This window comes from Melospiza melodia, chromosome 1 (assembly GCF_035770615.1).
Source record: "Melospiza melodia melodia isolate bMelMel2 chromosome 1, bMelMel2.pri, whole genome shotgun sequence".
NCBI lineage: Eukaryota > Metazoa > Chordata > Aves > Passeriformes > Passerellidae > Melospiza > Melospiza melodia.
The window spans coordinates 21,061,681-21,176,806 of NC_086194.1; the positions used below are offsets into that span (position 1 = coordinate 21,061,681).

General features: G+C 39.8%; 2 protein-coding genes across 5 annotated transcripts; both read left to right on the plus strand.

Moving 5' to 3' along the window:
* The first annotated feature begins 8,462 nt into the window (after positions 1-8,462).
* HACD1 (3-hydroxyacyl-CoA dehydratase 1) lies at positions 8,463-21,464 on the plus strand. 2 transcript variants are annotated; one of them, XM_063150473.1, is made up of 7 exons: positions 8,463-8,655; positions 12,727-12,844; positions 14,058-14,076; positions 14,164-14,246; positions 16,981-17,102; positions 19,589-19,767; positions 21,253-21,464. In XM_063150473.1, exons 1-7 carry the CDS (start codon positions 8,525-8,527, stop codon positions 21,333-21,335), a joined length of 735 nt encoding a protein of 244 aa, XP_063006543.1. In that variant the 5' UTR covers positions 8,463-8,524; the 3' UTR covers positions 21,336-21,464. The 2 variants fall into 2 exon arrangements, with proteins under 2 accessions (XP_063006543.1, XP_063006537.1); XM_063150467.1 differs by having other exon boundaries at positions 8,464-8,655; positions 14,158-14,246.
* A 21,829-nt stretch (positions 21,465-43,293) lies between these two features.
* On the plus strand, positions 43,294-106,199 carry ST8SIA6 (ST8 alpha-N-acetyl-neuraminide alpha-2,8-sialyltransferase 6). Of its 3 annotated transcripts, none has more exons than XM_063150488.1 (9): positions 43,294-43,327; positions 61,210-61,305; positions 70,199-70,297; positions 75,809-75,895; positions 87,409-87,553; positions 89,782-89,894; positions 91,037-91,129; positions 94,028-94,500; positions 98,640-106,199. In XM_063150488.1, exons 1-8 carry the CDS (start codon positions 43,320-43,322, stop codon positions 94,494-94,496), a joined length of 1,110 nt encoding a protein of 369 aa, XP_063006558.1. In that variant the 5' UTR covers positions 43,294-43,319; the 3' UTR covers positions 94,497-94,500; positions 98,640-106,199. The 3 variants fall into 3 exon arrangements, with proteins under 3 accessions (XP_063006558.1, XP_063006551.1, XP_063006564.1); XM_063150481.1 differs by lacking the exon at positions 43,294-43,327 and adding an exon at positions 60,777-60,996; XM_063150494.1 differs by lacking the exons at positions 43,294-43,327; positions 70,199-70,297 and adding an exon at positions 60,780-60,996.
* Positions 106,200-115,126: the final 8,927 nt, after the last annotated feature.

The following is a 115,126-nucleotide window of genomic DNA, read 5'->3' on the forward strand; positions in this document are numbered from 1 at the left end:
TGCTGGCTTCAGTGGGGTGTGTCGCACGTTAACAAAATGACTCATAGGATAAGACACGTTCTGCCTATTCTTGCTGTCACATAAAACTCCAAGTCATTAACCTTAAGGCCTTTTAGTACTGTTCGATTACTCTGAACTAGTTAGATTGCAAATTAAGTAAAACTAGGCTCATGTATACACTTGGGGAAAGAGTCAGACACAGAGCAATAGGGGCATATCACAGGCGTGCAAACAAGAAATGAAAAAGCTGTTTGGAGGGCAGAAACACTAGAATCAATCAATAGCACTAACCATGCTCAATAATGAATGTGATTGCATGCATTAGGCAGACTTCTGACACATCAAATGAAAACTGCACACCAGGCCTCTTCCCGCAAGGATTTACAGTCACTAGGTACTTTGTTATTTTGCTGGGTTTTTTTCCCAGACCTCTAGTTCTGTTTCTTTACCTATCCACAGAAACTGTTTTCAGCAGCTAATGCAGGTCAGCACTGATCTACTGTGTAGAACTGGCTGCTTGTAAGGAATTGCATGTTTTCTTTGGATTCTACCTCAATTCAATGACCAGATATCCTCAGAGGGGCTTTACCTCCTCCCCATTCATCATCCCCCATTATGTTCACAAAAGACATATGGCAGATGCTCTTTGAGCCTGTTTTATCCCCTCCTTTCTCATCCCGTCTTTCTAATGGGTTCAAAACTAGTTGTAGGAAACCTTTCAAAACAAGCAGAGCTTTTATTCAGTAGTTCTGCAGGAAGAGCTAACAAAACACTCATGGAGAACTGGGGTTTTAGACTGCCTTCAGCCTAAAAGCATTCCAACCCAACTTTCCTTCCCAGTACCCTACTCAACATTTTGTAAAAAGGCAGTTTATACCAGGAAGCATCTCAAGGGTCTGTAATCATGGCTCATATTTTGATTCCGTAATGATTTTTTTACTGTAGACATAGTGTGAAATCTTTCCAAAACTCTGTATTGTATTGTAGCTCTCTCTTTTCCCTGTCTCATAGCTCTATCATTTTTCCATGGTAAGCAATGGGTGGTAGGTAAAGCACTGTCCCAGGAAGTGTGGGGTTTGCCCTCTCAGACATAAATGGCTATAGAAACCAGCTTTTCCACCTTATGTGTGAGTAGTATAATGAATATGCCATTAAAAACAGGTGTGTTAATCTATATGCTATTAATAAACAGGTGTGAACTACATCTTTACTGGATGTAATTCAAAATGCTTGTATTATTTCCTACTGCTGCCCAAGTTAGCTATCTAAAAGTAAGGCGTATAGATCAAAGGTTCAGTCTCAAATTGCATCTAATTTTGGGGGATCTACAGCTGAAAGAGAATGTAGCAACCCTGCCCTGTGCCCACAACTATGTGCTGCCACCACATTTCTTGTATTAGATTTGGAATTTGATCCATTTCATTTGTGGTTGCACAATCAGCTGATCCAGCTGAAAACTACCTCACTGCAGAGAAGTTCCCTGTTGGATCATGTCACACCTCTGACTCACCTTGGAATTAGATCAGGCATGTGAAGAGGTGGGAAGGCATGGCTGGGGACAGTACTGCAGCGCTCTGGGTCAGGAAAAACAGGCATGTCCAGGGGATTATTCATCTGTTCTATTTTGGACCTCATTCTGAAGATGGCCTCTGCAACAGTGACTCTGTTGGTTTCACAGATGAGTCTATCTCAACAACAGTTCTCTGACTTAGGGCTTGTCTCTAGACAGCCTTATAGCAAGTTTTAGTAGGGGTGGAGTTTTTTTAAAATATGTGCTACTTTTGTCTGAAGTAATGATGACTGGTGCAGACATTTCATTTTTCTTTGGACACTTCTCTTTTTATATAGTACTGTTGTTCAGATACAGCTGAGAGATCATAGAATGCCTTAGGTTAGAGGTAATCCAGTTCCAATCCCCCTGCCACAGGCAGGGACACTTTCCACTACACCAGGCTAGTCACACCCCTGTTCAATCTTTGAACCACTGGCAGGTTTGGGGCACCCACAACTTCTCTGGGCGACATGTTCCAGAGCCTCACCACCCTGACAGTAAATAATTTCTTCCCAATATCTCATCTAAATCCACCCTGTTTCACTTTAAAGCATTACCCCTTGTCTTATTGCTCTGTCTCTACAATGTCCATGTTAAAAAGTCCCTCTCCACCTTTCTTGCAGGCACCTTTCAGATACCAGAAGGTTGCAATGAGGTCTCCCAGAGCCTTCTCCTTCCAGTCTGCACAGCCCCAACTCTCCCAGCCCATCTCCATAGCAGAGCTGCTCCAGCCCTCTGATAATATTCATGGCCTCCTCTGCACTCACTCCAGCAGGTCCACATCCTTCTTTGTTGGGGTATCCAGAGCTGAGTCCAGTACTCCAGGTGGAGTCTCATAAAGGCAGGTATTCAGTTAATTTCCAGCATAACACACTTCCTGGATTTTAGATGTGACATACGTCTAAATTTGATTGTTTTATTTATGTTGTTTGTTTATATAATTTATTACTTATTTCTTAAATTATGACAAGAGTTTTTCCATATGAAGGTAAGTTCTGGATTCTAATAATATACAATTATTCATTTCTCTATCGTCTTCAGTAGGAAAGGATACCTAAGAGGAGCAACTTGTAAATAACAATCTGCTGGCAAAGTTCTAATATTCTTTACCATCACTCAATTGACATTCATCTGCATTAGACAAGCATTTTCTTAAAAGAAGACAGTGCCATTGTAGCCATGGGGGCCCACTGCAGCTCCAGTTTGCTGGGGTAGTATTTTATTTGTCATGCCCATTTATTTTAGCATATCTTAGTTTTGTAGCTGCTGCATTGTAAAAATAAGGAAAAAGTCAGGCCAGTACACTTCTAGCAAGGAGACAGATATGAAGAACAATGATTGTCTCACAAATCAGTCCCACTGACCTTTATTTTAACTGCATTTGCATTATAGTCCACTGTGTTCATTGCTTTTGGAACTGGAAGCTGTGAAGAAAGGATAGTCAAAGGAAAACAGAAAGGCTCAGAATAGAGCAAGTGCCAGCCGTCCATTTAATCACAGCTTTTGTCTTTGACAGGGCAAGTACAAAATGTTTTGGATGGCATACAAGATGCTGTACTGCATAATGATATGGGGATATGACAAAGACAAAATGTCTCCTAGTTACAGGGCACATGTAAATGCTTTAGCTACTGGACCACAGTGATTTACTTCCCATCTATAATCTTATTGTGTATATTCTAATATTTTGCAAGTGTCCAAGCAGCATGGCTTACAGTATTCTTATCTATTTCACTATGTATAGAGAAAATATATGGAACACATCAATACAGAAAGTCTGGTGTCTGCTGTTAGGAAATCAGGCTAATATTATTTAACTGTCCCTTAATATTTATGAAGTATGCAAGTAGGATTATATGAAGCATATAACTGGAATTCCTTCAAACCCATGTAATCTTAGAACTAGGCAAAGATTCTACTAATAAATTTCATAAAATAGTTCATTTTGCCCTGGCCACATTAAAAATTGTGATGTGCAACCTTCTAGTTAACATTTGCACACAGATGCCAGAAACAAGGGTTTATATCTTCTTCAGTCTCTCTGAATTCAAAGCAGTACTTCCAAAGCAACTCACATGAAATAATACTTCACGTATTTACACTGAAGTTTTGTTAAATTAATTTGAATAACAAGTTCACTGAAGTCAAACACAAAAATGTGTCTATGCTATTCCTTGAGTACTCTTATGGTAATGTGTTGTGAGATACCTCAGAAAGGCAGATAACCTGTGAGGTGCTGGCTGCTGGGATCTCTGGGTGCCTGGGCTTCCCGGGGGATGCTGGCCAGAGCATCACTCTGTGCCAGCTTCCTGACACTGCTCTAGGGAACCACTTGTCCTAGTGCTTTTTTTGGCACAAACACCTGTTCTCAGTGTGGCCAAACTGACTACACCCAGTATGGTCACTTTTTCATGCTGATAACTCAGACCAGTTTTCAACCAATGATGAGGTTTAAATTAATCTTTTTGTTCTTTGCCACTCTTTGAAAAAAGAAATAGAAATACTTCTACTGACCACAGCAGGCATCAGATTGGAACATGACTCACTTGATAAAGAGCCCTTTTTAACTCAAGCTTGAAATAAAACTGAATAACAAGCTAAGATTCTGCCTGCTCTGAAACTAATAATGGAAGTGGTCTCCTCTATACAGATTGTAGTTCTCACACAAGCAAGCTACCATTGAAATATACAGAAAATCAGAAGGAATTTTTAGTATTATTTTGTGAAACCCTGTGAAAAAATTGCCTGATATCTGTTGGGCAAGGTAGAAAAGCTTCTTTAGAGGAAGAATATTACTTTTATTGCATAATATAGAAAAGGGATTTAAGAATATGTTTATGCTACCAGGTAATTTCCAAAGTGTATTTATATTTTACTCACAGGAACCGTACAATTGAAGTTAATAGTACTAATTTCAGTTTTAATCATTATATGTATATATATATACACAAGCAAAATTAGAATATTAAAGTGTAGTTAGTTTCTTGATACAGCCAGTGTGCAAAGATTCCAACTGCGCAGATCACATCATATCTAAAATATCCTATAAAGAAAAGAATTGTTTTACATTGTTTAATTAGTCTGTTATAGCAAAAAGTACACTGAGTTTGGATAAATCAAAAACTCAGATTAACCAAACTCAAATGACTAGGATAGCCATCTCACTTTAACATCTGTTTGTTCTTCAGCACTGCAGTTTTTGTTCCTGGAGAGGATTAAATAGAGTACACAAGGGCACCCCAGATTTAATATGCTTTTCAGAACATTTAATAAGCCAGTAGGTTTCAGATATGTAGAATCAATAACTTCCATACAAAAAAATTTAAACGTTCACACCAAAATTTTTGTATTTTTATAACAGAAGTATACAAAATTCTGTTTACTTGCATTTATCCTTGAATATCTCATTGAGTCCTACATACCATAAACCTAGAATAGTGTACAAGTAGAGTAGGATGTATAAACTCTGTTGTCTAAGCACATTGTTCTTGCAGTGTGTTGGGAACCTTAACTGAAGACAGGGCAGAAGGACAAGCAGAATCAAAGCTGTTAAGATTTTTAACAAATTCCTCTTGCCAGGATTTTAAGTTACTGTCTAACATTTAACTAGTCTGAAGTATAAAGGTAAATCTGCAGGGTTCATATCAAGTAGTTCTTGAAGCATTCAGTAGTAGATGAGTTTCCCCTGTGATAGTGGAGCTGCTAAGTCATTATAATTTTTTTGGAGCACTACAATTTTTCATTCCATAGAAGTGTTTCCATATTGAATACGTACATTTTGTAACAAAACCCCCAGAACACTGTAGAACATTTCATTAGAAAATAATCTCATATAAACTTCACTTTGTATTTCTGGAAATAAATTGGAAGTAAAAATTTTATAAGGTTTATTCAGCTCTATAAGGTTTTGAGTATCTGTGTGTGCAATAGGAATCTAGAAGTAAAATATATATTGTTAATATATATCATGAAGAAGACCAAGAAAACCACTTATTTTTAGTGTTGATGATTTGGAGCTATACTAAATAAAGGTAAACTTCCAGGGAAGGTTGAGAATAAATATGAAACACAATGATGCTCTCACCTACAACATGAAAGACCTTGAGCTGACTGTCTTGAAATTTATTGGAAAGGTTAGTTTGTGTTTGAATAACAACAAAGTTCACCTCAATTGATAAACTGGTCATAACTGATTTTAAAAGTTGATTTACATAGTGCAATTAGTATATAAGCTTATTCACATCTATTGATTAAATTTCTGTCTGTAAAGAAAATCTATCTTATTAATAATTTTGAGATTTTTGGGGATCCAAAGGTGCTAGCCGAAGTTGAAATATTAGATGAAATAATTTTGCTATTATAAAAACATTATTTCTAATTAAGTAAAGATACTGTACTTAATGCTTTGAAAATAGCTGACACTTTATCAAATTTAAATAAAGGATTCAGAAAATAGAGACTAGTAACCACAAATATATAGATTATAATTGGCAGATATCATGATTTAAAGAATAACAGTAGGAAACTTATGAAAAAGAAATTACATTTCAACTAATTTATTGAAATTCCTGGAACATGCAATTATAAAAAAATATTTGTAAAAAAAAAAAAAAAAAAGGGATTAACACAACAAATATGCTTTGAAAATGCTGCTGAAAAAATGTCACAGAGGAACTACCCAGGATATGAAGTAGTTACAGATTAAGGAATAAAATATCTCCATGGGTTAAAACATGGGAAGTAGAAATGAGCAACTTTATTACAGCAAAATTACAGCAGTGGGGGCTTTATGAAAGTTCTGTGATAAGTTTTGTGCTTAATGCTTTAATAAATGTTTGGGAAACAGCCAAATGGGAATGACAAATCTTGCAAATGGAACAAAAAGTTTCATTTATTTCAGTCCAAGAAAAGATTATGAAGATATTCAGAAAGTTTTCATCAATTGGGTGAATGAGTTGTGTGATAGCAATAGAAACTGTAAGCTTAATAAATAGTAACCACAATATTAGAGCAAACACATTGAGACACTTATCCTCACCACTGAGTTCTGAATTGAGTAAATTAACTGAAGACAAACCCAGTCATCATAACAGATAATGTGTGCACCCAAAATCAATAAATCTGAGCAAATAAATAGGAGAAGGAAAGTAATACAGAATTCTGATGAGAATTAGACAAACTGCTTATCAAATTTCAAAAGATTCTGATCAAAAGCATGGAAAACATCCAAGAAGGAACTTAAAAATGGAAATTTTTTACTTCAGAAAGAAAATAGGATTTGTTCCCTCAAATCTGCTGTGGAAAAACCTCAAAAGAAACATAGCAAAGGACAGCTAAAAGTAGTAAAAAACCACTCTAACTGATATTAAAAATTGGAAATGAATAATGCTTTTCTCCATATATCATAATTTACGAAAGTCTTCATTAGTTAATGAATTAATAAATTGACAAAATCAAATGAGAAAAAACCACCTTACTCATAACATGTGGTTAATTTGTGATGCCTCTTTCCACACTACATTGTTAATGCCAAAAAGTTAGAATGGTTTGAAGAAAGAGGAATTCAAGTGGAGAAAATGTGTAAGTAAGATAGCAGGAATATCCAGAATTAAAATAATAAATATTGAAAATATTTTTGAAAACTAAAGTTTAAACCAACTTATAGCTGTCACATTGAGATGACATGTAGGCTCAGATTAACCTGTATTAGCAAAAACTTCTGAGTTGGGTCATTCAATCCTGTGTGTAAATTTTTTGTCTTGGTTTTTTAACTACAGGGTTCTTAAACTGGATTATATTTATCACTTGAACACAAAAAGCATCTGTGTATGTGTAATATTGGTACCTAGTGTCATCTAAGAGCATACATAATGTGCTCTTTTGCCAACTGCTCATTTTGCACATTATACATTTGCTGTTGCCAGCGGGTGTGTGTTTTGAGGCTGAAATCTGCTTGTGTGCTTTGGTGAGGAGGGGGAGACTTAGGTTTTGTTTGGCACATCTGCTTATCTTTACATGCAGGCCCTCAACCTGAGACATCCAGGTGTCTTCAGCATTGAAATACTCACCCCATTCTAAAGTAGATAGACTTGGACTCTAAATTCTGCTGAACAAGTAGCATTTCAAAGATATCCTGACCCAGTTTTTGAATTTTTCGGTCTGTATAAGCCTGTGTCTGAGGTATTTGGGCTGAGAGGTCATGGTCACCATGCTGAGCTGTGGAAATGAGGAGCCTGCATCCCCAAGCTAGCAGAGACATGGCCAGGTGTCAGGATAGTGGATGCAGCCCACATTTTTGAAGCATCATGTCACAAGTCAGGCTAAGGCTGTCCCCCTTTCAGAGCCAGTCCCAGCAATGCTACCTGTGCTGGCTTAGCTTCCCTTTGCACTTGCACAGAGAGCAGACATTTACAAGGTAACCTGCATACTCAAATCTCATCCTTCAGCTCTTCAGAAGAGCCCTGGGTGCTCTTGGAATAAATTTCTCCTTCTCAGGTGGGAGCCTTAGTCTTCCTCATGTATTGAGGGTGGTATTTATGGAGACCCGGGGAGACTGTCACCCTGGTCACCCCGGCAGGTGGCTGTTTGGCCTCTGAGGTGGGGGCCAAACTGGTGGGCATATTCCCAGGTGTTCCCAGTCTCAGACACCTATTTCTGTGTTTCCAAGAACAGCGCTATTTTCTGTCACCTTTTCTGAGGTGGCTGTGCCCACTGCTGCTGCCTGACGCCAGGTACCGTCCCACCAGGATCTCCCCGTGATGGGGGCTCACCCGCCCCCGCAGGCTCCGGCTGACCCGGGGAGACCCGCGGCGCGGAGGGAGGAGCGCGCAGGGCCATGTGAGCCGCTGGCGGCGGCGGCGGCCCTCGGGGAAGACAGATGGGGTGAGAGACAGCGCCCGGTCCGGCTGTCAGCGCGGCCCCAGCCCCGCCGCGGAGGGAGCCCCTCCTCCCCACGCTCCCGGCCGGGGAACCATGGCGTCCAGCGAGGAGGACGGAGGCGGCAACGGCGCCGTGGAGGAGAAGGAGAACGGCAAGAAGAAGAAGAAGCTGGGCGTCCTGGCCACGACATGGCTCATCTTCTACAACGTCGCCATGACCGCGGGGTGAGCGGGCGCGGGCGGCGGAGCGGGGGCGGCGCGGCCGGGGCGAGGCGGGGGCCCGGCGGGGCCGGGCGGGAGAGCCGGGACGCGGGGGAGCCGCCGGCAGCGGGGCTCCCCTCGCCTGCCGAGCATTGCCTAATACGGTGCAGCGCTGCCGGCCGCCGGCGCGTCACCCCGCGCCCGCCGCGGAGGTTAAGTATAGCCGGGACCGGCATGCCGGGCGGGGGAGCCGCGTCCCGCGGCGCGGCCTCCCGGATGCGGACGGGGCTGCTGGGCGCCCGCGGGGAGCCGGCAGCGCTCCGCATGCCCGGGGGCCCCGGGGCCGGGGGCCCGTATGGGGCGGTCGGTGCGCCCGGGCTGTGAGCGAGCAGAGCCCGCCCCGGCTCCCGGCGGGCAGAGCTGTCCAAAGCCAGGGCAGGAGCGATGAGCGGGGACCGGGGCACGCAGAACAGTAGCCCTGGAGGTTCCTTTGAGCCTGTGCTCCGTGCTGCGAGGCGTTGCTGTGAGGAAAGAGGGTATTTATCTTGAATAACAGATCATAAGGGCAGTCAGGTTTATGTTGTTAATTCTCGAAGCACATATTCTCACTTCTTGAAGATTTTCACTGTTCACTAACTCCTGGGGGAAAAAACCTCAACCTATCCATTTCCACGTGTTTAAAAGAAAGCCAAGAATGAAAAAAATTACAACTTCTAGTGTGATATTCATCATGAGAACAGTTTCCTTTGGTTACTAATGGGTGGTCTCACTGCCCTTTGAATCCCGTAGAGTAAAACTAACACGCCGCAGTTGAGGCAGGAGCTCAAGCACTGCTGGAGAAAGTCAGCAATGTGATCGTAATGGCTTTCTTCTCACTAGCAACTGTGAATCTTGATTATTTATTAAAGTCTGTTCATATATTACTGCAGCACTTTTTGAAAAGTGCTTTTACGTGAGGTTAATGTTACCTCATTGAATTACCAGTCTTGTGCTCCATGTGTGAATTTGCTAATGAACACTGACTCTTGCCACTGACTTTTATATGTCTCTAAAAGATTATCGAACCATATTAGTTTTGACCTTAGGTGCTGCATCAATATCTCCCAACTTCCTTCTCTCTCATTTTCCATTAATATAAAAAGAAATTATGGCACACAAAATTGGATTTTTTATGTGGAAACAGAAAAAAAGAGGTAGGAATAAATTCTTATAATTATTTATGGATACAATTTAAGAGAAAAATACATATTTGAAATACATGTATACTTAACAGAGACACTACACAGGATAAATATTTAACCAGAACAGTATATTTCTCCAGTTGTCCAGGTGGTAGTGCAATATATCAAAATGTTTCTGGAGTTTTAGCAAACTAATGCTTAACTACATGTGAACAACCATTCTAATAAAAAAACCTGCAGCTTATCTTTGTTTCTAAACAGATTTAAGGGACTAAAATGACAGATCAATACTCAGTTTTGCTGAAAGTCCCAACTGGAGATGCTGCCTTTATTACAGAAGCTGTTTTCCGTTTCCTGGTGATTTGTAATAATCAGTATGAGGACTTTCCTGAGATCCAAAGTCAAAGCCATCGACAGCTGAATAAATCTATCTACAGAAATTTATGTCCACATTAAAAAATCCTTTAAGAAAAATACACTTGCTATCTTTGATTCTGAGTGTAGTCCAAGATTACTTCTCTCTGCAATGCTTATGCTTTGGTTGTGGAATGATATGCAGAAAATGCCTTGTTAGGTTAAATATATTATGACTTCTCAGTCTAAGTCACATACAGAGCTGTTGCTGCCACATTTGTGCTGCCAGCTGGATGTAAAATCACCATCACCTTCCTCTTGTCAAATACCTCACTGTAAAATGGAGCAGCTCCACTGTGAAAGACTTCCAGTCATATTCCAGTAATTCTTTGTTTCCACAGTGGTTGGAGACAATCTGAAATAAATGCACTCATATTTAAAATCTGTTATAAAATCTAAGTAACACTTGCAGGGGAAAATTTTGGAGCCCTGACAGATCAGATTCACGGGCTTAAAGTAGAAGGGATCAAAGAGGGGAATCATTCCTGCTGTGTGGGGAAGCCTGACTAGCTCTATGTGAGTTTGAAATGCTGTCATGAAGTGCTGGAATGGGGCACACCAAGTGGCTGCATAGCAGAGGCCGCCGTGCTAGGGAGCTGCCGAGGGGCTGGCACTGACGTCCGTGCCGTGCGAGGTGAGCCAGGAGCTGTCAGGATCCAGGCACAGGGGGTCTGACCAAACATTGCTGTGTCCAGGTACCCTGTTTTCAGTGCTAGCCTATACCTTATGCTCAGGGAGGACTGCAGGAGGATGAGTTAAATATTTGTCCAAATGTTTATGTAAATATTTCTCTGATGTTTGTAATCTCTCTGAACCTGTCTCTGAGTATTTCTGAATTTGTCACTTGGGCCCTTCCTTAGCCAGAGCTCTTGTTGCTGCAGAATATATTTGCCATGGCTTTGTGGAGAGTGAAAGGACTGAGTAATTGTTCCCAGCAATTTCAGAGAAGATGTTAAACTAAAATTTTTGTCATTTTTGATTTTTATTTTTACCTCTCCAAATAGCCATCCACAGCTCTTGCTATGCCTATGTCTATGTTAAAGAATTTTTGTACTTTCTTAGTTTTTTTTGATTGAAACCTGAAGTTTTCAGTCTTCTTGCTAATGTGATGTTTTAAGAACAAAGTGCAGGTCTGAAAGGCTGAGAGAGTTGGGTTTTTCAGTCTGGAGAATGGAAGACTCCAGGGTGACATAATTTCAGTTCCTGAAGGGAGCCCACAAGAGAGCTGGAGAGGGACTTTTCACAAGCGCCTGTAGTGATAGAGACTATCACTAGAATAAGGTATAATGGGTTTGAACTGAAAGAAGACAGGTTTAGATTAGATATTGGGAAGAAATTCTTTACTCAGAGGGTAGTGAGGCACTTTCAGAGGTTTCCCAAAGAACTCCTGTATGCCCCATTCCTGGAAGTGTTCAAAGCCAGGTTGGACGAGTGACCTTCTCTAGTGGAAGGTGTCCCTGCTTATGGCAGAGGGGGTTGGAACTAGATGATCTCTAAGGCCCATTCCTACCCAGTCAATCCCATGATTAAGGAAAATATAGTACACTGGAAAATCCTTATTATATAAAAAGAGGTTTATTACATGGAAGGAATTCCTCGTGCCTTGGATTATTTTACAGAGTCTGTGCATGTGATCAACCCACAATTTAGATGTTTATTTTTTTAATCTCAATTTCCATTCTAAATCTCAATTTAAATTTTGTGTCAAATTCTACTATGATTGAAAGATACTGTTACTTTTTCTTTCTTTACATTGGAAGGGTTATTAGTTGGCATCATTGTTCAGTTTCCTAAAAAAAACCAAAATAAATTTATCCAACACCCTCAAATGTGCTAGTTAAATATGTTTCTTGAGGTCAGGAGCATAGAACATCCATCTTTCAGCACTTTGGAGTCTGATTTTTAAGTCAACTTTTAAAACACTTCTCAACACTTTGGAAAACATAATTATAGTGGTACTTTTGTTTGGACAATCACAAACAGGAGCATTAAAATCACTAGTCAGTCCTGAAATCAGTGAGTTGAGAGGACATGAAAAATGTAAAACTGACATGCATAAATTCCAGTCCTTTACTTTGACAAACTTGCGACTCAAACAGTGACTTCAGGGCCAAGCTCACCATGTGGTTTCAAATAACAGTATTTAATAGTCAGGATGGATGAGGATTTAATAGATACATAAACATTTACATAAAAATATGTAGTCAGTGCTGGAGAAAAGTCTGATGGATGGGTGGTTTTGGGGGGTTCCCTCAATTTAGTCAATCCTGGGAAGGCAGCAAATTATTCTCCATTATTTCCCAAGTAAAGAGATGAGTGTAATGTTTACATAATATTATATACTATTTATGTCTAAAGATATTTTTTGATGAACTAAGAACACTGACAAGTGAAGAATCAAAGTTAACCTGGGAAGAAAAATACTCTACTAAATTATTTACGATGGATGGATATTTTTAGAATTCTAATTTGAAATGTATCCATTCTCTTTCTTTTATAGGTGGCTGGTATTAGGTATTGCCATGGTGCGGTTTTATATACAGAAAGGAACACATAGAGGCTTATTCAGAAGCGTTCAAAAGACGCTTAAATTTTTCCAGACATTTGCTTTGCTTGAGGTAAATTTTAAACATTAGTTTGCTTTACTGGATGCTGCATATCATAGGCAAAACACATTATTATCCTGAATTTAAGATAAGAATATTATATTAGTTCTAGAAGTCCTTTTTACTTTATTATTTAATGAAGTTTTGGGGGTGGGACAAGGTGATTACTTGAAACAAATCAGCATGTGTTTTTCAGACTTAATTCTAATATTTCTTTAAGTCAGTGCCTGGGAACTGCTTTGATTTGAGAGTCTTTAATGCAAAAGGCAAAATCTTGAAGGCATTACAGCCAGCAGATAAGCCCTCTAGTGTAGTAGATATCACCATCTCAGAGACTGAGTATATATAAAGAATATACTCTTTATACTGGACTTACTATTCTTCTGTGCCTTTCCTGCTTCTACTTATTTAAAGATGGGATTCACACACCCCGTATAACCCATTGCTACAGGGTCTGTGCAAAATTTGCAAAGTATTCTTTAAGTAATACTTTTGCAAACTGTACACTACTGGTCTCAGTTCTGGTACATCTGTGGAATTAAGCTTTATTGCTGGGTTTATGGAGCACTTGCAGTTCATTCCCAGGCACAGCAAATAATGTCTATCTACATTTTAATTTTTTTTCTCAGTCTGCCTACAACATTCTAATTCAAACAACTGTTAAAATCATGTCATCAGCTGCATATAAGCTTTTGTGCTGTTAAACTTTCACTGTAATTCTATTCAAACCTGCCAAAATTATGAAAAGCTCTTCATTTGCTAAATATTCCTGACCAGAAAATACATTGTATCTCAAGCTTCATAGCTGTCATTGACGAAAGTATATTAATGTTAATAATCTGTAATAAATGTAGAACATTTTAAAATTGCTGTGTGGTTAGCATTCCTTATGTGACTTCCTCTACACTGTCCTGTAAAATTGTTCTTTGAGTAAGGTAAAGGAAGAGAAGCTTACTAGTTGAAAAAAATGCTTTGTAAGTATATAAATCTCTAGTATTTACAATTAAATTGAAAAACAAATGTCGTTCATGTATTTGCACAGCTCAGATGAGACCATCCCAACACTGATTGCCGGGGCTCTGCCATGTATTTCTTTTTAAGACTGTTAGTGGGAGACAAAATCCAGAATTGAGCCTAGGTTTATATTAATGTCAAAAGGCCATGTTTATAGGGTAGCTAGTAACTGATGCCACCCATCAGTAACCTCTGACATTTTTATTTACAGGTAATCCACTGTGCAGTTGGTGAGTTCTTTGTTTTAGTTTCTCCTGTAGCTAGTTAAAACATGAACTGTGGAGCAGAGATAACATGTTTCTCTTTTTAAGGAATAGTTCGCACATCTGTGCTTGTGACTGGGGTCCAAGTGAGTTCCAGAATCTTCATGGTGTGGTTCATTGCACACAGTATCAAACAGGTATGTGTCTGAGCAAATTATGTTTTGATTGCTTTTAAGGAGAAGCTATTACTACAGTTCTCATTTCACAAGGAAGACCAAGCTAAAAATTAATTCTGTTCCTGTAGAGAATGCTTACATATTTGAGTGCAATTTTGGAAGTTAGGGTTGCAAAATAGAATTTGTGTGATTCTTGCCAGGAGACGGAGTCTGGGTCGTAGCTGTGAATCACCCGTGTTTTCAGCATCGTGCCCTCTGTGGTCTGCCTAAATGAAATCAATGACTACTCCTGTTATTTACAAGCAAAACTACCCTAGTGTTAACAGTTCTCTTTCAAAAATTTTAATTAGCACTTGCTGAATTAATCTAAATAAAAGGTAAATTCATGTTTTTAAATCTATGTCTTGAATTCACATGGATAAACATGGTAACGATTTTGCTATTATTTTTAGAAGCCTTCTCAAAATTTTAATGTTATGGTAATCTGTTAAGATTGTTAATTTGATGGCATCTAGTGTGTCACAATGGCACCTAAGGACCTGTGTAAATTACAATAGTTACTTGCCTGGCTTTGGGTGGCTGTTGTAAGGTTAGTGATCCATTAGTAGAATGAAGCAAGCAGTTCACAACTAGTAGGTAAGGACATCAGGTTCAATTTCTGAGGTGTGCTTTCTATGAAAGGCATATAAAAAATTAAGTGGTAGAGTTTGAGCTCCTGAATTTCTTCAGAACTCGAAAAGCTGAGCCATTAAACTGTCTCACCAGCAGATGGCATAGGCCTTTCTGCAGATGAATTATCCTAGCACCTGCCTCAGTTATCAAATCTTCATTTCATTTCACAATAGGACTTGTTTTCTACACTGCATCTTTTCCTTTGACACGGAATAAAGTAAATAGGGTTTTCATATGGTTAATTTTTTTTGTTCTTCTTTTTTCTTGTTGTTGTTTGTTTTTAGGTTTGATTTGGAGTTTTTTTGGTTTTGTTTTAGTTAGTTTAGGATTTTTTTTTTTTTGTAAGCTAACTTTTTATATTTTTCTGTAAGGCAAAATGTCTCAAAGATTAACAAGATTCTTATATTGAATATCTACACATGAGCTGGATTATAGCACTGCATTTTGCCTTTTTTATTATCTGCAGTAGACTAAATCTTAAGCCTATCCAGCAATTTCTTTTATATATTTCCTCTATCTACACTACTGTAGGCCAAGCTGTGTCCAAGAAGAAATGCATTTGAATGTATGTCTGATTGTATTTCACGCTGTTATTGCTTAGCAGGCATGAATGTTCAGGGTCACTCTAGGTGGTGAGAGGCACGTCAGTGATAATAGCCAGAGCCAGTCCTCCCCACTTGACTGCAGATTTGCAAGGCAGCAGATAGGAATTCTCTGCATACTTATTTAAAGCTCTTCTGCTTGGATTTAGCCCTGTGACATGAATCCAAGTTTGAGTTATCAATGTTTGTCTCTAATTGCATGAGGCAAAGAACAGCCTAATTCTGTCTTTACCTTTGCATATTTGTTTGGGTGTCTTTGCACTTCAGTTGCTGCTATTTGTTTGTGATTTTGGTGCTATTTTTATGTCACCATTTTCTTTATGATGTTGGTGAGATCCTTCTGCTAAAATTGCACCTTCTGTGACTGACACATTGAGGGTGTGATTTTATGAGCACTTATAATTCTTTTTGACTTTTGTCAGAGTTGTGGATTTTCAGCATCTTGGAGATATATTAAGCTTTGTCACCAAGTTGCATTTTATTTTGAAAAATAATTTCCCTTTTTTATTTTTTTAACAAAACTTGTGTTGCTTTATTCTATTTCACAGACATCCCTGGGGCTTTTCATCCTTCAGGCATAGAAGTGTGTTACAAAATTCCTCCCCTCTTAAAGGAAAGAAAATTACTTGTGTGTAATTTTTCCTCACAGAAGGTAGTGTTTGTAATAGATCCCCAGGTGCCTTCTTTGTATTTGGGGACTTTTGTTTATTTGTTCACTCAGAGTGAAAAAGACCTGGTGTTTTGAAACAGCAGAAATGTGCTACTTACTGATGAGGCAGTTTAATGACTCAGAACTTCAATCTTACATGGGATTGTTGAGTGAGTTTACCCAGAGCTCCTGGTCTACCAACTACTCTTCATTTAGTGAGCCATCTGTACTCCAGCTCCTCAACTATCTTGGAGCTCCCTGAAGTCTGCCAAGCTTGACCAAGTTCCAGTTAGTAGGTTATATAAAGCAATTCCTTTTGTCTAAAGTTTCGTGGAGATGTGCATTATATATCGAAGAAGAAGCAAGATAGAAAGTAAGAGAAAATCTAGGAAATGGAGTAGTGAAATGCAGAATTAAAAAGTGATTATGAGAAGAACATACCTTCTGTAGCATTTTGTTGTTCTTGCTGTTTTGAGGAGGGAAAACATGAACAAGTAGATAAACCACAAATAGAAGGGGGATAGTTAGGTAGTCTAGTGGAATGTAGGTAGAAAACACCGAGGAAGAATAAGCATAATTATAGGCTTTTATATTTTGATATTTGCATAATGGAGGAAGATTGCTCAATTTGACAAATGTCTGTTTGTTAGTAATCACATATGATAATGAACTGTACATGGTCATGGTTTCAGCATATCACTTTTGTGCCAAAATTGTTTTTCTTTACAAGGTATTAGTTCTGTTCTATATATCTTAAAGAGAAGTCTGTTGCAATTTGCACAGAAAAAAAGCCTAAGAATGAAGAAAATGTTGGTTCTTTATACTTCTGCAGATCCAGAATGAGGAGAGCGTTATTCTTTTTCTGGTGGTATGGACTGTGACAGAGATTACTCGATATTCCTTCTATACATTCAACCTGCTCAACCATTTGCCATACTTCATTAAATGGGCCAGGTGGAGATGTCTTGCACTCGAGTTTCTCATGGTTCTGTGCATGTTGGTTTCACGCATGCTGAACTAACACACAGGAGAGCAGATGTTTGAGCTTTAGTTATGTGTCAGCAAAGTGCAAGTCAGTTGCTTTCTGTACTTGGGATCATTGCTGCTTGGTTTAATATGTTAAAAACATTTTAGCTGAGGTTTTTGGAGTATGGTTTTTTCTTTGCTTTCTGTGTCTCGCAGTTTGAACTCTGCTTTCACTTACTCTAATTTCTTTTTCATTTACTCTAATATTTTTCTCTATCTTTTTAATTTTATCTCCTCTTTTAATTTGCAGTATGACTGTTTACGATGCTTTGAGTACAGTGCCCAAAATAACACACCTGTGCTAATCTTTGTGGATGTTAGTTTTCTGAAAATGTGGGAGTTGTTGTCACTTAGTCTGTATTATTACTTTATAAGAACTTCTGCTTTATCAGAGCTTTTGTAAGATTATATCCATGTAGTGAAGTTAAATACTGACTTAGTTTAGGCCACAAAAAACGAGTTCCAAATCAAAACTGTCTTGATTTTGAAGCATTCTTCAGGTTGGCCACTAGATCACATACACTACACAGACTGTGTGTGTTTATCAGGAGACTTGACTGGAATAGTATTCTATGTAGTCATTATTTGAAAAATACATGTAAGGCAGACTTGTTATGTTAGAAGAAGAATATCTAAGCTACATTCAGTACAGATGACTCCTATTTAAAAGAGTTTGTTTGTTATTTTCCTTTATTTTTGTTTTATAGATAATCCAGGTTTGATGCTTCTAGTGTGCTTCTTTGATATGTCTGATATTTATGTCCATTCTTATAAAACATTTCTTTTTTGCTAGTGCCTAAGTGAGAGACTTGTTTAAGCACTAAATGACAAACTTAAAGATAGTCAGATTGGCTATCATCAGTAGTTTTTTTTTAATACAGACTTCAGAAAGAGAAATGCATTCAGAACTATTTACATTGACAGATGATAATTTTTACCATCAGGTCAGTGTGCCTTGAATAACAGAATTTTGTTTCCATAATATAGACAGTAGGGAAAACCAACATTCTCACTGAAAAGACATATGGTGAAATATTAATATAAATAAAACATCTGAAAATATATTATTTTTTCATAAAGTCTAAAATATCCCTTCAAGATTTATGGATAAACAAACAGCACAACTGGGCATGAATTCAGTATCAAGAGAGATGGAATTTCTGATCTTTAGCTTATAACTGCATAGAGACAAACAATATGTAAGGTATTATTTCCTTCTTATCTAATCTGCATTCTTCTTGGTGCTGCCAAGCAATAGGACAGGAGGCAAAGGGCAGAAACTGATGCACAGGAAGTGCCACCTGAACATGAGGAAGAACTTCTTTACTGTGCAGGTGACTGAGCTCTGGAACAGATTGTCCAGAGAGAAAATCCAGTGTCTCCCTCACTGGAGATATTCAAAACCCATCTGGACACAGTCCTGTTCCATGTGCCTTAGGATAACCCTGCTTGAGTGGGGAGACTGAACCAGGTGACTCATTGTGGTCCCTTCCAACCTGAACTATTCTGTGATTCCCCTCATCTGTGAGTCTTCTAAGCCCTTCTGCTTCTAGGAGGATTTCATGCTTAGTTGCTGCTGGTTTGGATCTCATTTCTTTTGATCAGGGAGTTCACATTGTGAACTTTCTCTCTGTGTGACAGCTCTCATTGCTGTTCCCAATATGAACTGGAGAATTGTTCCATAGGAGAACCTGCATATCCATGGTGCACTGTGTGAAAGGACAGCACATAACCTATTGATTACAATTTTCATTCTGTCACTGCCTATGTGGCCTTTGGCATTCAAACCACATTTTCTTTCAGCTGGATGTTTTGCCTTTTATTTGAACGTCATCTCACTTTAATTTAAAATGGATCTGATAAGTTTCTGGCACTTTAATTTTCTTTTCTCTTTTTATTCCAATTTCCATTAGTGGTAAATGTAGTATTCCCATGTTGTAGTGAGTAAAACGAGCTCTTGATGCTATTCAACATTGTCATTATCTTCAAACAATTTGCAGTACATACAACTGACCCAGTGTGTGTGCACTGTGATGAAAATATGTAGGATCATCTGAGATTCAGTCCTGGTCTGAATCCTGTTGGTGACAACAGGAGTAAGAATAGTACATTTTAAAAAAATCATTACTGGAGACTAAAAACTTGAGGGTTGTTCTATTAGAAAGAGATGAAAAACATTCTGTCACTTCTGTGTTTTTAAACAAAGCACTGAGGAATTCTCTTGTCAATCTAAGCAACTCTACTGAAAGTAACTGAAACTGATATTTTGTGTCAAGTCAGGATGTGATCCCTGATTCTTGTGCAGGAACCACTTTAATACATTTCTGTGCCACTAATAATAAGAAGTGAAATTTTTAAGTTTACGGAATGTTTCTCACAAGGGTTTTTTTTATTCTTATTATTTTTCAATTCAGATACAACTTTTTTATCGTTTTGTATCCTGCTGGAGTTGCAGGTGAACTGCTAACCATTTATGCTGCTTTACCCTATGTGAAGAAAACAGGAATGTTTTCACTGAGACTTCCCAACAAATACAACGTCTCCTTTGACTACTATTACTTCCTTATTATTGTCATGTTCTCCTATGTGCCATGTAAGTACTGGTTAACTGTGGAAACATTTTAACATCATAAAAATAAATCTTCAGCGATGCTATAAACACTGCCTGTATTAAAATTTGCTGAACACTTTCTACTGTAAGAGCCTGCTTTCTGTTGTGCCAAGCTTTATGTGCTTTAATTGGTTAGGCTGAAATTTACTGTCCTGTTATCTGCTTAGGAACATAATCTGTCTTAAAAATTTTAATGAACATGCTAAAATTATTTCTCAGACTTGGACGAACTTAGAAAAGTTGCTGCTTACACACAGATATGTCTGTAACTGTGTCATTGGGACTTTCTAGTGCCTCTCCCACTTTGAAATAATGACTTTAAAATGGTTCTGCAAGTTGTGCCAGAGATATGCTGTGGCTTTTTACTACTAATAACCATTTACATTGGAAAAAGCATCATTCAAGCACGCTCAGGAAAAACTTGAAGCAGTATTTTCTAAGATTTCATTTTCACAGAAATAACACCCCCTCCCCCCAAACCTCTCTGAACACCTGCAGTCCCTGGTTTAATCAGTTTGCCCTTGTACTTATGCATGCCAGAAACCATGGAGGCCAAGTAGAGAGAGTATCTTGTCTGTCTTTCACTTCCAGTGTTATCTCCACTGCTACCTAAGGAGTGAAGACAAGGAGAAAGCACCCTGATGTACCAGATATTCCACCACAAATAGGGCTAGACCAAACTAGGCAAATGTAATATTTTAGATAATAGTAATAATAAAATATATAATATTTTAAAATACATCTTAAGTACATTGAGGCAGCAGATTAGAGAGAGAAATTGAAAAGCAGGAAAACTGAAGTTAAAGAGTCTGTGATCTGCATTCATGAAAGGCATTAATTTGAGAAGGCAGCATTCAATATGGACTTTTACAATATGAACACGCAGTTAAATTTTTGGTTCCAAAAAGTCATGAAGGCTAACAAGAGAGATTTATGTCAACAAAAATATTCTAAGGTGTGATAACTTTCTAAGAGTTTTACATCTGTTTATGTAACAACACTTCAGGAATAAATCCAGTTTTCTAGCCATTAAATGTAAGGATCAACTCTGTCAGTAGAACAGTAATATAATAGATGGCAGAGGGACAGCAAAGAGGCATCTCCCTACTTCAGACTTGAACAAATAGGGTAAATTTGTATCCTCCTCCAAGTCTTCAAAAATGCTTAGGACAGATTTGAAGTCTTCAAGCACTACCAGAATGTGGTGAAATCCTGTTTCTACAAGGAAACTGTTGGAGTGAAGTTCCTTGAACACAGGGTATTTATTCAGGGATAAATGAGCTTTGAGTAATTATTGTTTTTTAAATCACTGCAATATTCATGACTTGTTATTATTCACCTTAATCAACTCAACCACTGTGTGCTATAATTTTTACTCAGTTCATCATTCTGTAAAATAGTGGTTTTCCATTATGTGATCTGTTGAATTTTTCCATCTAATTTGCTTTCTTTTATGCTTTGATCAAGTATTTCCACAACTGTACTTCCACATGCTGCGGCAGAGAAGAAGGGTGCTTCATGGAGAAGTGATTGTGGAAAAGGACGATTGAATCAAGCTGTGTAACCATGGTGCTTTCAGTGGAAAGGAAAAGAAGAGAGGGTAAAGACCCAAAACTTCCTCTGATTTTTCTGAGTCCAAGTTTTAAAACATGGAACAAGAATAAACAACTGTGCCTGTGCCTGTGGATTGTATTATTTTTGCAATTAATATATTTTGAGACCTACCTTTTCATCCTCAGATTCACTTTGGTTTTTAATTGTTCATTTCTTCAAAGAAATATTTTCTTTTTTTCAATAGGTTGACAAATAGCTTTAAGAATTATAATAGCTACTATGCCTTCTGTTCTGAAAGTTCTGTTATGACCTGTAGTCATTATCAAGAACAGAAGAGGAGTTGATAAGTTGTACTGAAAGTGAGTCTTCTGGAAATCAGAGTGTAAATTAGGTAATGATGTTTTTCATAGACTAGGTGAATTGAATGGTATTTAAGCTTTATATTAAGTAATACCTTTCCAATTATAAGTACTGTAGCACGTTGTTTAACATTTTTTTAATTACAGTATCACATGCAGAATTCCAGAAGGACTTTTGAAAAGAGTTGAATTCTTGATTGTCAGTGCAAATTTAGACCTCTCTGTATTTTAATATGTAATTTTAAAGATACTTAGGGTAATAGATATAATATTAACTGGTTAAAAGTTTGTGCTGAGGAGAAGACAGGTTGTGACTTCCTTTTTCTAATCAGTGGCTGGAATGGGACTCCTTTGCAGAGCAAAGCTGATTGTCAGCATGTTTTCTATTCTACATTTAAAGTATGTATGCAGAAAAATCAGTATTGCATTGAAAATCTGTAGCTATGGTGAGATATTTGACTTCTTTTCAATAGCTTGGTGGGATAAAATATATTTAAAATATCATCCTAAATATAAATTGTGCTTTGATTCATCCCATTGGGAAATTTTAATTGCTCCCTCCCCATTAATTGTTTATACTGGGTTGACCTAATTCTATTTCATGTCTTCAATAATCTGCAGGAAGGATCTACAGTATATTGATAGAAGTTAGAGGTGATTTTATACTATATGATACTTGAGTGGGAGAGGTTCAACAAATTGGGAGGTTTTGATCTAACAGCCTAGCAGATTCAGAGAAAAGGTGATGCATTTGAGGAAACTTGGATACTGAGTAAGAGAGAGAAGATTGAAATGTAGTAATGTGGTATGAAGCCTTGAAAATGTAGGCAGCTAACCTGTCTTGTTTCTGGCTTCACTGATGTCAAAAGAAGTGTATGCATATGTGGAAGAGCTGCATCAGGCAGCTGTAAATCAGAATACTTGTGGTTGCTGAGGTAATTTCTGGAGTAGAGTCTTATGTTTTGGCTACCTCAGGGATGAAGAATTGGATAATCTTCTGAAAGCTCAGAGAACAATAACAAAACTAGTGGAAGTGAGAAAGAATTCGGAAAGATTGAGTTGCTAATATGTGTAATTCTTTGTTCTATGATAAATATGGAAGAACTTTAAAAAGTATGGAGGTGTAGCTATGGTGGTGAATTTGGAACAAGGGAAAGAGGCAATGAATATCAGAAGAAAGGTCCTACTGATTAGTTCAATTATGGAATGACACAGCAATGCTTATCAATGCACGCAGTGTCTTGGAAGGGTTTCAGTTAAAGTTGGCAAGAGATTGAACTGCATATTTGAATAGGCAGTTTCCATTTTTAGCTTCAATGATACTATGATAATACAGCTTTTTGAAATTTGTAGATATGCCAGAATAAGGTGTATTAAGTAATTTATTTAAAAAGTAAGAATTTGCTATATCCCTGACTTTTAAAATCCATGTTGTGCCTTGGATTTGTGATATTTATGTATGTCTTCATTACACATAAATGAGTTTCTTTTTATGTGACAGGTGCATAGTGTACTTGAGACAGAACAGTTGAATTTCTTTAAATTTTAAAAAATGTAATCTTTATATTCCTTAAATTTCACGCAAGGTGCTCTAATTTAACTTACTACTTCTGTTCTATATGCAGCTAAAATGATTAAAAGTTTTAAACATAAATTACATTTACAACACTGAATCACAAAATAGTTGTGTTACTATGTGTTCAGACTAGCAGTTGTATGTGTCCAACATTCTTTACTGTTTTATAAACTACGAGGAACATATTGGCAGTTTTGGGAAGTATATCTCCATTAGCAAACAGAAGAGTGTGATGAAATATGAAAAGCTCAGATTAGATTAAGTTCTGTGTCTCTTTTTACTGTCAGAGCAGCTCACTGAAGACCATAGCTATCAATTCATTGAAATTGCATTGGATTTGAAATCCTTGATCAGATAAGTGTATAAGTGTAGATAGTATTCTTACTAAAGGAAATACTTGCACAATAAAAGTGTATTATATTTGTTTTCATTGTGGCCTGAGGATATTATTATATGTTAATCAAGGACCTATTTTTATATCCTTTTGTACATATGAAATGAAAAAAAAACCAACACTGTTTGCTACAATCTTGGGTTGCACTTCCATAAAGCAACAATGTACAAGGTAATGATACAATTTAAAACTGGATTTACAGCCATGAAAGAGTCTTGCTAAATAATGAATTAACAAAAGTAAAGCTAAAATTTACTCACAGTATCATATTCAATGTTTCATTGACCAGAGAGATTGCCATGTAGATTAGTTTACATGACATTTACCTAAGAAAAGTAAGCAACATGTTCTTTTCTTCCTTCTGTTTTTTGACTGAAACGTTTCCATGAAGCCTCTTTTTCACAGAATCAGTAAGGTTGGAAAAGACCTCCAAGGTCACCAAGTCCAACCTTTGAACACTCTCACATCAACTAGACTATAGCACTAAGTGCCATGTCCAGCTGCTTCTTGAATGCTTCCAGGGGTGATGACTCTACCACCTCCCTGGGGAGCCAGTTCCAATGCCTGACCAGCCTTTCCATGGAGAAATTCTTCCTGATGTCCAACCTGAGCCTCCCCTGACACAGCCTGAGGCCTTTTCCTCTTGTCTGGTTGCTGGTTCTGTTAACACATCTTCTGAAACATAGTGAGAATTGCAGGTAAAATCTTCTTGCTATTGACTTCAGATGAGCTAGGATTTTATCCTATGTAGTTATATTTAAATTTCAATATACCATCTTGAAACATTTAATTAACCTGTCAAATGGATATTAAAACTTAAGTATGATTTTCATATGGTGCTCTCTTTCCAACTTCTTTTTTACATCTGTGTTTTTGTCTTCCTCTCTGCAATATTTCTAGTTTTCTAAAGCGTTTAAATCCTCCTGCTTAGGTAAGATTAGGAATGTATTCAAACATCAGCATCTCTAATGTTTTCATGTAGTCCTTTAACAAATTGTCTTTATAAAGGTATTCTCTTACTTGTTCTATATAGGCCTTCTGAAATGAATTTATATAGAGCATGGCTTTATGAAACTTTTTGAATAGCAGTATATAGAAATAGGGAGATTCCTTTTAATCAGGTGACTTTTCCTACTATTGGTAGAAACAGAAATCATCTTTTGTATAAACTACCTGAAAGCAGCTGTATTTCTTGAGGTCCTTCCCAGCACTTACATACTATGAAAAGCTGTTTTGGGACAGACTGGGTTGTTTCACAGCTCAGCTCAGAATGTTTGGAGGTCAGATTCTGGCTTCAGGGCATGGGCAGCAGCAAGGAACATGGTGCTGAGGTATTGCAGCTTCTGTGTTACCTGGCAAGGGGTCACTGAGGCCATAGTGAGCAGTAGCTGATAGATGTAATTTCTCCCACCCTGCAGGATGTGAGATGAGAGGAAGCTGTGATTACTCAGTGTGCTGTCATTACTGTCTGCTGAGGGAGCTCAGGGGATCAGCTGGAGGATCTCTGTGCACAGGGGGTGTGTTACAGAGAGGCTTTCCCACTCCACTCAGCTCTGCTTTGCTATCTGTTGGCCTACATGTCTTGAGATGGACAGGTCTGCCAGGACGGGCATGGCACACCAACCTCAACAGCTCAGTTCAACATAAACTGACTTGGAGAAATGGTGCAGGGTGCTGTTTCCCATTCCCATTGAACATAACATTTGGCCAGGTTCATGTTCATGGATAGATTGCAAGTCTAGTTAACAGAGAGATGCATGGAGACCTGTTCTGTGACCAGATGCAAATATTTTAAATGTAGGTACATTTTAAATATAGGTCTAGCTACTGCTCTGATTGTTGTACTCTTGGTCTTTACAATAGCTTACTTCAGTGGATATTAGGATATGTGTATGGTTACTAAATAAACCAGAATGAAACCAATTCACAATCGTTACAATAATTTATAATTTCAAATTAGTTTAAATGACGTTAACAGTTTTTCAATCAAGCTCTTGCTTAATCTGCCTTAGGAAGAAAAAAAAGAAAGGAAAGTTAATACAAATAAATGTTCTGCACTAGGTAGTAGGGCCTCATAAATCAAAATTTTCAGGCAGGCAAACTTGCTGCATTTCATGCAGGATTTTTTAAGTGGGTTTTTTTAACAAAAAAGGTGAAAGCTTTTCTGAAAATCAAAGTTTATTTCATAATGTATATTTTAAAATGTGCTGAGACTTACTGTATTATTTATTATCGGTTTACAATTTAAATTCATGCTGAACCTGCAGTTTTTATAGATGATTACCTGTAGCCCATTAAAATGTTTCATTCTGTGTTTGTTACAATGGCTGTTTAAAGAACAAACTCCCCATTTTTCCACAGAGCTCTGTGTTCTCTTGCTGAAATGAGTTTCAGTATTGTTACTGCCTGGGATGCTTTTCCAGGCTGCTGAAGGGCAGGTTCCAGAGTGCCAAGGGCAGCTCCGTGATCTCCTTCCAGGAGGGCACAGCTCCACAGTGGGTGGCACTCTCGGGTTGGTGTCGGGCACCGCGGTGCCACCGGTGCCATTCTGGGGTCTCGAGGAGTGCCAGCTCTGCAGATGTCCCCAGCTGATTCATCCCCATGACTTCCCAGATGGAGAGAACTGTTAGGTCACAGTAGCAAATCTGACAAGTGAACTGAGAGCTGTCCCAAGAGAACTGCAGAGAACTGAATGTTGGGTGACCCCAGCCCTCTCGAGGAAGTTGCTGACAGTTTCATGCCTGCAGCTGGGAGTGGCTGGTGATGTACAATACTTTCTGTGTCATGTTGTACCACCTGAAACATGCTGTCCTTTTATTCATACTCTCCTGCCTCTCTGTTTGGTCTTGAATGTATTTGAATGTCCTTTCAGTTTATGGCTTTGTAAAAGTGTAAGTGCAGAAAAATTTATCTGAGTGTGTAGAATGTATATGTATAGAATTGTACTTCAAGTTTCTTAATAATGTAAATGCACTGCAACTGCTTAATATTGTTATTTCTTCTAAAATGGTTATCATTAGAAGTTTACACAGACAGGAAAGCAACACAATATGATACTTCTAATAACTTATTTATTGCAAAAAATATAATATTTTTTTGATCTATAGATTCAGATATTTGTTTTAGTGACTGTTAATTCTGTAGCACTGTAGAAATTAATAATCTATTAAAAGACGTATTTTAAACTTTGTTCTAGTTGATTTTTTAATTTTGTTTTTAGCATGTAGAAGTCAGTTCTTATTTCACCGACTGGTACTGTTTACAAATACTATACTCTTTTATTTAGAATTATTTCACATATTAATTGTGAGGTCCCCTGTAGCAAATTCATCTTGATGTCCCCTATTTACCCTTACCCAGACAGTCTTTTCATATTTCTTAAAATATATTCCATAAAAACCAGGTAGGTTTGAGTAGTAATAATACTGGTTTATCAAAGAAGAGCAGAGAACACAGGACATTCAAGAGAATACCAATATGTATGAAAAAACATGCATTACAGTGATCCTGAAATAGATGTTCCAGTAGTAGATGTTTCAGTGTTTTGGAACAGGACTTTTTTGTGGTATTAACCTTTGAGAGGGATGGAGGCAGAGAACATCCTCTGTCTGTCCTTTGCCATGTGACTAACAATGACATTGCAGCTGTGAGGATTTCGTTGCCATGACAGTATGAGAAAGCAGTTTGTGAGCATTCGCACCTACTTCTTTTGAATTAGGAATCAAGTGGTTGGAACCCCAAGGAGCTTAACTGCATATAAAGCTTAAATCCTCTTAGTCAGATGTATTATAATGAAGATGTAGATCTCCTAATCTGGGAAGTCACAGAAATGGTCTTCTGATCTAAATTTACAGGACAGGATTTATGTGTCCTGGTCCTCTACCAAGGTTAAGCAATTCAGATTTCTATAGAAGTCAGTGGAAGAACATCCACTGATCTCCACAGGAGTGTGATGGGATGAAGACATTGGTGTATTCTGTTCTGTGTAATTCTGGATTCCTGTTAGTACTGTCTGGGGGAGAGCCTGTGCTTGCTGTGCATGGTGGCTCACTTCCTCCCAGCTTTGCAGGGTGCCCAGCACTGCTCCCTGCAGAACGCTCCAGAACACCTGGAAGTCTCCAGTAGTACACCACTATTGCATTATACTGATTTGAATTCAGCAGAGTTGTAGAAACTCCCTTCACATATCTATGTAAGTGTCTTTAATTTCTGAAATTAATCTAGGCCCAGTGAGACATCCCATTAAAAATAGGCAGGGTAGATCATCCCTCACAGCTGCTTGGACATTCCTAGCTTGAAATGCTGCCGTCACTGAACAACTTTGATTTTCATATATAATCTCTTGGTAGTTTGTTCTCATACCACTTTTATCAGATGGCACTTTGCCTGCCCTTAAGTGGCAGTTCCAGATTTCATGGAACAAATTGCAAATGACAAGCAAGAAAAGACTCAGATGGGTGTCCTGCTCCACACACAAAGCATCCTCCTGTGCTTGGAAGAGAATCCCAAATCCTGGGTGTGTAGTAACATTTGCAAACCTTTTAATCAATCATGCATGAAGCTAAATATTATAATATAGATCTTCAACTCATAAAGAAAGGAAACATATTTTGTTACCAAAGACACTACGTTACATCACAAGTGAATTGCATTTTATTCTCTAAATTAAGTCTGGGAAGACCATTAAGATTGAGACTCATTCTGTGATAAACCGGGACAGTATTGGGGATCTCATAGCCAACACTTGCTGCCAACTGAAAACAAGTATTTAACATTACTTCTGTTTTTGTTCAAAGTGAGATCATATTACTGAGAATAAAAAAATCTCTTGCCAGAAGGAGTTTTTTTTTACAGTGATCATCAGTGCCAGGTCTCAATTAATTTAACTTCCCAATCTCTGCATTATATCCAGTCAATTCTTTACAAAAGAGTTCTGTCTCTAAAAACAAAACAAACATGAGAACAATTCCGCTGAAGTTTATTAAATAGAAAATATACTTTAGACTTCATGAGATATAAACATTTTTGAACATTTTCATATGCTTGAGAAATGTTTCTTTAAATAATTTGAAGTTTTATTAGTTAGTTAGTTAGTTAGTTAGTTAGTTAGTTCTCTGTTCTCACTAAAATAACAGAATGCTTGAAAAGGCGTTGGAAATTTAGAGAACAATGCCCATACACTGAATATGCTGGTATTTCATCTTTAAAAAGATGATAATAGCTCAGGGTTACCAGAAAGAAAGCAGAGGCACAAACTAAGTCTGCTTAAATGGCAAGAGTAGCTGAAATACCACACCTGGCTGTTCAGCTCCATTTGATCCATAGGCAGTATCCACTGCTGTCTATTATAAATGTTACTGTGTTCACTTGCTACAGACATTTTTTGAAATGTCTTTTTTAAAATCAATGGACATAAGTAGGTACTGGTGGTAGAAATGTGTCACTATGATGTGCAATTGAGTGGGAAAAAAGAAAAAAGAGGGCAAAAATGGTATTTCCATTTCTCAGCACTTTTAAATTGAAAGATTGTCTTAAGAGCCGTATTAGGCAGTGTTGCCATCATATTTTTATTTTGCCATAAACCCAAATATAAGCTACTTTTTAGAGTATTATTTTCTCACAATTTCTTTGCTGTGTAAAAATAAGTCTGTGATCTTGATGATTTTCTCAGTTGTCTCAGGGTCCTGCTATTCCACAGGTCAGCAGTAGTCTGCAACTGGAAGAACACTTCATTGTGATATTCCTAAATTGGTGCAATGGCTTCAGTCTTTGGGGATAACTCTATCCTCCCAAAAATTGCAGGATGAAGATAAAATATTCTATACTAATATCTTTTATGAATGTTCTTGCCTCCTAAAAATGTCTATTATGTGCGAATGGGTCTGTGTGGTTTGTTTGTTTAACTTTTGGTTTTTTGTTTCCGCCTGTATAGTTACTTAAAAACTAATTACACTCTTGCCTACTGAATATGAAGTCAGTGGACTGTGGTGGTTTCAGATAGGAGAGTTCTTTGAGTTCATGGCAATATGGCAGTAAACTTTCTTGATCATTAGCTTCAACTCTTAGCTGCAAATATTTGTGGGAAAGATACGACTTCAGCTTCTGAAGTGAGCATTATACTTCAGAATATCTTTCTGAAGGCATTCAATGTTTAAACATGGTTCTCTTTTGTTCTGCTTGCTTCTGATCTGTGCAGGATGCTGACAGAGAGGGAAAAATCATGACGTGTCCTGTAAATAATGTCAGGTTGTTGTTCTCTTTTCAGTCCCCTGGCTCATTTGAAGACTTGCTACCATCGTTGAGCTGCTAGACAGCTCTAAATTGGAGGTAACTCAATCACCTTCCTCTGGTCTGTAAAGCATTCAGGGTTAGACCATGCAGAGGGCAGAAAGCCAGCAGGGAGCAATGGAGCTAACACTGTGTGCTGGGTGAAGATTGAGTGGCTTTAGCCATGTGCCATGTGTAGTACGCAGGATATATGTTTAGGGAACTGAAAAAGAGACTGTTCCTGAGTCACTTACTCCTGGGAGGCTGCTGTGCTTGTGACTGGAACAAACTTGCTGTTTAGCCTTTGGTATTGAGAAGACACATGAGACGTGCTTCACTGATGAGAGGTACCATTTATATATCTGCTCTTGGTTTTCAGTTCTGGGCACACTATGTGCCTGCAATTTGCATGGTTCTACATGTTAAAAGAATTAACACCTTCTGCCAGTGTTTTAATGTATTTTAATTCTGAGATGTCAAGAATTTCTTGGAAGAAATAACACCTTGGACTGATCTGATTCCATCTTGAGAGTACAAATGTTTCAAGGAGCAGAAGTAAATCTATTTAAGGTTTTGGGTACCCTCCATAAATAGCTCTGGCAGCTCATTCAGTCCAGTCTCACATCCTTCTGATATCATCTTCTCCAGAATAATCTGTATCTTCTAATTCTTTCTGCACTATGAAATCTCATTACACAAAATAAAATATGTATGAAAGAGAAATAGGAGGTATGTAGCCAGAATATTGAAAATCTGGGCCCTCTCCTTCGTTACTGCAGTCTTTTGTGACAATTGTGGAAGGAATATCAGACCAACAATTTTGAGGAACAACAAAACTGTTGGTCACCAGCAATGGACTAAGAGTTTCCTGACTGAAACTGTTTGAGGGGAGTCTGCTCAGGGATGTGTTTCTTGCAAGTGCTTGCTGAGAATTTCAGTCACAAGCCCTTTTTCCCAAGGCAGTCTTTTTCCTTTAAAATGATTGTGTGTACTCCACTTCAGAGGTGATGCTTAAACCTTCAAGGTATCTAGTGCTAGTGCTAAAATTTCTACCTTTCAAAGACTTTAACCTTTCTGTGATTCAGTTATACTCCCATTACAGGCCCATAGCATCCCTCCAGTGATGATCTTTCTTCATTGTGTATTTCTTGTTTTCCTGAGACTGATGCATCTAAAAATATTCACAGCCCAAGCAGAATTACCTCGTATTTCCTCTGGTTAAGAAGGTTATTACCCTATATTTGGTGATTTTAAGCATTGAGATTTTTTGATCAAGGCATGCTTAGTTTCAAATCTGTGAGATATACAACAAACCTGAAATTGGAGGAAGGGGTTAAATTACTTCATTATTTACTAGAGCCTCTGAGACTGTAACAGGTGCATATTGGAAGAGATAATGAGACATGTAAAGTCAGCTGCAGACAAGCTATTATTTCACTATGTCTCTCTGACAAACCACAGGTAGAGTATTACTTGTCTCATGATGATGGTAGCTGCCCCAAGCACTAACCAGTGTCACCCTGTACAGCTCCTCTTCTGTGAGAAGCCGAGAAATAATTACCATGGAATTAACCTGAGCTCTAAATAGCTGTTATTCTTTAGGTACACTACTTACCAAGAGGTTTCATCTGCAAATAATACCTCTTGAGAATGTGAGCAGGCAGGATGTGATAATTTACAAAAGCCCTTAAGAGATTGCAATTTGAAATGTCACAGCTGGGTAGGTTTGCAGTTCACAGTAGGTTTGGAGATAGAGATCCTGGGGCCAGATCCTTTGCTGCCATGCCTCAGGGGAATCGTGCTGGCTTACACAATTTTGAAGACTTGACTTTTAAAGGAGCTTTTCTAAGGATAGTTCAAAATTTGAATAGGTAGTATGTGTGAAATGGTGATGTTTTTTCTTTTCTTTATTTAGAAAAATTTTAATTTATTGAACAAGTTTCTTCAATAAAACTGGAAACAGTGAGGGATCTTCTTCTGAAGCAGTTTTAGAATAAACATTTCTCTGAATATTCTAATAATGTGAAAATGCATTTTTGACAGAAAATTGCATTATTTTCCTAGAAAATTCTTGCCTAGCACAGCATCCAAGTCCTGAGACTGGGGATGGGGCTATAGGGAGGAGGGTGGAAGAAGGTGCATGTAATGCCACATTGCCTCCCCAGCTGTGAGCAGCCACTGGAGGCTCCAACACAGAGAGAGCCAGGGAAACAGAGAGTGGCCATAGAGGGCGAGGACACCTGTAACAGTGGTCATAAAATCAAGAAAAAAGACTTCCTGAGTCTTCTGCCCACCAAACAAAACAAGGTAATGCTGCTGGAGGACAAGGGGGTGAAGGATTAATTAATCCCCAACTTGAGAAGAATAAAGTCTCATTCAATGAGATTTCAATGTACTAATTTTACCTTATTCTGTCACTGACCAACTAATCTTTTGTTCTGAATTAATCTGTTTCCTTCCCATAAAAAGCAATATGATAGAAACTTCTTTTATCTTTTCATGGATCTGTTCTCTTCCCTGGTGCTTTTAACTTGGTATTTGGAAAACAGCGGCAGGAACTTGAACAGGAAAGCATTCAACTCCTTCCTGTGTTTTTACTGCAGATTTCTAAAGGAATGTTTGGCTTGTTATGTGCATCAGGAGATTAACCCTGATTCACCTTAGCTCTGAACTGAGAAAATTCTCTAGGGTCCATCTGAAACACCCACACAGCCACTCCCCTGAAGGCTTTTGGGATCCCTGAGGTAGAGTTTCATTAGAATCCAGCTATTTGAGTTTCACCTCTGCCAAGGATTTGCCTCCAGACTCTGGGAGCTTCCAGTACTTTCAGATGCAGGGGTGGATCTTGAAAGGAACCAACCCCTGCCATGAATGTGACTCTTGCAGTGGTTCGTGCTTTCAGTCTGGAGTGTAGATAGAGTTAAAATAATCCCTGTTCTGAGAGTTCACCCATCTCATTTTTACCACTATGCCTTCTGGTAAGGATGATTGACTGAAAGAACCGTATTTTGTTCTCAGAAGCTTAGAAAGAGGCTTAATGCTGAGACAGACAAGAAACATCCTAAGAAAACGAAGGATGAAGTGACAACAAGAGTGGTTTAGAAAGTAGGAACATGGGATTTAACAACAGTGTACAGTAAAAACAAGCTAGTTCCAAAGTATAAATGCTGATCTTGCATGTCTGAAGTAAACAGAGAAGGTTTCCATGTTTCCAGATTTTTTTTTTCTGACACTTAAAGTGGACAAGATGGTCATTTGGTGGGAATTCATGTAGTGCCAAGAAAGTGAAGTTCCAGGTTTACAGCAAATGATATATGGCCCTTCGTGTCTATAACCCACATCACATGTATTTCTCTTTTCTCTATCACTTTAAGTTTTCCACACTGTATCTCTCCAGATCATTCTTTAGAAAGCTGAAAGAAATCAGTGACTCCCTCATTTCATTGTACTTGGCCTTACTTGGTTTAAGGCTATAGAAAATACAATTTTTCCTCTCTGTTATATGTGGGTCCCTTCTGATACTGAGAACATTATATTGTCTTCACAAAGGATTGATGCTGTTTATTGGGCATACAACTAAAGAGGACACTAAAAACTATAATAATACAGTATCTGCAGACAAATGGCTTTTCTGACACAAAACAACAAAATGAGTTAGTGCTCTAAGTGTCAATTAATGCTTTTAAGATGCTTTAATTGTACGGTATCTATTTCAGACTCATGAAATGTAGAGGTAATTTGGGCTAAAAGAAGATATGATTCACAGTCGATATGTAACTGTGACTTGACAAGGGGCTTAATAGCTGCCTGAGGCAGATCAGAATGTGTGATAATGAGAATCCAGCAGAAAAACACATCATGGAACTGAACTGCAGAGTTTCCCTGGGTAAATGGTGTCAGAGCTGGTCATGCTCCTTCTGCAAGGCAAAAAGGCAGAAACGGGCAGTGACTGCTGCAACCTTGGAGTTAGTAACAAAGTACTCATTTTTGAAGTAAATATATGTATTCATTCATAGTCATATTAATATATAAATGTACATCCATTCATATATAAAACCTTTTGTTTTTTTAATGCGGTTTGGTGAAATGCATTATAAGCATGACAGAGAAGTGGGATCATGATAAAGCCTTCAATTTACTGTGCTCTGTTGTCTATTCATGTCCCTTGCCAAGTCCTTTCCAGGAAGCTGTAAAAAGAAAATTATTTGCTGGCTTAGGTTTGGACTTAACTCTGTTCCCTTCATTGCTACTGTGCTCTTCTCTGCAGGGGATCGTTTTACATTTTCTTAATTGCAGAGAGAGATCGTGGTGTTGGCAGTGGTTGGACTGAGAAATGGGTTTTTATGAAGTGCAGTCCCCTTACTGCACTGGAACTTCAGCACCTGCAAGCTGAATGATAGCATCCTGTCAAGCTGATGTTGATGACTTTGTCACCAAGAGGACAGATTTATTTGCGCCCATGCATTTTATAGCAAGATTGGGCTTTAAAAATGTTTTGTCATGTTGCTTTATGATGCTACTTGCATTTTTCTGTTTGAGAATATTGCTACTTGGAAGTAAAACAAAGGGGAAGCTATTGGCTGGACATTAAGGTGAGATTCCTCTCAAGTAACTTTCTAAGCTGCAGATGTCTGCAGGCAGGACAGGTACACAACCTTCCCTTTAGAATCAGGGGAGAGAAATGGGTAGTTCATTTAAGCTTTTGTAGACATCAAATTTTAATTGAGATGAACCCTACTCCAGCCTCCCTGGCTATAAATACCATCCTGTACCTGGCTCTGCAAACAGCATTCCTAGAGGCACACTGATAAAGGACTCCACACTGCTCATAGGCTGCCCCACCAGGAGGAGACTGGTTGTGTCCCTGCTGCATGCCAGCTTTCATGTGAGAAACTCTCCAAAACAGATCACTCTCCAAAACTGATCACTTTCCAGGGTTGGTAAGTCCCACTTGGAGCAAATGAAGGAAAACATTGCAGACTATCTCTACAGGAAAAAAATCAATCCTATATTTTTCAGGATCTTATCTATGAGAAATTTCTGCATCTCTTAGAGGCTTCCTAATGAGTGACATGTACTTTCAGTTCAGTTCATGCCTGCTCACGTCCTCTCACCAACAGCTTTGCAATCCATTTGTGAATTTCACCCACATGAAAAAGAGACAATAATGTTTCAAAGACACTGTGTTCCTACATCCTTTTTAGAAAAGTTGTGCTTGAATACAGAAGAAAAAGCCTAGTGAATGTTACCATAAAAGAAAGGCAGCACCATCAGCTGGTCATGGACTTGCCCCTGGCTAAACTGGGGTAGACACTCTGCCTGCCCTGCCAGCAGCAGCAGGCTCTGCACCCTGCTCTTTCTCTAGCTGGTACCTGGGGATGCAATAGAAAGCAAGGACTTCAGAAATTTAAGAGCAGAATCTCGGGTTGCTGAGACAGAAAGGCATTGGGAAGCTGCTGGGTCTGTGATGAAATGTGGAGTAGATAAAAATCTATAGGAATCCAGGCTTAAAGTGATTGTTCTGCACATGTCATTTCTAATCACTTGTAACATTGTAAATACTGTTCACTTCTAGAGGTCAAAGAAGGATCAGGAGAATTTGAGGGAATAAAATGTACATACTCTCCAGAAACTGGAGCAAACAGCTGACTTGCCTTCACCTGCAGCATCACTTCCTGTAATCCCCCATTCCCTGCTATGAAATCCTCTTAGCATCCCTCTGAAACACAAGTGTAAAGAAAATTGCACTCTGTCTGCATTTCTATTTAGCTAACATAAAAGAGGTAATCACTGCTGCCTGGGTATTGTTGAAGTGTCATACTTAATGAGTCTACTTAAACACCTTAATGAGAGAAAAGAGTATGGAAAGGCAGTTCCTTTGAGCAATTTATCACAAAATAAGGGAAAGCTCGACAGTGGAAATTCTGCAAGCCAGAAAACACAAATGCAGCGTGGAAGTGAATCCAGGCTGAAACATCCGTAAGAAAGGAAAAAAAGATGTGTCCCCTCACTTGTCAGGCTGCTTATAACCAACCCAAAAAACTGCTTAAAATCAGCATGTGCCACTGACACTCTATTGTGTCCTATGACTTAGACCTCCTCAGCCTTTGAGTTTGTCTTGGGTATTCAGAGCATCTCCTGGGCCTTGGGGTGTTCCCTGTGCTGCTCTGCTCCGCCCTGGTTCTCTGGCCTGTCCTATTGACCAACTTGGCCCTTCAGCTTGAGACCCCACCACCCAGGAGTTAGCATAGTAAGTGAATTTCATGCTGTATTGAACACTGTGCATAAAACACAAGACCTTCTTTTACGCTTTTAATGGTAATGGTATGCTTTGTTATTTTTCATCCTTTGTTTGCTTCCTCAGAACTAAACATTTTGTCTGCCCTTTCTAGACCTTCATTGTGTCCATCATTCCTTTTATCTGTGCATTAGCTTTCTGTCTTTATGGACTCTTTTACTTTTTAATGAGCCTGGATATTTGACCTGTTTTCCACCTTAGAACAGATGCAGTAGTCTATTCCCTAGAAGTGAATGTTCAAGATGTTATTGCCCTTTTGTGTGGAGCTCTAGAACACCTACCATGGCAGCCACTCTGCCTGTGCTCAGCAGTATAAGGTTTCATTTTTGAGATCTCAAATGACTTCAAAAGACAGTATCAAGCTGACAAAAATTTAATAGTGATGTTCTGCTCACATCATTCCCTTTTGGGAAATTATTTTTCACCGTGTAGACTGTGAATGAGTCCTTGTTTTTAAATAGGTACATTAAATACCACTCTGCAAGCTCTTACAAAATGTTTTCCCCTAGGAATATAACAGTTCTGGCCAAAGTCTGATTGCTGAAAATACACACGTCTTGCATGGTGGTTCAGAGGGCTGCAGGAGTGCACTGATTCCCACTATGATTTTCCTTAGAAATCCAAAAATTCCTTAATTTTTCTCTGCTCTTCATTGGCTAAAAGTTTAGCTACTCTCTATTCTGTAAAACTGTTTTCTGTTCCTTTTAACTCTTCCAATCAGATCAGGTTCTCTTTTGCTAGTACTAAATAATCTCTGCCTTTTCACAGGTTTAAATCCAGACTGTTGATTGGATTTTTCCCCTTGATTTTGACATCTGATCCCCACTACAATTTGCTCTGACAGTGATTATAATACCAGTATATGGTGTATTTTGAGTTAAGACAAATTATAGATCTGTCATACATGGCTCAGAATTTCATCCCTTCTGATCAGTTTCTGTTGTAAAGCTGATACCTCTCAAGAGTACTTTTTTTCTCCTAGAAGTGATACACCCCTTCAGTACCTTTTGTGCTGCCTGATCACTGGCTCAAACTTCAACATTTCCCTATGCAAACCTGATTATATGAAAATCTAAAGCCTGTCTTGTAGAAATATTTTAAAAAATACCCACTTCAGGGCCATCTTTTTTTCATACTGTCTTCCCAGAAAACATAATGGTCACTTGAACTTTTTCCCCTTGCCTGATACATTTTTGGAGAATGTAATATTTCTTGCAGTTTTAACCTCATGCCTCTCTATATTCACTACTTCTTTCTACTTCTAAAACCTTTTCTCTGTTTTTGAATCTACTTTTTCTTATTCTCTTCCTCTTGCATCAAGGAGTATTCTTTGGCTTGGGAACTTTTACAGAATTCAGAATTACAGCTTTTAAGCACAGTGAGTCATTACTACAACAAAAGGTAAAAAGAAAGACACTGTGAAGAAATAGTACATTAGGGAGGGAGATGAATCTATGTAGCCCTCTCTGAGCCTGCCTACAGACAGCTAACTCTGACAGGATTGCTCCAAACCAGCACATTTCAGTCTCTGTCATGACCCCTTGTCCTCACATGCATTCAGGCAAAGTCACTTGCCCTTGAGAAAAAATATTCACTTGGTCAGAAAGTCAGAAGGATGTTAAAGAAATATTCTGGACACTGAAGAAGAGCTATGTCCTCTGTGCAAGGGATGGTGTAGGTAATTATTTCAGCTATTGACAGAGTTACAGATAGCTTTAAAATATGAAACCTTTCTCAGCTGTTTGTAAAAATACTAGTTGGATGAAAGAAAAGATAAAAGGATAACATTGAGATGTGACTGTGAAGAGGATCTGTGCTTCTGGAGACTGATGTTTCTTAAATTATGGAGGGTTAATATGTGTCTGAAAGACACAGTTAAACCCCAAGAAGCACATTAATTGAAGGAAAATTGCACTGCTATCCTGAAAGCTGATCCCAAGATGTGCTGTTTTGCATTTGCAGGATGAACCATACTAGTGACTAGTGTGTTGTTAGCAGCAATAAAATCTCTTGGGATGGTTATTATTGAAAGCCTTGAGACAACAGAGATGAAAGAGACAAGGGTTTCTGGTCTCAGGTAAGAGTCACAGCTCTTTTGAAAGGCGCACCTCATTCAGCAACAGAGACAAGGGCTTACCTAAAGCTCTGCAGGCATAACTAACAACAGGAGGTGAAGCAATTTAATGATGTGAAAGGCAGCTTCTAGGTGAAATATGGAGAATAACAGGTCTGGGAGAAGAGATGCTTGCCTTTTTAAAAAAATTATTTATTTTTTCCGATAGCTGACGACAGTAACAACAGCAGCTGGAAGTACCCGAGAGTGAGAGACAGTGAAGGAGCCAGGATGAGTGGCAAATGGCAGAAAATAAGAAAAGTGACTTGAAAAGGCTCTGGGCCCCTAGTGGCTTTAAGAATAGTGAATTGGGACAACAAAAGCAAGAGTGCACTTTGAAGAAAACATGAATGTGCTCTTCCTCCTGGCCGCATCTGAACCCTTTCTCAACTTATAGATCAATGCAGAAGCAAAGATGTGCTGAATCTTTCATGTGGCTGTGCTCTTCTATAATAAAACCTGAACAAACAGGTTTTGTTTACCAGCCTTCTACTGAAGCCACATTTTTCAATCAGGACTCTTCTCATGTACCATTCTCCAGTCTACTGAAGCAGAAGGTTAGGTCTTCCCTTGACATTGACACCAACTTCCATTGGAGAGTCTCTAGCAGCTCACTTCAGAAGTGAACTTGGTAATGGAAACAATGTTTAGTTTTTGAGTATGAGGAATAAAAACTTTTTCCATCAACTGAAGAATTCAGTGAAAAACAGGTGCCACTATTCTGTGAAGCTGGCAACAACTTTTGGTGGTGTCTGAATAGACCGACTTTGCAAATAGACCTGGATTTAAGTCATAAGCTTTCTCCCCTTGGATATACAGCTTCACATACGTACTGTCCTGCTTGTTTAGTCACTTCCTTCTTAGAACTGGGTTTTGTCAAGGAAAACAATATGCTAGGAGCCTTGTGAAGTACCTAAAAACAACTTTCTTAGCCAAGGATGAGTTCTTGCCCTTTTTTTTCTGCCACTGGGAGTCCCAGAAGAAGCTTGGGTCAAAGTACTTTAGGTGAGGGAATTTTGTTCTGACTCGATGTACATCGTTTTACAACGCTCCCTGTTTAGTGAATTACTTATTTTTGTCTTCATATCATTCTGTTGTTTTAGCACCTCCTTAACAGGAGACTATTTTGAGGGGCAGCAGCTGCAAAGAAACTGGCAGCAGCATGACATCTCACCAGACAGCAAAACTCCCTTCTCGTGGTAGTGACCACATCTGAAAACCTTGTCTTCATTCATGAAAAAAATAAACCCTTTAACTAAGACCTGCTATCCTTGATAGCCCCTCTCTGTGTAGACCCTGGCCAAGACATGAATAGAATCTTTCTCATACTTCCCTCCTATGTCTGAAGACAATTTCATGGAAAATTAAATGTGACAGTAGAACTTGACAGTGACTGTGGGGTGACCGATAACTCTTCTCTCTGCTCCCCAGTACATTCAGTGTTCATAGCACTGAGTTTGGCAGAGCTGCTGGGTTTGCTCATTTCCTTTACTCTGAGCCAAGATTCCCAGTAGTGTCAGGACAATTTTAGAAGCAAGATACACTCAACTGAACTTCATCTATGAAGAGATGAACAGGTGCTTGTAGCTGAGCTGTCAAGTCCATATATTACCTTGATGGGTTTTTTCTTTTTGAAATAGAGTCATTTTTGAGTATAGGCTTTTGGCCAGTCCTCAGATTTCAGGAAGAAATCTACTCCTGAACTGATTCGTTCTGGGGAAAACAAAAATGCAGAGAAGATAGAAACAAGATCTGCAGTATGCAGAGTAATTTTCAGGGGCAGAGTAGCAGCGGTGCCTGTTGCTGGTGTTGGTTGCTGGGGTTGGAGCAGCTGCAGGGGCTGTTGTCACTTTGTCAGATTTAAGGACCTTTTCCTCCTGAGGACACTGAGCACTGTTGAACATGGTTTGATAGGTCTGGGCCAGGCCCCAGCACATTGTAGAAATCTGGGTCTTCTGTGGCGTGCCAGGGTGATAAGACACTTTTTAAAGAAAATGTTGCTTCTTTCCTGGATTCTGCACATATTGAGGGATGAGGTACAAACATATTGGAGGTGCCTACTGCCCTAGGGCCTTACTCATACAATCTCACCCATCCCATCACTCTGAATCATCCAGTTTTTGGGCAGATCTCTGGGTGATATTCTTAATTATTTGTCTGGCCTTAAAGGAGGTCTGAAGCATATGCAACAACATGCTGGCTCCTAGCAAAAAGACCAGTTTGGTTTCAAGGGTAGTCACAGGATATTCAAAATCTTTGACATTCTTGACTACTGCCTGGAGGACAAGGAAGGAATAAAGGAGGGGACAAAAAAAAAAATAGGAAGGTGCTTCCCCCATACGTTTTTCCTCTGAGAAAATGGAGAAAAAGCCAAAGGTGTGATTTTTAGTTGTTCCAGCAGGTGACTCCCAAAGCACAGAGGTGCCTGCAATACTGAATACATCCACTAGGTTTGTGTCCCGACAAGCAGCACTGCCATATCATAAATCCATCCCATGAAATATACCCCACGTACTGCAAGTGAGGTATTACAGGTATAACTCTGACAAAACAACACAAATATGATGGCAAATAACCCCACATTTTAACTAGCAACTATTGTTAAACTAATACAATGAATGTTTATAACAATTTTCTTTTAACACACTCTGGTCCTTATCTCAACCTTTGATTCCCCTGTTCAGGTGCCAAAAAAGGACTGTCATGGTTTTAAGCCCAGCTGGAGACAAAACACCATCCCAGCTGCTCACCCAATCCCCCTCTGCCTGGTGGAATGGGGAGGAGAATTGGAGTAAAACTTGCAGTTGACACAAGAACTACTTAATAATTGGGAATAGAGTAAAATACAATAATAATGGTAAATAATGATGATAAAAAGGAAACAAAGCATTGATGCACAGTACAATTGCTCATCACCTGCTGACCTGTGCCAGACCTCCCTTCCCAAGCCCAGACTGGCCATGCTTCCAGGTAACTCCCCCCAGTTTATATACTGGGAATGATCTGTGGTGTCGGATATCTTTTTGCCCAGTTTGGGTCTCCCCTCCCTTCTATGGTCCCTCCTTGGTTTTGTTTTTTTGGGTTTTTTTGGTTGGTTTTTTTTTTTGGGGGGGGGGGGGAGGGCTGTTTTTTGTTTGGTTTGGGTTTTTTTTTGGCATGTCTTCACCGAGACAAGGAAAAACAAAAGTCCTTGACTTAGAATGAAATGACTTTGCAAAAAATATGCATCAGTGTGTTATCAACACATCTCTCATTCTGAATCCAAAACACAGCACTGTAACAGCTACTGGGAAGAAATTAACTCTATTCTAGCTGAAACCAAGACATTGAGAGAGGTAAAATAGTTGTTAAGCAATATCCAGAATGCATTCTTCCATAATACCCTCTATCAAGCTTGCTAACTCAATGGATTTTAGCTTCTCTGTGCTTTGCTACATTGCATGACTACAAATTATATTTCAGGGAAGGAACAGAGCTGGGGCATCCACCTGTGTAAAGAAGTGATGTGATAAGGAAAGGTTTTGAGGAATCATTAAGTAAGGAACTGGAGGCTAGGGAGTTCTGTGAGGAGAACACAGACATGGATAGGGCATGCATACCCTGACATACAATCAGTGAATTTAGTCTACAGATTTTGAAATTTACAACCTGCAAGGCTGAAGATGTGGCAGCTGACATGCTCCAATTGAACTGGAAGGTTCAGGGGCTGCTGTCCAGATCAGCAGAAGTGTGAATCAGCAGGAACCTGGCTGGAGCATCTGAATGGGTGCTCATACTGCTGAGTAGTGGCCTGCAATAGGAGTGGGTCTGTGGGGTGAAACAGCTGCCACTGGGGATCTACTGTCCACACTATCCAGGCTGGGGACATGGAGGGGGATGGAGGAGGCTGTTAATGCCATTAGTGGCTGGAGCCCACTAGATACAACCCAACCCAGAAACCTGTCTTCCGGTTTAATCTAATCTGAAAGCAAGCCATCTTGTGTACCCTGAGACAACTCCACAAAGCAAACAAAAAGGGGATTGTTAGGGTGACAGACTTTAAAAACATATCCTGAGTGTAATAGCCTCTCCATTTCTCTAACAATATATAACAATTACCTGAGTGGAAATCATTCCCACGGGCAGGAAAAAGGTTGGTTAGGAGATGAGCTAATACTCATGGGAAACAAAGCAGTGCTTGTTCCAGAGTTCTCTGTTTAGGATGTTGAAGTATTTCTCACGCAGCTGTTAACAGTTTGTAAAATACCACAGACCCACAACCCCAGCAAACACTGGTCACCTGTGCCTTGGTCACTGGTCTCTGGCACCACAGCCCTCTGATGCTGCTGTGGGACCTGGGGTGATGCTGCATAGCCAGTAACACAAACCCGTTTCTATTTCCTCTGGTCATTAATCACTCAGGATTTCATTGGTGCTTAATGGCCATACTTTGGGCACTCCTATAAAGACTATAAGATTTCATGTACTTGGAGCCCTTCTGCCTTTCCAAGGCACTTACATTTTCTTTTCCTAGGAATAGCCTTGCTGATAAAATGAGTCACCTAGCCCCCTGCCAACAGTGAACATGATGACTGACACTCAAATGGCACCTTTCATGCTAGGAATGTTTAAACCCACGTGTGGAATCCTTCCCTGGCTGCTGGCTGTGCTGTCAGTAGATGCCAGAGCCTTTCTACACGCACAGAGCAGGAGGTCTCAGTGTGAGGATTCAGCACCCTTCGTCACCGCCTTGGAAAGGATGTGTGTGTGAGGCTCTGACATGGCTGGCAGGCTCAAGTGTTACACAGGGAGTTGTGGTGCTCCTAGGCCATGGTACAGGGAACAGCAATGGAAGGGAACTGTGCAAGTTCTCTGGTGAGGTTCCTGCAGCCATGTCACAGGCACCCCTTCTCATCCCTCCTAATGTGCCAACAGCTTGATCCTCTAGCACACCAGTGGTCTCCTGAATGCTGCAGAGATCCAGGCAGTTGAGCATGAAAAGGTAAGTGACATGAGCTTTATGTTTATTCTGTTCCTAACACAAGCAAGACTTGACTGTCTGCCTTAGAAGCATGAAATAATTTCTTAAGGATGTGGTGCCTAGCAGCACTAATGTTAGAAAGAAGACTAAGTATTTAATATTGGTATTTTGTGGAACACTCTTCCTGGACAGAATTGCAACACAAAAGCATCTGAGGAGCAAACAGCTCAGCTGTTCCTTCAGCTAGCTGGCCAAACACATCTTCAGCTTCTCTACCACAAAGTACCTGATTCAGAAAAAAACTGTAAACTATAGAAAAGGAATTAGAAAAGTAAAATTGAACTTTGTTTTTTCTTTTATGAAACTTGAACTGCAAGTTCTCACAAGATAATATTGGAAGCATCACATAAAAATATACTTCAATTACAAGGGAAGGCAGTGTTACTACAGCTAGAAGCAAGCAAGTGGGAGATTGAGGAGGATGGTGTCATTTGGTGTTGATGGGAACCTTGGTCTTTTGAAATCCTGTGCACATCTGTCCAGCTACATCAGTAGTTTTCTATTTAAAGTCAAGCACTGGTTCGCTGAACCTGACTCAAAGATAACTGCAGCTTGTTTCATAAAACTGGAAAATTAATCAGTGTGAAATGTATTGGAAAACAGGACGGTTAATTCATATGCCTCAGCAGTTTCCTTATTAGGTAAAACAAGCTTTTGATTGTTCTCCCAGGGCATACAATACCTCAATATGCTGCAAAATAGGCTTTTAGAAATGAGCCAGCGCGACTTGCATACCTCAGTGACCACTTTTGTGACAAATGCAAATTAATATTTTGAATCCAAGGTCAAAGTCTAATCATCGAAATGGCAAAGGGTCAGTCACTAATTTCTTTAGATGTACTCTTCACCCTCCATAAACAGCCTGTCCTGGGCTGACTGGGACCCAGTGGGGTTTGCAGAGGACAGGGACCACTGGTTGTCCCTGTGATGAGTTTCCCTAGACAGCTACACTGGAAATTCTTCACAGCAGATGCAAAAGAAAACAGCATGGGATCAAAATCCTCCTATGGAAAAGGAAAGTACCACACATTAAAATAGCAGGATTAGAAGCTCGTAAAACAAAAGGGTGGCTTAGGGTTCCAGATGTATCATATTGCAAATGGACTTTTACAGCTGGCTCTACTCCTTGGAACCACTGAATCATTTCCTACTTGAGCACGTTTGGAAATGTCAGCTTTTTCCAAATGAATTCTATCTGGTTGCATCAACTGAAAATTCAGAGTGGCTCAGTGACTTAGTGTGGGAAAGACAGTGGCATAGAAGACAGTGGCATAGAAGGATATAAATGAATTTATTATCCCAGCAGAATTAAGGTCATTTTAATAGCACTGTCCCCTACCCTGAACAGTGCTAGAATGAAACTTAAAAGTAGGTCCTTTAGCAGGAAGGAAGTGTTCCTTTTTTAGTCTACATTTTTTTTCAGCAAGTAATGATAATAACATCCATAATAATAGGATGCAGGAGGTCTGGATGCTCTCTGCCTCTATCCCTGAGGAATTGGGCAATGAGAAATTGTGTTGACTTAACCATATGTCCAGAAGGATTAATTTTGATTCTGTAGTCTTGGTATCAGCTGCTACCTCAAAGGAGATGAGTGTGATGGTGATATTTCTAGGCTACTGATTACTTGCTATGCTTGGCCTGAAAAATGACAAGATTTCTGATTTTACATGTTTCCAGCCTCACTACAGACTACTGTTAGGAGAGAGAATTATAAGAGATGGTGAGACTGCTTTAATTACATCTGGTCAAGACACAGATTTCCTAGGCCAAGATGTTATTTCATGGTGTGGGCTTCATTCAAGGAATATCTGGGATGAGGTTAAGTCAACATCCTGTAGTGCATACCACAACAAAATCCCTGCACAAGCTGGCAGAACCCCTGTGGCCAGCCGCACCGGCACAGGCATCAGATCTTCTGAGCCTCAGTGCTTAACTTATGTGTCCATGCTATGTGGACAAAATAGAAAATGTGACTTGCTTGATGATTTTGGAGCGCAAACAACTAATTTTTAATACCTTGTCAGCCCCTCTGTGGTTTGTGACCTCCCTGGGACAGCACTGCGTGGCTGCTCACGCCAGACAGATCCTCCAGGGTGCTCCCAGGCCACCCCCAGCAGCTGGTGGATGGACTTTTAGCACTGGCCAGCACCTGGCCTGCCAGCTCCTGCCTGGTCCCCCTGCCCACAGGCAGCACCCAGAGCAGCTGTGGGGGGCTGGTGCTGCTGTGCCATCAAGAGGACAGAAGGACAGAAGCTTCTCTTTGAACACTGCCCGGGTGACTGGGATTTAGTGTCCGCTTAATGGCTGTAGAACAGACTGATGGAAAACCATCTTGATACAAATGAGTTGGAATAATCTCCAAGTGAATGATTTCTGGTGTTTTGTTAATATTTTTAAATAAATCCAACACCACATTTCCAGAAGATATCTACATTGCGAGTGGACTTTCTCACTCCACTGATGTCTGTCTGCAGGAGAGTGGAAAGAACTTGGCCACAAGGCAGCATCCATGGACATATAATTTCCAACATGACATTTACGCCCTAACCATATTGCGTTTGCAGACATTCATTTGTAAAGATTTTCTTTTTCTCTTCCTGAAAAAATTGCATTTTTATGGATAAAACAATCAGTGATGGTGGCCATGGTGCCAATATCCCCTTTAAATTATCCAAAATGAAAAATAAGGTGAAATAATACAAAAGACAGCTCATTTCTGGTTGTTATCTATTATTCATATGCACTGTCAATAGTTCATTAGTTCTGGTCTGTTTTCCCATGTCAAAAACCTTGGTTTTCATGCCTACAGTCATGCAGTAAAAAAAAAAATGTGATCAATAACTTCAACACAATGAAAATAACCCATTTTAAATGATCTGTTTGCATACAATCTAGAAGTTGAAAACTTCACATCCCATTTCTGAAAAAACCCAACCCAAAAACATTTCATGGAAACAAAATTTATTTTCAAATAGAAATTAATTCTTACTGTTTTGAGTGAGGTATTTGAGTGAATTCTTACAAATAACACTGGCAGAAATTGGGATGAGTTTGTAAACAACCTGCAAAAAAGGAAAATTGCACTTTTCTGATAACATATCCCTCTTCATAAAAAATGCAGCTAGTCCTACTTAACCAGGAGCTGTTTGTGAAATGTGAGCTGAAATGTGAGCATTTCTCAAAGTGATGAATGGTGTCTCAGCATTTCTTTCTCTCTTTCTGATGATCTGTTATAATGACAGCAGCTTTTATCATACCTCTATTTGTGAGAGCCCCTCTCTTTCTTCCTTCTTTTACTACAAAAGCTCTCAAAGGAAGCTTTTGTGTGTCAGGAGAAGCCAAATTAACATAATATTCAGCATCTATAAATAGTTACTTCAAATTAGGCTTCTACAAAATCTAGAAGCAATATTTCTTCTTTTTTCCCCCTACTGCTGGTAAAAGATACAATCTTGTATCACATTTTTTTCTTTATAAAACATTAATGTTGTTTTTCTGATTTTGTATATTTTTCAATGATTTGATCCAGCAGCAGGTAAAAGATGGCCAGTTCGTTGTTCCTGTATTTTGAATTTGTGCAAGAAAGACTTTGTTAGAAATATGGCATGTGGTAATGGCAAAATAATTACCAAGGACAATGCCAAATTATCTGTCTTAAGACAGATCCTGGATTTTTCATAAGCTCTGCTCCTAAATTTTTTGAAACCTTTTGAGAATGGCTTCCAAATGTAAAAGAATCGGAAAGAACTAATAAACTGAGAAGGATTAAGACAAGGCTAATTAAATCAATGTCTGGTATGAGGTTCATGAGAAAATGTTAGTCACTATTTGTACATGATAACAATCAAGTTGTGAAATTATCAGATATCCTATGCAAATCAAATAACAGAATTATTTCCTTTTTTTCCCCACACAATTCCCAACCAAATTGTGAAATTCAATTCCATGTAACAAGGAAGTTCAAGAGGAATTGAGACAAATTATTGGAAGAAAAAAACCTCAGTTTTTTTTTAACGAGACAGTCTAGAGATAACCAGTGACTTGGAGATTTCACAGAGCTGAGGGTTTACACCAAGGGAAAGCTTACGGTTTGCATCCTTCTCCTTTTGCTTTTTTGCTCTTGGACATGGCTGGAGAGAGGCATTGAGGCTGTCCTAACACACACAGTGGCTGTCATGACCTTAAATGCCTCAGGGGTTGCCCAGGCTGCTCTCTGGAGTCAAAGACCCGGTGCCACTCCATACGGGAAGTGTGTGCATCAGCCCTGGGGCCCCTTCCCGCATCCCTCCCTCGCCTTCAGGACACTCCGGCACTGGCACCGAGCCCCGGAGCGGAGCAGGGCTGGGAGATCTGTAGAGAGCTGTTGATATAGAAGCTGACTGAGGGTGGTTGCCATTGAGCTGTTAGCGCTGTGAATGCCAGAGAGGGCCAGGAAGAGGCAGCAGATCCAGCTGTGCCAGACGGGAGCAATCTGTCCCGTGCGCCGCTGCGCTGGGATGGAGCAGGCTCTGGACTGTGCTCCAACAGAGGCTGCAGCTCTTCTGCCTGATCATTAATTGTTTGGGACTTTCTTCTAAGGACCAAGAGGTGCATAATGGTTTTAAAAATTTTCCCTGTGACCTATACAGTCTCTTTTCCACATTAGTAGGTTAGTAATGGCTGATATTATCAAACACTGTTTTAAAAATCCTTCATAGGAACCCAGCAGTTCTTCCAAAACCCTTTTTTTATTTTGGTTTCTTTAGCACTGAGGAGCTTTCTTTCTAATTTTTTTTTCTCCTCAGCAATTTTTCGGACTATTAATTTAGTTTTTAAAGGAAAAGCTTGTCTTTTCAGAATCTCATGACTCCAGTGACTAAGCAGTGAGGGAAATGCTAAATGACTCAAGATGCCTAATTAAATCACAGGTATACTTCAGTTTTTTGAGATTTTGTCCTGAGAATATTTTCCTGATCTTCAAAGTGATTTTGAAAACATTTTAATCCTGGCCAGAGAAAGGCAACCACATCTAATCTAATCTAATCTAATCTAATCTAATCTAATCTAATCTAATCTAATCCAATCTAGACTTTACAATGAAGCTAACTCATTAATAAACTGTTTGCTTTTTAATTCCATGGCAGTATAATACACTGCTACATCCTGGACAAATTACTTATCCCAGCTCATGTATATATATATATATATTTTAAAGTTTTTTACATAAAGTTAGGCTATAGTATGAAACAGCTACTCAAAGAATGTCTGTTTGGGTCAAATTAAGAATAGCAGATTCATTGAAGAAATCCTATGAAAACTATTATTTCAAACTAACAGGACACCTCAGTAAATATTTTTGAGAAAAGGCAATAGCTGAATAATCATAAAACAAGTTCTTTGTGTAGCCAAACTCGCTATGCTTCTGGGGCAGTACCATCTACATTACCTACTACTTTCCCTTCCCCATAACAGTCATTTCTTCAGGAGGAATTTACAAAGCTAGAATAGCTTTTTATTGAATAGCAGGATGTTTTGCATGATGGAAATTCCTTTGATATTTCAACTTCTGCAATTCCATACAATGACTTAAAAGCAACAGACAAAATTTCTTAGACCATGTTCACAGGAGATGTTTAGGAGCAGATTTATTGCTCTATTTTAATTTTACTGTAATTTTCCAGGAAGTCAGGAACTGGAGCGTGAGTCTTTTTTTTTTCTTTCTTGCAGATTTTTTTTACAGATTAAGATCTTTTTTAACACTCTTGCCAACCCTTTCTTTTTTTAAGGGGTTTAGCTTCTCTTTGTTCACTAAGATACTCCAGCTGTACTGCTGCCCAGAAAGGCCTCCTGCACAGCTGGGCTGTGTCTGTACTCACCATGTTTTGAGGCTCTCAGGATTCTTTGTGCCCAGGCCCATTCACCTGGCACATTTATGGCTCAGTAGTACATTAAATCCTGTGGCAGCTGCTTTTCTTGAAGAAGCATGCTCAGCCTGACAGAATATAAGCTGTAGAGACACGTAAGTGAGGGACATGGTTTGGTGATAGACTTGGCAGTGCTGGGTTAAGAGTTGGACTCTATGATCTTAGAGGTCTTCCAGCTTAAATGATCCCATGGTTCACTGACTTGAACCTAGATTTTTGTCAATTATTGTTTTTCTCATGAATGCAAATTAAAAAATCAACCCGATATTCTTTTGAAGTCTCTTATAAATTTGAGAAGATAGGACTTTTGATAGTTGAATTCCCAAAGCAAGTGCACACTTTGTGACTTTCTCAATATGAACAGCATGAGCCCCAACCCTGGTAGCGCTCTGCACAGCATTGCCATCCAGCCTGGGTACCAGAGCCCTTCAGATGATAGATGAGTTATTTATTTTGGTGGATGCAGGATTTCTGTGTAGTTCCTACCAATTAATTCTGCTCTCTGGGGAATTTAACAGCAAAACCACCTTTAATTTCCGTGGTAAGTGCTTGAAAAATTCCACCTTCTATAAGGTGAGTGTGGCAGACATCTTCTACATGAAAAGAACAAAGGTTAATTTTGGCTCTAAATTCAGAAGAAATTGAAGTAGATAGTGTGAATATAGCAATGTGTCCATGGATAAGATAACTCATGTCAATAAGGCCATGAGAACATCACAGAATCACAGAATCACTAGGTTAGAAGAGACCTTCAAGATCATCAAGTCCAACCCAGCCCTAACACCTCAACTAAACCATGGCTCCAAGTGCCACATCCAGTCTTTTTTTAAACACATCCAGGGATGATGACTCCACCACCTCCCCAGGCAGGCCATTCCAGTACTTGGTCACTCTTTCTGTAAAAAACTTTTTTCCTAATATCCAACCCATATTTCCCTTGGCACAGCTTAAGACTGTGTCCTCTCATTCTGCCAGTTGCTGCCTGGAGAAACAGAGCAACTCCCACCTGACCACAACCACCTTTCAGGAAGTTGGTCGCATTGGAACATGCATTATACCAAGTCTCCAAATTATTTTTCCCACATAATTAAACATGCAAGTGTAATTAAACCCTATATCTATCAAACTTAGTCCATGTCAAATGTGACTTGATTCAGCCATGTATCTCTAGTAGAAGCTGTATGCCAGGCTATTTAAGTAATACTCATTTAAAAGATTGCTTTCACCTCATAAAATAATGTCTGAATACATGAAAAAATCCGTGTTTTTAGATGAGGACATGAATGCTTTTGATTCCCCTAAATATTTCTCAGATGGCTTTACTCATTCTTAGCTAATACAGTGTCTCTGGGTTTTTTACACACATGATAACAAATATCAGCTTAAAATGTTCACTTTTGGATGAGATAAATTTCTCTCCAGAAATGAGTGTCTTTCATTTAAGTATAAATGGAACCAGGGTGAACGGTTCAGATATGGATGTATATATTTCATATGACTCTATCTGATAATATGAAACCCAACCATGATGTGCCATCTGTGTCCTATAAAAGTAAAATTTTGCATCTTTGTTTTTTAAAGATCTTTTACATAAATAGATATAATGAGGTTGATACTTTCAATGCAAAATGTATCACTTCAGCTTCCTTTTAAAACCAGAAGCCTGTACAAAGTTTGTATCTATAACTGGCAAAACCAGCTTGTTTGTACATAATTTATTCATTTTGCTTCCTGTCTAGGTAAACACAGTATCTATAGGCTACTTTAAAAAAATTGTGAATGGCAAGGTAAGTTTATATTTCATAACTTACCTAATTTCCTAAAAATGTTCTCTTTACTGAAATAAAAGTAACAACCTATGGACTCAGGAATCTAATCCAAATTTCCAAATGTTATACTATTTTACCATTTGGATTACAGAATAGATCAGTACAGTCAAAGGTCAGAGGGGGAGCTCTGTCACTTTTTCTGTTATGTTACCTGAACACAGGAGTACACATGCTATAATCTACAGAAAATAATGCCCGTTTGCTACAACCAGGAAAAAAACTCAGGAGAGATCTGATCTTCATGTGCCCACCACAGAGCTCCTTCAGAGTCCCTTCACCCAGAGCCTGGGGAAAACACTTCTTCCTTCCCTGCTGTCCCCTCACACAGCTGCTGCAGTTTGTGGAAAATGCTTTGATGCTTTGTGTGTGGAAAATGAGTGTGCAGCTCAAAGCAATGCCACTCATGTCTCAGGCAGCCCAGGACCTCAGCCAACCTGTACTCAGGGCCTGGGTTCCTACTGGTGCTCTACCAATGCTATTCTCCCTGCTCTGCTCACATCTCCCTGGCCCACACCTCTGTCCCCAGTTTCCTACAGAACATCTGGCAATGCCTTCTCATCATGCATTGGAAGTGCACTTACGTAGTAATGCGTCCTTGCTTTTGTTTAGCCTGAAATATTTTTGTGTTTGTTAAAAATGGTCTGTTTATAAGTCTAGATAAAATACATGCCTAATAAATGTAAAAGTCAGTAAATTGTAGGAACAGTATTTATAATTGGGCCGGTCATTGAAGACCAAATATTGAGTAATGGTGCTGTGTTGCAGCTTTATGAATTATATGGTGTCTGAACAAAGAAATCAATATGTCACAATTTTGAATTTCTTGGCACCCTTTAATTTTCAGAGATCATCTTGCTTCAGATCTTGACACGCATCACTGGGCCAGACAGGAAATGGGCCCCATGACTGGTTCCTGTCTTACAGGGCTCAGTAGGCTACATGCAAATATCCTGTGCAGCAGATCTTTCAGATACCTGCCCCTGCACATCATCCTCAGCTAGATGTTAACGTGCCTCAGAAATGCAAACATGCAATTCAGGGCTGAAAATCTGGTTCCCTGTTGTTGAGAAAGGGACCTAGTTCCAACTCCTTCAATGTGGGCTGAATTTGTGGTCTCAATCTCATCCATGGTGAAAAGATTGTTGGTTGTTGGGGTTTTTTTTCCCCAAGAAGGGAAATTATTCCGCATTACTGAGGACTGAATCACACAAGATGGGAAAAGGTGGTGCAAAGGCTGAAGCACTATCTCTCCTTGAAGATCCAAGTAATGTGGTTTGGAGCAGTTCAGGGAAGTGTTGTTGTATCTGCTTGCTGCTCTCTGTGTTACTCTCTGGTCAGCTGTCACCAGGGGACTCATTCAGTTTTTCATGATCTTCCCAACAGTTATCAAAAAAATTTCACATATTGCTTACTTGTTAAATTCTCAGTTTGCTCTTGAGGACAGCCAAGCTGAGCCTGAGTGCATCTGGGGAGCTGAATAAATTTTCTCCAGCTGCAGGTTCCAAGTGATGATTCCTTGCTTTAGAATTGACTTTTACATACACTCAGCTATTCGGTCAAATACATACTCATGCAATATGCAAACACAACATTAAAGGCGAAGGATTTTAAATGCTGGTATTTAAAATGCACATCTCCCAGCACATGATAATGGTACTTTAAGCATCAGCATTCCTCTCAGCTTCATCCTCCCTTCCCTCTGCCCTTAGTGCTCAGGCTCTGCACACTTCACACGCTATCCTGTCCCCCACACTGAGCCCCTATGCTCCCCATGCACCTCTTCACTGTCCTGCAGCCTCCATCCTCCTTTCCTTGCTCCTTTTGGGTCCTCTTCCCAAACACTCATACATTTTTACAGTTCTTCAGATCTACTGGTGATGCCAAGACTGTTCAGCATAGAAGACTCAGAAATGGTGTATGCAAACCATGTATTTATAAACTTAGTCTGTTTAGATGGACTCATTTACTGTAGGGGATGTCCAGATAAGTGGTATGGTGTTAAAGCTTTCAAGGTTAAAAATGAGGTTGGTCAATCTGTAAGAAGAAACTGACAATATGCTGCAGAAAGTCTTACCTGGAAGCTAGGTACTAAATGCCTGTTCTGAAAGTAATGCTAAACATAAGAGCTGTTATTGATCCCTTCTGTTCAGATGACACTCACTCTTCCCAAGCTACATTTGGTTTTCCCCTCTGCTAGATCTTAATTATTTTTCTGCCAGGCCATCAAAGGCACTGGATATAACAAACTAAAATGTGCTCTCTCTGGAAGTACAGTAATTGAGAGAGAGAGAAATAGATAAGTGACTATCTGAGAACCATAGGAGGGATTCTGGCTTACCCAGCAGACAGATTTTGCAGGAATGGCAGTATATTTGCAGCGCCTAATGAAAGTGATTGCAATACAATCAGCAAGGCCTGTCACTGAGGTAAGGGATATCAGCATATTTACTGAAGCCCCATACCTAGCACTACATATTTAGAGGAGAGAGACAGAGAGAGAGGGAGAGAGCAGAGCCCAATTGATGCTGATCTGCCATGAGAAGGAAAATGTCCTAACTCTCTCCCCTGGCCTCTGCCTGCCACCTTCCATGCCCCTGGCCATGGCACAGCCAAGGTTTCTCACTTTCTCTCTATGTTAGAGAGGGGCTGTGCTGCTGGACAGCACCAATCCAGCTGCTCCACTGCCAGTCCTCTCCCCAGCAGGACAGCAATGGCCATGCACTGCCTGAGATGGCTCTCTCATATGTTGGCATGAATCCCATCATGTTTTGGCCCATTTTGGACTCTGGTCTACAACCAACATAATTCAGAAAGATAATTACTTCAGAATGGGGAAAAAAAGACATCTGAGACAACTCTGGTTTACAGCAAGCATTCCCAAATTTCTCTATATCTTGCTAGCTCTTAAAGTAACCTGGATTTATTTCTGTTTGGAGGTAAAGGCTTTCAGTTCCAGTTTATAAACGGCTCAAGATGTTACTAGGTAAACAGAAATAAAGAACCACGTAGAGTTTTTCCCCCCTTGCTTTCACTGATGATTCTGAAACAGGAAGCCACCCTAAGGCTAAGAGGCAGATTCTTTTTTATGGCTTATTTTCCTATATTATTTCTCTTCCCAAGATGTGCTGAAGGATCCATGACTGTCTTGATTTTCCTCATCACTGCACAGATATGCCCCCTGCACCGTGTAAACACTGATGTTTCACTTCAGAGACACACTGAGCATTCAGAGCACTCTGGCAGGTGTCTCACCAGAAGCTCAAGTCTGGCCCCAGGTTAACATGTGCTTAAAGCTGCATCTGAGCTAAGGGACCTTGTCAAACCCTCACTCTCAAGCACCCTCACAGTTACTTTCCTACACAGCTCCATGAATTATGGTTTCTCCTCCAGGTGATCTCCTCTCCACAGCAAAGTGGAGAGGAGATCCCAGCCACAAGCCCCGTCTGGCTGATCCCGCTGTGAACACCCACATCCCTCACCTGCACCCCTCTGGCACCCCGCCTTGTATCACAGGCTTATCAGCATTAACTTCACCACTGCAAACACCCTGAGAAGTACCTGATGATAGAAGAAGGAAAATCTAGGATTTTCAGCTGCTATGTTTCTATGGAGCATACAACAATTTTTACTGCAGAAGAGACTGTGAAAATCACTATTATGTAAGAATATGTTTAGGCTACAATCTGGGCAGTTATATTTTTAACTCTGTTTGATGAGGTTAATGGCTTTTTCCCAGTTTAAAGACAGAGGTCCTGTCTTTCTTCCTCCAAACCCCTCAAAACCATGAGTTCATGGTGCTCTGTACCACTTCCGTGGTGTTCTTCCATAGCAATGAAGTAGTCAGTCCTCATACTTTGGCATAGGATTATTGCTTATTTTTCCATTTATTGTACTCCATGAATTTCAACAAACGAAACAAAGGAATGTTTCAAAAAAATAAAAAAAAATTTAAAAAAAGAAAGAGAAAAAGTGCTCCAGCTTTTCCAGTGCACTGTGATCCCAAAAAGACATTTGGAGCTGATCAGTTTGGCCACCCTCCTGGATGAAACTTAGTGGATAATCTTCCCATCCCAAGATTAGTCCTTCATACACCTGCCTTTTTTTTCCTTCTTCCAAATGATTCCTGCTATTTATTCATATCATGCATTTTTTTCCTGAATTGTTGCTCTGATTTTTCATAAACATAAATGATGCTGAGTGACAATCACACCCCATCACTGGTATCATAAAGGATGATTCTGGACTCCACTATGGCCTCTAATTTCAATCACTGTGTATTTTATATGCACACTTCAACAAACACGTGATCCCAAATAGGATTTTTCTACAGATGGGCAGCTGGACAGACTGCGTCACATTCAGTGATGGAAAGAAATGTTTAGTTTGACTTAATTACCTTAACCATTGACCACAGAGCCCAATGGGAGCCCTTCCATTATATGACATCCCTGGGGCTTATTCCCCCTTCAGCCATGCAGGCATTTTAAAAGCCTCTGGGAGCTGTACAGTCACTCTGCATGCTGATCTATGACAAGTAAATGTTGCTCCAACATTTTTTGTCAGGGCTAATTTACTTGCTTTGTTTGTTTGCTTGGGGTTTTAATAATTGTATTAGAAGTCTTTGCTCCTGATGTATTTGACATTGTGCCATTGGTCCATTAGGATTTGGTTGAGTATTGTGCATTATTTTTAATTTGCATTCACAGTATGCTCTGTAATAACTCCCACTGAATTCTAGCAATGGATGCTGTGAATTTGTATTAACAGCAGCGCTGTTTTGTGCAACTGTAGTAAAATTCTTTGCAAAAGAATACTTAGCACATCATCTCCTTCAGCGAAGGAGATCAGAGTTCCAAATAACAACAGAGACATGCAAATTGTTCCTGGGCTAATTGTAATGGAAGGATTCATCTTGGATGGAAATCATTGGCACAAGCTACTGTTGATGCCAGAAGTTTACATGGTTTCAAAAAGCAATTAGACATAATTATGGAAGAAAAATCCATGAAAGGCAACTAAACACACAGCTAGCTCTAGTTCAGAAATTCCCTGAGCCATTGATTGCTGGAAGCTGAGAAAGGGTCCTAGGGATGGATCACTGCACAGTTCTTCTGGGATTGTGCTGCTGGGCACTGCCTGAAGAACACACTGTTCTAGTCTGACCCAGTATGGCCTTTTGCAAAGTGTCATGTTAAGATGTCGTGCAGAGAGCCTTGAGGAAGAAAAGAGAATGAGAAAAAAATTATCTCCCTTCAGTTTAACAACTTGCAAGTTTTTAGGTTTCTGAATTAAAATCCTCCTTTGTACCTCATTGTAAGTCAGACTGGCCCATCAGCTTCCTTTAGAAAAGCATACACACCGGACTGAACCACAGCCATGGGCACATGCCTGCAGTGCCCTTAATGGGATGAAGGCTCACACAGAGGCTGGCAGTAGAGCACTCATTTTCAGTAGTTACCGGCCTCAAGTCTGCTTATGCTACAAGATGCATTTTTGGCCATGAGTATTTATCTGCCGTCAGGCTGGGTCATCACTGCTAAAGAGAAGAAACTTGTTACTCAGTTAAACTAAATAAAGGAATCTGGTGAAGTGTACACAATATCTCACTCTGATGGATATAAAAACATAGCTTACAACAGTGAAAAATCATTAATTTTGTGCACAAGAAGCAAGTCGTGCTGTTGGTTAGAAGAGGGAGCTAATAATACCAGGTCATGGGCTCAGTCCCCATACAGGTCATTCACTTAAGAGTTGGACTCAATGATCCTTGTCTGTCCCTTCCAACTCAGAATATTCTATGATTCTGTAAGAATGACATCTTATGAGACACTCAGAGTCCTGAAGATTTCCCCAGGTGCCCTGATTTTTTTTCACCTTGACCTTCTCCAAAGAGTGAATGGTGCTTGACTGGATGAGTCATCACTGGCACATTTGATGAACATCTCAAAGTGATGGTAGATGTAACTGCTTTTAAACACCTAATAATTTAGCTGGCTTTAGGTTGATCCCAACGGACTGTTTGCTGGCTGAATTTAGTTATTAATTATTATTTTAATAAAGACTAATTTTTAAGTTACAGGACACAAAAAAAGGAGAGAAAAAATTAGGGAAAAATTAGTGAAAAAGACATTAAGGCAAGATAAAAAGCATAGCAGCAACAGCCACACAAGGTGATTATTTAGTTTGGACTTTTTTTTATTTTAAGGGGGAACAGGAATGCATTGCTTTTTGTGATTTTCCTTTAGTGGAATGATTGGGGCCTTTTGATGTCCTGGAGTCTGGCAAGACGGCACCTTAGTTCTCACAGTTTATCATTATGTAAAACCATGTTGCCCAAAACCGTGGGTGGAAATAAATGAAGTTGTGAAATGCAATGAACCAATGACTTTTTTCCCAGTTTGAAACACATATGTCTGTTTTGTGAATTTGCTGCAAGTTTCTTTTTGCTAAAATCATATTGTGAGTGTGCTAAAAATACCAAAATAGTTGTCTCGCACCAATACCTCACTCTGGGGCCTCTCATACTTCCCCAGAACATGGGACTCCAGTTTCACTGAACATCTTTTAGTACCTTTCTCTTCTTGTTAATTGTAACAGTCATTTCTCCTCCTATTTGCAATAACTAATATCCCTATGACAGCCATTGCTTAGATGAGAAGGCAGCACTAGAAAAGCATTTAATGAACATTAATTGCTTCTTAATATGATTTAGCTGCTGGAAATAAGAAGGCTAAGCTGGCTCCATGTGACCAGCAGCCCTACAGGCCCCTCCACCAGATTCCTTTCGAGATGCAATCCTGCTGACCTGGGGGACAGAAGCCTTTCATGGATGATAACCAAGGCTGCACTTTGCTTTTCCAAATTAGCAGCTAAGCAGGGCTGTAGGAGCTCAGTAACAAAGTCATGATGATACCACCTGGCTGATTAGCGATCTCTTCCTTCTGTGCAAGCCAGCAATTATCAATTCCTGCTGACTTCAGAAGCTAATGGGAATCAGAGGATGGGGGATGCTGCCAAAATGCACCTGCTTCCAGCTGTGAGGAGGATGATGAGATGGGACACAGACTCTACATACACTGTTAAGTCTCTGTCTTTTCCTGTGTGGTATCTTTGGCACCTGTACCTTTATCATTTTGACCCTCTCCATTACATTACCTGACACCATCACTTCTGATATGGCAACACCACACAAGAGAAACTTGGTCTTTTGAATCCAATATTCCTAAATTTGAATTCTGATTCACCATTGATTCTTATCTCACCATTTAGTAAGGTCACTTAACCTTTCTACTAAGCTGCTGTGCCAGGAAATTAGGGCTGGTAACATCTAAAGATACTGTGACAATCAATCAATACCTGTTTGTAAACTTGTTAGTAAACAACAAGCACCAAATGCCAAGTCTAATCTAAACACATTAGTTTATAATCTTCCCATTTTCTTTGCAAGAACTTTAATATGACACAAAGATTAACCTTCTGATCTCGGAAAAAGAAATCTTTACTGTACTACAGACTGGCCTTGGCAGCAGACCTCTAACTTGAAATATTATGTCCTCACTGGCATCACTAAATTTCCCATGGATTAGCTGACAGTGATACCTCAGGACTCCCAGGAAAACTGTATTGCAGAAGGAAATAACAGTGAGGGCAAAAGCCAAATCTTTTTCTGGACTGTAATTTTTAGTTGTCTTTGATTCAGAGCTGGAATTGAATACCACTAGGCTTTTAAGATGAAAGACTTATTGTTTTACATAGGGTATTTAATGGGTATTACAAAATAGCTGATGATATCCACTAACATAAGCAGGAGCCTTCATGTTTTACAGAGGTGGTGGGGGATTGATATTTCTAATATCTGTTGATCAGTACACACATACCTTGAAAAGCTTGACAGTTGGCCCCCTACTTATTGTATACAGTGTCAACTGGTTTTATAGGATAGGCCCAAAGCAAGCTTTTGGGAAGTGGTGATGAATCATCTTCATGGTCCAGACATTTACATTAAATCACAACAATTCAGAAGTTTGCTGTTTAGAGATTCACAACAATCTTGAAACAGCAAACTTCTTCAGTACTTCACAAGTCTTCACACTGGCTTTGCTTTGCTATTACAATTAAGTATCTCAAAGCCAAGAAGACAACTGAGCTGTGCTCCCGGGGGACTGTGCATTGAGCCAGTCAGATACCTGCAACCCCTTGGGACACCAGCCAACTGCTTCTAGCTCGCTCCCACCAGCACCCACAGCCCTGCTCACCAGCAAGCGAACAAATGCCCCAAAAACATCATTAGATGTTTCCCTGTATACTCCATCACAGTCACAGACGGTGCTATGCTGTTCCTCTGGTGCACTTCCTAGAGGCTTGCTGCTTCCTATTGTTATATCTAACCACTCACAATATCAAGTCTGTGTTACTTCATTGATATAGAGCAGCAGAGCTCTTACTTAGAGACTTTCTAGCCATTGTTTGATGAGCAGCAGCTCCAAGGCTTAAGGAAATGCTCACAGATACAGAAAACATGAAGGATAGGGAAGAATCCACAAAAACAAGGTGTCAGCTCACAATTGAAAGGCTGCTGTAAGTCACAGCATCTCTTCGACCCACTTTTAATAACGGGGGACCTAATTATTGGCACCTTGTCACCTTACTAGGTTTCTCATACCAATGGTTTGTGAAAGCAACACTGAATGCACCATCACGTAGAAAGACACAAGCTTACTACAGAAGCATTTCTTTACCAAAACCACTCCAAATGATAAACACATAGAATGTTTTGGGTAGAACCTTACAGATCATCTAGTTCCAACCACCCCTTGCCATAAGCAGGGACACCTTCCACTAGGTCAGGTTAATCCAAGCTGGCCTTGAACACTTCCAGGGATTTGGGATCTACAGCTTCTCTGGGCAATCTGTTCTAGTGCCTCATCATGCTCACAATAACGAATATCTCCCTAATATTCCATCTAAACCTGTCTTCTTTCAGTTTAAAGCCCTCCTGCTTGTCCTATCACTACATGCTCTTGTTAAAAAGTCCCTCCCTAGCTTTCTTGTGGGCCTCCTACAGAAAGCTGTAATGAGGTGCCCCCAGAGCCTTCTCCAGGCTGAAGCAGCCCAGCTCTCAGGCTGTCTCCACAGCAGAGGGGTTCCATCCCTCAGATCAGGTTCATGGCTCTCCTCTGAACAGGGTCACAGCCTTCTTATGCTGGGGGGCCCCGAGCCGCACACGCACAGTGTTCCACGTGGGGTCATTTCTATCTATAATATAAATAGTTTTATAACATACCTTTTATGAGACAAAACACAGGACACATTGACTATTACTTTTTAATTCAGAGAAAGAGCTATTGAAGCAGCAGCGGCTTCAATACGCCAGCCACGGGGCAGGGCTGCCTGCCCTCGCCGGGCAAGCCCCGCACCCTGCTCCCGCCGCCGTCCCGCAGGGCGCCCCTCTCCCCCATTAAAGTTTGGGCAGTTTCGACTCCCTCGCTCCGCCGCCCTCGACACGGAAGCGCTGCGGGAAGCGCCCCGAGCGGTGGCCGGCACAGGCCGCTAGCAAAGACCGCCCGGGTGCCGCCCTCACGCCGGCCGAGCCCGGCCGCTCCCCACCAGCACCGGCGGGCCGGGCCCGCGCGGCGGCCGCGGCGGGAGTGGGGGGGGCCGATGGCGGCGGCGGCGCAGGGCTGCGGGCGAGGGGCGGAGCGCAAAGACCCTGTGGCTGCCATGGCCGCCTCCCCCTCCCCGCAGCCTCCCTTAAATACTATGGGGCCGTAGCTGTGACGGGCGCCGCTGCCGAGCGCACCATGCGGGCTGTCATCGCCTTGGCCGCGGCGCTGGGCAGCCTGCTGCTGGGAGGCTGCCTCCTGCGCCTGGGCGGCCAGCAGCCCCTCCGCGCCAGGTAGGGCGGCCGGGCGGCCTCGCCCGCGGTCCGGAGCCGGCTGGGGAGGGCGGGAGGAGCGGGACGAGCTCCGCGGGGCGCGGCGGAGCCTGGCGGTGCCCTCGGCTCGGTCTGAGCTCGGCGCGGGTCGTGGGCAGGAGAGCGGCGCCGCTCTCGCCGGGTGATGTTCAATCACTGGTCCTGACAACTTTGTTTTCCCGTCTCGCTTGCCAGGGGCTGGCAGGAGGACGCAGGAGTAGCGGCTGTCACGCCGAAAGTGGTGCGAGCCCTCAGGTCTCCCCTGACGCCCCTTCCTCACACCGAGAACAGGTACGGGCTGGACGCCCGCTGGGGGTCCGTGAGGTCGGGTCTGCAAAAGCAGAAATTCGCCTTCGCTCCGGTTCATTCTCGCTTTTGTTTCGGTAGCTTGATCAGAGAGAGCGTTAGAGATTATTAGGGCAAATAGCACTTTGCTTTAACTATAATGAATTATTTGTCCATGGGCCCCCTTATTGACGGCTGTCACTCTGCCGTTGGTTTCGAGCCCAATAAAAAACTGCGTAGAGCAGTTTTGTTAGCGTACGATGCAAAAAGTGCCTGCTGAATGACACGTTCCAGGTATCTTTTTATTCTTCATTCCAGGAAGGTGGAGCTGGGAAATGCTATTACTGTTTTTGTAATCTGTATTTAGTTAAAAATGCAGATTTATCATTTACAATCCATTTACAATGAAGGCAAGACATATGAAGCCTGTTTAGTTTTGGGTTGGCATTGTACTTTCTGAGAGCCCATTCATTTGATCCTGTGTCTTGACCTTCTAGATCAGTGTAGATTTTTGCTTTACAGCCTGTTTTTTTATACTGTGAAATTTAATGTGAAGGTACTTTGTAAAATCAGCTGCGAAACGTTGTGTCTTACATGCAGACTTCAATACTAATGACTGTTGTTTTTATGCTCTTGGGTCCCCACACACTGTAGGAAAACTAAGAGTGCAGAAGATGGTGGTGTAATCCACACATGAAATCAATACTATGTAAGAAGTAGTTTTGAAATATTTTTTGTTTCTTCTTTTACTTTATATGGCATTATTACCTTTGCAGTTACCATGACTATTATATGTTAATATATATTACAGTCAAAAAACACATTATAAAAATCAGAAAGAACTTAAGAATTGGGTCTTTCACAGAAACAGTGATGTCCTGGTTGTGTTGAAGACAATGGTGACAGTGCAGTTAACCTTACTGAGGCCACCATCTCACTCAGTCTAGCTGAATTTGGTAGCCTATGCTTTCCCGAAGTGAATGCAAGTGATGTTAGTTGCAGTAATGATTGCAGTGTATCCTAACAGTGCATTTCTTATGTGTTTCTGATGAGATACTCTTGTGCTCTTTCCCTCAATATTTAAAACTTTCACAAGCTCTAAGTTTATAGCATCTTTCAAAGTTAGTGACAGAAAAGGAACAGAATTCTCCAAATGTTCCTACCTGCTGTTATGAGCTTCTAGCCTGCTTCTCTTTCCTGTTCTCATTTTTTCCCCTTTCTGCTTTTTTTCCCATCTTTCCCCCTCTTGATACTGGTTTTTTGCAGTATGTACTGTTCTGCTTTGCTTTTTTTTGGTAGCCATTATTCCATTCTTCTTTCCACTCTGTTTTGGGCTGTGTCTGTGGTTTCCCCCTGGCCCATCTCCTCACGCTCTTCCCTACTAGTTTCTGAGTTGCCTCTCCTAGAAATGCTGATAGAGAGCACTTCAGAGAACAGTCTATTTCCCATCTGCTCTTAGTACACTCAACTGGAGCAATGAAAGTAGAAACAACACATACCAAAGAGGTCTGAAAATCCATGTCATTTTTTTAACCTTTGTAATAGGGCAAGTGAGATTGTGATTTTAAATATGTATTTTTCCGTATTCTACTTGGAGGAATTTTGACACCAATTTGAAGCTAGTTTTTGTCAGCTTGAAATTGTATTTCTTCATGACTAAGTGTCTGCAAAAGTGTGTCAAGTAAATAATTCATCAAAGAAAGTTTCAATATACTCAAGCTCCTGTAACTGCAGTGTCTTTGGAGAGATGTCTTGCCAGCTGAATCCGAGAGTGGATGTGCTGTCTCACCTGACTGACTGTGCTCAGTAAGCTGGCCTGACAGGGCTTTGTGGTGCATGTGTGGCTAATGAGAAAGGAGGGAGAGCTGCTGGACTGGACTGACCAGGAGCTGTTGGTTCATCCAGAGAGCAGCAGGACTGGGCAGGGAGCCATGCTGGAGGGGTTTGATCCAGGCAGCAGCTGGACTGGGCCTGGCTAAGGGCCATGCTGGAGATGCTTGATCCCGAGAGCATCTGGACTCATTCAGGAGTTCAGAGCAATCCCTCAGTGATGGAGATGGATGGTCTGGTCAATAGGAATTAGATTCCAGTGTGCTGTGGGGTAGTGTGGTTCTCCTAAACAACCCTGATCATTTGAGTGGCATTGCTGTGTTATTGGCAGCAACTCTTTCCTGCATAAGAGTAAGAGGATGTACATGGATGTTTCCAGGAAAGGAAAAAGAAAAAAAACCTAGGCACTATCATTGACCTCCAAGTAAAAGTAATCTAGACAGTCTTCACAGTCACAAGCTAATCTTTTTTATCATTATTTCCTTTGCTGTTGGAGGCATATTTGCAACCAGACATCTCCCAAAGAATCTCTAAAGCCCTATTATTCTGTTGCCTTGCAGTATTGAAAGCTAATCTGTTCTTTTACTTTGAGTAATACTTTTAAAGGATGAAACTGAAGGATGAAGGGATGAAGAGCAGGGGATTGGATCAGACTCTCTTAGATATTTAGGCAGCTATTATGCGCAGCAATGTTTAAATACATGGTGACCAGGCACCTGAAGTTCTCTGGGGATCTGTGTCTTAGTAAATAATCTTGATGATGTGGTTTGTCTCTTACAGGATGTTGCTTACCCCTTTTTCTTGTTAAGCCTTAGCAAATTGGGGCAATGTGACTGCCTCTACAGTGCGACTTGCACATCTAGTCTTGGGCTCATTTCACAGCCTACTGTGCCTCTTAGTAGGGTTTCTTACTGAAAAGAAAGGCCACTGTTAGTAAGATATGTCTAGTAACCTCCAGACTTATTCATGGAACCAGTGTCATTTATACTGCAATAATATGTTCTCTGGCAGATTTCTCCTATCTATGCCTCATACTGTCCTCTCAATTTTTAAGCTATAACTGCGAGTACAATTTCTATTTTCTTAACTACAGCCTTCTTATATTTTCAACAGTACAACCAAAAAAAGAAGTCTTGCATTTTTCTCACCTTTAGATCCTTGGTCTTCCCTCTCTCCTTTCCTCTCTCCCCAACTGTTTGTGCAGGCATAGTTGTTTGTTTAGTGGTTACAGTAATAGTAGAACAGAGGACTTAGTACTGCTAGTGCTTATCAAGGGAAAATGAAAATAGTAAGAGAAGCTAGGTAGTATTTTCTTTGTTATGAGGCCCAGGGTGTGCTAGGTTAAATTTAGGAAGAAATTCTAGCTGCTATTTTACTACCCAGGAATATGTAGCAGATAAATCATGCCAGGTCCTGCAAGAGAAGTCAAAAAATAGCACTATTTACGTGTGTTTTATATAAAAGAAACAAGGCAGCAGTACCCTAAAGAACTGACCACCATAGCTCTGTTAGTCTGTCTTGCCAGTTTTAAGGCATTCACTTATTATTTCCCCAGCTTGCTTTCTGTCTTTGCAGGTCCAGGGCAAGCCCAGTGTAAGACCACTGAGGTAATTGAACAGTGGGAGGAAGTGATGGAGAAGCTATGGGTAAACAAGTTAGTATTAATACAGTGTTCCATAGTGTTGATTTCTCCAATTCCTCTCTCAGCAGCAGATCTGTATGCAGGCCTAGGAAATAAACAGCTATACTTAATTAACAATGCTACAGAGACCTGTACATTCTGTCTCCTGACAAAATACTGCATTCAGGCAGTCAGAAGGGGGAAAAGAGACAGGCTAATACCACAATTATGGAGTAGCCTAGTATACTGCACAAATAATTTACTATGGTTTAGATTAGTCAGCAGTGGGGGTCCACTTCACTAATTTTACTGCTCTCTTAATATTTTGCCCCTTCACCCCAAGTGATGCGTGCAGATATATTTTAGGAACATATTTTGAAGCCATACCTCATGTATTAGTTCTGTCTAAATGAATAGGTGTTCAGTTGAAAGCTGCTGCCAGGACATATTTATGTTCTGACAGTGGTGAAAGGTTTCTGTTTACTTGGTCCAAGTGAAACTGCTCTGTCATTCTATTGTGTGCCCTTGTAACATGATTTTAGTGTAAGTACCTTATTCTTTTCACTTCACCTACCATGAGGCTCTGAATGTTGCTTGTCATGTTACCTGTCATGCAGTTTATGGATTTTATAAATAAAAAGTATCTGATGTTATACATAGCCCTGGTGAATGCACTGGAGGGTCTTTCAAATAATTTCAAGATGCAGTTTGTGTTTAAGACCTGATTTAGCATTCCTTAGATAAGCAATACCTCTATAGGAACTTGAACAAAGATAGTAGGATCAATCCCTTTAACAGTTGCTGTGATTAATGTTTCAAGACAAATTCTTACTCCTGTGGTTTGATGAAGCAATTTTTATAGTCCATTTCACCAAGAATTTAAATTGTGTATTGCCTTATTAATCAAGGTGTTGTGAACTTTAAAAACATCACTATATTCTTATCATCTGATTAATTTGAAATAGTGTCAAAGGCAGCACTTAAGAGCACCCTTCCTATGGAAGTAGGGATTTTGGGTTTTTAATAGTATTCAACTAACAGATGATGAGATTCAAATATAAATTAGTCCCTTCAAGGGAGAGATTAAGACAAAAGATATTCACAATCTGGATAATGCTATTCAGTGCCATTTTGGTAGAATGATAAAAATGTGTAATTTTGCATACAGAAGTTATCCTTTTTAGCTGGAGATGCTCAGCTGAAACATGTTTAGAGCTCTTGTGCTGCTTCAGACAGCCAAGATCAAGAAGCTATAGAAAAGAGCAACAATTTATTATGCTGGGTGTGGAGTGAATAGCCAATGAGTGGGATTTTCCCTTACTTTCAGGGTGGACTTAGTGGGGAGGTGAAATTTTTGTTGCTTTCACTGCTGCCAGACAGTTCAGTTCTGAGAAATTTTGAATATCTCATCCCACATTCTTTGTTTCTATCAGATTTTGAGGGATATCTAGAAGAGGGACCTTTTAATCTTTGTGTTACAGTATAACTCACAGCATCAGTTTTTCCATCTGCCTTTTTTCTTTTCTTGTCTTCCCTATCATTCCTCCATCTTATGCCTCTCCCGTTTTTCTACTCTGATAACTGGGCTTGGGTTTAGTTTTGTTTTTAAAGGGTGTGCCTTTGCTTTTCCTTCCTGTACCTTTCTTCTCCCCCAGAATGCTCTCTTACTTGGCAAACCCCTCTGTCTGGTGATTTCCTGCACTAAGGTTCCCTGTTGTCTCAGGACTGAATGCTGCAGGAGCAGCAAAAGGACTTTCCATATAGTTTCTGTCTAAAGATGGAGTCAGTCCTTGTCTTAAACATTTTACAGTTTGAGGATCTGCTGTCTTCCTGAGAGCAAGATATAGAATAAAACGTGCTGATAGATAAGGCACATGGTCTTAATCTACTGTGGATTTATTAAAGTACAGATGGTGTACTTCCTGAGTTTCTAGAATTACCATAGGAAGTATGTGGTCCTCAAGCTGTTCATATATGATTAAAAAAGCCCCTGTTTTTCAGATTTGGTCCAATGAGATTGGCTTTGAGAACATATGAGCCCTAGGGAAAATACAGCTGAAATTTCCCTGTATCATCAGTTTTATGAGTTTAAGCCAACAGAATGTTTCTGCTTCAAGTTCTCATTTAGCTTAATAGTTCACAGAATTAGTTGAATGTAGCCTGATATCTGTGTTGTGAGGCATATTACTGATTTCATTGCACAAGTTGTAGTGCTGCTCTAAGTAGTGAACAAAGACTGTCATCCATTGGGTCAGGTAAATTAATTTAGTGGTAAATGTTGCCTTGCACAATTGTCTGAAATGAGCAGAAATTTAATCTGAGTTTGATGTCTGTGCAACTTTGCCATGAATAATGCAGTAGAAGTCTGGACTGTCTCTTGCACACCCATCTTATCTAACTGCAAAAAGATTGCACTCATGTGAAGCAGAGGCTACTCTAACAGTGAAACAGAAATTCAGAAATTTACCTTTTAATGGAATGAGTAATTGCTTTACATCTCTTGAAAATCAATTGTTTTAATTTTGTACCTTTTGCACCACATAAAGAGGGTTAAGTAAGTTTTATGTACAAAAAGCCACAGAAGAAGCATTTTAGTGATCTGTCATGTGGCTGTAAAAGTGATTGTGAGGCTTTAATGACAAAACAGAATAGGGATTTATTTTGTTCTATCTTTTTTCTCTGACTTCCTTTTTTTTTGAATTTTTCAGGTCTTGAAAAGGATTACTTAAAAACAATTGTGTATTAAAAAAATGAGGCAACTTGCTTTTGTTGGTCTTAGGAATTTTTTAAAGGACTAAAAGTCTGTGGAGTAAAGCTTGTATTATTTGAGAGAATATTTATTCATTGCCCCACAGATCTCAAGACATAAATTAATAGGAATCTGTAAGGACTTGTAATGGTTGTCTGCACAGAGTTGTGCAAGAATGTTGGTACTCTGCTAATGCCCCTTGCAGGGAGCTATCAAACCTTGCTGCCTGCTCTGGCTTGGTCATCCACTTGGCATATTCACATGTTAGACAGTCTCTTCTGGCCAGTGGTGGCTCAGAGGGGCTGGGGCCACTTCTCAAAGCAGCATCCAGCATCTTAGGTTTTAGTTATAATGGAAGGCTTATTTGCAGCAGTAACATGCACTTTGCTTTTATCAATTGTTCTTTTTTTTTTTTTTTTTTTTTTTTTTGGCCTTTCTGTTTCTTTAAAATGCTATTTAGGCGGCTAAACTTTTGCCTGTAGCCATTTCTCTTATTTTAAGCTGCAGAATAATCATTTGATGTTACTAAGTTAAAGAAGCAAGAGGGAGGAAGCATGAGAGGAAGTAGTGCTACCTAAATTTGTTTGAGAGCTGGAAAGGGCCTACCTGGTTGTTCTGCATAGACAGAACCATTCAGAGCAAGCTGCAGTAAAACTGTGTACATAAATTTTTTAGGCAGAATATTTGCTAGCACTTGCTATGGGAGATCTGCAGCGTTCTTAGCTCTGAACTGTGTGCTCTGAGAGCCTTCTGCTATTTGTATTTCACTCCTTGAGAAAAAATGAGATAAAGAGCTGTATGCAAAGGCAGCCAAGGAGCTCTCAGTAGGCAGTGCCAGCTGTTACTATTGAAGTCACTGCAGAACTGGAAGGATAGAGGTTTATGTTGTGTTGTCTTACTGTTTCCCTCAACAAGGGGCATACAGACTGGATACTTCCTTAGGGGCACTGAGTGTATACTGGGGAGAATTTATTGGTGGTGGGAAGAAATGAAGAGGGCTGTTCTCTCTCCTTGGCAGTCTACATCCTGTGGAAATTGCTACTAAGTGTGACTAACTCTACAAAATTCATGGGCAATGGAAAGAAAAAGAAAGGTGGTTCTTTCCTTCCCTGTCAGCTATGACTATGAGAGTCAGCTCAGTAGCAAAATAAACAAGCATTTATTCTCCTTTACTCTTCAGTCAGTCTGTTCATCTGAGGTGTTTAAGAAGAGAATGCTCAGGAGAGAACTTATTGATACCTGAAGGGAGGGTGCAGGGGATGGAGCCAAGTTCTCATTAGTGGTGCTCAGTGCTAGAACAGAGGCAGTGCTCACCAGCTGGAACACAGGAGGGTCCCTCTGACCATCAGGCATCACTTTTTCTCTGTAAGGGTGACTGAGCACTGGCACAGGCTGCTCAGGTGGGTTGTGGAGTCTCTGTGCTTGGAGATATTCAAAAGCATCTGGTACAGTCCTTGCTCCCCCTCTCTAGGTGGCCCTGCCTGAGCAGGGAGTTTGGACTAGATGAGCTCTGGAGATGCCTTCCAGCCCCAGCCACTCTGTGGTTCTGTGCCTTGAAATGGCATCTTTCCCAAGCAAGTCTTCAAACTCAGCTTGTCAGAAATCTTGTTGCTGAGGGGTCTCCATGTTGTAGCAGGTGAAGTTTTGGTCCTTGTCAGTAAAAGCAGTGATGACTCAGAAGCACAAAGCAGGAAGGCCTTTCTCTTGTGTGAGTGCCTCTGTGCAGAGGTGTTTCACTTGTTCTCTAAGAACAGCACACGGCCCCTCTGCCTTCTGTGTTTCTACTTCTGGTTTGAGCAAAAGGCTGCAATGTCCAAGGGCTCTGTAAGTCGTGCATCAGTGGAAAGAAGCAAAGAGAAGGGGCAGGTGGCAGGGAAGAACATGGTGAGGGGCAGGGAAAATAATGCCAGAGAAGAAATCTTTAGGGTAAATGGCAATCTACAGAGTGGAAGGCTGTGTTAGAAGAGGGTGATTGTATGAGATTGGACATAGATACAGGATGAACTGAGGTGAATGGAATAAGAACTTGGTATCTCAGTCATTTACTAACTTACTTCTCATTCTTCTACAAGGACTGCCCAGAGCAAGAGGACCACACAGGAGTTTGGTGAAAATAAGACAGGAATTAAAGATACTATCTGACACTTCCCCTGGTTCCTTTTACAAATATTTGTTCTTTCTGTGTAAATAAAGAATAAACAAGACAGGAAGTATTATACTTGAATCAGTAAGTTAAGGTCAAAGTACAAAGACCCACTTCACCTGTGGATGGACTTTCCTGTATATATTATATTCACTCCAAATATTGCATTTCATCAGCAATTTTAGGAAATCACATCTGCTGAATATTTTACTAGTGAATATTTTAAATATCTTCAAAACTTAATGTTCAGGAAGCTTTCAATTTCATTTTTTTAAAATTACATTTGCTGATTACAGTGTAAAGTGGAAAATATAATTCAGACTATGAAATAGAGTTATTTTAAACAACCAAATATTTTATATTGCCTAGCAGAAAACTCTCTTTTAATAACAAGAACTTCACAATAGAAGTCCATAAGGTTTCTTTACTAATGTTTTCATCTAAATCAATGGTTATTAATCCTATTGGCATAATAAAGTAAATGTGACAACATTGGTAGAATATGTTCTCTCTTTTAAAGTTTATTGCCTTTTCTCCTCCTGCTCCCTTTTAACAGAACAACTCATAATAAAAATGGAATTTACCAGTTTGAACAGGCTTCAAAATGTAAGGCAATTCAGGACAACATTTTGTCATCATCTATCAAGAAGAAAAGGTAGGTGTTTGCTGTCCTTTCTGCTTTGTTTGTTTTAAATAGAAGGGTAAAAGATTGTCCTTTTTTACATAATTCTTGTTTATTAAAGGGGAGCTATGCAACAGAAAACTGAATTTGTTCAACCAATGTTTGCTGCATTTTTTTCTTTTACGTGGATAAGATTTATTTGAGGTGGGATTTTAACTTTTTTATTTTCACAATGCAAGATTTCCTCTTGGCAGGTAGCAACAAGTTATTCACAAAATTACTGAGTAGAAGTGTGGGGTATAGTTTCATTTTTGAGAGTCTTTTTCCTGACTGGTGAGCACTCCTCCTTTTATGAGCAACTTCAGTTAATGATTCTGTCCAGCATTGCTAACTAGAGGAAGGGTGGAAATGTACTAGTATAAAGACCTGCTGGTTAGTCACATGATGGCATTGTGATTGCAAGTTCACAGGAAACAAACAGTCCAATTTTAGACACACTGGGGAAAAAACCACCCCAAATTAATTTTGGGTTTAAACTTGTTGTTCTGTATTTTTCTGGCATGGAGAAAAATCCACTTTGATATCAGTCCTACTCAAATTCCTTGTCACTTTACAAAGTGAAAAGCTGAGAAGCAGACAGTGATTTTGACATGTAACATCTTTTCCTCTATCAATGCACCAATAAACAAAAGGATGCACCAATAAATAAAACATTGAAGGTAAGAAAGGCTTCCCATTAGGACCGAGTTGCAGCTTAAAATGGATGGTGCCATGCTGTCTTTAAAAGTGGGAGCTTCCCTCCCTGCTCCCCTCCATTTGGGAAAAGAAATAGAATGAGAAACAAAAGGTGAACTAAAAACAATTATATATCTTTCCCTATTCAAAGTACGGGAGAATTCAAATTTTTACTTAATGCCAAAACAACATTAAATGGTGATTCGAAAACATACTCTGTCTTTTCTGCCCCCTCCTCACTTTTTTATTGCATTTCAAGACCTTTCACATCTCTTTAAATCATCATATTTCTAGCATTTCTTCTTTGCTCTTATTATTACTTCTTTATTTATTTATTCATTCTTTTTCCCCCCCTTCTTTACAATCTCTTCTCCCATCAGTATTCCACTTTTTTAAGCAACACTATCATTGAAGTTTTTATTATTTTGAAGGGTGCTAGACCACTATGTTACTGATGCACTGATAGTGAGAGCTGGAACACGGACTGGCAGAGGTAAAATAATGCAGTTGACTGAAAACTTGAGTGATTAACACCAAGGGGAGGAAAAGCGGTCACTGTATTGCTTTCAAAATCCACTTGCAGCAATATAAATGCAGTTGTTTATCCCACACATTGCAAAGTTTTGCAGTCTTTGGAGATGAGCTCTTCAAATGTTCATTGAGAACATTTTGGAGCTGAGATTATGGGAGAAACTTTACAAAGTACAAGAGACTTTTATTCCATGGTTAAAGAGAAAGGGGATGTACCATTTAATGAGGCAGAAGATGAACTGGGTAGGTAGGAAGAGAAACAGATGCTTGGGAAAGAAAAGGAGCAAGGGATTGCCTTTTGCCATGAATATTGCAGCCATTGACCTTCACTGAGAGGGGCTGCAGGGATTTTGTTGCTTTTTCAAGCTGTGACCCATGGGTGTGGCACATAAATGCTTTATATTACAGTTCTAGCCTTGGAGGGACATTCTGGACACTCCTGCCTCTTAAACTGGAAGAAAGAGAAAAAAAAAATACTAATTTAAAGCTTGTCAAATGATTCAATAGTAAGAAATGCTATGTAAGTGGGAAATTGTTGTTATTATTATAGCAAGTATGTGCTGGTGGTGACAAAGAGCCTGAAGTGCTGAGTTTTGCTAGCAGTTTTCCATTTTTATTCTAGAGCAACCCCTGTGTAAAATCTCCTGAGGGCTTATAAAACTGATATTTTTTTTGGTAATGTTAAAACGTCCAGAGGTAAAACAGAGCCTCCCCTTATTTTGCATTTCATGCCACAGTTTTTCTTTTTTATTTGTTTGTTTCTTGAACACAAACTGCCAAGTAGAAATGTGTCCTTTTTTTTTTTGCTCCTGCTGCTCAATCTTCCTTCCAATTCAAATACCTTTTTTACAAGCTGGTATTTAGCTTTAGTAAATAACCAATGAGACTGCATCTGTCTGTTCTGACATTTTACCTGTTGTCTCCATGCTGTCTCTACAATTTGTCCTTGCTGTTTTCCTTTAGATATCTTCCAAAAATTAGAAGATACTAATACTTTGCCAGTGCTTTGAATGTGCATAGCAACCTCAGCCACTGCAGTTAACACAGTAGATCACTTCTTACCTGACAAATACTCTGGGGGAAAAAGAGAAAGTCATCCAGGTGTTATTTGTCAGTCAGGCTCATATAGTATAAGTGAGTTTCCTAGGACAGCAAATTATTATAATGGTTGTGGTGCAGGTGGCAGACAAAAACAGGACAAAAAGACCCCATGTTTCATTCATTCACTCTTCTCAGCACTGTAATCATTGTGTTGTCCAAGTGTTTTTATAACTCAATTTACCTGAGCCTTTCTTTTTTATCTCAATAATAAAACCCTTTTAGCATCAGTGAATATGTGCTGTAGGCTCCTAGGTGCCAGTGGAAATCTATGTAATGTGCCAACTCTTTGAAATGGAAGAGTGGAGAAGATGACTGTCTGGGTTACAGCAGAGTCATGAAATGATTCTCTGATAGCCTGAACTGATTTGTTTGGAGAAGTGAGTCCCCAGGCCTCCTTTAAAGCAGGAAATGCTAAAATTAGCTTTCTGGGAAGAAAACAAAGTTTTCTGGGCTGTAAACCCAGCTGCAGCAAATCCCAGAGCTTCATGTTGAGTCTTTAAAAAATTATTTCTAGGAATGCTGTCTGTATTACAGTTCATTTGATAGAAACCTTTTACTGGTGTGAGCAGATGCCTTGCAGAACTGCCACAGTTGGGAGCTCCTGTCCCCCAGGACAGTGTGCTGGGATGTCTGTGCTGCCCTGTGGCACTGTGCCAGCTGGTAAAGACAACTTCTGACAGACCAGAGTGTCCTTGTAAGTCACAAGAGGAGCTAAACTGGATGCATAGGGCGAGCAGAGTTGGTGTTCTGACTTGTAAAGACCTGGAAATGGAGCTTTTCTGTGTGAGCTGGTGAGCTTGGATAGCTCTGAGCAAGAGCAATGCCGTCCAGTAGAGACAGCTGTGGAGAGGCTGCAGTGTTCTTGCTTTGTAATTGGTGCTTTACCCAAAGTGCATTTTCTGTTACAAGTATGAGAGGGCCCTTACAGTTTCTGACAGAAGACTGCCTTTGTTTCCTATGAGATCTTGGAACTGGCATTATGGATTATGCTTTTATTCTTCTCCCTACCAAATGTTTCCCTGTAACTTACTAAAAAATTGTCAGTCAATGCAGTTTCTTTCTGAATAGATGGTAATTTCTCATTTCATTTCTGACTCTTATCTTCATCTTATCAATGTCTTTAGGCTAGAATTTGCTTTTGCTATATTTTTTTTCTCCTGGATAGCTATAGTGTAAGTAACTCTTTGTGGTCTGTTAAGCTGTTAATTTCTGAAATTTTTTTGTAAGTCCAAGCATCTAAGAGTGATTTCTTGTTTATATTAAGGAATGAAACCAGATGAGTTACTCAACATCAGAATTGGCTTTTTGGGTTTTGTGCTTTTTTCTCACGTTCACCCCACAAACCCTCCTTGCCCTGCACTCCTACTGACCCTTGTCTGTCCACATAGTGACTCAATTTAGGGATCAGCTTCAGCAGGAAGGTAGTTCCATTTTCTATGGCTGCAGTTCCAAGGCTGGTAACATACCAGCAGGCAGCTTCCAAATAGAAGGGCCTTGATCCCTGTTTGTCCATTTCCATCACTCTGCTTATACTCGCTGTGGTCTTAGATGGAATCTTTCTTGTCTGGTTTAACACAATAAGAAGAAAATGTATGTTCATATCCTTGCCCTTCTGGATTATTTTTTTGCCCTGGTAGTAAAAGTGGCCTATGAAAGCATTTAACAAGTGCAGAACCTGGCAAAAGAAAAACAGGGGTGGAGTCAGGTAAGTACCCATAGTGACACAAGGCTGTTGGACTGGAAGGAGGAAGAATGTGCTGGACCAGGTCAGATCAGCTACAACTGCAATGAAACTAGTTTTTTTCTTTTCCTGCTTCTGCTGATTGAATTCTCTTGAGTTGTGAGGGCTCAGTAGAATCGCTTTAGTTATAATCTTCTAGTTCCATTAAAAGTTTTCTAAGTGTGGAGGATGAAATTTTGTACATATTGTCACAGGTGCAAACTTGAGCCAGAGACCAGTTTTAATGCAAATTCCTCTTAAAATTATAATTTATTTTTCTGTGTGGAAATTGGACATGATTTTACTTGGGGTAGGATCAGTGAGTTACCTTTAGCAATTGCAGTACTTTTATGGAGCAATCTGTTTATTTCAAACGTGGAACAGAGAGAAGGAGGCTTTCAGATGATTGGCCTCTACTGCTGTAACCACCAGACATTTTTTTTATGTTGCTTTTTATCAATTCTCATGCTCCACTTAAAAACAAGTCAAGTTGCCATCCCAACTCTTGTAAAACTGTTCAAAATAGACACTTCTAAGTGACAGCTTGAATAAACTCATGTACGTTTGGATCGACACTAAGCTATTTTTGTTAAAATAATACAAGTTAGATCTTGTATGGAGACTTGGGTCCTATAGAATTTTAGTCATGACATCCATACCATCTTTTCTTCCTATTCCTCCAGTTATCTTAAGTCAGTTATTGTTTTTAAAAGCCTGTATTATAATCCAGGCACAAATGGGAGAAACAGTAACATTGGACATGAAAGCCAAAAACATCTTAATTCTTTTGACTTGCATGTGACAAAGTATTTAGCTTGTGAACAAATTTAAATCTCTTGAATGGATTTTCAAGAGCAGAGAGTTTTTTGGTTATATGTAGCAATGTAACCAAAGTTCTGGATCATGTAAAATAGCAGATAGTTTTATTTTACAGACAGTTTAAAGGAAAAATTACATCTGTAAATATTGGTCTAATGTCTTTAGATGATTGAGCTTTGGAGATTCTATTAAGTAAATGAAAGAACAGGCATAAGAAATGTTATGTTTTATCTTGGCCAGGAAGACCCACTTTTCAAAACACTTTATGGTTTAAACCACTAAGTACAAGAGAATTATTTATATTATTTTGGAATTTTGCACTTGAGATGATTTCTAATAGTTTCAAAGTATTTATGGTTAGTTATGTGAGTTTGAAACAAATGTACTTTTGAAACTTTCTGAAGTTCATTAGGACACCAGTAGTAAGAAGAGATGTTTAATAGGTCATGCTAGTTAAATGAGGATAGTGCTGTTACAAATTACAAAAATAAAATAGGTCATGTAGTTCTAAAAGCAATCTATTATATATGCACCATGCACATTATTATTAATAAATGCATCATTTGAATGTTTTTAGAGACTGTTTCTAAATATACATACATATATATTCTAGTGTTTGATGTTGTTTCCTTTTTTAGATACTCAGAAGATTATTATCTTCACATAGTCACAAAACTGCAGAACTGCACCTGGGTAAGGAAACCAGAAGAATCTACAAAATTCAGGTAATTTTCATTGTCTCATTAAGAAAAACCGTTTACCCTAGATTTTTCTAACACACCGTAAATTTAAATATTCCCTTTTAAACAGATAATTTTGTATTGCTTGTAGTAATTTCTGTCAACTTTTTGATGCTGGGGCTCTTCTTGTTTGGTGGAATTTAACTGTTCAAACTGAGTAGAATAAAAGAACTACATAAGTAATTTCATTTATATTCACAATAATGAGTGGTAAACTAACTTAAGTAGAATGAATTGAAATGTTCCTGACATAAAGCCTACAGTGTTAAAGTACTGATAATGTTATTTTGTCCATTTGAACTGGCACTCTGATAAAAGGCTATAATGAAGCAGTGTGTTCCTTACCCCAAGACTATTGCCTGTGTTGCAGAAGTGCCCAAGGCACTCATTAGGTTTGTCACTGCATGTCATGGCCCCTGAGCATGACAGCACGTGATTCTGTCTGTCCTTCTTTGGGATGGCACAGAAGGACATGCTCAGTAGGGATGGTGGGCTCTGAAAAGACTAAACTCTCATTTGGAAATCATGCTGGTTTTATAGAACAGCTTCACTGTGCCATCCCTGTTTTCTCCGGGGAAAAAAGCTCTCTTGATTTACATTTTTACATAGATCATAATTAAAGATTCTGTCATGATTGTTAAAAACAAATAAATGGACTTATCTTCCAACTCTTTGGAGTTAACTAGCATTGAGAGCCTAATATCCACATGCTCAGCATGATCCCTTTGGAAGAAGCAGTTTTGGGGTGGTGGGGGACAGGGTGAAGGGTTTTGTGGAGCATAAATTGCTGTGTTTGCTGTGTATCACAGCTGACTAATGGTGTTTCCCAAAGCTGAGGTAGGAGTATACACAGAGTTAAAGACACTGTGTTGACTCAGGCAGGCCTCAGCTATGCACAGAGCTATCAGCATGACAAGGAACTGTAAAGCAGCCCATTCCATCTCAGAACAGGCAAGTGTCTTGCACAGAGTTGATGGGAGATGAAGCTGCTCTCACCTGCTCTTCACCCTCCTACATTTGAACTTTTTGTTTTCCAATCTATTTTTTTTAAACTTCTCTTCCTTCCAAATGGACCAGCCACCACATACCAGCTATTTGCTACTGCTTCTGCTGTACTGGGTGTTTGAATCAGTGGCACTGTAGCCACTCCTTTGTCCAGCCTGACTTCTTCATTTATTGCTTATACAATCTCCCCTCCACTGGGCCACCTTCTACATCTTCTAGGCCAATGGGAATCAAGCATCCAAAACATCATGTAAGACTGGAGTTTAAATACAGGATGCTTGCTATTCCTCATGCTGACTTTGGTTTCCAGCAAGGAGTCTGGGTCATAAGTAGTCAAGGTAGGTTATGCAACCAATGATCAAACTGGAAAAATTCAAAAGGAAAAACTGTTGGATGCACTAAGCCACCAAAAAGTGTGGACTCTATGTACATTGAGGTGATCTTATTAACTTTAATTTAGCTCATATACCAAGCAGAAAACCATATTTTAAAATCCATGGTTCAGCACAGGCTGGACAAACTTGTTACTGAATCAACATTCAAGGGCTGTGCTGTTACGGTTTTCTTGGTTTTTAACATCCAAACTAGCTGGAGTATTGGCTAGTTCATATGTACATAACCCATGCTGCAATTCTAAAGACAGTACTATGTATTCTGTTTCTGACATTTCATCTGATTTGATGACATCAAAGATTTCCATGACTAAGGACTGGTGCTTTGGTGTATAATAATTCGTGGCATCATGAATTAGTATTTTACTAAAGATGGGTGCTTTTGCATAAGTCTTTACTTTCTTTTTTCATTCTCAGTCTTCTCTATTGTTTTTTGGAAACAGTATATTAAAAATTTACAGTTGTCCTTAATACCTGACCATGCTGGAGATTTTCAAGGCTCTTAGCAGGTGGTCAATGGAGTCTTTAAAGTAAAAAGATGTTAAAAAGAAAACCAGATTTTATTTAAAATTTGCTTGCTAAATCTCCATGCTTACAGAACTTCCAGGCTTATTTATCAGACTTAAGCCTCCAACTAGCTTTGAAGGGTACTTCAGCTGAAAAATGATGCATTAATGGAACCATGGGGGTGAAAAAGTTCTGGAGTTATAGTGAAATAAATGAATTAATATTCGCTGGGCAGTAGATCTCTTTCTTTTTTTGACTTATCCTTGTGTCAGTAATAGCTGTGTAATACAAATATTTTACAGTCTGAAAATCTCATTAAGTAGTAGATAAACACACCCATTTGCAGAAGAGGAAATTAATCTCTGAGGGGCTGTGCAGCAGAAATTGGGTACTACAACCAGCCACCTTCAGCAGGAGAAACTGAAGCTGTGTCACATTATTCACCTGGCAGTGCCACCCGAAGTCTGCCTGCTCACAAGACTGCAGAGAAGCTGCTTGACTTCTTTTCCTGTTTGTCCATCTGTTAAATGCAGTGAACGCTTAGATGCTTCTCAGGCACGGTGTCAATTTTTTGACATCTCTCTATTTTCCTGAAGTTCTGAAGAGCAGGCATGCATATTTATAAGGGATTTAATGTCTTATGCTTCAGGGCATACACTAACCTCTAATTAATAAGGTTCAAGGAAAGCTTCTCCTGGGTAGTTAGTTTTTCAGAGAAGCTTTCCTGTGTTTTCCTTTGCAGCTTTTACTGCTGGCTTCCACTGTGCTGCTAGTGGAGTGAAGGAATATGTGATCTAAGCCAGTAACTCCTGTGTTCCTAGAAGACAGCACTGTGTGCCAAGGAGTACACATCCATTCACATCATAAGCTGCTCTCCCAGCAGATCCAGGCCAAATAAAAGAATATAAATGAGAAGTGCAGTTGAGGAAAGAAATACTTGTCTTTTTATTTGGCAGAAGGGTTACAGCTGATGGCCATGTCTAATATAAACTACAGTTTTTTTGCCAATTCACTGTTGGAGAGCAGAGTCCAGGCTGACACTCTACTACCTGGCTCAGCTTTGTCATGCAGCTGTGCAAAATGTGTCCATTGTTGCAGAGGGCTGCCCTTTCCCAAGTGCCTCCCTCTGAAGCTGCTCTGCTGTGCTGGCTCACATGCTCTTGGCTAGGTTGCTCTCTGGCAGCGCTCACTGGTTCTTGATGGCTATGTGATGTTTACACATGCATTTCTCAAAATCAAGAAGAATAAGGAAGCAAGTACAAGCCATGATGTTCTCTTTAATACCTCCCATATTTACAGTCACTCTTTTGTGGTTGATTTTTTTCCAGACTCTGTCAGGGAACCAGTCTTCTGGCATTTCACTTATTTTAGTGTCAATAGTGATGACATCAGCATTGTCAGACATAGGCTGCCCTCAGAGGAGCAAGTGCAAGCACTTGGTTCATTGCTCTTGAAATCTAGTTCAGATTTATTGTGCCCCACAGTTGTATTTGTCAGTCATTGTTAAAAGAGTGGTGCAAGTAGCATCCTACTAACAGTGATTTTTGGAGTCTTCTCCAACATTTATTTCTAGGGACATATAGAAAACTATTCTTTTATTCTGACTTTTCCTTTATAAAATTAATCTTCTCTTGACCTTTTAAAAATTTATTTTGTTCTTTATGGCTCTTCAGTCATCTAGCATCTCCTCATTATGACTTTTTTTACAAGTCCACCTGAATTCTTCCTCCCTTTTCAAATACATCAGCTCTAACTTGTTTTAGACAGAACAAGTGCTAGGATTTCTTGTCTGTAAGGGAGAAACTTGGTAGAAACTTGGAAAAGTGGGGGAAATAATCTCACAGCTGCCTGGAAGCATTATCCTTAAAGGTCTAGGGAAAAAAAAACTGTGCTGGGTAGCTTTCTCTGCAAAGGATCTTCTAGCTACAGTCAGCAGAGTCTCAAGTTCCCTAGGTAACCTGAATATTAATTATTATATCAGTATTCTTCAAAGGTTTTCCGCTTTAAAGAAATACTTCATTACTGCAACACATTACGGAGCCCAGCTAAGTGCAAGCTGTAATTGTTTTTTACACCTCCACATCTGTCTGCTTTACAGACTTACAAGCTTAATTTGCTCTCATTTGGGGCATACACCAATGGTATCCGATAATCTGCTGGTTTTCAAAATAGTTGCGACTACAGCTTTTGCAGAAAGCTACAAAATATTTAAAACAGGCTTCAAAATGAGGGGAGAAAGGCTGAGCACATGCTGTGTTTCAGAGAAGCCTCTGAGCGTTGTATTTCTGGGCTGTCTGAGCTTGAAGCCTATCAAACAGTGCAATAGCACTTCAGGAGTGAAAGTGTGAGCTGTGGGTACTGGGTCCTCTCCCCATGCAAAGACCATTCCAGACAAACCTTATTTGCATCTCATAATGAAGAGAGAAGGATATTCCCAGGTGTAAAACACAGCTTTAAAATTCCTGGTGTTACACTGCAGTCTAGCTGGCAGAATGCTGCCCCCAACCAAAATATTTTTTTTTCATTTTTAAAGGAACATTACTACTTTAAAAAAAGAACATGTCTTCTTGAAAAGAAGAGATAAAAGATCCACCATTTTTCATGTCCTGTTATTTTCCATTTTCCTTTTTATTCCACTTGACCTCTATTACCCTTTTCCCACTTTAATATCTCTTCTCAAAAGTGTGTTAAACATTCCTGCAGATTATAGAATACCACTTCTTGAAGAGATTAGTTTTGTTGCAAACTACACTGTAACCCATATAACAGTATTGCTTATCACATCTGTGAACTGCAGTGAACCTCAGCTGAAACACAAATAAAACACACTGCAAGGTCAATTTATGCTTATATAAGCTCACTCCACCACATAATCAATAGCTTTTCTAACACTAAACAGATCAATATTTTTAGTGTAATCTCTGATATCTTCCAGTTTACAAGAAAGCTCACAGAACTCAGACTGCAGAGAGATTAAGAGTACATTTGCTGCACAGATTTAATAGATGATATGTAAAATAATGAGTATATATTCAAAGACATTTTGAATGTCTCCTGTTTCAGGAGAGAAGAAGATGGGTGGAGAGATAGTAATTAGTGACAGTTTGAAGCAAGGCTTGGATCTTTTAATTGGTCTACAGACTTTTATATACTTTTCTAAAGGATGGAGGATTCCTATAAGTAGAATCTAATTTTGGATTAGTCTGAGCTAATTATGTCTTCATGGCAGACTCTTTAAATAGTCTTTGGTTTGAAAATTTTATTATATTTTTTACATATTCAGCCTTGATTTCAGATTCAACCCTTTTGGCTTTCTTTGTCTTAGACATTTATGATATTACTTCATTTGTAGGCAATTCAAGGGCTGTCAGTGTAGCATTCCCCTTCAAAAATGTTCTGCTTCAGATACCAGATTTAATCACTTTTTTCTTAATTTTGGAATATGTCATAATATGCCTCATTGTACTTTGGTTGACACATTGACGTGGATTGATAAGAGCCTGGAGAAACCTGTGTCATTGTCTAGAGCCCCCAGTGCAGTACAGTAAGATAATTGCTTCCTCATTATAAAATATTACAGCAATGGACATAGATAAAAAGTAGTCTTCCTGTTTGTAGTTGTGCCCTTGAAATTTTGCTGTTACACAGTGGAATTTTTTGTGGCTTCTTCTACTGTCACAACAGTCTCTGCAGGATGAAGCCTTAAAGTCTTTGATGTCTTGACATGTACAGCATAATAACTCACATGAACTAATGATTACAAAGGTCCAATCTAGGTAAAGTATTAAAACAAAATTAACAAAACTTTTTCTGATTTTTAGTAATCCATGGACTTTTGTTGCTTGAATGCTTTGCTCTTTGTTCAAATGATCTTGTGAGCTGTGCTGTGATGTCCACTTAGGTCACAGGAGTTACTGCTTTAAATATTTGCTAACTTTAATTTGTGTTTGGTTCTCTTTTATGTGATTTTTATTTTTTGTGTCTAGGGTAACTGAAAATCCAGAAGGAGCTACATCTATGTAAGCATTACTGGTGTCAGTAATGTGTGGGTGCTTTATAACAGGGCTGATATGATACTGTTTTTGCAAACAAACATTCACTTTATAGATGTTTGTAAATGATGACTTAAAATCAAATAGATTTACATCATTACTGGAAAAAGTTTCTCCTCATCACTATTAAAATACTCCAGTTGTTGAAATTTTGCACCTTGCCTAGGCAATTTCTTTTAGTCTTTCTTTCCTAATACTGAACTTAAGCTTTCTTTAGAGCAAATTAATATTGTTTTCCTCACCTTTCCCACCATAGCCTTAAAGGACAGTTGAGCATCTTTTATTTTAACAATATTTTGATATTTTGGCAGCATCTCTCTCCATCCATTTTTCTCCTCCTCCCACCCCAGTTTAGTCCAGTGCATAACAACAGTGAAATATTCCACGCTGTTCTCAGCAGTGACAAATGCCCTCAGGCCACAGCTCCACTTGCATTGGTGTCATACTGAAGCATTTTCAATGGAAAAAGCTCGGTGGAATGGAGGTTTTTAAACTCTGCAGAAGCTTTTTACGTAAAGACAGATTTCACACTCATTATAGATTCTTCCAGTATCACTCAGAGTAAAGGCAGTGCTGGCTTTTGAACCAGCTGAGAGAATCTGCTAAGCCTGGACCGACCATTGATTGTTTTAGCCCTTGTGATTGGTCCACCCTGAGTTGTTGGAGATGTTGAGATGTTTGCACTATCTTCAGGATGTGTGCACACTGTGACTTGTCAGCAGGCATGTGCAGCTTGTTCAGAAGGCCTGAATCAGCTAAAATGCATATATTCATACTAGAACAGAACCAAGATTTTGCTGCTATCTTGGCTACAGAGCAACTGCAGGAGCTGCAAAGAAACTCTATCAGCATATTTAGAGCATGTGTATTCCACTAAATACAGTGGACCATCCATATGAAGTGTTTGTTATGCAGAAAAGTTTGGAAACGTGTAATCAAGGCAACAGCCCTCTGTTACTGCCAGCAGTTCAGCATGGAAAAACTGCATGACAGCTGGAAAATAACATTATTTGGCTCATCTCACAAGCCATACGATTTTGGTAACTTTCTTCAAGAAACCAGGATTTTTGTAAGGTGTTAGTGGCCATGAACCTGAAGAAATTATTTGGATGCCATAGGCTCAAAACTCTGTACCAGCTGAGAAACAATGCAAACTTGGGTCCTGCATCCTTTGGCCACAAAGGAAAAAATTCAGTGAAAGTGTATGGTGAGCAACGAAAAACATTCTTCTGTGCAACTATATTTGACTCTATGTTGTCTAATGTGATCAGAACTTCCCAGACAAATGCAGCACACCCCTCCACTTAGGTTATTGACTAAGGTTATGACTGTACTTACTGGGTCCTATGAGATATGTATTACCTGGCAAAATGGTGTAGTCTTTTATCAGGTTCTGATTTTGTTCCTCAGTTATTACAAGTGACTGTTCTAGATAATGCAGTCAAATCCCTTTCTGCTTATCTTGGCATAAGAAATATCTGTGTTTGGAGTTATGCCTCAGGATTTAAAAATAACTCTTAGATATCACTCAGCTCCAAATCCTTGCAGGAGAACTGTCGGAGGAAAAGGCTTCTCCAAATAAGAAACTGTCAGCAATAACCTCTGCTGCAGAGGAGATATTTTCCAAAACTAGTGCCCTACAAAACTTGGGTACTTTGACTCAAGCATCACCTTCAGTCTGCACTTGTCATGCATGATTGGATCATAAGCACCCTTTGTTCTAGGGCAAGCCCACAGTCTCTGATAAAAGCTGAACTTAAACCTTCTTACTGTAAGCTACATTGATGTTCTGAAAGCTCTGAGATGGATGCTCAGCCTGTATAGCAGCATCCTATCTTCCAAGAGCTGCTTCCATATCTCAGGGTTTTCTCCCAGTCAGAACAAACAATGTGTATCACTTCCTAGTCCAAAAAAAAAAAAAAGTGACTTCTGTTTGGTGCTGCTTTGATTTGAGCCTTGTTTCTTGTCCCACCATCTTAAGTTTCCCTCTCCCCAGGTGGCACGATACACGAGTTAAAATGTTGTCTTACCTCTCACACAGCCTTGTAGGATATGTGTGTTAATCTTAGGAAGCAAATGCTCTTCAGTGAGTCCTCAGCTCCTGACAGACCACATATGAATGACATTAATACTCTGATGAAATTGCAGTAAGAGATTGCTTGAACTGCCCGGTCTCTACCCCTTCCTCATCATTTGCTGTCAGTTGTAGATTACCACGTGTCAGAGCTTGTACAAAGTCCTGTGTGAGCAGATTGCTGAATTCACTGCCATGGGTGTTGCTGTCTGCAGTTACATGCATTCCCACTGGAGCTCTGTGCAGGGATGCTTGGGCACAGTGGGATTCTGTGTCATGATTTGATCTAAGAAAAATGTTTCTATTGTTACCACCAAATTTTTAGCATGGATATTTGTCATTATTCAGTATGTATTCTCTTGTTCTTACTGTGTTTCTGGACTAGCTGGGCTCTGTTTTATTTTCTCAGTGAATCCATAATTTTAATTTAAACTATTACTTTCTTATTAATTCTGATACCTGTTTTTCTTCCACACTGTTTCTGCTTTTATTGAAGCACTTGTTCTTGTGGAATCAGTAATAAAAAGCAAAAACATGTCATCTCTATTAATGAATGGGATCTGTTATCAGCTTGCTTTTCAGGGTCTGGTAGGCATCACACAAAAGAGCTCTTGTACTAAATTTGGCAGGAATATTCTGGCATTATTCCTTCTCCTCTGAATGTCCAGTGGTTGACACAGATAATGTTTAGGCCTACTTCATTTAGCTTCAAGAAAATAAACAAGGAAATCAACATGAAGGGTGATGTGATTCCTCATTTCCATGTGAGTGCCAGGGAGCAGTGAAGGACAGCTGCTTCCTGAGGGACAGGGTGTGGGATCCCAACACAGTAACCTGGCCAGAGAGCAGAAACTGGTACCTGGGCTTGTCCCACCCCTAGCCAGGAATAGGGCAGCCACAGCCCAGGCATCCTGGAAAAAAGGATGGACACAACTGGAGACTGGCCCTGCTGTGGTGTTGCTGGGGCAGTGACTGATGGCTTTGGAAGATTGAAATAGGGTCTTGGACCCTAGGCAGGATGGGGACAGCTCCAGGGTGCTGGGCAGTAGTGAGGCTGGGTAGTGCCCTCAGGACCTGACAGTGAGATCTGAATCCTCTTACTGCCACAGTGTTTATTAAGACTAGACTGTGCTGATTATAGCAAAAAGTGACAAGAAAGAAAAGCAAGTATGCTCCAGTCAAAAGTCACTGGTTCTGTAACATCCAGTGTTCCCAGACACCATCATTTGACTCTACTGCCTTACTGCACCCTTTTCACTTTGCCATATATTTAAAGTAGGATACTAGATAAACAGAGAGCACTGTTCTCACCATTGGGTGTCTCCTGACCACCGAGCACAGTCACAGTTCCATCCACAGCCTTGGACCTTGTGGTTCTCCTTAGCCCTGCCCCTTAAGGTTTTGAGCAGGGTAGTGGGAATCACCATGTTTGGGGAGTGGAGTCAAATGCAGCTTAAGGAAATTGAGCCCTACTGGTTCCTCTCTCAGGAGTGTCATTTCCTGGTTACTCTCTTAGTGTGGGTGTTTCAGATCTGTGCTATCCCAGCACTCAGTCTTTCCCAGTGTTCCTCACACACCTTGGAGGAGTTGGAGAACTCAGTATGCAAAATGTGTTAATATACACCAGTAAGTCATAGAACAACTGAAATAGTCCTTCCTTCCTTCCTTCCTTCCTTCCTTCCTTCCTTCCTTCCTTCCTTCCTTCCTTCCTTCCTTCCTTCCTTCCTTCCTTCCTTCCTTCCTTCCTTCCTTCCTTCCTTCCTTCCCTCCTTCCCTCCTTCCCTCCTTCCTTCCTTCCTTCCGACACTTCCGACACTTCCGACACTTCCGACACTTCCGACACTTCCGACACTTCCGACACTTCCGACACTTCCTTCCGACACTTCCTTCCGACACTTCCTCCCTCCCCTCCCCTCCCCTCCCCTCCCCTCCCCTCCCCTCCCCTCCCCTCCCCTCCCCTCCCCTCCCCTCCCCTCCCCTCCCCTCCCCTCCCCTCCCCTCCCCTCCCCTCCCCTCCTCTCCCCCCTTATTTTGACCATTTTTTTCAAGAGAAGTGCAATTGAGAGTTATCCCAGACCTGTTCATTCTTTTCCCTGTCTTCCAGGAAACACAATATTTAGGTTTTTCTATGTGCTGGACTATGCTTCAGTTACATCAGAAACATTAAATTATTATTATTAACATTTTATAATAATAATTAGTATTTCATGCTATTTTTGTTATTGTTGTATTTTCTCTGTCTACACTGTTGATAAAGTGAAATACAACAACTTCTCTTAGCTGTGTCTTACCCCATTAAAGTCAGCTCGCTTTCAGGCAGAATTTAGCTTCTAATATTTAACTAGTTTCAACTATTTGTTTTACTTTACACATTGAAACAGTATGAAATTAAACTTTTCTATTTGGCTGTAATGGTAATTTTTTTTCTTCTCAATTAACCTTCAGTGTGCTATTTTCAAAATTCTGGGGAATTCTGGTATAAGACTGTTTTCTCTTAATTGTTAGTAGTTCTCTTAGTATCTCACCTAATGAGAAAGCTGTGTCCTAGCAATTGATACATAATGTCTGGCCATGAATATTTCAGCCTTACAGACTGAAAATCAGATCCCACAGCAGCAGAGAGGAAATTGTTGCCTATAGCAAAATAAATTATAGTGTTTTGGGTCTGATTTCAAAGGTCTGATGGGGATTTTAAGATAATTTCATTTCACTGTTAATAATGTAGAATGTTTGCACACATAATATTTTTATAAGTTTGGAGGTAACAGGAATTGTAAGATGAGTAATAGTCTTCACTCCCACAAAGGTTTGGGTGAATCCCTTCCATTTTAATTTATTTAAGGACTTCTGCTAGGTGTTTTGGGGAGCAGCTAGGCTATCTGTCCAGCACATCTGTCTTCTTTATGTGCCAGTTGTGATGTAAATTATTTAATGCCTGTGGTACTGTGCACAGGAAAATTGTAATGAACAGTTGCAGAAATTAATTATTGATTAATTGGCTTGCAATCATTTAGATGTTCACTAAGTACCACTGCCAGTACCTTCCATCTCAATCTCTTTTATCCCCCTTTTTTTTTTCCATCTTCAGCCTTCTAGTTTATTACAACCACTTGTTCAATATTGGTGAAAATCACATTTTTAATTCTTTGGGGACTGAAGTCTCTCAGTGTTTCTATATTAATCTTAGCAATTAATAATATTGAGGACATTGATTACAACTTTTTCTCAGTGGGAAAAGGAGACCAAGAGATAAAAAAAGTTATCAGTTCTGGTTAGATTCTGAACATTTGCTATGAAAATGGACTTGCATAACAAAGCAAGTCAAAGGAAAGGACATCATAGAAGGTTAATGTAGCCTTTTGCTGCTAGTTAATTCAAACTGGTGTTCATTGATCTGGTTCTCTAGCACTGCCTTTCTACTTATTTCCCTCTCTTTGAGCAGGTTTTGTTTGTTTGTGCTTTTTGCAGGTCAGAATTAGCTTCCTGCTGTGATGCAGTTCACAATTTTATTGCTTCTCAAAACAACAGCCCACTGGGAAGTAACATGAGTTATGAAGTGGACAGTAAAAAGACTATTCTCATTACACAGGACATTTTTAAGATGCTGCCTGTGGTAAGAACTGTATATTTTTCATGTTATTGTAATCACAGTATATGTATTTTGGGTTAGTAATTGAGAGACTGTAATTCCTCTGGAAGAGACCCATTAGCCCCTGTGTGCACTTCTTTATTTGCCTTGCAAGGTGTTGTTTTGTTGGTTTTTTTCCCTTCCACTGCAGTGGTAGAGGTATTTACAGGTATCATAGATCATAGGTTGGAGGTCGAGTTGCTATAGAACACTGGCTTGGCAGCCAGTTCAGGAGCAAATACTCTGAAAATGTTTGCCTTGCTTTTATCATTCCTGTTTTTAAAGGCATTTCAATCTGGAAGAAGGTTTCATATTCCTCATATGCCCATGCCATTTCTGGTGCAGGCTTCCAGTGGGCATGTAAGTTATGAAAGATAATTTGGTGGTAAATCTGATACAGAATAGCATAGAACATAATACAACACAGAAATTTCAGTTGGAAGGGACCCTCAATAATCACATAGTCTAACTTTCTGATGAATTCAGGGCTGACCAAGTTATTAAGGACATGGTCTGAATGCCTTTTAAACACTGACACCTGGCACATCAGCCATCGCTCTAGGAAGCCTGTTCCAGCAACTGACCATCCTCTTGGTAAAGAAATGCTTCTTAACATACAGTCCAAACTTACCCTGGTGCAGCTTGGAACCATTCTGATGTGTCCTGTCTGGATATAATGGAGAAGAGATCTGCACCTTCCTCTCCCTCAGAGAGCAATGAGATTACCTGTTCTTTTCTCCAAACTACACAAGTCCAAAGCCCTCAGTGACTTTTCATAGGACATTCCTTCCAGCCCTTTCACTAGCTTTGTTACCTGCTAGGGGAGGGTGTTTGCAGCAAGAAGCAAAAGTTGAGAAAAGGAATCAGATTTTGTACCTCAGGATTACAGTAGACATACAATATCTTGAGACCAGACAAAGAGTTTTTATTTGGTTTCTTGAAGCTAAGGGCATATAGGAGCCCTCTTGCCCATCTCTGGCATTCTCAATTTGTGAGATCCCAGCCTCCATGGGTCTAGTTCTTCCTAACACTGCTCTCAATCAGTCTTTACTGACTTCATTGCAATAGAGGATTGCAATTGTAATTCCAAAATTAAGCTGGAGAAATGAAAAAGTAGTATGCTTTATGTGCACATATACATGCTAAGGTAGCCAGAATTTCCTGGCCTTTGTGTTCTCCTACTATCCTTTCAGAGTTGAACAAAATATTTCAATGTTGTTCTGTAATGTATTGCAAGGCAAATATGATATTTGCCACTTCCCCACACTTTTTGCCTTGTTCATAACAGTGTCCCTTCTTGCTTCTCTTTGGGCAAGCTCATGAGAGAAGAGAGGAGGATAATGCTTTCCATAAGCAAGTTTTGACTCACTTTTACAACTGGGTTTAATTTCTGTACTCAAAATATCCCAGCTGTTGGCCTCTGGTAAATGTCAGTGCTCCCACAGCAGAAGATGTTGAGTAAGATGTATGAAAAGTTTCTGAGACTGGGATAACAGCCAGCTATATTAACGTCAGCTTAAATAGCCAACAATTTGCATTAATTTTCTAGGTTGTGAACTGTGCTGGTTCTCAAGTGGATGCACTTAGCTCCCACTCAGCTTCCTCACTGCAAGACAGCAAGCTGTAACAAGAGGAGCAGAGAGGGTGAGCAGCCAGGAACAGTAACCTCTGCTGTGAGGCCTCACATTCACAAAGAGTTAAGCCAGGACGCATCATTATCCTTTACAGCATCTTCAGATTTCCCTAAATTCATTATTCTGCTTCAAATGTAACTGTGGTGTGACAAAAGTGAGGAGAATTTACAAAGTTACCTTCTATTACCTGAGAAAGTAAATTACTATTTGACAACCTCCAGTCTGTTACAGTGCAAAGGAAAATGGGTAACTTTAAACTATCTTCAGTGTAAATTAGTTCCTTAGTTTGTCAAGGTTGCAATCCACTACTAGGTATTTTTAGTGTTAAGTGTATTTAAAAGGTACCCAGTTTTAACAATCCAGTGTTATTCTCTCAAAGTTCTGATAGCAGAAGTAACAGTTCTCTGTCTATTGGTGCCTACTTTTGGCTCTTGGCTGTCCAGGTCTGGCAATCCTGTGTGCTAAATGGTGAATGCTTCTGCTGGGATTTACCAGTTTAAACCTGCAAGAGCAAATAGACACAAAGAAACAATCAAAAGACTTATAAAGAATTGGCTGCATCTTTTTGTTTGTTTGCAGTCCTCTCCTCTTTCAGTCTATCCCTTCAAGAACTGTGCTGTGGTTGGAAATGGAGGCATTCTGAAAAATTCCAGCTGTGGAGCTGAAATCGATAGTTCTGACTTTGTGTTCAGGTAAGAGCTGCTTCATTTTCCTGAAGTGTGTCCCCCATTCTAAAAACTTGACAGGATTGGAAGTGTGCCAGTGCCAGTTTTGTAGCAATGAGGAAGAATCTTGACAATTTGTTATTTCTGCCTCTTTAAAGCTTCTGCTTTATAGTTTTCAGAATGCTGCTTTCTAATTAAAGAGCATACTGGATGATACATGTATAATCTGTGATTGCTAAGTCACCTTGCAGTGATGTGAAATGTGATTGTCTGAGAACCTGGCATTTCTGGTTATTTAACATCCTTTAGGAGACTGGTATTAAATGTCACATGTGTGTATCTGGTTTTACAAAGTGTTTACTTAGACATTGTTTGGCTCACCCACGTAGCTACCTAATTGCCCCAATATTTGTTTCATCTGTTACTCATTTAAAAAATTAAGCATTTATTTAAGTAGTGTTTTTAATCTCCCTGGACAGACTGGGAGAAAACCAGGCACACTCAGAGTGTAATTTTGCCCACTCTCTCAGTATGTGATTCACAGTTTGTAGTTCATGCAAAGAAACAGAGCAGCAGAGGGAAGGTTTCTTTTCTCAGTGATGTCCAGTCACACAGCATGCTGGATTTAATTTCCTTTTCTTATTTTTTCCTAAAATTTGAAAAACTAAAAAAAGAAAAGTTCTTTCCAGTTAGATAAGTGTTTTAATAAAAATGAGAAGTCTCTGTACTAAGATGCTAAGCTTAGTAAGGGACTGAATTTAAGAAAATGCTTTCTTTACATTTTATAGAAATCACTGTTTCTGTGATAGGGCAAGTTATGCTGTTGTTAGAAGACACAGTAGAAGACTTTCAGCATTGTTTAGGCAACAGGGGCAATATTTCCTAGCAGCCAGCACAGGGCATTCAGAGAGTCCTGAGATTTTGACTGTGCTCCTGGTTTGTGATACGATTTCTGAAAATGAGCTCTCTGTGCCCTATTTTAACCATCTGCACAGTAGATTAAATATCTTTACTAGAAGTGCTGTAAGCCTTATTTAATATTTGTAAAGTGCTTAGACATCCCTGGGAGCTGACGTGAAAGTGTCATTGCACAAGAGAGGAATTTGCAAATAGTAACTGTAAATCATTTCTGGTGCACATCTGTTTAAGCAAATGTTTCTCAATTTCAGGTGTAACCTCCCTCCAACCACAGGAAACATTAGCAGAGATGTTGGCAATAAAACAAACCTTGTGACTGTTAATCCGAGTATCATAGCTCAGAAGTGAGTACTACTGCAAATCTGTTTCTGTGCAATGGTGTATAATTGTTTGATATGATTTAGATTTTCATGGAAATCCATTGGGATACCAGCATTGAGAGCAGTGCATGTAGATTATTTCATTAAGCCTTAGTTTCCATGTGAAATATGTGCTAGTCTAAATGGAAATCTTCTAAACCTGGACTTTTTTGTAGCATAAAGGAGTCAGCAATACCCAGATTAGCAAGATACCTTGGCTGATACTAGTCAGCAATTTATGGCAGGGTAAAATTGGTGATTGTAAGCCCAAGCCTCTTCTTTTTCCTCCATGACCCTCATGACCCCAAGCATTTAGAAAGGAATTGTAATCATAAATCAGGACAGGCTGGAAATGTGTGTCTGACTCTATCAGCAGCACTGTGAGCACGTGTTCCTAGGTAATGGGCTTGGAGGCTGTTCTGATGAAGGCTGTTTCCTGAATGGAGGCCCAGCTTCTCTAATCCATTATTTCAATCCATAGGAAAGCTGCTTGCTCACACACTTTTTTCTCAGCAGAGGTGTGGGGTTTTTTCACCTTCTTGATGAAAATAAAATCTAATAAGGCCAGCCTGACTAATCTGACATCTTCAGCAGGCTGGAACTGCAGCTTATCTATGAAAGGACTGCTGTGCCATGTTATTTACTGCTTGCTAATCTCACTGTATTTTATTGTCTGTCATAACTGTATTGTCAAAAAGACAACATAAGGCAAAGCTTTTTTTTTATTCCTTGAAAGGAAGAAGGAAAAAGTACATTGAGTACATAGAAATTAATAACAGGCATTTTTCTTTGATTTAGGGATAGAAGTTCATTTTTTGCAATGAGTACTAACTATGTTAATGCTTACCCAAACCTTTTTTGACTTCAATCAAGACAAGTTATTGCTTCTCCAAAGCTAGATTTAGCTCATAGATGTTAGTGGGGCTGCACAGGGATATGAGGAATGGAAATTGTCCAGTGACTCAGCATCGTTGGTGACTTCTGACCTGATCCACAATTTTTCTGGGCTTAATCAAAGTGTTCTGCCACAGCTGCACTCATTTTTTAGCCAAATCAAGTCACAGTAGAGTTAATAGAAGTTACACTGAAGAAAATGGGAGATAAGCCTGTGGGAGGATTAAGTGAGAGTACAAGAGGACTTTTATGATTTTTAAAAAGTATTTCTTTAAATATTCAGACAAAACTGTAAATGCTTTTGAAGAAGCAGGAGGAAGCAGCCTGGTACCATTTAGCAGAACCAAGTTTGTTTCTTGTCTCAGAAGACCTATTCCAACATTATTCCTTGTAATTTCTAATTCTTTGTTTGCATACTGGCGTTCTCTGATATTATTGTTGTTAAGGTTGATCAGATTTTGAACTGTGTTTGTCAGGGTGTAAAATGTAGGTGAACTCTCTTGAAGAAAAGCACAGCTCTTATATGTCCTAATTAAACTGGCCTACACTTCTTACAGTGGCAGAGCTGGAAAGGAGATTGAGACACTGTTGAATTGTCCAGGTTTCTAGCTAAGGAAGAATAGCGATTTGAATTCTGTCCTGGAGGCTCAGTATTTTACAGTGAGTAAAAACAGAGAAAATTCTTGTAGCAGAGGCCAGAAATTCACCCTTCAAACACTTCTCCTAGACATAGGCTCAGGCATTTCTTGCTTGTTTTGGCTGTGTGACTCTTGCATGCACATAGGTTCAGAGTCAAAAGGAGGGCCTGAGTCCCTCTCATTCATTTTGTTTCAGAGTCTGGTGGTAATGGCACTTTTCTGGGAAGTAGAAGCTGTAAGTTTAAACCCCTTCTGGTTGAGAAAGGGTGTATCACTCCTTGCACTAGTTCTGCAAGAGGTAACTTTTCCGTGAATGCTTTGAATGGAAATGGCAGTGGCTGCTATCCTCTGTTTCAAAGTGGTGCATGAAAAGAGGGTTTTAACCTACTTGAGTTGTGAAGGGAATTGGAACCAATTTTTCCAGCTTCTGCTGGAGTTGTAAAATTGAACTCTGATAGCCTTAAAAAGGTGAAAATACTGTGCTCAAATAGACAACTACCTACAAAAGAGGACTCAGTCCTTTGAGCTCCAAAAGGGGTGGTCCATATGTTTAAGTGATTCAGAAAATTCAGACCTATAGAGGACATGAGTTGAGTTGCATCACTTCTCAGATAACTTGGGAATTTCACTAGTCAGTATTTGGGAGCACAGAATTATGCAGTGGTGAGAAGTAGGACTCTTTGCTCTTTGTTGGTGAGTGAAAGAATCTGAGAATAAATCCTTGTCCTTTGTGAAGTTAAAGCTCTAAGTCTTTACAGATCTCCATGTGTTCCTTTTGTAGTTGAAGGACATAAACAGGGATGCCTGTATTTTTAGCTATTTTAAAAGTACATCCTGCACTTGAGGACACACTAATCTTTAACACTCCAAGACTGCCCACATGCATCCTTGCATATCCACAAAGGGCAGACACAGAGATTTTGAAGAGAGATTTCTGTATACCTGTTGATGTAAGAAACAAGTTTCACAAAACGCATATGGTATATATTGTAGTGCATGTATTTTTAAACAGAGAAGGTATGAGCACAATAATTTTTTACATTCTTCCTGATTTCTTGAATTGATCAATTCTGTAAACATGTCCTAGTCTCATTAGCAGTGAATTTGATCTGCTTCAGTACCTCCTGTGTTGCCAGTTCAATCCTATGTAGTGTGTTCTTGTTATACAAGAGTCAGATTTTCATAGCTGCACATATGACAACATATAATAGGGTGATATAAATTTGCAGTGTAGACAGCCTGAACTGCTGCAGCAGAGTTCATAACATCTTTGCAAGTGCAGTTGTGCTGTTCTGGTCTGTAATGTTTGTATCAATACTACATTCCATTCCTAAAATGTTGTACTTTGCAGATACAACAAGCTAAATGAAAAGAAGACAGAATTTCTGGAAAACATTGCGGTCTATGGAGATGCTTTTCTTTTACTGCCGGCATTTTCCTTCAGAAGCAACACAGCCACTTCTTTTAAAGTATACCACACTCTGAAAGAGTCCAAAGCAGCCCAAAGGGCAATATTTTTTCACCCCACTTATCTGAAAAGTCTTGCCCAGTTCTGGAGAACTAAGGGTGTGAAGGCCTACCGGTTGTCATCTGGTTTTATGATCACTAGTGCTGCCCTTGAGCTGTGTGAGAATGTGAAGCTCTATGGCTTCTGGCCTTTCTCAAAATCCACAGAGAAGATGCCAATCAGCCACCACTATTATGACAACCAGCTGCCTAAACCGGGTTTCCATGCAATGCCCAAAGAATACAACCAGATCCTTCAGCTTCATGGCAAAGGCATTTTGAAGTTGCAGTTTGGTAAATGTGAATCAGAGTAAAAAGGTAGGTTCCATTCTTACCACATGAAATGTCTTTATTTCACTAATGTGCCAAGGGAAAACTTGTTCTACAAAGAGTGAAACTGTTATTTCTTAGAGAGACATTTCTACCTTACTCTCTGTGAAAGTTGTATTTCCAAATAAATGAAAGATTGAACTTTTCTGAATAAATATGTATCACAGAGTTGAGAATTGTTTTCCAATTGTGAATATTAGAAGGGGAGCATAGCTAAGTACAAATTATCCCCATAAATCATTGTCAATCAGAAGTGTCTCCTTATCTCAGATACATGTCTCTGCCAGCTTATATTTGGTTTGGTATCAGTTCCCGGGTACTCCTTTAAGAATTGCTTTATTTATCACACATTGTGATCTTCAGAATGGATAAGCATCTTCAGAGATGCCTAATCCTGGCCCAGCCTTTCCGTGTGTACAGAGGGAGCAGAGTAAGGATGGGGATTGTTCCATGAAGGGGAAGCAATCATCTCTGGCCTCGTTGCCTCTTGTGAAAGGGTGGAGATTGGAGCAGTGTGTGCTCATGGCCCAGGGCTGCAGAGCAGCTTTTGGATGGCAGTGAGGGAGCTGCCATACACTACAGCAGACCTTGCTGAGCATTTTACCTAGAGGCAGCTCAGAATCTGGGAGTTACAAATATAGGAAGAAGTGTCATTCCTTTTCCTTTGTTTTATCTGTCCCAACTCCTTGGACCTCTACCTTCTGTGTATTGCCTCAGAGAAATGCAGCACAGTCTGGCCTCTGACCTTGAGCCAATTTACTGTGTACACACTAGAGATGACTCTGAAAAGATTTGTCTGTGTGTTTTCAGTCTTGATTTGCCCTGTTGAAAAAGTAGGGCCAATTTGTATAAATACTTCTTCGTCTTTTAAGCTCAGAAATTCCTGAGCTCACAATACTGTTGTCAGAGTCTCCTTTCACAGACCTCTATTTTTCCAGGGGGTCCAAGTTAATATAATAGTAAGTGATGTGTACAGTAGAACTGCCATTGTATACTATATACTTTAATTGGACTGATGTAATCTCATGACTGTATTGCTCAAGTTAAATAGAGAGCATCATCTTGTTCAAGCCAGAAATTTCAAGCTTAAAAGCTAAGGGCACTTTTCTTCTGGCTAGGTTCTGAAATGAAAATATCCTTTTTTGATATTTAGAAAACATGTTGTCAAAGATATGTTCACACTTATTTTATCATCAGAGAATGCTAAGTTTTAAAATAGCAGATTGTTAGTACCAGGAAGGCACAATTTTATTCCATTTCAAGGGGTTTTTTAAGAAATAGAAAAATAAATGGCTTTCAGATTAGTAAAATAATATAAAACCTGTGAGAAGGGATCTAGAATCCATATAATGAATCCATTCTCCTTGTCCATGGCAGGGGATTACCTAGGAGGAATTGAATTGTATATATAAGCACTTGCATTTTTTGCTTGTAAAAGGTTGCAGTGTATTGGAAAGGTTAACAAATACATAATGTATTTTTTCTTAGTGGCTAAGCTGTTTATATCCAGCAGTTTCCATTGTATTTGTTATTCCAATAATATAAATTGTTGGAGACATACTGTGTAATTTTAATTGTAGTAACTACATGAGATAAGAAAATGAAAGCCAGCTCCTTAGAAATATTTACTCTAGAGAGAAGATAGAAGGCACAGAAATGTTTAAGTATCTGTATGTGTTAATTAAATGCTGTCCATGCTTGATAGACTGAAAACCACTTGTGGCCAAATTTGCCAAATAAACTGTAAAGAAAAAAAAACACAAGAAGAATAAGTTGTGCTGCCCCATTTACACTTACATTTATAAAGAGAAAACCAAGTAAATACTTTCAGTATGAGCTACCATTCTGCTAGTATTAGCAATTATTAGAGATAAATGAAATTCTGTAATGAGTATATTTTATTGAAGATGACCTTTTCTAAAAATTCAACAATCTCCTTTCTCTTTTCAGTTTCCATTTTGTGTTCTTCTCCACGCTCTGTGTTCTTTCCTCTTAGTGGGTAGCTGTAGGTTCCTTACACCAGTGGGTGCCCACAGAAGGCTCAGGCAGAACCTCCCACACACATTCCTGGGACACAAAAGTTTGCTGCTGTACATGAGAAGTGAAGAAGGCTTCTCTGCTGGGAGCACCTATAGGGAGAGTGAAATTGCATCCCAGTGAATCATTTTTGGCAATTTTGCTCCTAAACACCGGCCTTGCCAGTGGAATTTTTTTTGCCTTAATATCCTCTCCTGTACCTTTATGATTATGCCCAACAGACATGTACAGGTCATGGCTAAAGTCAGTGCCCACCTATCACTGAGGGTCAAGCAGAAAATGCAGGAACAGCAAAATCTTGAAATATAATTAATGGTCTTTATTATTTTGTATTAGATTATGAAATAATTTTTGCTATGCAGCTGAAGGAAGTCTTATTTGTTCATTGGTTTAACCTGATAAGGGCATGTCATTAGCTTCAAGTAAATGTAGGTTCAAGGAGGGGAAATGACCTAATTCATATTTAAAAATAGAAAAAAAATGTGATTAGAAAAATTGTCAGATGATAAATTAATCAGACTGGCATAAATTTGATTGCCCAGAAGCCTGGTTAAAATGCAAATTTTGTCTGACCGAGAATCCATCAGGCTTTCTGTTTGCTAGGAAAAGACAGCAGGGCAGATGAGTATGTGTTGCTTTGACATAGAAAACAGTGGCTTTAAGCATCTGCTCAGAGGAGTCAGTCAACACAAAAAAAAAAAAAAAAACCAGAAAGGAAGAATGAAACTGAGCCTCTGAGCTGGGGAAGAAAATAGTGCTCAATTGTCTGAGCAGAGGGATGAGGGAGGAGGGCTTGAGCAGAGGTGTGCAGGTGGTTAGGAGGTAAGAACTGCTGAACTCTCCTCCACACATCTTACCTGGAAAGTTTAAAGTAGGTATGAGTTTTTTAACTCCAACCAAACAATTAAATGTGATCTATTTCTGACAGAGAGAAGTAGTGACTCCCTCCACTCAAGGTGGAGCTGCTAGAGCAGCATCCTCTAAAGCAAGGGGATGCCTGCTTACTTTCTCAGCAGCTAACATCAAAAAGAATAATTTTTTTCCCAAACTCTGTCAGCATGTGATATTTTTTAATCTTGAAATTTGCTGCAATCCAAGTGATAAATAGTGTTACACATAACCTATTTATAACTGTAGAATGCCAACATGAGCTTAAATTCTGTTGAAATTCTTTTGTGCTTGTGGTGTCCCAGTGTAGCTAGAGAAATATGAACTAACCCACAGTTCAGTTATAATTACCTTGAGCAAAATGATACCACATTTTAAAATAAGGACACCTCTGAATTCCTGCCAAGCAGTCAAATTTCAGACTGTTCTTGACTTGGGCAAATATTATCCAATATGAAATTAGTAGATATTAAAAGAAAGGTTTTGTGCCTTAGAACACCTGCAGTACAGCTTTTAAGCACACACTTGGGTCATGCATTAGGTGAATTAAATTTACATTATAAGAATAATGTCAGTAATGAAACAAGTGGAGATAAATTGTTTCTGGTTTAGTTAAAACCTATCAGAATAGAAAAGCATAGATTAAATCAAATGAGAATTTATGTTAGATTTCAATTCAAATTAATAAATATTTACATTTCTAGAAGGGTTTTGTTTTGGTTTTCCACAGCAGAACTATCCTGTTGAGGAAACAGAATAATTGCAATCTCTGGTGATTTCAAAATATGAGTAAGATAATATAATTTAGAACATATTCATATTCAAATTAGCAATGGATGTGTCCCATGGAGACACTGGCTAGACCTGGCCTTGGTTAGCTTAGGAAGCCTGAAGAGTGTGGAGCAGCTGGGATAAGTGTGAGTGGTTTTGAGGGTATCCAAATGAAGGAGTCCTCCTTTAGAAAGAGCCAGTGCTTGAGTTGGACCAGGCATGGGCATTCCAGCTTAGCCAGGGGAATTCTGAGAGCCTGGGATTCTGTATAGTAGATCTCACAGACTCACAGCCTGAGATACAGATGAAAAGCTAATGCAGAAGGTGCAATGCATACAAAGAATAAACTATTGTCTTATTTCAAGTATAACAAGCAGTTTTTTCTACTAAAAAGGGAATACCAATAACATGTTGTATTGTTCTAATTTCAGGGTGATGATCCTAAGGACACAATTTGTGTATATCCCAGCAGTTCGGTCTTGGATTTGATCTGATGTGATTTTGTGAGCATTAAACTGCATATAATACAGTTCTACAATAGTGCTACAATAAATATTTTACACTTGGGGAGAAAAGGGAGTGATTTTTTCACACAGTGACTGCTACATTTAAAAAGTTTTGAGTGATCATTTTTTAAAATACAAAGTAACAATTATTTGAAAAATTCTGAAACTCCTTTCTGCTGGTTTAATGGTAGCAAAGCACAATCTCAGGATGGTGGCAATATGTGACATTCATCATGTTTTGCTTCTAGAGGATCATTAAAATATTTTGACATAAGATCTCTGGTTTTGTTGATATCACAGTATGGGCAATAGTCTCTGTATGGTGGCTGCATGAGTTGGCAGTGAACGTTTTCAATTAAGAACTTCATCCTGTAAATACTGGCATTTTTCTACATGAGAGAAGTGATGAGAAGAGCTGCAGAGGAGTAATTAATTCAGAGCCATGTCATTCTTAGTTTGTCCCAGGGTACACAGATGAGAAAATCCCTCAGGTCAGAGGTAGTTAAGTGGTTTATAGGCTTTCATTCTGTGGGCAGTAAGTAGTGCTGTGGATTTAATGGGCTTTCATTTTGTGAGCAATAGATGATGCTGTGGATTTAATGGGATCACTCATATGAGTGATGTTAATTCTGAGAACACATATATGAAGGACCAGAGCTTTATAATTATTTATAAACCACTCTGCTTGCTTATGTTCCTGTCTAAGGTCCTGTTCAGCTCCAAATGAGGACTGTGAACCTCAGTTCCACACTACAGTCCCCAGAGTCCTGGTAGGGCATGACTTTGCACACATTATTGCTATTCTAGTTCTGTGTCTTGGCTCATACATGAGATGGAATTTCCATTAGAAAGATGATGGGTACCAAGCCTATAATTCAATTTCTTTTCATGTAATAAAGCTTGTATTCATATGTGGCTACAGACAGTGAAACTGCACTAAGCATTATTAGGAGAATGTTCCTCTTACCATCAACCCCAAGGTCCTCTACACCAGGATGTATGAGAAAACAGACTACATTCAATATATTCAATGAGTATATCCAATTTATAACCTGTGCATAGTTCTTTAAGTTTTCCATATGGTCCAAGAATACATGTGGAGCAACATCCTGCAGCAAGAGAAAGTGAAATACCAGTCCAGTGGAAAGAATCATTTTAACATTTACAGGAGCTTTGACAAGCAGTTGTACCCTAACTATTACTGCTTATATGCTTATACATTCTACTGCAGAAAAAGAAACCCAATCAAGCAAGCAAACAAAATTTAAAAATTGTAATAACCAGACTCTGATAAGAGTTTCACTGACTCTTTTGAGAGTCTGAATGGTCAGTTCAAAGATAGAGTGTCCTTCTTTTACACTCAGATACCATCAAGTATTTTGTTTAGTAAAATTCCTTTTGCTGCTGCAACATTAAATCCCAAATCAACTGATTTAAAGAGCATTCAGTATTCCATTCATTGAGGATTATATCTGCAAAAAAAAATCCCACTTAAATGAATTGGACCTTATAAAACAAGGTTCAGAAAAGCCTTTTAAATTTATACTTTGTAAGAGCATTACTGTATTGTAATGCAGTAATGCTTACCTTGCAGCAGTTTTATAATCACATAAACACTCCTGGAAGTACTAGAATCAATCATCATGGTTACCGGTCTGTTGATTGAGACACATTCAGCATCTGGATCCATTTCCAGGAATAATGATATCAGAATCCAGTATTACTCCTACCCAAGCAGAAGTGTCCATAAATTCTGACTGCAAATATGAGCAATGAAGTCCATTTTTGAAAATAAGGGTAAAAATACATAATGCTTTGAGGCAATAACTGATGCCTCTAATACACATGTAGACCTCTGAGTGTCAGTAGAGCTTTTAACAGAAACAAAGACAGCAGAATTGAGCTGATGAGTGCATCTGCATTACCAGCTGGTAACTGGAAGAGGGGAGCACAGGGGTTTGATTTTTTGTGGTCTGTTCTAGTTCCAACATCACAATTCACAGTTTTTCTTCCCCAGTGTGAGATTTTTACCATTTTCTGACCACAGTATCTGCTGCTCATGTACAGAGAGCTGGCTGCTGAAAGAACCTGTACCCACATTATGAGTGTTATGGATGATTGCCTATTGCAACATCCTAGTTATAGATCAAAGACAAATTTGCTCACAAAAGAGCAGCTCCTCTGCTATAAATCACTCACGTGGAGTGTTTTTAATAGAAGCTGTGCAAAGTGATGTATTTGTCCTTTGGGTGATGCAAACAGCTGAGGCTGGGGGCAGTCTTGCTGCATTTCATCCAGGCAGACAAAGGCACACCTGTGTTCATGTAAGGACTGTAGCTTACTCCAGTCCAGTGTAGAGCAGTGGGGTGATCTTGGCTGTGTAGCAGCTACATGGTTTGTCTTGGGGAGAATTCATACATCTTTTGCAGGTTCTTACACAGTATCCAGAACAATTGCAGTGCACATAGAGATAATGCAAGATCATTCTTTGCTCAGACTAAATTCAATTAACTGCTCAGCCTGAGTAAGGGGCAAAAACTGGTTGAGTGAAGTAGAGGATGGGGAGAGGAGAAAATTAAATTTATTTGCAGCAACTTTTTTCAAAAGCATTTGTTAGTTAGTTTCATGTGGCACTGTCTCAGAATAAATGTAAACAGTGTACCATGACACACCACAAAGCTGAAGTTACTGTGTGTCAGAACTATTTCTGTGCAGCTACATTATTTGAAAAACAAGTGTATTAATGTTACTGGAAAGATCATTGAATACATTTTAAGAGAGATTTAGCCAAAAAGAGGAAATCTGTTCTGGCTTCCTTGATGAAAAGTGGTCTTAACTGAAGGGATGTGATGTAGCACTCACTACTGAGAGCAAATGGAAATTTCTATAGTATGGACAGCCACTGACTTTTTAGCACTGTTTCCATGAAGTTTAAACTTGCCAATGACTTGAAGACCCGATCTTCCATGCTCTCAAGGCTCTCGGTGATTTATATGGACCTCAGGGCTGATAAGAAATGCTTGAAGGAATTGTTGACCTTTCCTGCCCTCTCCTACAAATGCTCTTAACTTTCCATAGAATAAAAATATACCATATTAGAGTTTAGATTAAGGTCCTCAGGCCTTGCTCCAGACATGAAGTTAGTATGAGATGTTAGTTGCATCCACTTCACTCTGCAGGAGGGCAGACATTGTACTCAGCTTTATTACAGCTGCTGGTGCTGGGTGGCTGGGTTGTGTTAATTCGGACACAGGCTGGGCCAGTTAGTAGTGGCATTTCTGCAGCACGGGGTATCATCAGATTGATCAAGACTTGCTGAAGTACACTCACTGTGGGAAGTGATGTTGTCTTGGGTAGCTGAATACATAGTTCTCATTTATTTTACACCTGTGTCAGGTTAATAATAATAAATTGATTTTGTACCTGGCTGGGAATGTTTATGCCACTTTTGCAAGATTGAGCCAATGTCAGTTTGGATTGAGGATTCTTGACCAAAGGTTAGTAAGGGCTTTTCAACTCCCTCTATTTCACATCAGGAATATTAATTTTTAGGTTTTGTCGACCTCCAGTGCTGTCACATGCTGTGGAATGAATGTTGAGATTAAATAGTTTTCTAAAGATAGAAACACTGACAGTGTGCTGATATTTCCACTGTACCTTTGCAGAAGCTGACAGTGTCCTTGCACGACTGCATCACAGCATCATTAGATTAAAGCCTGCCTGCCTGCTTGTATTCCTTTTTCTCTTCTGAATCTCTAATGTTGCATCCTCCTTCAGGATTCAGTGCTGCCTTGAGTTGGTTATTTGTCTCTTTGCCCTGTGGAGTGCTATGCAGCCCTGTTTAGTGTCTTAAGGAGTTTGTGTGACTGTGAGTCAAACACTGCTATGCTTGCGGCATAGTAAAACATGCTGTAAATGACTGGGTTTACACCTCAAGGAAGGCTGCTTGGTGATACTCACATTGCCTGACTGGAGGTGCTGAAGTTGGTCTGTAGCTCCATGGTGACTTCAGCCGGAATGGCTGCAAGGTCCAGTCCCTGTTCTTGTGCTGCCCCACTCCCTGCATGCCCTGTCTGGCCTCAGCCTGTCCCACACCAAGCTCTTTTGGCACTCTGAGATGGTGAAACCCTACCCATGGCAACAGAATGAGAAAATTGGTTCATGCCAAGAGACAGGGGAATTTCACAGTCAAAGCAAAGGAGGGGGTAAGGCCATGCAGGTGGGACTGTAGGGACACAGCAGGTGCCTTGTTATCTGACAGCTGTGGGACAAACCCAGTGGTCCCCAAAAGCTTGACTAGGTTCAGAAGGTGACATCTCTGAGGGTCTGCCTGGTCAGAAGGGAGAGATGGGCCCTGCAAGAGGAATTGGCAGCACTGCAGCTGTTCTGGTGGGCCAGAGCCCATCTTTCCCTGTGGTGCCAGAAGGTGCTTAAGGCATCTACACTAAAGACTCCAGGTGCTGATTATTGCTCACCCTTCTCTCTTTCCCATTACAGTCATTTTAACAAGCTGCTGACCCCAGCAGATTCAGAAATGACAAGCAGAAAAAATTCTCAGTTCACTGATCATAAACTTGCATAAACTTGCTTGTTATTCAGCATTCCTTTGTGTTCAGCCTCTTCTAATCCCAGCATCTAAAACAGCATCTGCAGAGAACAGAGATGAATGAGGCCTGAGGGGGTTGAGACCAGCTACTCTCACTTCGATTCTCTTTCCTTTGTACCGTAGGGAGACGACTGACATGCCATCATGCTTGACAAAAGATGAAATTGTCTGTCTTGAGTGACTCAGGAAAAGAAACTAAATTATCTAGGTGACTTCTGACCTTCTGTGGCTCTCTAAATTACTAGGAAGATATTCCTGTTGTTAGGTATTAGTTGATTTTATTTAGTGCAAATATCTGGATCAGTTAATTAATCTGGGCTAATTGAGCATGTACGCCTTGAGCCTGCACAGACTCCATGGTGGAGCTGCAGCCTGACACGGCAATCTAGGTTTAGATCCATTTGACCTACAGATCTTGTTTTGTCCTGTAACTTGCTCTCCTGTGAGAGAGCAAGTGGAGGGATTTGTGGAGGGAGGTTCTGAATATCTAGGCAGTAGCTCCTCCAGGGACACTCAGGTCCACAAAGCAGACATCCAGGAGTCTGTGTGATCAAACCCAAGGAATATTCTGTGGAGTGCTTTATTCTGCAACAGCTCTAACTCAAACAGCTGATAGCCACTTGCTGCATGCCCTGAAGCAGTAGATTTCTTGCACATGAGCCTTTTAATTAAACATATCTTAGTTGAAAATATTCAAAGCCAAGTAATTCTTCATCTTGTGGTACTTCAGCAGCAAATCTCTTTAATCTCTGGGTCTGCTAGCCAACAACAGTGACAAGGGGGCATGCAGTTAGTTTAGAAGGCCCAACTCTCTTTATTTTGAATTCTCTCACTTTAGGCAGGACCATCCTTCTTTGAGTTTCTGGACAGAAAAATTTCAAATGCAGCTAGTCTCTCAGGGTACTCTGGGGAAATCCTTAAGGCTTTTCACCCACAGCATACAACAAGTGGGCAGATTTATATTTATTAACCTTTGTTCTAGATTCTCATAAAGTATTTAATTGGCTTGAAATTATCATTATGATCAAGTAGAGCAGAAACACTCTGCAGCCTGCCACTGAACAAAGGGACTATTGCTGTTATCTGGTGGTCTCCTTTCATAAGGGCACATTTCAGAATACCTTCCTATTCTGGGAACATGGCTCAGCAGGGGAGTGACCCGGGGTTACTGGGTTACAGCTACAGGAGTAAGTGTCAGTGTGCTCTCGGTGTCGAGATTCCAGCAGTGCAGCAAGAGTTTAACACGATGGGAGAACTTCAGCTTGAGTTTGCCCTGGAGCAAGGAGTCAGTGTAGTACTGTGGTGTGTGGTGATTGAGCTCACATCACTCTGAGCACAGGCAATAACAGCCCTTGGGGCGCCAGGTGTTGGCAGATATTGGTTTAAGGATGAAAACAGTCTGGCTATGACTGGAGCCAGCATCCTCACATTGCCATCAAAAGAACATTCAAGTCTGTCTTTTGTTAAATCCTGGTGTACCTTCAGCAATACATGAGTGTTTGTTGCTGCACCTGGTACTTCTGTGTCTTTGTTTCATCCCTCTTTTCTCCAGTGAGGGAGAAAACTCACAGTGTATGATGGAAGTATTTAATGATCCCATCATGGTTTCAAGGCAAGAGCCCATCAGAATGAATCATGCAAATGGTTGTGACAGGATAGCCTATTGTCAGTATTGCTGGGTTTAAATTCCTCACTGTTCACTTTAGTCCCTAACAACAGGAGATTCTTCACAGCAAGTCTGTAGGCCAGCAACATCCAAGCTTCTCACCTCTTGGCTCAGCTGTGAGATGTTTCCCTAAAAACACTTCCTCCTTGGTCTATTTATTGCCAGTGTTTACAATACAAACTCATTCTTGAAATCTTGCGACATTGAAGTATAACAGCTGACATTTCTGCCTTTTTATATGTACTGTTTATATAGCAGCTTCATATGTATTCTTTATGTTAATATAATTGATATTCTTTTGAGTAGCTAATTAAAATAATTTTAAATATTCTTCTTGTTTAATGCCACCAGAGCAAAGTGTGTGGGAAGTTACATAATGCCACCTAAAAAACAGTCACACAAGCCAAAATAATTTTAAGGGCATTTGACTGATTTCTGGAGGAGTATTTTTGTTAGTCATTTGGACACTTGCATCTTAGATTTACCTTTCTAAGATAGGCCTAAGAGGCAACCTCTGCTTCTGATTTAGTTCAAGATCTGCAAGGGAAGAAACAGGTGAATGGAGAGGTCCTACTCAGGGCTGCTCCTCAGCAATGGCAAACGTGTGGCTTTTCAGACTGGTCCATGTGCCAAAATGTAATTTCATAAAGTTACTATGATAGCTTTTGCCCAGAGGTTTCATTGTCTCTTAAAATGTGTATTGTTTGCATTCATTTCAGCTCCATTCTTTGCAATGCAATTGTCACAGCAGAGCTTACTCCCCCGTGGGGCTGGTATAATTGTGCTCCTCTACATGCACCAAGCTCTCTGAAGCTGCTAGTGTAGGCTCTGCTACTGCTGTTCCAAAAAGGTTCCTCAGATTCTCTCAGTGCTGAACTTATTTATGTTTTCAGATGTGAACTTGATATTGTCTGAGTAGAATGTGTGCAGCATAACATAGAAATGTCTCTGTGCAGGGTTTAGGAGGAGGCAGGAGCCCCTCAGCCGTGTGTGTGCTTTTATTACAGAAAACCAAGATGAAGTTGTAGAGTCATCTGTTACAGCTGGTTTAATTTGTACTTTGTTTTCCTGTTTTAAGTGCCTGATGATTTTTTGTCAAGGAGGCAATGGTTTCATTGTTATAAGGCATACTTAGAAATCTGTACTTGTTCCCTGTTCTGTAATAGAATATTTTTGCAATTTATGTTTGTAAATAAAGACTTATTAGGCATAATGGTGGTGGGTTTTTTCTTTTGTGAATTCTTGAAACTAAACAACAAAAAATATGTCTCCTGAGGCAGCAGCATATAAAATGCATTAGTCTGAATCCTCTAGAACAGTTTTAGCAACTGACAGTGGAAATGTGGACAGTTCCTTAAAATTGTGCAAGTTAAAAAGCAAGCTGTGCTTAAAGGCAAGTATAGGGGATTGGGGCACTGGTGCATGTGTAAATATCTGTTGCTTAAATGGTACCTTCAAGTGATTTCAGTCTTTTCTGTTCTTGAATGGCAACATAATTAACCATCTTCTTTTGTTACTTCTAATGACTTGAAATACTTTCAAAAATTAATTATTGAAGAAACATCAAACATGGAAAGGAACCAAACAAGAAAACACAATTGTTACCATCTTCTTCTGAAACATCTCTCTTAAATTTGAAAACTATGTATAAAAATAACTGTTTCAAAAACAATGTTTAATGGAAAATGTTTAAACAACAGATGCAAAAGGTTTTTTATACAAAATACCACAGTACATGTCTGATAGATGTGTATATAGTAGATTACTATGCATATTTTAGGCACTTATGTTGGGATTTTTTCTTAATACAGGTTTTGGTCATATACAAAGATTGAATGAATTGATGAATTTCAAACAGATAGGGTTCAGAGAAAGAATTTTCCCTCCAAGCTTTTACTTTTTACTTTTGGGCAGAAGGCAGTCGTAGAACTTCTGTGCCACTTACCCTGACTCCTCCAAATAGAAGCTGACTGCCTTGTTGAATCAGGTTAAATATGTACATGCAGCTGTTTTGTGAGGAGGACTATTATCCTTTAGGGCCCTCTAGGGACTGAACTGCAATTGCCAAATTTTATTGCACACAGAACAGAGGTTTAGAACTGAAAGCTTTTATTTGGCCTCATGGACCATCAACTCACTTCTGCCTGAAGATTAAGATCTGGATCTTTGTGGCCTATCTCCTTCCCATAGTGCATGAGTCTTTCACTGATGATCAGAACCAAAGGGTTTCCTTTGTTTTCTGTGCTGGCAGCTGGAATAGCATATATGAGTGATGCAGATGCAAATGTGTCCCCATAATCAGAGCAGGTTCTAAATCAGAAGTGTGATTTCTGCTGAAGGAAGTGTCTTAGATTGAGCTTAGCCATCTCAAATATTTATGAACAGCCAAATGTTGAAAGAGCAGCACTGCCAGGTGATTTGGACTGCATAGCTGAGTGCAGCCCCAAACAAAGCATTGCCTTGCTGTTATTTGCTGTATAGAAGGGGAGCAGTGTGGGAAAAGTCAGCTGGACAAGAGGAGAACGGGAGGGAAGTGGTTGTGCACCGAGGCTGTGCCTGTCCTGAAGTCATTGTACCTCTGCATCACACCAAGCTCAAACCATGCTCCTCAGGCCAGAGCAGCTACCAGCAAGAGGGCACTGCTGCTGTGGGAAACACTTGGTCACTGGTGTTAGAAGGGCTGTAGAAGGAATGTTTCCAGGAGCAATTATATGGTCCAAGACCAGGTTAGGTTTTCCTATTGCCTCTGTTAAGCAAAAATGTCATGGGAAGATTTTGCAACATGAGGCCACTTGCTTAATCCAGAAGAAGAGCATGGCCAAAGTCCACAAGCTAAAAGCCACGACAGTGGGCTAGGAAATCACAGCCACAGCCCAGCCAGCAGCTGGAACGATACACAAATGGGCTGAGGAAGACATCAGCATTTTAAAAGGTGAGGAGAGATTGCCTCCTTCTCAAGGATCCCAGTATGCCTGAGTTCTGGTAACTAAATGTGCCTGAGTTTTGAGATACATGGCTGAGTTTTAGCCTGCCTCTTCCATCCTGTATCTTACATCCTGTATGTCTGTGTCATCCTCACTCTGCACCAGAGCAAATTAATACTAAATAGGAATGTTAAGGTCTCGTGGCCACTGCAGACTGATAGATGGAACCATCTGGTTAATGGAGATACCATAATGAAAGCATTAGTTCTTAAGTATAGCACTGCAGATATTTTATCATGTAAATGAAAAAAAAGAGACCCCAGTGAGAACTGAATTTAAGCTGCTGTCTGTTTTGTACAGCACAGGGAAGCAAAGCTGAATTAGTCCAGGAGCTCACATACTGCTGGTGTCATCAGAGAAAGAAATGTTGGGTGTACTGGGAAAATTATATAAGCATTAGAAATGGAATAACTTTCATATTTGAAATTACTTTTATTAGGTAATTTGAGAGACTGTTAAGGCATAAATATTCTAACTGAATTTGAAGCACAGTGGTGTTTGTGTAAATCCAACTCTGTAGGGACATTAATTCTTTTTGTTTAGCTTTCGATCTTTATAAGAACAAAAATTGCTCTTTTATTATGTGTAGAGTTTTAATAAAGTAAAATCACTCGGTAAAGGTCCCTCAGTTTGAACTGCCCCTTTAATACTGGTAGTTTCTCTTGAACGATATGCAAACACTTTTGTGAGCCCAGGCAGGACAGCAGGAGTGGGCTGCAGCCTCCCACTGTGTGTGCACAGAGCACAGCCACAGCTCCTGCCTCTGGGCTGCTACCAACCTCACCCTCAGGTTCCTGCCTGAAAGGTGGCAATGATGCTCTGAGTCATCTGTAGTAGAGGAAGGAGTTGAGGTAGGTGGTGGCATGCTGCCTCAGTAAATGTCCTGAAGTTGGATTTTGACAGAAAGGAGAAGCAAAAGGATCCCTCTCTAGCTGGATTTTAAATTAGTTTATTCTCTTAAAAAAAAAAAAAAACCACAAAAAAAAAAAAAAAAACCAACCCAAAAAAAACAACAAAACACAAACAAACAAAACAAGACAATGATATTCTCTGAGGCACTGGAGTAGAAGAGTAAGAGACAAGGTGTAAGATACTCTGGATAGGCTTGTGTGTGATGCATCATGGAGAAAGGTTAGGAAGAAAGGATGAGGGGTTGTGATTATTAAGTGGCAGAAGGAGTGACCTAAAATGGAAGATTGCAGTACTCTGACATTGAATTCATAGTTCTCCATTAAATGCTGTTTTTAAAAGCCAAATATGTTGAAGCACTGAATGGGTGAGAGTGGGAGGCACCTCACCTTGCTCAAAGCTGAGTGAGGTGACAGGAGGAATTAGCCTGAGACTCATCTCACCACCCACAGTCTCCAGTTCAAGGTAGGGAGACTTATGCCAATCTCCATGGTCCTTAAGTGCAAGAGGCTCCTTCATAGTCAGAAATATATATATAAATTTCTACATCATAAACACCTACATTTACTAGATCAGTCCCATCATGTCCTACACTTTCCCTATTACATTGAATGTTTTTTCAACAGTGCCTGAGTCATAGAGCTCTGAACTCTGTTGGCCCTGTAATACAGATAATAATTTCTAGGATAAAATCTCTTTTTCTGAATACATTTAACATCTTTCAGAAGAGTCTAAAACAGAAACTATGAGAACATTAACTTAGAGCATTTTTCAAGTTCATCTTACTTGCAGTGCATTAAAGGGAAGTGACAAGTGAGGTATGACATGAAGTAATTATACTGATTGTGTTGTATGTGCTCTGCAGGAGCTGAATGATTTGCTGAGGATATTAATTTCAAAAGTCAAACAGCAAGAGATCAGCTGAGATGAAAAATCACTGCAAAGTGACCTCAGACTAGGGGAAAAGAAAAAGAAGGGAGGGGAGTATGGCTAAGATGAAGAGTTCAATGCTGTACAGTCGAGCACAGAACTGAACTAGATGCATTTTCACACCAAAGGGGGTTTCCATGGAACTGACTGCAGGTGTCATCACTACAGTTCAGAGTCGCCACTGTGGATTCCATTTATAGTCATGGAGGGAAGTGGAGTGTAATACAATGGTTTGTTTTAGGTGTCTGAATTAGCTTGTGTTAAATCCTGGATTCTCTGGTTTATAGAGGTAGTGTAGAGTAGCTGGCCCATAGTTCAGTGTTCCACTGTGAGGGACTGGGTGAAATGCAGGTGCAACCCCAGACTGACCTACCACCTTCCTTATTCATACACAGGACCGACTGAGGCCTGATCATTACCTTGGGGCATTACTCCTTGTGAGCAGGGAAATAGTAGCTAAGTAGGAGAATATATAACATCCCTTAGAGACAGTATATTAAGAGATCAGGTTGATAAGGATTTTCTGAAAGAGCATAGGTGTAGATTAACTTTTGTGAATAACAAACCTAGTGAACTTAATTTCTTTGACCTCTAAAAACAATTTTCACAGTCACAAAAAAGGTAATCAGAATGTAAAAGCTCTTTATCAAATGCTCACTGCTGAAATCAGTATTGGATTTGTGTACTCCAGCTGCTGTGCAGCCCTGAATAGACACATTAAAAGTGGTTTAATCCAATTGTGCTTTGGCTTTAGCTTAGTTTGTCGATCTAGCACTGCAAGTCAAACAGCTTTCACTTAGGGATTTTCACTGCTTCCCTTGGATAAATTCATTAGCAAGGCATAAAGTAACTGTGACTCTGAGGGACTCTGGGAGCCATGGAGATCTTCCTGGTGGTGCCAGAACCTGGAGGTAAGCAACAGTAACCTGGAGGCCAGTTCTCTGTGACACAATGCTACAAAGGGAATGTCATGAAGCTTGACTGGGCAGCACTTGGAAAAGAGGTAAGCTGTAGTAAAACCAAGATTTTGTGCTAACAGGGACACTCCCCATACCCTCTTCCTTAATATGTTCCACATGGCTTCATCTGTCATTTGTCAGAAAAAGTGTCAAACATCTTTAGCTTCACTAAAATGTTAACTTGGCCAAAAGGCCATGTTCTGGCACACCTAGACCAAAACAACAGGCTGGAATCATCAGGGGTATCACTGCTGCTGACTCACAGGCTTCATGCAAAAACACAGGCACTCCCTGAGCTGAAGGCCCTGGGCTCAAGGGTTCTGAATACATATCCAAGGATCCCTGGCCCCTTGTGGTTTTGGCTGCTAAGGCTCAGTCTGTGCTGAAGAAAAGCCTGGCCTATCCAGCCTTCCCAGGGTGCCTTCTGTAGTCAGAAGCAGGCCCTTAATCCCATCCATCACTGTGCTGTTATGTCCCTCACCTCCCAGCAGCAGAGAGACAGTTTGAACAAGAGGTTTAGGGTTTTGGCAGCAAAAGTAAGTGAAAAGATCACCTTAGTTAGTGGTTAAGGTTGTATCCTTGCATGGCACCATCAATTGCATCAGTACTCTGGCCTGTGCAGCACAGGCACTACCCACAGGTAATAGTGAGAACAGGTACCAAGCAATTCATGGCCATCATGAATCTTTTCTCACTTTCCACACACCTGGAAATGAGGTGAGAAATTGCAGTTCAGATGGAAGGATGCCTTTGTAGGGAACTTTTCAACTTTTATGTAGTGGGAGTAGACAGCAATCCCTGGCATTCTCTATGGCAAAGCACTTAGTCCTATATGATTCCCTCTCTGAAATGGGGACAGTAATGCTTGGTCATCTCCAGTAGTGTTATGGGAGTAGATAGTACGATTTATGTCCTCTATGATGGAGACCATGCATGACCTGCAGACAGACCTGCAGTATTTCCTGTCCCTGAAAATGGCAGTTTACCTCCTGCTGCTGTTTCTCACACAGGTATATGTGGCTGGCTATGACATAAAACACAACTGGACAATTTAAACATGCAGTACTATACTTATGAAATCTAAATTACAAAGATAGAAAACATCAAAACATCAGGGAGACAATTTAACCTTTTTGATCAGCCTTTCTCCTGCATTTTCTTACTATTAATTTTAAACCAGAAGTGCTTCTTTCGTCCTTTGGTAATCACCCATCTCCAAGAAGTGAAAATACTCTCACAAAACTAATAAATGAGAATCTATTTGCAAAGCTATTTATTTATGCGCCTGGCACTTCAGGGTGCTTGGAGGGTAATCTCAAACTGTGAGCTCTGCACTGTGTAAATTTAGAAGCGATTTTTCTAAATGTCAAGTATTTATTACATGAAAAAAACATTTGGAGTGTAGAGCAGGTCCCCAGTGATATACAGTACATTTGGGGAAGGGCTTCTTGGATGAACAGAAATAATATTTGAGAGATGAAAAGCAAATCCTCTATTTGAAATTGCTTTGGGTGCATGGAAAGGAGCTGAGCAAAGGTAGAAGACCAGTTCAGCACTTTGTTTTGTCTCATGCATAAAATAGTGGTTTTCCAAATCTTTATAACCTTTACACAAATCTGTTTTTTCTCATCCTGCAGCACTTCTACCACCTCTGCTTCTCTTTCTTACCCTCAAAACAGCCCCAGCACACTCCAGTCAGACCACAGAATGGAGAATTTATTAATGTAGGTTTTTACCCATGTAATGCCTTACCTTAAACGTCAACATATCTCTAAGTGTGAAGCAGTAAAGTGCAAAAAAGCTGGAGGTTGATGATGTGGAATACAAGGGACACTGTTCTATTGTGAGAAGGCTGTGATGACTGTTTCACATGGAAATATGAGAACCATCAGAAGCAAGGGAAGGAAAAATTGAAGGTGGCCTTACAACAACATCAGTCAGCTCCCTCAGCACTCAGTGGCACATCCTCTTGGGGCTCAGAGGTTTATGTATGTCCAGTTTGTTTAAGTGTTCTCTGACCTGATTATTTTCCACCAAGGTACAACTTTCTTGCTCCAGTCTTTCATGCTAGTCTCTGAGGATTCCTGAATTTTGTCCTTTTTAACAAAGGCTGATGTGAAGAAGACATTAGGTACTTCAGAATTGTCCATGCCCTGCATCACCAGAACACCTGCCCCTTTCAGCAGCAGGTGCACATTTTCAATGGTCTTCCTATTGCCCCTTATGTATTCATGGAAGCTTTTCGTGTTGCTGTTGACATTCCTTGCCAGAATTCCGGATGGCTTTGACTCTTTCCTAACCATGTCTGTTGGCTCAAAAGGTGTCTCTACATTTATCACAGGTTACCTGACCCTAATTCTACTTTCTGCATACTTAATTTTGAGTTCTGAGCTTTTCCAGGAGCTCCTTAACCATCCACACAGGCCCCCAGCACTTTTCCTTGACTTCCTATTCTTTAGGATGGATTGTTCTTAAGCACAAGAAAGGTGATTGTTGAATATCAACCAGCTTTCTTGGACCTTTCTTGCCTTTGGGCTTTTATCCCAGGGGACTCTTTTAAGTGGATCCCATAAGAAATCAAAGTCTTCTCTCCCAAAGGCCAGGGTTGGGATCTTGGTCTTTGCCCTGCTGCCTCCTCTCAGGATAACTTGACCATCTCTTGGTCACTGCAGTCAAGGCAGCCTTTGACTCTCACATCCTCAGGGAGCCTTCCCTTCTTTATAAGTGTGAGGTCCAGCAGAGGAGCTCTCCCTGCTGGCTCCTCGGTCACTTGGGTCTGGATGTTTTCATCAATGCTCTCTAGGAGCCTCCAAGGCTGTGCTCTTCCTCCAGCAGATATTGGTGTGGTTACATTCTGCTGTGAGGACCAGAGCCAGAGAATGGGAGGCTGCTAATAAAAAACACTTTCAGGCACATCCAAACCATGATATCTGCCAGAAATTCAGTGCAGCTTCAAGTGAGATAGTCAAGAAGTAGAAAGATTACTCAGCAAAAATAAGAAAAAACTTAGATGAATGCAGCTCATTAAGGAAAAGGTGAAGGAGCCCCCTGAGACAGATGAAGAACAATCTCAAACTGAAAAGGTTTTGAAACAAATCAATACATTGACAGGTAAGAAGAAGGCAGAATGGCAATCATCAAGCAGCTCTGCAGCAACTGAGCATCAAACTGCTAATTTGTGAACTGCAATGCATCTGATGTCAGAGGAGCAGACAATGGTTGGTATAACTTCAGACTCTCAAAAAGAGGCTACAGGGTGATGCTGAAATCTAGGGAGCAGCAATGCTAGTGTTTTTACTTGGAAAGATCAGGAGGAACTGTGAGAACAGCTGTGCTGGGTAGGATTCCACACACATTTTTTCCCCATGGAAGTCAGGCTTCATGGATGTGGTGGAAACATCTGTAGGATTGTACAAGCTTTGTGTGTAAGGGTGGTGCAGATGGAAGATTTTGTAAAAAAAATGTTACGTAACTTCAGATTTCTAAGAGATACAAAGTTCATGTTCTCCCAGTTTTAAGCCATAGGGCAGGAAATGACAGAAATAATGGAGAGCCTTAACTGCTGAAGGAAGCTGTCAGTGGCCTCCTACAAGTATTTGTACATTGGACTTTACCATTCAATATGTTCCCCAGGGGCCTAGCCAAGGCTGTCCAGCAGGTTGACAAAAGAAAAAAGGGCAATCAATGTTAATGCTGAGCTCAAAGATGCAGAAGAGTATTGTGTTCCTGCATAACTGGGTGAGCAAACAGGGAATGAAAATTTAATGTCAGTGACAGCAAAGTAGGGGGAAAAAATAACTCATAGCTGTTTGTCCTAAGGAAACAGATCTTTGAGTCACTTTGGATAACATTCTGAAAACATCACCAGTGCTGAGCAGTGATCAAAAAAGTAGCTAGAATATTTTTACTTACTTTGAGCACAAAACAGGAGTTCTCATTATGTCACTCTGCACTGCTCCAATGCATATGTTTTGAAGATCACTTGTTCTTAGTCACCTAGTTTTAAATAGATCACAGCAGAACTAGAATGAGGAGTAGAGTGATGAGGACTATTATGGTTACAGGATGACTTCCTGATGAGAGGCACCATAGATATTGAACCATGAAAATGTGCTGGAGGAGAGCAAGTAGAGAATCATAGACTCACAGAATGTTTTGGGTTGGAAGAGACCTTAAAGTTCAACCTCCCTACTGTGGGTAGGGACTTCTTTCACTAGACCAGGTGTTCAGATCCATCCAATCTGTCCCCTCCATCCCATCCAATCTGTCCTTGAACACTTGCAGGGAAGGGAAATCTGTCAAATGAGGGATAACATGGAGGGGATTGAGCACAGGATAATTATTTACCAAGTTTCATA

What these genes read in the sequence shown, in the direction of transcription:
- ST8SIA6 (XM_063150481.1), top strand. Translation starts at nt 60,902, where the DNA reads ATGCGGGCTGTCATCGCCTTGGCCGCGGCGCTGGGCAGCCTGCTGCTG. An exon ending in CTTCCTCACACCGAGAACAG is followed by an intron (nt 61,306 to 70,198) that starts GTACGGGCTGGA and finishes CCCTTTTAACAG; the next exon opens with AACAACTCATAATAAAAATG. An exon ending in AGTTCTGACTTTGTGTTCAG is followed by an intron (nt 89,895 to 91,036) that starts GTAAGAGCTGCT and finishes TCTCAATTTCAG; the next exon opens with GTGTAACCTCCCTCCAACCA.
- HACD1 (XM_063150467.1), top strand. Translation starts at nt 8,525, where the DNA reads ATGGCGTCCAGCGAGGAGGACGGAGGCGGCAACGGCGCCGTGGAGGAG. An exon ending in AACGTCGCCATGACCGCGGG is followed by an intron (nt 8,656 to 12,726) that starts GTGAGCGGGCGC and finishes TTTCTTTTATAG; the next exon opens with GTGGCTGGTATTAGGTATTG. An exon ending in CATGTTCTCCTATGTGCCAT is followed by an intron (nt 19,768 to 21,252) that starts GTAAGTACTGGT and finishes GCTTTGATCAAG; the next exon opens with TATTTCCACAACTGTACTTC.